Source organism: Ranitomeya imitator, chromosome 10 (genome assembly GCF_032444005.1).
Source record: "Ranitomeya imitator isolate aRanImi1 chromosome 10, aRanImi1.pri, whole genome shotgun sequence".
Classification (NCBI taxonomy): domain Eukaryota; kingdom Metazoa; phylum Chordata; class Amphibia; order Anura; family Dendrobatidae; genus Ranitomeya; species Ranitomeya imitator.
Genome location: NC_091291.1, coordinates 143,812,073 through 143,918,360, shown reverse-complemented (window position 1 = coordinate 143,918,360; position 106,288 = coordinate 143,812,073). Strand labels below are relative to the sequence as shown.

The following is a 106,288-nucleotide window of genomic DNA, read 5'->3' as shown; positions in this document are numbered from 1 at the left end:
TTATATTCTTGTACATAGGGGGCAGTATTATAGTAGTTATATTCTTGTACATAGGGGCAGTATTATAGTAGTTATATTCTTGTACATAGGGGCAGTATTATAGTAGTTATATTCTTGTACATAGGGGCAGTATTATAGTAGTTATATTCTTGTACATAGGGGGCAGTATTATAGTAGTTATATTCTTGTACATAGGGGGCAGTATTATAGTAGTTATATTCTTGTACATAGGGGCAGTATTATAGTAGTTATATTCTTGTACATAGGGGGCAGTATTATAGTAGTTATATTCTTGTACATAGGGGGCAGTATTATAGTAGTTATATTCTTGTACATAGGAGCAGTATTATAGTAGTTATATTCTTGTACATACAATCCTGTGTACATTTCATTGCTGTTTTTTGTTGATGCCCTGTTCCCTCTATTGATAATATCTCGGTGTCAGTATCTTATATGTTATTCCCTGTGATCTTTTCTCATGATATTAATTAGTAAGTTCTCTGCTGGATTCTTTGTAAAATGAGGTTTTGGCTTGTTGTGATCATACACTACCAGTGAGGGTGATTTTGCCGGTCAGTGCGGTGACAAACAGCTCACTGGAGGGAGGATTTTTGTTCTGGAGACTTCCTAATATACAGAGGGATAAATAAATATTGAACATGTCACTAATTTACTTAAAAAATATTTTTCTAAGGCTGCTATTGACATGAAATTCTCACTAGATGTTGGTAACAAGTCATCCAATCCAAATAGGCAAAGAAATTAAATCATAGATGTCTCAAAATTAAGTTATTTGTAATAATGAGTAGTGACGGGCGCACCTGAACAGTAACGTTCGGGGTCCATACAGAACACCTGATGTTCGGGCATGGATCCCGAACAAGGACTTCTCCAGGAAGTACGTGTTACTGCTTGGGTTCGGCACCCTGAACATCTGGTGTTTTCCACGCTGTCATCTGCATGACAGCGCAAGAAACACTGGCGAATTTGATCGGCGGTAAGATAATTACCGCCATACAGAGCGCCAGCATCTGTGACCGACACTAAAAAAATTTGCCTCTGGTCCCAGAGGCGTTGCTGATGAGAGATTACTACTCCTATTAGCCTAAGCCTGCTGCCGCAGATAACAGCGAAAGCAGGCGCCGCTGATAGGAGTATTTAATCAACCTGCGCTATAAATAAAGAAATGTAAAAAAAAAATTACGTGGAGTCTGTTCTACTTTTGATAACCAACATGGCAAAACTAACAGCTGTGAGCTGCCACCCTCTGTTCTCAGCTTTATCATAATAATAATAATAATCTTTATTTTTATATAGCGCTAACATATTCCGCAGCGCTTTACAGTTTTGCACACATTATCATCACTGTCCCCGATGGGGCTCACAATCTAGAATCCCTATCAGTATGTCTTTGGAATGTGGGAGGAAACCGGAGTGCCCGGAGGAAACCCACGCAAACACGAAGAGAACATACAAACTCTTTGCAGATGTTGTCCTGGGTGGGATTAGAACCCAGGACCCCAGCGCTGCAAGTGGCTGGTTATCAATATTATAGGGGTCACCACGTGACTAATTTAAAAAAAAATGGCATGGGGCCCCCCATTTTTGTCAACCAGTTAAGCTAAAACAGACATCTGGGGGCTAGTATTCTTAGGCTGGTAAGGGGCTATGGATATTGCCCCCCAGCTTAGAAATAGCAGCCTACAGCTGCCCAGAGATTCTGGTGCTTTGACTGGCTCTTTCCACTTGCCCTGTAGCAGTGGCCAGTGGGGTTAATATTTGTGGGGTTGATGTCACCTTTGTATTGTCTGGTGACATCAAGCCCACGGCTTAGTAATGTAGAAGCATCTAAAAGGCACCTATGCATTACTAACCCCTAAGTCATATTGTAAATAAAAAACCCAGAATAAAGTCCTTTCGGTGAAAATAAAAACCATACCATGTTTTACAAATGTATTTAAAAATTACAAGCAGTTATACTCACCTTAAGCCAAATTCCATTAAAGACCATGTCACCTGTAAAGAACAGAAAATAATAAACAAAAATGCTCAACTTATGTGTAATCTAACGATGCCCATGTCCCCTGTAAAAAAAGAATAATCAACAACCATGTCCCTCAATTGTTTGAAGTGCAGCTAATCCATGCTGTTCCACGATGATTCGGATGAGTTGGTGAGCAGTTACATGAGTGACCGCTCTCCCCGTCAGCCGACACACACTGACAGGAGCGTAATCCCTCCTGTCAGTGTCTAGCGCTGAGCTCCCAAAGTGAGAAAGTTCACTGGAATTTATAGCTGACTTACGGCATCGCTGCGTGAGAACTTTCTAGGGCCATAAACCAGAAGTGGAAAGAATATAATTTCACCATAAACCGGTCACGACCAACTGCTCCCTGCAAGGTTTTAGACAGCGGAGTGAAAATAATTATTAGAAGAGATGTCCAAGAGCCAAGGACACCGGTAGAGAGCTACACAAAGACGTTTATTAAGCAGGTACAATGGTTTAACCGAAAACTGTAAGTAATATAGGCAACCTCCAAGGCTCGTTTGCATGCTCCCCACACAATCTCCATGATCGGTGTGCACGCTCACTATGCAATGTCCATGGCCTGTATGCACGCTCAGCACACAACCCCTGTGGCTTGTATGCACGCTCAGCACACAACCTCTGTGGCCTGTATGCACGCTCAGCACACAAGCTCTGTGGCCTGTATGCACGCTCAGCACACAACCTCTGTGGCCAGTATGCACGCTCAGCACACAAGCTCTGTGGCCTGTATGCACGCTCAGCACACAACCTCTGTGGCCTGTATGCACGCTCAGCACACAAGCTCTGTGGCCTGTATGCACGCTCAGCACACAACCTCTGTGGCCAGTATGCATGCTCACCACACAAGACTCCATTGCTGAACAAAAAGCATGTTCAAGCGAATTTACAGTTTGCTCAACAACCTTTAGACAAGCCTGTGAAATACTGGGAGAACATAGTCTGGTCAAAATTGAACTCTACGGATGCCATAATACCCATCATGTTTGGAGACCAAAAGGCACCGCATATTCCCCCAGAAACACCATACAACAGTGAAGAGTGGAGGTGGGAACATCATGGTGTGGGGCTATTTTTCAGCATACGGCTTTGGCAAACTTCATGTAATTGAAGGAAGGATAAATGGATAAATGTACCGAGACATTCTGGGTAAAAAATCTGCCATCTACCAGGATGATGATGATGATGATGATGAAATGAGGGTGGACATTTCAGCCAGACAATGATCCCACACACAGCCAAGGAAACACAACTGGTGTCAGAGACAAAAAATAAAGCTGCTAGAATGGCAGAGCCGATCAGTGGACCTGAATTCTATAGAAAATGTATGGAAGGAACCAAGGTTCAGAATTCATAGAAGGAGCCAACAGAGGTTTTAGGATTTGAGGAGTGTTTGTGTGAAAGACTGGGCGAAAATTCCACCTGAGCAATGCCTGTAACTAGTTTCTCCATACAGGAAGATTCATCACCAACAAAGGCTTTTATACAAAGTATTAAATACATTTCAGTGATGCTTTCAATACTTTTCCCTGTGCCATTTCTCATTATTACACGCACCTTATGGACATCTATGATGATTTCTTCCCTGGGTGGATTGGATGGCTTGTTACCGACATTTTGGGAGATTTTCATTTCAATAGCACCTTTACAAATAGATTTACTTAGAACATTGGTGATGTGTTCAATACTTCTCTCATCCCTTGTATATGATGCCTTTGCCCCTTTGGTGCCCATAGACCACAGACCAGACAGATGGACTCCGAGCTCCGGGGAACAACCTGCCCATGCTGCACCGATGTGACCGCCATTCCCCGTATTCATTGCCCATCTGTAGGACGATGCCGCCATGATTGTGGTGGTAACCTCTTCCCGTTCTTATGATCTGGATCCGATGTATAAATAATTAGCTTATTGTCTCTTGTATGGGATTGCTCTTCATCTGAGATGATCCTCGCTAATCCAATTACTCGGCCTTTTGTATTGCGGCTTGTTGTGCGGCTGACGGCGACCAGGACACTGACAGCTCTGACTATGCCGCGTGCTCCGAACCCCAGGAGACCATCAGCAGATTTATCCTCGTCTCTTACATCCTACCATAAATGCATTCAGTGACATCAATCCTCCCTCCCGGAATATTCCTGCCCTTCGTGAATCAGGAGGTTCAGGATTAACATTGAGGCCAACTATTGGTAACACAAGAAAAAAGCCTCCGGCCCCTGATGTCACTGCATAGATTACTGCAGACAACCAGCCCGTGTGTCATGTCAGGTTGTCAGCCCTGCCCCCTGGTGATGACATCACAGATATATGACACGTGGTCAGATGAGGTCTGTAAGTTTCCATCCTTTCTTTTACACATCTTATTGATAAAAGCCTCTCCCAGCTGATAACAGGGAGCAATAGCCTCTATTTACCCGCCCTACATTCAGCCTCTCTCCAGCCTGAGGTGGCTGATAACAGAGAGTGCAACGATCCATGCACTATAACACGATAATATGGATATGCCATGTTTGAGTATATACCTAAAGGGTCCATGGCTTTTCAGACACACGCTGTGGGCTTTTCTGACCCCCTCTTTTTACTCTGCCTAGAAATCTCTCTACTTTCTTAGCCTGCAGGCAACTCCCTCCCCCCTGCTATATAGTGTAATGTGAGACCAGCCAGCACATTCACTGAAGAATTTATATGGCTTTGTGCTGCCAATGCCAGGGTCCTTAAACTCCTCATTCCCCCCCCCTCCCCCCTAATACCAGCAAAAACTGGTACAGAAACTGCATAGGACTCTTTGTTCTTTTAAAGTTATGTACAACCCCTGGCAAAAATGATGGAATCACCGGCCTTGGAGGATGTTCATTCAGTTGTTTAATTTTGTAGAAAAAAGCACTTTTTTAACCAAGCATAGGGGAAAAATTATGGAGTCACTCAATTCTGAGGAAAAAAATTATGGAATCACCCTGTAGATTTTCATACCCAAAACTAACACCTGCATCAAATTAGATCTGCTCGTTAGTCTGCAGCTACAAAGGAGTGATCACACCTTGGAGAGCTGTTGCACCAAGTGGACTGACATGAATCATGGCTCCAACACAAGAGATGTCAATTGAAACAAAGGAGAGGATTATCACGCAATGTTGTAAAAGATGTAAAATCTAACCAAATCTGGACCAAATACAAACAACATGGGAAGGCTGTTAAAAGCAAACATACTGGTAGACCAAGGAAGACAAAAACAATGTGTCTCCGAAACAGGAAACGCACAACAAAACTAATGAGTAATAAATGTGTGGAAACTGGAGTCAACGTCTGTGACCAAAGTGTAAGAAACCGCATAAAGGAAATGGGATTATCAACACAAAAAAGCTAAACGAAAGCCATCATTAACACCTTAACAGAAAAAAAAAAACAAGGTTACAATGGGCTAAGGAAAAGCAATCGTGGACTGTGGATGACTGGATGAAAGTCATATTCAGTGATGAATCACGAATCTGCATTGGGCAAGGTGATGATGCTGGAACTTTTGTTTGGTGCCGTTCCAATGAGATTTATAAAGATGACTGTCTGAAGAGAACATGCAAATTTCCGCAGTCATTGATGATATGGGGCTGCGTGTCGGGTAAAGGCATTGGGGAGATGGCTGTCATTACATCTTCAATAAATGCACAAGTTTATGTTGATATTTTGGACACTTTTCTTATCCCATCAATTGAAAGGATGTTTGGGGATGATGAAATCATTTTTCAAGATGATAATGCATCCTGCCATAGAGCAAAAACTGTGCAAACATTCCTTGAAAAAGACTCATAAGGTCAATGTCATGGCTGCAAGTAGTCCGGATCTCAATCCAATTGAAAATCTTTGGTGGAAGTTGAAGAAAATGGTCCATGACAAGGCAGATTGATGAAGAGTACTTTGTGACACTCATTAAGGCTACTTTCACACTAGCGTCGGAACGGGGCCGTCACGCTGCGTCGGCCCGACGTACCGACGCATACTGTGCAAGTGCCGCACAATGGGGGCAGCGGATGCATTTTTCCAGCGCATCCGCTGTCCCATTGAGAGTTGCGGGGAGGTGGGGGCGGAGTTCCGGTCGCACATGCGCGGTCAGAAATGGCAGACACAACGCAGTAAAAAACGTTACATGTAACGTTTTTTGCTGCCGACGGTCTGCCACAACAAGACGTAACCGTCGCACGATGGTTGCGACGTGTAACAAAGCGTCGCAATGTGTCGTGCGTCAATGTGTTTTTTCAACTTTAATCCCATTTTATTTGTAATTGTGCTTTACATATGATACTTGTCTTATTCATAATACCTTTTTATACTTCTGTAAACACTGCCTACATTTTTTGTAGTAAAATATAAAATTACTAGCTTGGTCTCTCCTTGCTCTATAAAGTAGGGTCACATCCTCTGAAGTGAATTATGCTAATTTGGGTTGGCTCCGGACCCGTTAATTAAGAAATCGGAGCTGGTGGCAGTGGATTTGTCCTGTGCGGTTGGGAGGCTTTGTTGCGACTTGCGGCATTGATTATTGTTCCCACCTGAGGGACTAGTTATATCACCCTCGGTGGAGTGTGTCCATTAGCATGTACAAAGTAAGGCAGCCTTTCTGGCGACTAACTATCCTAGGTGCAGTACCCTGTCTGACCTGAGGGTAAGGGGGACGCCAGAGAGCTGCAAGTTCCAAACAGGAAATGAGAAGTGGGATATAGATAAATCCCCTTCAGAAAGAACGAGGGTCAACCAAACAACCCCGGTACATGACAAATTGGTGTGAGTGATGGCGATGATAAAGGTATCCTCCCCGTGAACTGTGACACACTTGTATGGTAAAGGCCCCCAACATAATATTGTTATTCCTCCCCTTGTATCATGAAGACGTCCTCTGCTCCCCATCTCCCATCTCTCCCAGTCTGTCAGGTTGGTCGCAGCAGTTTCCGATCACTGCTCACACTCAGCACTGCGGCTGCCAACAGAGAGTGGGAGAGAATGACAGGCAATAAACACAGAAAAAATGGAAGATGTCAATATTGTGAGCAGAACGCGCCGCTCCTGGCAACAGCTCCATCAGCGACAATCCGGAACACTACATATCCCAGATTGTCTCTACAATCTGCGGAATGAGTGCACACACATTACAAGTAACTCGGGATCAGTGCAGGGTAAGTAATGTAATGAATGTATACAGTGAGTGCACCAGCAGAATAGTGAGTGCAGCTCTGGAGTATAATACAGGATGTAACTCAGGATCAGTAATGTAATGTATGTACACAGTGACTGCACCAGCAGAATAGTGAGTGCAGCTCTGGGGTATAATACAGGAGGTAACTCAGGATCAGTAATGTAATGTATGTACACAGTGACTGCACCAGCAGAATAGTGAGTGCAGCTCTGGAGTATAATACAGGACATATATGGTACACAATTATTTAGGGTTGGGGTAAGTTCATGTAGGTATTGGCATCATACAGACATCACAGCAGGGGGCTACATTTTCTGTCTGCAGTGATATAATATTATAATCCATTTTTTTTTTTAACTGGTTAAAATGGTCTCTAGCGCTAACAATGTTGAAAATGATCGTATCTCTCTCCCTCCAGTGGTCAGTAGAGGTTTTACATATTAGAGAATTTTAGGATATTTTGTCTTATGAAATGAAGCGGTTGTTTCTCTTCCCTGGTTGGTTGTTGGTTCTCTGCTCTAACATTGCAAAGAGTATAATATTTATTACTGGATATAAATACAGGATCAGTCAGAAGTCCGGACTATGTTGTTCATGTAATGGTTTTCCTGGCTCTTATTGGAGTGTGCACATTGCAGATTCAGACTAGAAGCTGCAAAATCAAGAAGAAAATAAGGAGTAAAGAACCACGTGCCACCTCATTACACAATGTCTTACATCTTACACAAATAAAGGTGCCACTTAGTGCAGAACAGAGGAGATGGAGGTCGCGGCTGGATGTGGTGGGGGCCATGCTGGGGAATAAATTACCACCAGTGTCACTTGCAGAGACCGCTACCATCACCCCACCCATCCATGCTTCATGGTGGACACCACACATGTATAGACCATTCACTCACCTTTTGTGCATCTCACACAGACATGGTGGCTGGTACTAAAATCTCTATTTGTGACTCCTTGGACCACAATACAGATTTCCATTGATCTCATTTCTAGTCCTTGAGTTGCTCGGTCCACACAAGCCTCTTCTTGTTTGCGGTCCTCAGTTGCGGCTCCTCTGCAGCAATTTGACCATAGAGGCCACTTCTTGTCCCCTCTGGATAGCTACTTAATTTCTGTATATCATTTATGATGTGCTGTTATTTGGCATCTTTCGACACTGGTAACGCTGATGAACTTATCCTCTGCAGCAGAGGTCATTCTTGGTCTTCTCTTCCTGTGACGGCCTGCGATTGATAGTTTTTATGACTGCACTTGAGAATACCTTCAAGGATCTAGCAATTTTCTGCACGGACGGACCTGTGGCTTCTCTTCTCTTAGTTGAGTGTCTCTTGTCATATTCCAGCTTAGAACATTTGTGGATTCAGGTGAAACCTGTATGGAGTTGTCCACCAACGCTGCCCTACAAAACACCTGATGGTCGTTAACACTTTCTGACGGCCGGTGACTCCACACATGAGCTCTGGACAAGGCGACCTGTTCATTGGCAGCCATACCAAGGGACGACTGATGAAGATGATGGGGATAAGTGAAAAGGATGTGAAGCTGTAATTGAGGAAGAGGGGGCACCAGAAGGAATTGGAGGTCTACCATGTTTTGGGTTTCTCTCCTTCCTCCTTTCCTGGTTTTGCTGCCTTCAGTCTGAATCTGCAATGTGCACACTCCAAACACAACAAGGAAAACCATGACACGATCGGGGGTCCCCAGCATTAGAGTATAAGCCATAATCATCAACATTAACAGAAATAAACACGTGGAATAGATCACTCTGTCTGTAATTACTCTACAGAATATACAAGTTTCACTTTTTGTACTGAAATAAATTCACTTTTTGAAGATATTCTAATTGAGCAGCACCTGTATATAACCTGAAGCCAATGGTTTTGACTGTCTCCTAATGAAGAGTTAAAAGTTGTCAAACAACTTAATTAACTCCAATTACTGCCCCCTTATACAAGAGGTCTGTTCATGGTGACCGCTCTGCCCAAACTTCTACTTCCTGCTGTGCAATAGTCCAGTCATCGTTCAGTGCAGATATAGAGTCCAATAGTCTGAACATTCCGCTGATCCAGCATCACGTTTGCAGACGTTCCTCCGCACAAAACTCATAGGGCACAGAGTGCTAAGAAAATCAATTTCAGTTATAGATTTCCAAGGGATGGAGCGGTACGGGGGGCCGGGACCCAGATCTGATCCCACAAGAAGGCGAAGAACACAATAAACAATACAAAAGGGGGTAAAAAAAAACACCTAAAACACAAAAAACAACCCAGATTCTTTATATTTATTAATCCGGTCGCCACTTTGATCAGATTTTAGCATGATATTTGTAAATTGTTGAAGAATTAGCATTTTTTTTTAAACTTTTTTGAACATGATTTGTGGGGAAGTGGTTAATACTGAGCAGCCGTCAGCCCCAGAATGGACCAGAGCCCGCAGGTCTGTACACGGGGGATCTGGGGAATGACCCGATTATCCGCCGCAGCCCGTGATCCACCCGAATAGTCTCAGCCCGGTAGGAATTGTGATCTGAGATCAGCGCAAAGGAGCTTACAATCTATGAGAATGTGCGGCCCAAAGACTCAACACCTGTTACTAATAAAAGCAAAAATACCGTAAAAAAGAAATGATTAAAAAAAATGACGAGAATTTTTTTAAAATTGCAAATAATAGAGATGAATCAAAAGTAACTAAAAATAGTAAAAAGGCAATAAAAATAGCAAATAAAATGAAAAAGGTATAAAAAAAAAACCCACAAAACATTTCCAACTACAAATGCATCAAAATAATTGAGAATAAAAATACGACGACATGCTAAAAAAAAAAAAAACATAACGGAAAGAAATCAAAATATGACAAGAAAAATAAAATAAAAACTAAAAACAAAGGAAATTGAAAATAAAGCCGTAAAATTCCTGAACAAATGATCCATCTCTCCTACACGGTCCGTGGCGCTGTACGACTGGAGGGAGCAGGAATGGCGACGTCCGACATTAAGGGGTCTGGGCTGAATCCCGCCCCACGCTCAGCTTATAATGCAGGATTGGAGCAATTCAGCGCAGAAAAGGATGAAAGATGGTGAGGAGCTCGCCGCGCTGCACCACAACCTGCATCGCGTTAACCCTTCCTTTCCCAGGTGCCACAGTTGAATAAGGGAGGAGGAGGTTGCTCGGTTGCAGCTGCAGATTTGCAGCACTCTGTCGCTTTAAGACTACAGACTGCGATACCTCAGATGAACTTCGCTGCAGACAGAAGGAAAAAAAGGTGCGCGTGGCCCCCGCCGCTGCATCGCCGCCATAATCCGTGATGTCATTATCCAGGTGTCAGTTTGCAGGAGAGGCAGAGGCTCCGCTTGTTGCTAGGACGTGAAGGGTAAAGTCGGATGGGATTGGATTTTCTATTTTCTCATCGAAACCAATGGCGAGCGATCAGCGTGAAGCCGCAGAAAGGCACATTCTTCTCTGCTACCCGGACAAATAACCCACGGCAGCGGCGGCTACGCGGGGGGCTCAGCGCTCTGGTATTGGCTTCCACCGGGGGCTAAGGTACAAAGGCTCCACCGACAAAGGAAAATCTAGGAGGCAGCGTCAGGGGGGGATCAGACGAGAGGGCGGCGATGTGCCAGATTATCCAGGAGACCAGCAGATCGATGGATTCAAATCCTGCAGATCAATCCGCCATCAGTCCACCATGACGGCTCAGGGCGCAGATGATTAGTCATGATTCTGATTCATTAAGTGACTCTGCAGATTGAGCGGATCAGCATGAGACGACAGAATATTAATATTTCCAGCGCAGCCCAGAAAAATCTACAACTCAGTGCCGAGTTCTGGCCGCCATTGTACCAACAGCAAACGATGCACCGACGAAATCCAATGCCGAGTTCTGGCCGCCGTTGTACTGACAGTGTACGATGCACCGACGAAATCCAATGCCGAGTTCTGGCCGCCGTTGTACTGACAGTGTACGATGCACCGACGAAATCCAATGCCGAGTTCTGGCCGCCGTTGTACTGACAGTGTACGATGCACCGACGAAATCCAATGCCGAGTTCTGGCCGCCGTTGTACTGACAGTGTACGATGCACCGACGAAATCCAATGCCGAGTTCTGGCCGCCGTTGTACTGACAGTGTACGATGCACCGACGAAATCCAATGCCGAGTTCTGGCCGCCGTTGTACCAACAGCAAACGATGCACCGACGAAATCCAATGCCGAGTTCTGGCCGCCGTTGTACCAACAGCAAACGATGCACCGACGAAATCCAATGCCGAGTTCTGGCCGCCGTTGTACCAACAGCAAACGATGCACCGACGAAATCCAATGCCAAGTTCTGGCCGCCGTTGTACCAACAGCAAACGATGCACCGACTAAATCCAATGCCGAGTTCTGTCCGCCATTGTACCAACAGCAAACGATGCACCGATGAAATCCAACACAGAGTTCTGGCCGCCGTTGTACTGACAGTGTAGGATACACCGACGAAATCCAACACCGAGTTCTGGCCGCCATTGTACCGACAGTGTACGATGCACCGAAGAAACTCAGCGCCGATTTCTGGCCGCCATTGTACCAACAGTGCACGATGCACAGACAAAACTCAGCGCCGATTTCTGGCCGCCATTGTACCAACAGGATACTATGATGCACCAAAGAAACCCAATGCCAAGTTCTGGCCGCCATTATACCAACAGCATAAGATGCACCAAAGAAACCCAATGCCGAGTTCTGGTCGCCATTATACCGACAGCATACGATGCACTGACGAAACTCAGCGCCGAGTTCTGGCCGCCATTGTACTGACCGCGTATGATGCACCAAAGAAACCAAAAGTCGAGTTCTGGCCGCCATTGTACCAACAGCATAAGATGCACCAACGAAACCCAACGTCAAGTTCTGGCCGCCATTGCACAGACTTGGTATGATGAACCGACGACTCACACTAAGCGACCTATGTCCATAATGGCATGTTAAAGCAGCTATATACAGTTGTATATACAGTTGTGGCCAAAAGTATTGACACCCCTGCAATTCTGTCAGATAATACTCAGTTTCTTCCTGAAAATGATTGCAAACACAAATTCTTTGGTATTATTATCTTCATATAATTTGTCTTAAATGAAAAAAAAAAACACAAAAAGAATTGTCCTAAAGCCAAATTGGATATAATTCCACACCAAACATAAAAAAGGGGGTGGACAAAAGTATTGGCACCGTTCGAAAAATCATGTGATGCTTCTCTAATTTGTGTAATTAATAGCACCTGTAACTTACCTGTGGCCCCTAACAGGTGTTGGCAATAACTAAATCACACTTGCAGCCAGTTGACATGGATTAAAGTTGACTCAACCTCTGTCCTGTGTCCTTGTGTGTACCACACTGAGCATGGAGAAAAGAAAGAAGACCAAAGAACAGTCTGAGGACTTGAGAAACAATATTGTGAGGAAGCATGAGCAATCTCAAGGCTACAAGTCCATCTCCAAAGACCTGAATGTTCCTGTGTCTACCGTGCGCAGTGTCATCAAGAAGTGTAAAGCCCATGGCACTGTGGCTAACCTCCCTAGATGTGGACGGAAAAGAAAAACTGACAAGAGATTTCAACGCAAGATTGTGCGGATGTTGGATAAAGAACCTCGACTAACATCCAAACAAGTTCAAGCTGCCCTGCAGTCCGAGGGTACAACAGTGTCAACCCGTACTATCCGTCGGCATCTGAATGAAAATGGACTGTATGGTAGGAGACCCAGGAAGACCCCACTTCTTACCCCGAGACATAAAAAAGCCAGGCTGGAGTTTGCCAAAACTTACCTGAAAAAGCCTAAGACGTTTTGGAAGAATGTTCTCTGGTCAGATGAGACAAAAGTAGAGCTTTTTGGGCAAAGGCATCAATATTTATGAGTTTACAGGAGAAAAAAAGAGGCATTCAAAGAAAAGAACACGGTCCCTACAGTCAAACATGGCGGAGGTTCCCTGATGTTTTGGGGTTGCTTTGCTGCCTCTGGCACTGGACTGCTTGACCGTGTGCATGGCATTATGAAGTCTGAAGACTACCAACAAATTTGCAGCATAATGTAGGGCCCAGTGTGAGAAAGCTGGGTCTCCCTCAGAGGTCATGGGTCTTCCAGCAGGATAATGACCCAAAACACACTTCAAAAAGCACCAGAAAATGGTTTGAGAGAAAGCAGTGGAGACTTCTAAGGTGGCCAGCAATGAGTCCAGACCTGAATCCCATAGAACACCTGTGGAGAGATCTAAAAATGGCAGTTTGGAGAAGGCGCCCTTCACATATCAGGGACCTGGAGCAGTTTGCCAAAGAAGAATGGTGTAAAATTCCAGCCGAGCATTGTAAGAAACTCATTGATGGTTACCGGAAGCGGTTGGTCGCAGTTATTTTGGCTAAAGGTTGTGCAACCAAGTATTAGGCTGAGGGTGCCAATACTTTTGTCTGGCCCATTTTTGGAGTTTTGCGTGAAATGATCAATGTTTTGCTTTTTGCTTCATTCTCTTTTGTGTTTTTTCATTTAAGACAAATTAAATGAATATAACAATACCAAAGAAATTGTGATTGCAATCATTTTCAGGAAGAAACTGAGTATTATCTGACAGAATTGCAGGGGTGTCAATATTTTGGCCACAACTGTAGGTTAAATAAACATGGCTGCAGAAATGGCGCCATCCCTGTCCAAAGGTTGCCAGAATCCGTCCCTTCCTCACCCCACAATCTACTAAAACTCTTGTGCATGCCCTCATCATCTCCCGCCTCGATTACTGCAACACCCTACTCTGTGGCCTCCCCGCTAACTCCCTTGCACCACTCCAGTCTGTCATCATCTCTGCTGCCCGGTTAATCCACCTCTCTCCTCGCTACTCTCCTGCTTCTCCCCTCTGAACTGGATTTGCAAATTACTAACACTGATCTAGAGACTTCTTGGATCCCGGTCAGACGCCTCTCAATCAGCCAAACAAGATCTCCACTTTGCACTGACGAGGGGCAGTACCCCGAAACACAGTGTCTGCAAATTGAGATTCTGGTTTGGCTATTATTTTAAGTCATGTGACAAGACTCGTTAAAGGGTCTACATTGAGTGTTAGAATTGCTACTTCCAATAGGTGGCACTAGAGTTCTATTCCTCTTCCTCTCTGAAGAGACAATTAACACTGATCTACAAAGCCATCCACAACCTGTCCCCTATCTATATCTCTGAACTAATCTCCCGATATCTTCCCTTATGCAAATCTTCGATCCTCCCAAGATCTCCTTCTCTCCTCCACACTTATTCGTTCCTCACACAACCGCCTCCAAGATTATCCCAAATATCCCCCATCCTCTGGAATTCCACGCCTCAACACGTCCGATTATCCACCACCCTCGGATACTTCAGACGGAACCTGAAAACCAATCTCTTCAGGAAAGCCTACAGCCTGCAATAACCATTCTGCCGCCTCCGCCTCACTAACCACCCGAGCTGCCACGTCACCAACCACCCGAGCTGCCGCGATGCCACAGCTGCCGCCTCACCAACCACCCGAGCTGCCACGTCACCAACCACCCGAGCTGCCGCCCCACCAACCACCTGAGCTGCCACGTCACCAACCACCCGAGCTGCCTTGTCACCAACCACCCGAGCTGCCGCGATGCCACAGCTGCCGCCTCACCAACCACCCGAGCTGCCACGTCACCAACCACCCGAGCTGCCGCCCCACCAACCACCCGAGCTGCCACGTCACAAACCACCCGAGCTGCCGCGATGCCACAGCCAGGGCTGCCGCCTCACCAACCACCCGAGCTGCCATGTCACCAACCACCCGAGCTGCCACGTCACAAACCACCCGAGCTGCCGCGATGCCACAGCTGCCGCCTCACCAACCACCCGAGCTGCCACGTCACCAACCACCCGAGCTGCCGCCCCACCAACCACCCGAGCTGCCACGTCACAAACCACCCGAGCTGCCGCGATGCCACAGCCAGGGCTGCCGCCTCACCAACCACCCGAGCTGCCATGTCACCAACCACCCGAGCTGCCACGTCACCAACCACCCGAGCTGCCGCGATGCCACAGCTGCCGCCTCACCAACCACCCGAGCTGCCACGTCACCAACCACCCGAGCTGCCGCCCCACCAACCACCCGAGCTGCCACGTCACCAACCACCCGAGCTGCCGCCCCACCAACCACCCGAGCTGCCGCGATGCCACAGCCACAGCTGCCGCCTCACCAACCACCCGAGCTGCCACGTCACCAACCACCCAAGCTGCCACGTCACAAACCACCGAAGCTGCCGCACCAGCCACCCGAGCTGCCGCGATGCCACCGCCAGAGCTGCCGCCTCACCAACCACCCGAGATGCCTCCTCACCACCACCAGAGCTGCCGCATCCCCGACCTTCTGTCTCTTCCCCATTATCCCATAGAATGTAAGTCCTCAAGCACAGGGTCCTCTCCCCTCTGCACCAGTCTGTCATCGTAAATTTGTGTACTGTAAATGATATCTATAACCCTGTATGTAACCCCTTTCTCATGTACAGCACCATGGAATCAATGGTGCTATATAAATAAATAATAATAATATTACATTTCAGCCCTGTTCACTTTAATACTTCCAAGCTACAATACCACACACAACCTGCAGACAGGGGTGGCACTGTTCTAGGAAGAAGGTAGAATGTTTTTGTAAATGGACAGCCCATTTGATTGGTGGAGATTTTCAAGTTATGGCGGATTATAGTAGCAGTCGGGGCTATGCAAATCATCCAGCATGGCTTCCACGTGGCACAGAAAGGTGACATGGCTCTGCACTGGTTGTAGTGTGAAGACACCTGTTCCCGCCTTATCAGCCCTCATCAGTGCACATTATAGAGACAGTGTCAAGATTTTATTTTTTGCGCCATCTTTTTGAAAATATTTTGGCACAGTTTATGCCAACCATTTGACCCAAAATTGTGCATTTTTGAGCAAAAATTTGGCTTTTCTTGCCACAAGATGGGAAAGTGGGTGAGGGAGGCAGCAAAGTGTTACCGAAATTCAGCAGTAACAGGAGCAGTATTGGGCACGCGTCTGCAACCAAGATGCAAGAAATCAATTAAGAGGCGTGAACTGATACATTGGTGAGCTTAAGATTGGGGTATAAAATGAGCACTCATGTCCCTACAGGGGTCCAGAAATAAACCAGAGAGGGGCTGGTGGGATGAACGGGAGAGGATACAGCAGATTTATACAGTCTGGCAGTACGGAGCCCTTTATTCACAGAGCTGTTCCTGACTTGTCCCTCCTCATCAGCAGACTCGTGCAGTAAGGTCTTCACACCGTATGACCCGTGATATTGTGGCCTGGAGGGACAGGAGGAATGATGAGACCCTGAAGTCCAGCAGGGCCGATGGATCTACACCACAGAGGCACACATTTCACTAATGAGGGCACAAGGCAGAAATAGGGAGTTCTGCACAATGTTACATTGTGTCCGTGCCGTACACTAAGGGCTCTAACCTGCATGAGTCCATCCTCCTTTTGGCGATTTCCCTTGGTCAGGACCCCAGATATCGATGCTTCTGACCGGTGACAGGCGTCACATGTAGATTCTGTGTGGCGAGTCCTGTGGACCTTTACTTTTCTTCTTATTTTCGGGGTGAACCCTCAGAGGTTATTAATGTGTTGTCCATTTAAATCGACATTTTATTTCCTCTAGCGCTGGACTCTGCCACCATCTACAGGACACGTCCTCACGTCTCCAGTTACCGGACATCCCTCTGTGACTTTAGGGAACTACAACCCCCATCGTTCGTATTACCATAACTGCATCACCGGAAATAATCGAGGACAAAGCGTAGGATCCAAATACATTTTAATGCGAAGTTAAAAACAAACAACAAAGACTGTGCAAAACATGGAAACATTAAAAAAAGGCACAAAAAGTGGAATAAAAATGTCGGAGGCGGCGGAGCTGGGAGTGGCTGTATCGGGGGATGTGAGGGGTTAATGTTGGTCAGAGTGGCATCTACATACAGCGGTGTAGTGCGAGGGTCCCGTATTCTGCGGATTATGGGGGCATGCGCACTCCGACAGAAACAGAGCAACAACGCGGACAGGAAACAATTCAGACGGCTCCATAAAGGGGAACCCCGAGCGGAGGCATCAAATATAGATCAGGGAATCGCATGATGATCAACTGCTCACAGGGAGCACACACATTCTAGAATATCTGTCCCCATGACAACACTGCCGGGAAAAGACAGGTCCTCTGTGAGCGGCTGCAGCTTTTGTGAGAAACACTATACAATATCATTACTTACCATGTAATTTCCTAATGTAGATTTAGATGCGACTCGGAAGTGGAGCGCCCCTTTAAATACACAGGTATAGATGGTGATAGAATCCTGATAGCAGTAAACAGCGCTGCAGGCGATCAGACTCCGGGACTTTACTAGTGCAGAGAGGATGAAAGCCGTCATCTGATTGTCTGCAGCCACTGGCGATCTATAGTCAGTTATTACTGGAATGTATGATACGCGGACACCGCTGCTGCACATCGCCCCGCGGCCACCGATACGGCACAAGTCATCTGGTATTGCTTACAGCACGGGGGTGGGCACATACATCGCACCCCTGCGGAGGGCTCTGGACCGGGGGACGGGACTTAAGAAAACAGCTCTACTGAAAATGGACCCCCACACATCACTCCTACTCCAGTCACACCCAGAGCTGCATTCACAATTCTGCTGACATGTCATGCCTTCTGCTCCAGTCACACCCACAGCTGCATTCACAAGCCTGCTGACATGTCGTGTCTTCTGCTCCAATTACAACCACAGCAGCACTCACAATTCTGCTGACATGATATGTATTCTACTACAGTCACAACCAGAGCTGCATTCAAAATTCGGCTGACATGTTGTGTCTTTGATACTAGTCACACCCACAGCTGCATTCACAATCCTTGGGTTCAGTCAGCACCTAGAGGTGAAGCTTTCCGCCCTAGACCCCAGATAAAGTCAGTCCCGGGGGCCACACATTCCCTCTGCGCTGCATGCAGAGCTGTGCCCATTGTACACACTGCATCTCCCATGATGCATCGCAGCAGAGCACGCCGCGAGCAATCACCAGGGCGGCAGCTGTGCCGGGAGATCTAGAAAGTGGTACTGAGCAGAACTGTGAATGCAGCTCTGGATGTGAGTAGAGTATAGGACATGCTACACACTGTACATGAGGATGACCCGGATAAAGCAGCGGTGTGGGGGAGGGGACCCTGTACCTTAGTGTTTTCTCAGGGGAGAATTTTGGCAATTTTAGTTGCTGGTGAATTAGAAGAAAAAGATAAATAAAACCGCTGCGGCGGCGGCGAGTCTAAACGTAAGAATGGTGCACGCACAATCACACAGATTAGATACATTGTTACAAGGACGCATCGCACACAGCGGCTCGGCCCGCCACCGACTTGGCACTACGCTACATTCCTGAGATTTTAGGGCCCCGATACAACCGGACCTCTCTGTGCCCGGCGGATACGAGAGAATAATAATGGCGCTCACATGATGGGGAAGGAACAGAGAACCGCTCAGTGAAGGGTTAAAAATGGAAACTATACAGACGTCCGTCCTGGGGAGCCACAATCCTCCCAGGGGCCAATCAGGAGCAGAGAACGGCTGTGTTATGGGCCTCCCCTCCTCTCGCAGCAGAGGGGCCCAGGGTCCCGGATTTGCACTTTGGGCTGAAACTATTCAGACCCCCAAGATTATAAAACGAGGCTCAATCATCAGATCATTAAAAGTTGCAGAACTTTCTAAAATAAAACAATAAACTTTCCATTTCAATTTCTCGCCATCTTCAAACCCTGCAGCTGCTGTAAGTGAATCTTACTTGCTTCCAGTCAGGGGTTGTTCTGCACCTCACACAGCTGAGGGTTTGTTACATTGTACTCAGCCTATAGGATGTGTGCTGCAATGTATCAGTCTGTTTCCAGTCACTGCCAGTAAGCAGAGATCTAAGAACTGGTGGGGAACTGAAAGATAAAGTGTAAGAGAACGATGCAGAACGGTGGGACAGGCCTGGAGAAATAATGGCGCACACCCATCCCGACACACTGTAACGATAGTCAGCTGTGAGGACAGCTCCGGCAAGTAACATCACAGCGAGGAAGAAAGCACAGGAACCTCAGAATAACAACAGAAATCACATCTGTACCATATACACAGCCACAATCCGGGAGGCATCCTGGGGGACGGCAGAATTACGAGCGCAGCTCTGTATCCCCACAGCTGGGTATAGCCACCACACAGCTTCATGTCTCCCAGCTTTTCAGCCTCCTGCACGGACGATCTGTCCAATGATGAGCTCCTTCTTATGCAAATGGATGGTTTAGTGAGTAATAAAAAATTGGGTAAAAAGTGAGAGCAGTAAAAGCCGTCCTACTGCCTGTCACCCAACTTTCCAATGTCCTGAATGGGCAATCTGCCTCTCACATACAGTACATCCTTCCCCAAAATGATTTATTATTCTGGAAAGCTGGGAGAAAACCCCTGTGGGGCAATCAGTGCAGCTTTTCTGGCAGTCACCCAGCTTTCCAAGCATCCTCAATGGCCAATCTGTCTCGTCAAAGAGCAATATGTTCCATCCCAGGCAGATCGGTCATTCGGAGCGGGAAAATGAACGAGGCAGCTGGAACTGGAGCTTTCCAGGCTGTCACTCAGGTTTCCAAGAGCCCTGAACGGCTGAAGTGTGTAGCTAAGCAAGAGTTCAAGCCTTGCTACACAGTCTGTGGGAAAGCTGGGTATTACCATATGGCCCTGGGCCTCCAGTACTCACCCAGCTTTCCTAGAAACCGTTAGTGGGGAAATCTCATGTAAGATGATGAATGCAGTTAGACAGTGCTAGTCAGCTCCGCGCAGAGAACTGGGGGGCACAGTGTGGGGAGCACAGTATGGGGGGGGGGCACAGTGTGGGAGCACAGTATGGGGGGGCACAGTGAAGCCAGCAAAAACATACCAAATAGATTAACCCCTTCAGCGCCGATCCCCGTTCCTAGACTCGTCGACATAGAACGAGGGCAGTTCAGAAGCTGCGGTGGCAGCCGGCTCCTCCCGTAACCAGTCAGTAAGGCTCCTCGCAGAACCCCCCAATGCCGAGCGTCCCGGGCTCCACACACACATATATATTACATATCTTCACATTCACAGCAGACGCAGGGCGAGGGCCGGGCGAGGGCCGGCGGGCCGAAGATTTGGTTAACAGAAATCCGTATTTTGTATTTCACAGTCGACGACAACGTTTGTTTTCCTCTTTTTGGCCAATATAAAAATAAGGTATCGCAACTGAAAAGTGCGGGAAATCCAAAGAACGGACGGACAATTCCTCCGAAAAGATGATATTTACATCATTTTGGTTTGGACCCAACAGCCACGAGCTTCACGCTATCACCATGGGGACGTCGTCTGAGAAGCCGGTGATCATCGGAGCATCATCATCATCGTCACCTGGAAGAGGAGGACAAGACATCAGCATCATCGCCCCGGAGGCAGAGAGCGCCATCGCCCCGGACACAGAGAGCGCCATCGCCTCGGAGGCAGAGAGCGCCATCGTCCGGGACACAGACAGCGACATCGCCCCGGACACAGAGAGCACCATCGGCCCGGACACAGAGAGCGCCATCGGCCCGGACACAGAGAGCGCCATCGGCCCGGACACAGAGAGCGCCATCGGCCCGGACACAGAGAGCGCCATCGGCCCGGACACAGAGAGCGCCATCGGCCCCGACAAGAGAGCGCCATCGCCCCGGACACAGAGAGCGCCATCGGCCCGGACACAGAGAGCACCATCGGCCCGGACACAGAGAGCACCATCGGCCCGGACACAGAGAGCACCATCGGCCCGGACACAGAGAGCACCATCGGCCCGGACACAGAGAGCACCATCGGCCCGGACACAGAGAGCACCATCGGCCCGGACACAGAGAGCACCATCGGCCCGGACACAGAGAGCACCATCGGCCCGGACACAGAGAGCACCATCGGCCCGGACACAGAGAGCACCATCGGCCCGGACACAGAGAGCACCATCGGCCCGGACACAGAGAGCACCATCGGCCCGGACACAGAGAGCACCATCGGCCCGGACACAGAGAGCACCATCGGCCCGGACACAGAGAGCGCCATCGGCCCGGACACAAGAGAGCGCCATCGCCCCGGACACAGACAGCGACATTGCCCCGGACACAAGAGAGCGCCATCGGCCCGGACACAGAGAGCGCCATCGGCCCGGACACAAGAGAGCGCCATCGCCCCGGACACAAGAGAGCGCCATCGGCCTGGACACAAGAGAGCGCCATCGCCCCGGACACAAGGGAGCGCCATCGGCCCGGACAGAAGAGAGCGCCATCGGCCCGGACACAAGAGAGCGCCATCGGCCCGGACACAGACAGCGACATCGCCCCGGACACAAGAGAGCGCCATCGGCCCGGACACAAGAGAGCGCCATCGCCCCGGACACAGACAGCGACATCGCCCCGGACACAAGAGAGCGCCATCAGCCCGGACACAGACAGCGACATCGCCCCGGACACAAGAGAGCGCCATCAGCCCGGACACAGAGAGCACCATCGGCCCGGACACAAGAGAGTGCCATCGCCCCGGACACAAGAGAGCGCCATCGCCCCGGACACAAGAGAGTGACATCGCCCCGGACACAAGAGAGCGCCATCGGTCCGGACACAGAGAGCACCATCGGCCCGGACACAAGAGAGTGCCATCGCCCCGGACACAGAGAGCGCCATCGGCCCGGACACAAGAGAGCGACATCGCCCCGGACACAGAGAGCACCATCGCCCCGGACACAAGAGAGCGCCATCGCCCCGGACACAAGAGAGCGCCATCGCCCCGGACACGAGAGCGCCATCGGCCTGGACACAAGAGAGCACCATCGCCCCGGACACGAGAGCACCATCGGCCTGGACACAAGAGAGCACCATCGCCCCAGACACGAGAGCGCCATCGGCCTGGACACAAGAGAGCGCCATCGCCCCGGACACGAGAGCGCCATCGGCCTGGACACAAGAGAGCGCCATCGCCCCGGACACAGACAGCGACATCGCCCCGGACACAGAGAGCACCATCGGCCCGGACACAGACAGCGACATCGCCCCGGACACAGACAGCGACATCGCCCCGGACACAGAGAGCACCATCGGCCCAGACACAGACAGCGACATCACCCCGGACACAGACAGCACCATCACCCCGGACACAGAGAGCACCATCGGCCCGGACACAGAGAGCACCATCGGCCCAGACACAAGAGAACGCCATCGGCCCGGACACAAGAGAGCGCCATCGCCCTGGGTAGACATTATACATCGAGATTATCTGGCATCTGATAATCTAGAATCTGCTTGGACAGATCTGCTTTAAAGGGGAACTTCACCTGCAATCAGATCAGTGATCAGGGCGAGATGGAGACTGAAGGTCGCACAGCAGCAGGATGAAGAGCTTAAGGTACCGTCACACTCAGCAACTTTAGAACGAGAACGACAGCGATCCGTGACGTTGCAGCGTCCTGGATAGCGATCTCGTTGTGTTTGACACGCAGCAGCGATCTGGATCCCGCTGTGACATCGCTGGTCGGAGCTAGAAGTCCAGAACTTTATTTCGTCGTCAGGTCGGCGTGATTCGTCATGTTTGAGAGCAAAAGCAACGATGCCTGCAATGTTTTTTCATGGAGCGAACAACCAGCGAGAACGAGAAGTGAGTCGCCGTTACGTCACTGGATCGCTCCTGCATCGTTCAGCTGTTGCCGTGTTTGACGTCTCTACAGCGACCTAAACAGCGACGATCGGCTCGTTGTCTATATCGCTGCAGCGTCGCTGAGTGTGACGGGACCTTTAGTCTACAGCAGTCTGGGAAAGTGTTGGCTTCCCAGTAGGATGCAGCTGACCAGTAGCCACCGTGGTTATTATACTGGTCCCCAGAGCCGGCAGGTGCCGCTTGTCTTACCTATATCATCCCCCGATGAGAAGATGGCGGCTCCGAGGCGCGAACTGTAGTGACTGTTTGCAAATGCGGTGAAGCTGTTCTGGAGTCGCCGGTGTCGCATGTACAATATAACGAAGCCGCAGCCCATGGCCACCAGCAGCAGGAAAAGGACCGGGACCACGATCGAAGCCACGTCCGAGGACTGCACGCTGGTGGACGGCAACGGGTCCACTCCTGAAAACAGCAGAGATACCACAAAAGCCAAACAGGCGACTAAGTTAGACTGCATGATCCAATCACATTTCCAAAACCTCTGCTTCCTGTCAGTGAATGGGAACATTGGCCCGGATTCATGTTTTTACGTGGCCCCCAGTTCTTCTGTCTTTTCAGTTCCACCTAGTCTGACATTTATTTTGCATTTCACTCTCTGTTCCCCATTATGGGAGTAGTTTGTTTTTTTTTTTTTATCCCAGCGTGTGCGGCCGATTCATTATTTGTGATTTAACAAAAAAAAAAAGTCAGAATTTTGGAGCAAATGTTTGAGTTCAATGTAACACTTTAATCTTTAATGCATCATGTGACTTTTTGCTCTAAAAAGGTAAAAAAAAAAGATCATTTTTGATTTTGCACCCGATTTACAACCCCATATGCATCAGACTGAAGAACTAGGCACAAAAAACAGCAACGAATATTACAAGAAAAAAGATAAAATGAGTTAAATACAGCAAATAATGAATCGGGGGTCACTGCTAATAACCAGAGGCGGAAATCCCATCCAGACCCGCACAGATGAGGGATTGTGATAAAAGTATCCAGTGCTGACATCAAACTGATACAATGTAACAATCAGGAGAAAGAACTGTGCCGACAATCAGAAGAATAAACAACATATGGAATGGAGGAAAACCATTCAATGAAAGCAAGCAGTGGTAGTGAAGAGATTAACCAGCAGCAGAGATCTCACCTGTGCCAAGATGGTCATAGAGAAGCAACGCCGGCTCCCCGCAGATCTGACCGCTGTACAGACACCGCGCCTGGACGCTGAACGTGTAACTGTGACCAAGTCTCAGGTCAGAAATCGTAAAGAAGTTCTCAGATGTGTTTCCCAGAGGAAAGGAGAGGTTCCTGGAGCTGTCAAACATGTGCACTTCATAACCCTGCACCAGGAGAGTATGGCAGAACAGTGAGTGCAGCTCTGGGGTATAATACAGGATCAGTAATGTAATGTATGTACACAGTGACTGCACCAGCAGAATAGCGAGTGCAGCTCTGGGGTATAATACGGGATGTAACTCAGGATCAGTAATGTAATGTATGTACACAGTGACAGCACCAGCAGAATAGTGAGTGCAGCTCTGGGGTATAATACGGGATGTAACTCAGGATCAGTAATGTAATGTATGCACACAGTGACTGCACCAGCAGAATAGTGAGTGCAGCTCTGGAGTATAATACGGGATGTAACTCAGGATCAGTAATGTAATGTATGTACACAGTGACTGCACCAGCAGAATAGTGAGTGCAGCTCTGGGGTATAATACAGGATGTAACTCAGGATCAGTAATGTAATGTATGTACACAGTGACTGCACCAGCAGAATAGTGAGTGCAGCTCTGGAGTATAATACAGGAGGTAACTCAGGATCAGTAATGTAATGTATGTACACAGTGACTGCACCAGCAGAATAGTGAGTGCAGCTCTGGGGTATAATACAGGATGGAACTCAGGATCAGTAATGTAATGTATGTACACAGTGACTGCACCAGCAGAATAGTGAGTGCAGCTCTGGAGTATAATACAGGAGGTAACTCAGGATCAGTAATGTAATGTATGTACACAGTGACTGCACCAGCAGAATAGTGAGTGCAGCTCTGGGGTATAACACAGGATGTAACTCAGGATCAGTAATGTAATGTATGCACACAGTGACTGCACCAGCAGAATAGTGAGTGCAGCTCTGGAGTATAATACAGGAGGTAACTCAGGATCAGTAATGTAATGTATGTACACAGTGACTGCACCAGCAGAATAGTGAGTGCAGCTCTGGAGTATAATACAGGATGTAACTCAGGATCAGTAATGTAATGTATGTACACAGTGACTGCACCAGCAGAATAGTGAGTGCAGCTCTGGAGTATAATACAGGAGGTAACTCAGGATCAGTAATGTAATGTATGTACACAGTGACTGCACCAGCAGAATAGTGAGTGCAGCTCTGGAGTATAATACAGGATGTAACTCAGGATCAGTAATGTAATGTATGTACACAGTGACTGCACCAGCAGAATAGTGAGTGCAGCTCTGGGGTATAATACAGGAGGTAACTCAGGATCAGTAATGTATGTACACAGTGACTGCACAAGCAGAATAGTGAGTGCAGCTCTGGGGTATAATACAGGAGGTAACTCAGGATCAGTAATGTAATGTATGTACACAGTGACTGCACCAGCAGAATAGTGAGTGCAGCTCTGGGGTATAATACAGGATGTAACTCAGGATCAGTAATGTATGTACACAGTGACTACACCAGCAGAATAGTGAGTGCAGCTCGGGGTATAATACAGGATGTAACTCAGGATCAGTAATGTATGTACACAGTGACTGCACCAGCAGAATAGTGAGTGCAGCTCTGGAGTATAATACAGGATGTAACTCAGGATCAGTAATGTAATGTATGCACACAGTGACTGCACCAGCAGAATAGTGAGTGCAGCTCTGGAGGATAATACAGGATGTAACTCAGGATCAGTAATGTAATGTATGTACACAGTGACTGCACCAGCAGAATAGTGAGTGCAGCTCTGAGGTATAATACAGGATGTAACTCAGGATCAGTAATGTAATGTATGTACACAGTGACTGCACCAGCAGAATAATGAGTGCAGCTCTGGAGTATTGTATACTTACTCTGGACTCGTTGAAGTATTTTTCTCTTAGTGCTAAACTCTTCCAGAATAGGAGAACGTGATCTTTCTCAAAGATGAGCTTCAAGGCTTCTGGAGCAGACAGAGGAACTGAGGACAAGTGTAGAAGAAGTGGAGTCAGCGGGAGACTTTGGGTCTTTTCCGGTTACATAGGGAGCGCTGCGGTCACTCGGGTCTGTCGGGGAGGGTGCAGGCTCCGTCTCGCAGTCACGTCCTGGCGTTCTCTCACCTGTGCTGACTTTGGCGCTGGCCTCTTTGCTCATGTTCCGCAGCTGGACGATGGCGCTGTATTTCCCCCCGGGCTCCAGGTTTCCGATCCTGAACTCCACGGTGCTGTTCCGAGTGTTCACTTTGTAACTCTTCTCTGTCTTCATTATTAAATCTTTCATGGAGACGATGTACGCCTGGAATATAGCGGTATCCTGAGCGCGCGCCGCGGACTGGACGCTCCCACCGATGACCGTTATAAGGTAGACTCTCTGCTTGCTGAATATGAATGAGGGAGGCTCACAGGTTCGTTACAGTGTGTCAGCGCAGCCAGTCCGCTGAGGACTAAACACATCACCAGCACAGATCAGCTCCTGTCCTAACTGCAGGCTGCTTGCTGTGACCTCCACTGACACATTGTAACGGATTGCAGCTATGTGAGTGCTCGGTATGTTCAGGTTTCTAACCTATAAATGTAAAAAATAATGCCTGCATCTACAGACAGCAAGCGGAGATCCTGAGCGCGGTGCTGAATACACAGTCCGAGCAGGCGCACGCGGGTCACACGGGGCGATCACTCACCAGCTCACTGTCCGGTGAATCGTACGGTGATTCCCACTTCATGACCACAAAGGTTTTCTCCACCTGGACGGCGTGAAGATGGCGAGGCGGCAGCCGGTTGTCGGGAATCATCTTGACCACAGCATAGTCTGACGGGGGTCCCTGATACGGGGATGTGACCCGCACCTGACAAGAGACGCCGTAATGTCAGGACCCACAATAACAGGCTCCAGCTGCGCAGCGCGGCGCTAGGTCTCCTCACCAGGAACAAGTACTGCTCGTCTCTGCTCACACGGATGGTCACGTCGTGGAGGCTGGTCGTGACGTTCAGCGGATTCCTATGCAGCTCGGAGAATGACGTGGCGTAATACACCCCGTACGTCTGGACGTGAGAGATCAGGAGCAATGTTACTGAGGCCTCGGCCCCATATCTATTCTCCTCTACTCACAGCCAAAGCTGCACTTGTAAATCTGCAGCTTCCTGCCCCTCTGCTGCTCCCTGCTGGTGGCTGATGCACTACACCACGCACAGTCCATTAGATTGATCTACACTCCCATGATGACGTCTATGGTGTGCCCAGCAGAATTATGAATGCAGCTCGGGCTGTGATTGGAGGGTAAGACATAAAACAGAAGAGCCTCTTACCACATTCCTGCTGCCCACCCAGCTGCACTCCACTGCCGTCTGGTTAATTACTTTTGCTTTCAGACTCGGGACTTCTGGTCTTGTTCCTTTCGTGGTAAAGTGCTCAAATGCCACAGAGCTCTCACCGTAAGACGACTGCGCCCAGGCCGAAATCTCGTACTCTGTGTGCGACGTCAGGTTCGTCACTGAGAAAAAACGACAAAGGGGAGAATAAGACAAAGCGAGGAAGGAATCAGTGCACAGAGCAGGTTATCAAGAGCCCAAATCAGCTAAAGCCTGTATTATACCCCAGAGCTGCACTCACTGTTCTGCTGGTGCAGTCACTATGTACATACATTACATTACTGATCCTGAGTTACATCCTGTATTATACCCCAGAGCTGCACTCACTATTCTGCTGGTGCAGTCACTATGTACATACATTACATTACTGATCCTGAGTTACATCCTGTATTATACTCCAGAGCTGCACTCACTATTCTGCTGGTGCAGTCACTGTGTACATACATTACATTACTGATCCTGAGTTACATCCTGTATTATACCCCAGAGCTGCACTCACTGTTCTGCTGGTGCAGTCACTGTGTACATACATTACATTACTGATCCTGAGTTACATCCTGTATTATACTCCAGAGCTGCACTCACTATTCTGCTGGTGCAGTCACTATGTACATACATTACATTACTGATCCTGAGTTACATCCTGTATTATACTCCAGAGCTGCACTCACTATTCTGCAGGTGCAGTCACAGTGCACATATATTACATTAGAGGACGTGACTTTCACCTGTCTGTGAGACACTTCGTCCATCAAACTGTAACGTTCTTCTCTCCTGAATATGAGAATCAAACTCCCAGGATAAAGTCACCGTATAACCCGTCATCTGAAAAACAATTCACATGTGTGACACTGTAAAGAGGCAGGAAAAGGTGGAGACATAACGGAGGGGTGTGGGGGAGGCATAACGGAGGGTGGGGGGAGCACAACGGAGGGGTGGTGGAGGCACAACGGACGGGTGCGGGGGAGGCACGACGGAGGGGTGCGGGGGAGGCATAACGGAGGGGTGGGGGAGGCACAACGGAGGGTGGGGGGAGGCACAACGGACGGGTGCAGGGGAAGCAGGACGGAGGGGTGCGGGGGAAGCAGGACGGAGGGGTGCGGAGGCTGAACGTGTCAGTGCAGGACACATTTTTCTGTCTCTGTCCCAGGATTCGACTCACCAAAACATCAGAGTCGTCCCTCAGTGTAAACGCCACCGAATCCTCTTTAATTGTCTGAATTTTAATGGTTGGAGGAGGGACAACTATCAGAAACAAATAGGAGGACACCTGTAAGTACACCGGCCCCCTATGGCTGGGTATGTCTATGGTGTACAATGCAGCAGAAGATGGACGGACCCCCTACATCTCGGCAGTTACCTTTTGCGGTGCTGATAGATTTGATGCTGCTCCATTCCCCGGCCCCCCGGCTAGTGACAGCGGCCACCTGAAACAACGGGAATTACAGAAGAGTTACTAAATTACTGCTACGAGACTAATCTGATGACGTCTGACCCATCCGGAGAGCGCCAATCACAACGCCGTCTGACCCATCCTGAGAGCGTCAGTCACAACGCCGTCTGTCCCATCCGGAGAGCGCCGGTCACAACGCCGTCTGTCCCATCCTGAGAGCGCCAATCACAACGCCGTCTGACCCATCCTGAGAGCGTCAGTCACAACGCCGTCTGTCCCATCCGGAGAGCGCCGGTCACAACGCCGTCTGTCCCATCCGGAGAGCGCCGGTCACAACGCCGTCTGTCCCATCCTGAGAGTGTCAGTCACAACGTCGTCTGTCCCATCCTGAGAGTGTCAGTCACAACGCCGTCTGTCCCATCCTGAGAGCGCCAATCACAACGCCGTCTGTCCCATCCTGAGAGCGCCAATCACAACGCCGTCTGACCCATCCTGAGAGCGTCAGTCACAACGCCGTCTGTCCCATCCGGAGAGCGCCGGTCACAACGCCGTCTGTCCCATCCGGAGAGCGCCGGTCACAACGCCGTCTGTCCCATCCTGAGAGCGCCAGTCACAACACCGTCTGTCCCATCCTGAGAGCGTCAGTCACAACGCCGTCTGTCCCATCCGGAGAGCGCCAGTCACAACACCGTCTGTCCCATCCTGAGAGCGTCAGTCACAACGCCGTCTGTCCCATCCGGAGAGCGCCAGTCACAACACCGTCTGTCCCATCCTGAGAGCGTCAGTCACAACGCCGTCTAACCCATCCTGAGAGCGTCAGTCACAACGCCGTCTGTCCCATCCTGAGAGCGTCAGTCACAACGCCGTCTGACCCATCCTGAGAGCGTCAGTCACAACGCCGTCTGACCCATCCTGAGAGCGTCAGTCACAACGCCGTCTGTCCCATCCTGAGAGTGTCAGTCACAACGCCGTCTGTCCCATCCTGAGTGTGTCAGTCACAACGCCGTCTGTCCCATCCTGTCCATCCACAGACAGCTGTTTCGGGGTGTTTGCCCCTCATCAGTGTGGAGTAGGAATCTGGCTATTAGGAGCAGTGCCTAGTAAAAAGGCTATAAAGGCACAGATGATTGGCCTTGGGGAGACCAAAACATCCAACGCCGTCTGTCCCATCCTGAGAGTGTCAGTCACAACGCTGTCTGACCCATCCTGAGAGCGCCGGTCACAACGCCGTCTGTCCCATCCTGAGAGCGCCAGTCACAACGCCGTCTGACCCATCCTGAGAGCGCGCCAGTCACAACGCCATCTGTCCCATCCTGAGAGCGTCAGTCACAACGCCGTCTGACCCATCCTGAGAGCGTCAGTCACAACGCCGTCTGTCCCATCCTGAGAGCGTCAGTCACAACGCCGTCTGACCCATCCTGAGAGCGTCAGTCACAACGCTATCTGTCCCATCCTGAGAGCGCCGGTCACAACGCCGTCTGACCCATCCTGAGAGCGTCAGTCACAACGCCGTCTGTCCCATCCTGAGAGTGTCAGTCACAACGCCGTCTGTCCCATCCTGAGTGTGTCAGTCACAACGCCGTCTGTCCTATCCTGTCCATCCACAGACAGCTGTTTCGGGGTGTTTGCCCCTCATCAGTGTGGAGTAGGAATCTGGCTATTAGGAGCAGTGCCTAGTAAAAAGGCTATAAAGGCACAGATGATTGGCCTTGGGGAGACCAAAACATCCAACACCGCGGAGACACCATCACGTGTTTCTCAACGCAGTGATTCCAGAACACTGCCCCCATCCCTTATGGGAAATATGCAGATGCATGTAAAGAAGCTGCGGAGACACCATCACGTGTTTCTCGACGCAAGCAGTGAATAGCCAGGCCTTTCCCTGGGAAGGAACAACCACGGGAAGGGCAGCATCCTATGAAGGAAAGGCCTGGCTATTCACTGCTTGCGTCGAGAAACACGTGATGGTGTCTCCGCAGCTTCTTTACATGCATCTGCATATTTCCCATAAGGGATGGGGGCAGTGTTCTGGAATCACTGAGTTGAGAAACACGTGATGGTGTCTCCGCGGTGTTGGATGTTTTGGTCTCCCCGAGGCCAATCATCTGTGCCTTTATAGCCTTTTTACTAGGCACTGCTCCTAACAGCCAGATTCCTACTCCACACTGATGAGGGGCAAACACACCGAAACAGCTGTCTGTGGATGGATACCATGCTTGGCATAGGTGGCTTTCCTTCATAGGATGCTGCCCTTCCCGTGGTTGTTCCTTCCCGGGGAAAGGCCTGGCTATTCACTGCTTGTGTCGAGAAACACGTGATGGTGTCTCCGCAGCTTCTTTACATGCATCTGCATATTTCCCATAAGGGATGGGGGCAGTGTTCTGGAATCACTGAGTTGAGAAACACGTGATGGTGTCTCCGCGGTGTTGGATGTTTTGGTCTCCCCGAGGCCAATCATCTGTGCCTTTATTGTCTCATCCTGAGAGCACCGGTCACAACGCCGTCTGACCCATTCGGAGAGCGCCGGTCACAACGCCGTCTGTCCCATCCTGAGAGTGTCAGTCACAACGCTGTCTGACCCATCCTGAGAGCGCCGGTCACAACGCCGTCTGTCCCATCCTGAGAGCGCCAGTCACAACGCCGTCTGACCCATCCTGAGAGCGCGCCAGTCACAACACTGTCTAACCCATTCTGAGAGCGCCGGTCACAACGCCGTCTGTCCCATCCTGAGAGCGTCAGTCACAACGCCGTCTGTCCCATCCAGAGAGCATCAGTCACAATGCCGTCTGACCCATACTGAGAGCGCGCCAGTCACAACACTGTCTAACCCATCCTGAGAGCGCGCCAGTCAACGCCGCCTGACCCATCCTGAGAGCACCGGTCACAACGCCGTCTGTCTCATCCTGAGAGTGTCAGTCACAACGCCGTCTGACCCATCCTGAGAGCTCCAGTCACAACGCCGTCTAACCCATCCTGAGAGCGCCAGTCACAACGCCGTCTGACCCATCCTGAGAGCACCGGTCACAACGCCGTCTGTCTCATCCTGAGAGTGTCAGTCACAACGCCGTCTGACCCATCCTGAGAGCGCCGGTCACAACGCCGTCTGACCCATCCTGAGAGCGCCAGTCACAACGCAGTCTGACCCATCCTGATAGCGCCGGTCACAACGCCGTCTGACCCATCCGGAGAGCGTCAGTCACAACGCCGTCTGTCCCATCCTGAGAAAGCCGGTCACAACGCCGTCTGACCCATCCTGAAAGCGCCAGTCACAACACCGTCTGACCCATCCTGAAAGCACGCCGGTCACAACGCCGTCTGACCCATCCTGAGGGCACACCGGTCACAACGCCGTCTGACCCATCCTGAGGGCACACCGGTCACAACGCTGTCTGACCCATCCTGAGAGCGCCGGTCACAACGCTGTCTGACCCATCCTGAGAGCGCCGGTCACAACGCTGTCTGAGCCATCCTGAGGGCACGCTGGTCACAACGCTGTCTGACCCATCCTGAGAGCGCCGGTCACAACGCCGTCTGACCCATCCTGAAAGAACGCCGGTCACAACGCCGTCTGACCCATCCTGAGGGCACACCGGTCACAACGCTGTCTGACCCATCCTGAGAGCGCCGGTCACAACGCTGTCTGACCCATCCTGAGGGCACGCTGGTCACAACGCTGTCTGACCCATCCTGAGAGCGCCGGTCACAACGCCGTCTGACCCATCCTGAAAGAACGCCGGTCACAACGCCGTCTGACCCATCCTGAGGGCACACCGGTCACAACGCTGTCTGACCCATCCTGAGAGCGCCGGTCACAACGCTGTCTGACCCATCCTGAGGGCACGCTGGTCACAACGCTGTCTGACCCATCCTGAGAGCGCCGGTCACAACGCCGTCTGACCCATCCTGAAAGAACGCCGGTCACAACGCCGTCTGTCCCATCCGGAGAGCGCCGGTCACAACGCCGTCTGTTCCATCCTGAGAGCGCCGGTCACAACGCCGTCTAACCCATCCTGAGAGCGCCGGTCACAACGCCGTCTGACCCATCCTGAAAGAACGCCGGTCACAACGCCGTCTGACCCATCCGGAGAGCGCCGGTCACAACGCCGTCTGTTCCATCCTGAGAGCGCCGGTCACAACGCCGTCTAACCCATCCTGAGAGCGCCGGTCACAACACTGTCTGACCCATCCTGAGCACGCCAGTCACAACGCCGTCTGACCCATCCGGAGAGCGCGCAGACAACGCCGTCTGACCTGTCCGGTCACTTCACAGTAATTACTGGGAGTCTTGTTAATGGAAGAGCCCAAATATAGCAGAGCCGTAGTAACGCTGGCAGCACTCACCCGCAGCGTGTACAAGGTTCTGGCTTCGGTATAGTGGATGTTATAGCAGAGGTCCTGCGTACTGAATGACGACCAACCCGTGGAAGTGTTTGTACTGTACTCCACCTGGAGGAAGCAGCGAGCAATTAATCGTATATAGCGTGCAGTATTGCACCTCTACCAGCAGGTGGCAGCAAAGACATGACGATCCTCTGATCAGCCCATATGCTCACCACATATTCCCGAATTAACCCATTAGGGTTTGCAGGAGGAGACCAGCAACAAATGATGGTGGACGGAAGGTTCTTATTCAGGTCCAGCTGCCGCAGCTGAGGCTGCCCAGGGACTAGAGAGAGAAAACGATAATAGTGAAGCAACCTTCCTGGATACATGGATTAAAGTCGCACTGCGAGCTCCCCCTGTCTCAGTGATGTTTTCTAATAATCTCACTGGTGGTTTATATTTATTACGTCTTTCTATGGCTCCAGAGCTTGTGCAAATCTGAGCAGAACTGCAGTATGAAGCATGGTGGACAGGCAAGAAGTGCAGCACCGTAACATTTATATGACGGCCTGTGTGCCATCATGTGAGCAGGGCGATACTTACGTCCTTCAGGGGTGCGGAGGGTGATCAGGTCATTGCTGTTGTGCACCTTGCGCAGACATTGCACCTGGACCTTCACCTGATACGTCGTGTCCGGTTTAAGGATCTTTAATATGCAGACTGTCTTGCTGCTTTGAGTTTCCAGAATTTTCCATGTGCTTTCCCCGATAGCCCTGCAGACACGGGAGACACAAAGATGGGAAGAAACGATGTGGTAAGGAGATGCAGTACCAGTGAACTGCCACTAGGAGGCACCCAGTGCTGTGCATGCGTCTGAGCTGGGGATGTGTTTGTCATGGGGCTCAGCGTTACGTGGGACTGATGCAGAGCGCTACGTGGGACTGACGCAGAGCGCTACGTGGGACTGACGCAGAGCGCTACGTGGGACTGACGCAGAGCGCTACGTGGGACTGACGCAGAGCGCTACGTGGGACTGACGCAGAGCGCTACGTGGGACTGACGCAGAGCGCTACGTGGGACTCATGCAGAGCGTTACGTGGGACTCATGCAGAGCGTTACGTGGGACTGATACACAGTTAAGTGGGACTGACGCAGAGCGCTACGTGGGACTGACGCAGAGCGCTACGTGGGACTGACGCAGAGCTCTACGTGGGACTCATGCAGAGCGCTACGTGGGACTCATGCAGAGCGCTACATGGGACTCATGCAGAGCGCTACATGGGACTTATGCAGAGCGCTACGTGGGACTGATGCAGAGCGTTATGGGGACTGATGCAGAGCGTTACGTTATGTGGGACTGATGCCGAGCGCTACGTGGGACTGATGCAGAGCGTTACGTGGGACTGATGCAAAGCGCTACGTGGGACTGATAGAGTTACGTGGGACTGATGCCGAGCGCTACGTGGGACTGATGCAGAGCGCTACGTGGGACTGATGCAGAGCGTTATGGGGACTGATGCAGAGCGTTACGTTATGTGGGACTGATGCCGAGCGCTACGTGGGACTGATGCAGAGCGTTACGTGGGACTGATGCAAAGCGCTACGTGGGACTGATAGAGTTACGTGGGACTGATGCAGAGCGCTACGTGGGACTGATGCAGAGCGTTATGGGGACTGATGCAGAGCGTTACGTTACGTGGGGACTGACGCAGAGCGTTATGTGGGACTGATGCAGAGTGCTACGTGGGAGTCATGCAGAGCGTTATGTGGACTGATGCAGCGTTACGTGGGACTGATGCAGAGTGTTACATTACGTGGGATTGACGCAGAGCGTGACATGCGAATGATGCAGAGCGTAATGGGGACTGACGCAGAGCGCTACGTGGGACTGATGCAGGGCGTTATGGGGACTGATGCAGAGCGTTACATTACGTGGGGACTGATGCAGCGTTACGTGGGACTGATGCAGAGTGTTACATTACGTGGGATTGACGCAGAGCGTGACATGCGAATGATGCAGAGCGTTATGGGGACTGACGCAGAGCGTAACGTGCGAATGATGCAGCGTGCTAAGTGGGATTGACGCAGAGCGTAACGTGCGAATGATGCAGAGCGCTATGTGGTGAGCATCAGTCAGCCATGAGAGGATGATACAAGGCGCTCATATGTCTTCCTTTACACATCTATTTTTAACCATCACATATGGATTTTGCACAAAACGTGAGACATTATGTACAAGAGATGAACAAGAAAACTCTATTGTAGCCAAAAAAGTACAGAATATTATATTTAGAATTGAGAGTCCTCAGTGGTTGATACCTTTTAATGGCGAACTGAAAAGATGGTAACAAATTGCAGCTTTCAAGACTACACAGGTCTCTTCATCAGGCAGAGACTAATCTAGACTATATACCTGATGAAGAGACCTGTGTAGTCTCGAACTCTCTTTTTTAATATTGTTTTTTAAAATGCTTCAATAAATTTTGGATATTTTACTTACACTGGATGGACGTGCTGGATATTCCCTTTTCCTTTCTTCTACGTGGCTCTGCTATATACTACGTGGCTGTGTTATATACTACGTGTCTGTGCAATATACTACGTGGCTCTGCTATATACTACGTGGCTGTGCTATATACTACGTGGCTGTGTTATATACTACGCGGCTGTGCTATATACTACGTGGCTGTGTTATATACTACGTGGCTCTGCTATATACTACGTGGGCTGTTCTATACTACGTAGCTGTGTTATATACTAAGTGGGCTGTGCTATATACCACGTGGGCTGTGCTATATACTACGTGGCCTGTGCTATATACTACGTGGCTATGCTATATACTATGTGGGTGGGCTATATACTACGTGGCTGTACTGTATACTATGTGGCTGGGCAATATACTACGTGGCTCTGCTATAAACTCCGTGGCTGTGTTATATACTACGTGGCTCTGCTATATACTACGTGGCTGTGCTATATACTACGTGGGTGGGCAATATACTACGTGGGTGGGCAATATACTACGTAGCTGTGCTATATACCACGTGCCTGTGCTATATACTACATGGCTGTGTTATATACTACGTGGCTCTGCTATATACTACGTGTCTGTGTTATATACTACGTGGGCTGTTATATACTACGTGGCTGTGCTATATACTACGTAGCTGTGCTATATACTATGTAGCTGTGTTATATACTAAGTGGGCTGTGTTATATACTACGTGGCTGTGCAATATACTACGTGGCTGTGCTATATACAATGTGGCTGTGCTATATACTACGTGGGCTGTATGCTACTTGGCTGTGCAATATACTACGTGGCTGTGCTATATACTACGTGGCTGTGCTATATACCACGTGGCTGTGCTATATACTACGTGGGCTGTATGCTACTTGGCTGTGCAATATACAACGTGGCTGTGCTGTATACCACGTGGGCTGTGCTATATACTACGTGGCCTGTGCTATATACTACGTGGCTATGCTATATACTACGTGGGTGGGCAATATACTACGTAGCTGTGCTATATACCACGTCGCTGTGCTATATACTACATGGCTGTGTTATATACTACGTGGCTCTGCTATATACTACGTGGCTGTGTTATATACTACGTGGGCTGTTATATGCTACGTGGCTGTGCTATATACTACGTAGCTGTGCTATATACTACGTAGCTGTGTTATATACTAAGTGGGCTGTGTTATATCCTACGTGGCTGTGCAATATACTACGTGATTGGGCAATATACTACGTGGCTGTGCTATATACCACGTGGCTGTGCTATATACCACGTGGCTGTGCTATATATTACGTGGGCTGTATGCTACTTGGCTGTGCTATATTTCTCTGCTGTATCTGTGCATCATGAATCGTGGTATGTGTTAAAGAGGGGGGGCCCACTGAGACCGTCGCAGTCCGCCCGCGAATTGGCGCAGAATTTGAACCACACTTCGCTAATTGGTCGCGCCCTGCCGGCCGAATCCTGTGTATTCAATGTATTATTCTAGAATCTTCATAAATAAACTACATGCATATTCTAGAATACCCGATGCATTAGAATCGGGCCACCATCTAGTTCTAAATATTTTTCTATCTACTGGCTAACACTGTACCGAGATATATATCTTTCCTGTATCAGATTATTATATATAATGTATTGACCGTTCATTCGGCATATTTACTGGATATTAATCCTGTGCCTTTCCCGCTCTCTTACAGAAGGCCTGCGATCTTCTCTGTGAAGCGTCCAGCTGTAGTCCACCTTCATGTTCACGATCCATCTACCTTGGTATCATTGTTCCATCTCCTTGATCTCCTGATGAAATCTTTCTCCATGTTCTTCGCTATCAGCACCAAGGTTTTCAGAAAGTAAAGAACGTAACTTCACATTTATCAGACAACCCAAGGCCCTGAAGCGTCTCGGCATCTTCTCCACCATGGACTTCAATTTTGGACTTTTGTTGCCGCCTAGAAATGTCTTCACAAAGTCTTTAATAGAATCGCGAGCCCGTTTCTCAGCAGCTTTCATTTTTTGTTTCGAACACGTCGCCCTTCACGAGTTTCCGAATATCCAGACCCACAACAATCCCTTCCTTTGGTTTTGCCGAGACCTGGCACACAAGCACCTAAATGTCTCTCCTGCGTTCGGTCGTGTTCACAAACTGCTTCATCGGCCGAGGTTAATGTGGAGCGGTGGCACGAGGACTTTAGTGGGATCAGTGGAACCTGCTGTTGAGTCCAGGTCGCCCATTTGTCCTCGGCCATCTTTTGTGGTCCAGTGCGGAGTCCTATCGGGCTGCGCCATTCGCACAATAACATGGGCACTTCGTGTATCCTCCTTTCTGAGGAGAACTTTGAGATCACGACATACTGACCATCCTGGAGCCTCGTAGTTCAGTTTCTTGAGACTAAGTCTAAATTCTCATCTCTTTCCTTCAAGGCACAGAAAGGCGCACCGGCGCGGAGCATACGAGCGGCCATTGTGCAGTAGCAGCCTTCCATCAATCGTCTCCACTTGCTCTCATTGTTCCGCAATACACTCGAGAACCGTCTTAAGAAAAGTATGGAAGGAATATTTATCCAATCTAACGACGCCAAACTCATCCATCAAAGGTCACACAAAGGTGTCAAAGTACGGAGCAAGAAAAAGTCCATGGAGTCAGTCCTTGTGAAATAACTGTACATGATGGAATTTTTTACTACACTTTTTCTGTTGAACGATGGAAAGTATATAAAAGTCGTCACTTTGCCCACAATTGTACGCTTACACCGGTGTAATCCATGGGCCGGCGCAGCTTTACCTGTAGAGCACGTTGTAGACGCAGGACGCCAGCGGCATCCTCTTGGGTCGCGCCCACGTCAGGGTGATATTGCCGGAGAAGTCTGCGGACCACTGCAGGTTCTGGACCTTGTAGACCACGTTGTCATCTAGAGCAGGTAAGGGACAAGTCAGGTGACACAAGCTCACAAAGTCCAATAATCCGACGCCTGTATGTGCTGGATTACTGGAAGTCTTAGGTCATGACATGATGCTGCGGAGGTCACAACACAGATTTATGCGATTTTTTTTCCTGGCTTTCTTGAGATTTCATTATAAATACTTTATGCATCACTTTTTTACCAGTGTCGAGAGGCCGGCTTGCTGTAAGTGAATGGGAACAATGTTGGTTGTTGTGCTGATGACAGCTGCAGTCTGTTACAATGTGCAATGTCGTTCCTTCCTAATCTAATCACAGCTCACCTGCACCGACACATTGTAACAAATGACACCTATGGACAGCACAGACTAGAAATGAGAGGTGACACTTACCGGTGCAGTTATTCTCATCGCTGCCGTCAGAACAGTCCAGAAAGCCGTCGCAGCGGTCAGACAGCGCAAGACAGGCTTCACCGTCATCGCACAGGGAACCGTTCACACAGGAGGACGGTCTGTGAGTCGCTGCAGAGGCGGCAAATATGGATCAGTGTAACCGCAGAAGAACGCGACCGCCCAGTCCGGCTCTGCAGGGACGTGCAATCCACTGCTCTCTGTTATCAGCCATCACTATCATAATAATTACATCTAGTGCTGTCCGTTACCAGGGAAATACCAAACTTACGGCAGTGAAGCTCATCTGTGCCGTCCTGGCAGTCCGTGATGCCGTCACATCGCTTCCACTTGGGCACACAGTATTTCCCCTTCTGGCATTCAAACTCAAAGCTGCTGCATTGGTCGTGTGATGTGGAGCTGGGCGAGGTGGCGTTGGCTGCCAGTGGAAAGACCGAAAACAGAGCAAAAAAGGTCTAATTGACTCAGTCACCCGCACCCCGGACTCTCACAGTCACCCGCACCCAGGACTCTCACAGTCACCCGCACCCCGGACTCTCACAGTCACCCGCACCCCGGACTCTCACAGTCACCCGCACCCCGGACTCTCACAGTCACCCGCACCCCGGACTCTCACAGTCACCCGCACCCAGGACTCTCACAGTCACCCGCACCCAGGACTCTCAGTCACCCGCACCCCGGACTCTCACAGTCACCCGCACCCCGGACTCTCACAGTCACCCGCACCCATGACTCTCACAGTCACCCGGACCCAGGACTCTCACAGTCACCCGCACCCCGGACTCTCACAGTCACCCGCACCCAGGACTCTCACAGTCACCCGCACCCAGGACTCTCACAGTCACCCGCACCCCGGACTCTCACAGTCACCCGCACCCCGGACTCTCACAGTCACCCGCACCCCGGACTCTCTCAGTCACCCGCACCCAGGACTCTCACAGTCACCCGCACCCCGGACTCTCACAGTCACCCGCACCCCGGACTCTCACAGTCACCCGCACCCCGGACTCTCTCAGTCACCCGCACCCCGGACTCTCACAGTCACCCGCACCCCGGACTCTCACAGTCACCCGCACCCCGGACTCTCACAGTCACCCGCACCCCGGACTCTCACAGTCACCCGCACCCCGGACTCTCACAGTCACCCGCACCCCGGACTCTCACAGTCACCCGCACCCCGGACTCTCACAGTCACCCGCACCCCGGACTCTCACAGTCACCCGCACCCCGGACTCTCACAGTCACCCGCACCCCGGACTCTCACAGTCACCCGCACCCCGGACTCTCACAGTCACCCGCACCCCGGACTCTCACAGTCACCCGCACCCTGGACTCTCACAGTCAACTGCACCCCGGACTCTCACAGTCACCTGCACCCCAGACTCTCACAGTCATCCGCACCCCAGACTCTCACAGTCACCCGCACCCCGGACTCTCACAGTCACCCGCACCCTGGACTCTCACAGTCAACTGCACCCCGGACTCTCACAGTCACCTGCACCCCAGACTCTCACAGTCATCCGCACCCCAGACTCTCACAGTCACCCGCACCCCGGACCCTTACAGTCACCCGCACCCCGGACTCTCACAGTCACCCGCACCCCGGACTCTCACAGTCACCCGCACCCAAGCTCCAGACTCTCTCAGTCACCCGCACCACCGCTCCAGTCTCTCACAGTCACCCACGACCTAGCTCCAGACTCTCACAGTCACGCACACCCCCACTCCAGACTCTCAGTCACCCACACCCCAGCTCCAGACTCTCAGTCATCCGCACCCCGGACTCTCACAGTCACCCATGCCCCCGCTCCAGACTCTCACAGTCACCCACGACCCCGCTCCAGACTCTCACAGTCACGCACACCCCCACTCCAGACTCTCAGTCACCCGGACACCAGCTCCAGTCTCTCACAGTCACCCGCACCCCCACTCCAGTCTCTCACAGTCACCCGCACCCCCGCTCCGGACAAATTAGGAAGAGGGACATGTACATAATATACCAGTAGTAGGACAGCCGTCCCCGGACTCTCACAGTCACCTACACCCCAGCTCCAAACTCTCACAGTCACCCATGACCCTGCTCCAGACTCTCACAGTCACCCACGACCCTGCTCCAGACTCTCACAGTCACCCATGACCCTGCTCCAGACTCTCACAGTCACCCACGACCCAGCTCCAGACTCACACAGTCACGCACACCCCCACTCCAGACTCTCAGTCACCTGCACCCCCCCCTCCCCCCCCCGCTCCAGTCACTCACAGTCACCCGCACCCCCGCTCCAGACTCAGTCACCCGCGCCCCCACTCCGGACAAATTAGGGAGAGGGACATGTACATAATATACCAGTAGTAGGACAGCCGTCCCCGGACTCTCACAGTCACCTACACCCCAGCTCCAAACTCTCACAGTCACCCATGACCCTGCTCCAGACTCTCACAGTCACCCACGACCCTGCTCCAGACTCTCACAGTCACCCACGACCCTGCTCCAGACTCTCACAGTCACCCACGACCCAGCTCCAGACTCTCACAGTCACCCACGACCCTGCTCCAGACTCTCAGTCACCCGCACCCCCGCTTCAGTCTCTCACAGTCACCCGCACCCCCGCTCCAGACTCAGTCACCCACGCCCCCGCTCCGGACAAATTAGGGAGAGGGACATGTACATAATATACCAGTAGTAGGACAGCCGTCCCCGGACTCTCACAGTCACCTACACCCCAGCTCCAAACTCTCACAGTCACCCATGACCCTGCTCCAGACTCTCACAGTCACCCACGACCCTGCTCCAGACTCTCACAGTCACCCACGACCCAGCTCCAGACTCTCACAGTCACCCACGACCCTGCTCCAGACTCTCAGTCACCCGCACCCCCGCTTCAGTCTCTCACAGTCACCCGCACCCCCGCTCCAGACTCAGTCACCCACGCCCCCGCTCCGGACAAATTAGGGAGAGGGACATGTACATAATATACCAGTAGTAGGACAGCCGTCCCCGGACTCTCACAGTCACCTACACCCCAGCTCCAAACTCTCACAGTCACCCATGACCCTGCTCCAGACTCTCACAGTCACCCACGACCCTGCTCCAGACTCTCACAGTCACCCATGACCCTGCTCCAGACTCTCACAGTCACCCACGACCCTGCTCCAGACTCTCAGTCACCCGCACCCCCGCTTCAGTCTCTCACAGTCACCCGCACCCCCGCTCCAGACTCAGTCACCCAAGCCCCCGCTCTGGACAAATTAGGGAGAGGGACATGTAGATAATATACCAGTAGTAGGACAGCCGTCCTCGTCAGAGCCGTATATACAGTCCTTGTAACCGTCACACACCCACGTGTTCATGATGCAAACGCCATTGTCGCATCGGAAGTGATTGGCCGGGCAGGTGGACGGTCGTGTGGTCGTCTGAGGAATGGTTGCTGTTCACCATGGAAAGAATATTTTATTTTAAAGGTAGAAACGTTTAAGTCTTTATATCGACATTGAGTAAAAGGAAAACGATTTTTCTTCCGTGTGACAGAAGACAAACCTCCGCACTCCTTCTCGTCTGACCAGTCCCCGCAATCGTTCTCGCCGTCACATTTCCACCGGGTGGGTATACAGTGGCCGTTCTCACACTGGAACTGATAGTAGCGGGCGCAGGCGGGGGTGTCCGTGGGGTTCGCTGCAGCAGAGGAGACAGTGTGAATAGTGGAGCAGCGAATACAGCAGACATTAAAGGGCACTCCACCTACACAGAATGGAAATGTATCACCACCAAAGAACAAAGGAGACGGCTTCCATTATGTCCCACGGAATATGACAGTGTCCCCCCATCACCAGGAGGCTTAAAGAACCTCCTGCAATCGTGGAGGGGGCTGTCCGAACGCTGTACGGTGATTTCCAGGCGCTGGGAGGGGTCATTCTCGGTGTGTCTAGGTGTTAGGTGTTATCCTGCACACGTCTGAAGGAGACTGACCGCAGTTCGCCTCGTCCGAGTAGTCGCCGCAGTCGTCCATGCCGTCGCACTTCCACACCAGGCTGATGCAAACTCCGTTTTGGCAGGAAAAACTCTGAGAATCGCAGTTCTGCTTAAATTCTGGATCTCGAGCTGTTAAAAAGCATCAAAACAGAATATTACTGTATGTAAATCCTCATTCACTTCACAGCTGCAGGTTTGTTACAATTGTGTGGGCTCCGGACAGGAGCATTTTACTTGCCCTGATACATTGTAACAATCCGACAGAAGAGGGATCAGTGCTGTTACAGAAGATTGACTAGACTGGATACACTGTCACAAACCTTCAGCTGTAAAGTAAAATATCTGCATCACTGAAGCGCTGTAATACTCACAACATCCAGCGTAGGCGGGGTCCTCATCGGAGCCGTCGTGACACTGCACGATGCCGTCACATACCATGATGTGGAACAGACACTGCAGCCTGTTCTTACACACAAAGTCCATGTAGCGGGTGCACAGGGGCTCTGCGGGCACAGGGAACAGTGATTACCAGGTATTCCACCAATGGACGACCGCCGGACCCCCGGGGGCCGGACTCACCGCAGTTCTGCTCGTCTTCCCCCTCGGAACAATCCTGCGCCCCGTTGCAGTGTTTCCCGGACGGGATGCAGGTTCCGTTTCTGCACTGGAATCCATTGCACTTCTTTTCTGCAGGTGACAGCACGGACACAGTCACATCCCCGCACACAGCACATGGCGGACCCCCGCATTCGTCTCCTTACCGCAGATGGCGTGGTCCTCATCGGAGCCGTCCTGGCAGTCGGAGTCGCCATCGCAGACCCATCTCTGGGGGATGCAGTGACTGTCGTGACACTGGAAGCTGGAGGGTTCGCAGGTGTGAGAGACGGCTGCGGAGAAGAGGGTGGCCGAGGTCGTCACGTCTTACAAGTGTTACTGCACCCACTGACCCTGGCAAGACAGCCGGCTCTGTGCCCTCAGCAGGACCCTCGCATGCAACCCCCTGCATATACTGCCGGAATAACCACCCTGCAGGAGGGGTCGTATCTGCAGCTCCCCCTAGTGTACAGAAGGTTGGTGCTACATGGTGCAGAGGGTTCGGAGCTCTGTACCAGGAGAGCGCAGCTCCGGCAGATATAAAGATCCATTGGGGAATGAATCAGTGCCGACGACTGGCAGCAGCAACGACCGGATGATAAACCGCGGAGATTCCCTTCAGGGGGGTGTACAGCAATGCAGATGGCCGCAGCCCCCGGGACCTACCTGTACAATTGGACTCGTCAGACCAGTCTCTGCAGTCGTTGTCCCCGTCACAGACCCACGACTGCCGGATGCACATCCCCGAGCTGCAGTTAAACTCGTCCTCTTTACACCGATGCGCCTCTGCAAAGAGTCAGGTGGTAAGACGCGTCAGGGAGGTATCTAATGTATCCAAGCACGGCCGCCGCCATCCGCTGCATCCAGGAACCTCTCCTGTGCTGGTCATTTGTTACAATGTATCAGTGCAGGGAAAGTATCAGTCTGGAGTGCACAGATAGATTGGATACAACTGCAACAAACCCTCAGCTGTAAGGAATATTAGCCCCCATCCCTTGATATTAGAGGATCCCCCCCCCCGGGGCCCCTGTACTTCCCGAATCTGCCGCTCACCACAATGACTCTCATCGCTGTTATCTCCGCAGTCGTCCTCCAGGTCACACTTATAGGACAGGGGGATGCAGGACCCCGACTCCTGACAGCGGAACAGCGTATCGGGGTCACAGGCCGTAGTCGCTGAGGAGAGAGAACGCCGAGGATCAGCGAGCGCCGAGCACGCGGGGGGAGCGGAAGATTCTCAGAGTCCGGATCATAAGCCCCAACTCCGCGCAGCCAGCCCCCTCTACATGAGCGCAGCGGGCAACGAAGGGGACTACAAGCTATTACCCCCTGGTATCAGCCATTACTGGGGGACGTGACTGTAGGACAGGAGACTACAAGCTATTACTCCCTGTTATCAGCCATTACTGGGGGGAGGTGACTGTAGGACAGGAGACTACAAGCTATTACTCCCTGTTATCAGCCATTACTGGGGGAGGAGACTACAATCTATTACCCCGTTATCAGCCATTACTGGGGAGGAGACTACAATCTATTACCCCGTTATCAGCCATTACTGGGGGAGGAGACTACAATCTATTACCCCGTTATCAGCCATTACTGGGGGAGGAGACTACAATCTATTACCCCGTTATCAGCCATTACTGGGGGAGGAGACTACAATCTATTACCCCGTTATCAGCCATTACTGGGGGAGGTGACCGTAGGACAGGAGACCACAAGCTATTACTCCCTGGTATCAGCCATTACTGGGGGAGGAGACTGTAGGACAGGAGACTACAAGCTATTACCCCGTTATCAGCCATTACTGGGGAACGGGACTGTAGGACAGGAGGCAACAATCTATTACTCCCTGTTATCAGCCACTTCAGGCTGGGGGGCGGCGGTGAGGACTCACGGCAGTCCCTCTCATCGCTCATGTCCCCGCAGTCATTGTCGTTGTCACACTGCCAGATGCTGTTGATGCAGTTCCCGTTGGAGCAGCGATACTGACTGGGCAGACAGGAGATCTCTGCAGAGAACACAAGAGACAAACCGATAAAGGATTCCTGGAAGGAGACATCATGGCGGCGAGGCTGCTGCACTGATGGGGGGGCGCACTGATGGGTCAGCTGATGTGGTGGGGACCACTCCCACCATCCTATAATGGTCACCTGATGCATCAGCTGACGTGGTGGTGACCACTCCCACCATCCTATAATGGCCACCTGATGCATCAGCTGACGTGGTGGTGACCACTCCCACCATCCTATAATGGCCACCTGATGCATCAGCTGACGTGGTGGTGACCACTCCCACCATCCTATAATGGCCACCTGATGCATCAGCTGACGTGGTGGTGACCACTCCCACCATCCTATAATGGCCACCTGATGCATCAGCTGACGTGGTGGTGACCACTCCCACCATCCTATAATGGCCACCTGATGCATCAGCTGACGTGGTGGTGACCACTCCCACCATCCTATAATGGCCACCTGATGCATCAGCTGACGTGGTGGTGACCACTCCCACCATCCTATAATGGTCACCTGATGCATCAGCTGACGTGGTGGTGACCACTCCCACCATCCTATAATGGTCACCTGATGCATCAGCTGACGTGGTGGTGACCACTCCCACCATCCTATAATGGCCACCTGATGCATCAGCTGACTGTTGGTGATAGAGCAATCTTCAGTGACCAGGCGTGAGTGAGGAGCTCTCTGGGTGCAGTGGTGCTTCTGGGGGTTCATTATCCTGGTGCCTTTATTCTGCTGTGCGACGCTTTGCAGCAGAGAAAGCGAAGTGTTTATTTCCTCGTCCCTTTGGTGTTTGTCACTATTCCCTGTGTGGTAATATCTGCAGAAGGGAGGGGCCCGAATGTCAAAAGGGAGGGGCCCGAATGTCAAAAGGGAGGGGCCCGAATGTCAAAAGGGAGGGGCCCGAATGTCAAAAGGGAGGGGCCCGAATGTCAAAAGGGAGGGGCCCGAATGTCAAAAGGGAGGGGCCCGAATGTCAAAAGGGAGGGGCCCGAATGTCAAAAGGGAGGGGCCCGAATGTCAAAAGGGAGGGGCCCGAATGTCAAAAGGGAGGGGCCCGAATGTTAAAAGGGAGGGGCCCGAATGTCAAAAGGGAGGGGCCCGAATGTCAAAAGGGAGGGGCCCGAATGTCAAAAGGGAGGGGCCCGAATGTCAAAAGGGAGGGGCCCGAATGTCAAAAGGGAGGGGCCCGAATGTCAAAAGGGAGGGGCCCGAATGTCAAAAGGGAGGGGCCCGAATGTCAAAAGGGAGGGGCCCGAATGTCAGGTGGGTGGGGCCCAGAGGTCAGGTGGGTGTGGCCTGAATGTCAGGTGGGTGGGGCCCAGAGGTCAGGTGGTGATTTGCTGTGCGATGGGGTAGGTCTCTGGGGTTCTTGCTATCCTCACTCAGCCTCAGCGCTCACCTTGCTTGGCACAGGTCTTGTTCTTCAGCTGATAACCATGAGGACACTCGCACTGCGCCTCCCCAGCAGAGGAAGACTCCTCCTTCACCCCCTCTGGACAACGGCAAACTCGGCTGTTGTTGGCCTTGGGCAGACACAGGAGACGGCAAGAGTTCGATGTACAAGAATTCACTCCTGTGGGGGAAACCATCAGCAGGTATGTTAAAGACCCCAGATAGGACGCTGGTACAACCACTGTATTTTACACAGATCAGTGACTGACATCTGGGTTGTTACATTACCCATCCATTTGCCCTTATAGAAAATCTTCATGTCCATCACTCCTGACAATCGACCAATCAGAACTTCCGCCTGGGCTCCATTGTACTTTGAGGCCCTGAAGATGCTGAGCTGGGACCAGTCGTCCCAGTAGACTTGATTCTGTCAGTAGGAATAGCAGCGGTATTAAAATACGTGGGGCGCAACTAGTGCATAGGGGGGCACACATAGCGTAAATGGGGTAATACTAGCATATAGGGGATATTACTAGAGTATAGGGGGTATTGCCAGCATATGGGAGGGTACTACCAGCGTATAGGGGGTATTACTAGCATATATGGGGCATTACTAGCGTATACAGGGCATTACTAGCTTGTATGGGGCATTACTAAGGTATAGGGGGTATTACTAACATATAGGGGGTATTGCCAGGGCATGAGTGGTACTGCCAGCATATAGGGGTATCACTAGCATATATGGGGCATTACTAGCGTATACGGGGCATTACTAGCGTATACGGGGCATTACTAGCGTGTATGGGGCATTACTAACGTATAGGGGGTATTATTAACATAGTAACATGGTTAGTAAGGCCGAAAAAAGACATTTGTCCATCCAGTTCAGCCTATATTCCATCATAATAAATCCCCAGATCTACGTCCTTCTACAGAACCTAATAATTGTATGATACAATATTGTTCTGCTCCAGGAAGACATCCAGGCCTCTCTTGAACCCCTCGACTGAGTTCGCCATCACCACCTCCTCAGGCAAGCAATTCCAGATTCTCACTGCCCTAACAGTAAAGAATCCTCTTCTATGTTGGTGGAAAAACCTTCTCTCCTCCAGACGCAAAGAATGCCCCCTTGTGCCCGTCACCTTCCTTGGTATAAACAGATCCTCAGCGAGATATTTGTATTGTCCCCTTATATACTTATACATGGTTATTAGATCGCCCCTCAGTCGTCTTTTTTCTAGACTAAATAATCCTAATTTCGCTAATCTATCTGGGTATTGTAGTTCTCCCATCCCCTTTATTAATTTTGTTGCCCTCCTTTGTACTCTCTCTAGTTCCATTATATCCTTCCTGAGCACCGGTGCCCAAAACTGGACACAGTACTCCATGTGCGGTCTAACTAGGGATTTGTACAGAGGCAGTATAATGCTCTCATCATGTGTATCCAGACCTCTTTTAATGCACCCCATGATCCTGTTTGCCTTGGCAGCTGCTGCCTGGCACTGGCTGCTCCAGGTAAGTTTATCATTAACTAGGATCCCCAAGTCCTTCTCCCTGTCAGATTTACCCAGTGGTTTCCCATTCAGTGTGTAATGGTGACATTGATTCCTTCTTCCCATGTGTATAACCTTACATTTATCATTGTTAAACCTCATCTGCCACCTTTCAGCCCAAGTTTCATATAGGGGGTATTGCAAGCGCATGGGTGGTACTGCCAGCATATTGGGGGTATTACTAGCGTATATGGGGCATTACTAGTGTATTAGTAGCATATATGGGATATTACTGGCGTATATGGGGTATTACTGGCGTATATAGGGTACTGCCAGTGTATAGGGGATATTACTAGTGTATATGGGATATTACTATTGTATAGAGGTATTACTAGCTTATAGGGGATATTACTGGCATATATGGGGTATTACTGGCATATATGGGGTACTGCCAGCGCATAGGGGTATTACTAGTGTATATGGGATATTACTATTGTATAGGGGGTATTACTAGTATATAGGGGGTATTACTGGCGTATATGGGGTACTGCCAGCGTATAGGGGGTATTTCTAGCGTATATGGGATATTACTAGTGAGCGTGTGATATTACTATTGTATAGTAATTATTACTAGCATATAGGGGGTATTTACACTGGCTACCCATTCGCTACAGGGTCCAGTATAAACTCATCTCTCTCACCCACAAATCTCTCCACAGTTCTGCACCGCCTTATATCTCCTCTCTCATCTCCGTCTATCGCCCTACACGTGCCCTCCGTTCTACAAATGACCTAAGACTAACATCCCCTGTAATCCGAACCTCGCACCTCCGTCTCCAAGACTTCTCTCGTGCTGCGCCAGCTCTCTGGAATGCACTTCCCCAGACGATCAGACTGATACCTAGCCCCGACCTATTCAAGCGCGCTTTAAAAACCCATCTCTTCAAACAAGCCGACCACATCAACTACTCAGTAAACTAACTTTGCCCTGTTCCCTCCTTCCAAATATTATTCTGAATCTGCCCCCTACTATTCATCTGTCTCCACACCCTCCATGCACATGATAACTGCACTTGATACTTGACTATTGCACTTAAACACACGAGCTGATGACCGGATCATGCAGCTTTATATGAAAATCCCTATTTATTATAATTGCCTGACCTGAAATAACGAGCACTTTTCACCTATTGTGTCCCCCCATTTCCTTGTAGATTGTAAGCTTGCGAGCAGGGACCTCACCCCTAATGTCACTCTTTATATTGTCTTAACTTGTACTGAATTTATTGTTTGTACATGTCCCCGCTTATTGTAAAGTGCTGCGGAATATGTAGGCGCTATATAAAAATTATTATTATAATTATTATTATTACTGGCATATATGGGGCATTACCGGCATATATGGGGTATTACTGGCATATATGGGGTACTACCAGTGTATAGGGGGTATTACTAGCATATATGGGAAATTACTAGCTGTCACGATAATATGAATATGCCATGTTTTGAGTATATACCTAAAGGGTCCATGGCTTTTCAGACACACGCGGTGGGCTTTTCCGACCCCCCTCTTTAGCTCTGCCTAGAAAGTTGTTCTCTTTCTGCCTTCAGGCAACTCCCTCCCCCCTGCTATATAGTGTAATGTGAGACCAGCCAGCACATTCACTGAAGAATTTATATGGCTTTGTGCTGCGAATGCCAGGGTCCTCAAACTCCTCATTCCCCCCTCCCGCCTAATACCAGCCAAAACTGGTACAGAAACTGCATGGGACTCTTTGTTCTTTTAAAGTTATGTATAATGGCACCGATCAGGGATAGAGATATAAGGATTATATATTCCAGATGCCCATCGAGAGATCTATAGCTCACTGAAATCGCTAGGAGCTAAACCCAATGAGTACAAGGAGCAGGTTTCTCCATAAGCGGATCATGTAACTAATGTTTATACTTAAAAGAACCCCCCTGACGTGGTGAACATCCTGATCATGGTGTCGTTCATATACGAGGTTCATACAGCCTTACACCCATATATGTACTTCTCTCCCTCTTTCCTAAGTGCTGGTACGTCTGAACGATCTCCTACTCTGGAATAGCCACTGCACCCCTGAATCCCATGTACTTCTCTCCCTCTGTTCTAAGTGGTACTTTCCTTCTTTTTCCCTGACTAATTCCTGTATCATTCTGAAAATCTTCTGACTGCATATTGACATGTGTTATCCTCACACCTAGCCCCATCTTTTGATCTTATCTTGCCTCTGTCTTCACCGCTTTCAAACAAGCTACACTTGACTTCAAATTAGCCCTCACCTCTGCTAAACAGACCTATTTCACTAACCTTGTATCTTCACTATCCTACAACCCAAAACAACTATTCAGCACATTTACCTCCCTCCTCCGCCCACCACTGCCACCTCCAACTCCCCTCATCTCTTCCGAGGACTTTGCCACCTACTTCAAAAACAAGATTGACCAAACAAGGCAAACCTTTACTGTTCCATCACCCCAACCCATATACCAGACCTCTGCCCTTCCCTAATAACCTCCCTATACAACATCACTGAAGGAGAGCTTACTCGCCTCTTTTCCAAATCGCACCTCACCACCTGTGCACTTGACCCCATCCCCTCCCACCTGCTCCCCAACCTCACTAACATGCTCATTCCAGCCCTAGCCCATCTCTTCAACCTATCGCTATTTTCTGGTACCTTCCCCTCTGCCTTCAAACATGCCACCATCACACCCATCCTCAAAAAAACTAAACTTGACCCAACTACTATGCCCAGCTACCGCCCCATATCACTGCTCCCGTTTGCTTCAAAACTCCTTGAGCAGCATGTCCGTGCTCAAATTTCCTCCCACCTCTCATCTAACTTTCTCCTTGACAACCTCCAATCTGGTTTCCGCCCAAACCACTCCACCGAAACTGCCCTGACCAAAATTACTAATGACTTACAGCCAAAGCTAACAGACAGTTTTCCATCCTCCTCCTTCTTGACCTGTCCTCTGCTTTCAACACAGTCGACCACTGCCTACTGCTACAGATTCTTTCTTCCCTTGGCATCAAAGACCTTGCCCTGTCCTGGATTGCCTCATACCTTTCCGACAGCACATTTAGCGTTTCCCACTCCCACACTACCTCCTCATCCCGCCCTCTCTCAGTTGGAGTCCCTCAAGGCTCTGTCGTAGGGCCCCTATTTTTTTCCATCTATACCCTTGGCCTGGGACAACTCATAAAGTCCTATGGCTTCCAGTACCATCTGTATGCGGACGACACTCAGATCTACCTCTCTGGCCCAGATGTCACCTCCCTGCTGTCCAGAATCCCGGAGTGTCTGTCAGCCATATCCTCCTTCTTCACCTCTCACTTCCTAAAACTCAATGTAGACAAAACTGAACTCATCATCTTTCCCCCACCTCACGTATCCCCCCTACCCGATCTATCTATTATGGTAAACGGCATCACGCTCTCTCCCGCACCTGAAATCCACTGCCTCGGGGTAACTCTTGACTCTGCCCTGTCCTTCAAACCGCACGTCCAAACTCTTGCCACCTCCTGTGGCCTCCATCTCAAAAATATTGCCAGAACCCGTTCCTTCCTCAGCCCACAATCTACCAAAACTCTTGTGCATGCCCTCATCATCTCCCGCCTCGACTACTGCAACACCCTCCTCTGTGGCCTCCCCGCTAACTCTCTTGCACCTCTCCAGTCCATCCTTAACTCTGCTGCCCGGCTGATCCACCTCTCCTCGCTACTCCCCTGCTTCTCCCCTCTGCAAATCCCTCCACTGGCTCCCAATTCCCCAACGAATCCAGTTCAAAACTACTAACACTGATCTACAAAGCCATTCACAACCTGACCCCTCCCTATATCTCTGAACGAATCTACCAATATCTTCCCTCACGTAATCTCCGATCCTCCCAAGACCTCCTACTCTCCTCCACACTTATTCATTCCTCACACAACCGCCTCCAAGATTTCTCCCGAATATCCCCCATCCTCTGGAATTCCATGCCTCAACACGTCCAACTATCCACCACCCTCGGATACTTCAGACGGAACCTAAAAACCCATATCTTCAAGAAAGCCTACAGCATGCAATAACCATTCTGCCGCCTCGCCATCGCCAGAGCCGCTGCCTCGCCCCTACCTTCTGCCTCTTCCCCACTATCCCATAGAATGTAAGTCCACAAGGACAGGGTCCTCTCCCCTCTGTACCAGTCTGTCACTGTAAACTTGTTTACTGTAAACGATATCTATAACTCTGTATGTAAACCCTTTCTCATGTACAGCACCATGGAATTAATGGTGCTATATAAATAAATAATAATAATAATACAGCGAGGTATGAATCGAAATGGTTTGTTATAACGCTAAGAAGGAAGGGGGGATTCAGCCTCTGAGTGAGGTCACAACAGGGGGAGTGCCTTGGTTTTGGGCTGGGAGATAACTGAGTGGGACATCAGTCTTGAGTGCCTTTTGTCCGGGGTCTAGCTGCTATAGAGATGTGTGATGTATCTTGATGTGTTCCCTGAGAATATGGTCAGCCAGGAGATGAAATGATCTGAACGAAATGTAAGTGTTTTTCAACTTTAAACCCATTTTATTTTTAATTGTATTGTACATATGCTACTTGTCTTCTTTATAATATCTTTTTATACTTCTGTAAACACTGCCTACCTTTTTTGGAGTAAAATATAAAATTACTAGCTTTGCCTCTCCTTGCTCTATAACGTACAGTTACATCCTCCAAAGTGAATTACACTACTAATTTGTGTTGGCTCCGGACCGGTTAATAATTAAGAAATCGGAGCTGGTGGCAGCGGGATTTGTCCTGTGCGTTTGGGAGGCTTTGTGGCGACTGGCGGCGTTGACAGTTATTGTTCCTCGCCCTCACTGCAGCGTGCCCATTAGCCAGTACAAAGTAAGGCAGCCTTTCCGGAGACTAATTATCCTAGGTGCAGTACCCGGTCTGACCTGAGGGTAAGGGAGGCAACAGAGAGCTGCAAGTTCCAAACAGGAACTGAGAAAAGGGATATAGATAAATCCCCTTCAGAAAGAACCAGGGGCAACCAAACAACCCCGGTTCATGACATATTGGTGTGAGTGGTGGGGATGATAAAGGTATCCTCCCCGTGAACGGTGACACTAGCGTATATGGGATATTACTAGTGCATATGGGATATTACTAGCGTGTAGCAGGTGTTACTAGCGTATAGGGGGAAATACTTGTGTATATATAGGATATATTATTATATTTATATAGGATAGTATTAGGGTATATGGGGCAGTATTAGCATATACTGTGCGACTCCGCTGTTACCTGCCAGTGCGGCTGAGGAGCTGCTTACCTTAAACACGGCTATTGCGTACGGATGGGGCAGGTTGTCCAGGACCACCTGCCGCTGCTGCCCACTGAAGTCGATCCTCTCGATCCGGTCCATATAAGCCTCGGTCCAGTAGATCCAGCTCTCATCCACAGAGATGCCATTGGGCCACTTAATGCCACTGGAGACCAGGTGGGTCACCCCCGATCCGTCCATCTCGCTCTTGTAGATCCCATGCCGCTCGTCTCCCCAGTCTGTCCAGAACATGAACCTGCAGACAGAAACATGGGGGTCCCTCTGCATAAGGAGCAGATACGGCTGCCAGGTGACCTGGAGTGACGCTACATCAAGGCCACTTCCCCTTCATCAAGACTTCCCACCGCCAAGGAGGTGAAAGTAAACGACTCAGCCGCTCACAGCGACCCTACACCCATCACGCGGGAACGTGGTCGTCACTGTGTCCGGGCAGTAAATACACTCAGAGGATGTGGCAGAGATTGTCATGGAGGATCCCACCTCCAACCGCTGCTGCCGGTCAAGACAAGGAGACACTACGGGGGTGAGCAATCGTCAGCACGAAAAGCAGCAGACTCACCCTTCCCTAGGCACTAAAGCGAGAGCACGGGGGCGCTCCAGGACCGAGGAGTTAAGAATAGTCAGACGCAAGTCTCCATCAGGGTTAGCAACCTGCAAGAGCGAAAAGTGCGCAATCCAAAGTATCGCCTGACTCTGCAAGTGTGAACAGACATCTAACAGCCGAGCACCCGAGATACAGAGAGGGAGAGCCAGAGGACGAGAATGATGGTAGAGTCCTACTCTGAGTCTGCAGAATAGTGAGTGCAGCTCTGCAGTATAATACAGGAGGTAACTCAGGATCAGTAATGTAATGTATGTACACAGTGACTGCACCAGCAGAATAGTGAGTGCAGCTCTGGGGTATAATACAGGAGGTAACTCAGGATCAGTACTGTAATGTATATACACAGTGACTGCACCAGCAGAATAGTGAGTGCAGCTCTGGAGTATAATACAGGATGTAACTCAGGATCAGTAATGTAATGTATATACACAGTGACTGCACCAGCAGAATAGTGAGTGCAGCTCTGGAGTATAATACAGGATGTAACTCAGGATCAGTAATGTAATGTATGTACACAGTGACTGCACCAGCAGAATAGTGAGTGCAGCTCTGGAGTATAATACAGGAGGTAACTCAGGATCAGTAATGTAATGTATGTACACAGTGACTGCACCAGCAGAATAGTGAGTGCAGCTCTGGAGTATAATACAGGATGTAACTCAGGATCAGTAATGTAATGTATGTACACAGTGACTGCACCAGCAGAATAGTGAGTGCAGCTCTGGGGTATAATACACGAGGTAACTCAGGATCAGTAATGTAATGTATGTACACAGTGACTGCACCAGCAGAATAGTGAGTGCAGCTCTGGAGTATAATACAGGAGGTAACTCAGGATCAGTAATGTAATGTATGTACACAGTGACTGCACCAGCAGAATAGTGAGTGCAGCTCTGGAGTATAATATAGGAGGTAACACAGGATCAGTAATGTAATGTATGTACACAGTGACTGCACCAGCAGAATAGTGAGTGCAGCTCTGGAGTATAATACAGGAGGTAACTCAGGATCAGTAATGTAATGTATGTACACAGTGACTGCACCAGCAGAATAGTGAGTGCAGCTCTGGAGTATAATACAGGTATAACTCAGGATCAGTAATGTATGTACACAGTGACTGCACCAGCAGAATAGTGAGTGCAGCTCTGCAGTATAATACAGGAGGTAACTCAGGATCAGTAATGTAATGTATATACACAGTGACTGCACCAGCAGAATAGTGAGTGCAGCTCTGGAGTATAATACAGGGTATAACTCATGATCAGTAATGTAATGTATATACACAGTGACTGCACCAGCAGAATAGTGAGTGCAGCTCTGGGGTATAATACAGGATGTAACTCAGGATCAGTAATGTAATGTATGTACACAGTGACTGCACCAGCAGAATAGTGAGTGCAGCTCTGGAGTATAATATAGGATTGTAATATCATGTCATACCTCAATTTTTTTAATTCCAGCATCGACCCAATAAAGCAGCTGGCTCAGAGGGTCAAACGCCAAGGACTCCACAGTCTCCAGGCCACTTTTCACGAGGACTTCTTGCCCGCTGCTGCCATTCAGACAGAGTCGCTGTGAGAAAGGAAACACTTAGCGCCCTGGTTGTTGTTACGCGCTGGTATCGCACATACTGGCGCAGCTCTGGGGTTGGCTTTACCTGTATGAGGTCCAGGGTGACGTCGGCCCAATATAAACAATTACTTTCATAGTCGAAGTCCAAGGCTACAGCCCCCCGCAGACCCTTCAGCGGCAGCTCCTCGCTGACCCCAGAGGACAGGTCATGCCGGTAGATGGCGTTCCTCATGGCGTACAAAACAAACTCATTTTCCTCTTTAGGATGAAGCACAGAAGGGACATGAGAGACCCTCATCAGATGTGAGGACAGAAACAATATTCTCCGGGGTCTCTCGTATACAAGGCAAATTAAAGGGGCAGAACATACAGTTATCGGGGCCCCATCTCATCTCAAGGAAATGTAAAGTTCTGAAACTTTCTAATACTTTTTGCATTTCAATTCTTTAGGAATTTTAGGATTGATTTCCATTTGCTGCTTAGACTATAAAGCAAACATTTTTGACAGCTGAGGTTTTGTTACATCCGTAGCAGGAATCTCTCTTCTGGCCGGATGTTTTGTTTTAGGCTATGTGCACACGTTCAGGAATTCATGCAGAAAATTCCTGTGAAAATCCGGACATTTCTGGGAGATTTCCGCATGAAATCCGCATGCGTTTTTTGCGCGATTTGACGCGTTTTTTTTTCCGGACATTTCCCAATGCATTAGACAGTGGGAAAACCGCGAAAAAACCGCAAAATTAATGAGCAGGTTCATTATTTTTCCGCAACATCATGTGCACAGAAATTGCGGATTTCATTAAAAATGATTAGGATGCTTAATGTATGCAGATTATTTGCGGTTTTATAGCGTTTTTATAGCGCAAAAACGCTAGAAAACCGCAAATAATCTGCAACGTGTGCACATAGCCTAACAGTCATGATGTGGACTGGACAAATTTGTAACAAACCCTCAGCTGTAAGAAGTATAAAACCGGTGTAGTTATTCAGCCACTGAATGTGAGCAATGTTTCTATTCACTGACACCAATCAGAGATTTTAATAATTGTAAGAAAATTAAATATCAAATATGTTAGAAAGTTGTAGAACTTTTGGCTACACGGCGATTGGGTGTAATGTGCAGCCGCCTTCTGGGGGGGGGAACTTGCGACAATCCCAATGGAGAGTAAATTCGGATGTCAATTACCTCCCACGGGACACGGGACGTCCTCTCCGTCCAGCCGAGCCGCCACGTCTCCTCCAGAACACGTGTCTCCAGAAATCCTGCGGTAACTAAACCGAGGAGCTGACTGTCAAGACGTGCAGTAATGTAAGGCAAAATCTCTGCTATCAAGCACAAATCCCAAAATATAAACCCAGCAGTCACACAGGTATGAGCGGTGACATCACGAGGCCCGGAGGACGGAGACAAACGTAACACCGTGGGATCAGAAGACCAGGAGGACGGAGACAAACGTAACACCGTGGGATCAGAAGACCCAGAGGACGGAGACAAACGTAACACCGTGGGATCAGAAGACCCAGAGGACGGAGACAAACGTAACACCGTGGGATCAGAAGACCAGGAGGACGGAGAAAAACATAACACCATGGGATCAGAAGACCCGGAGGACGGAGACAAACGTAACACCGTGGGATCAGAAGATCCAGAGGACGGAGACAAACGTAACACCGTGGGATCAGAAGATCCAGAGGACGGAGACAAACGTAACACCGTGGGATCAGAAGACCAGGAGGACGGAGACAAACGTAACACCGTGGGATCAGAAGATCCGGAGGACGGAGATAAACGTAACATCGTGGGATCTGAAGACCCAGAGGAAGGAGACAAACGTAACACCGTGGGATCAGAAGATCCGGAGGATGGAGACAAACGTAACACCATGGGATCAGAAGACCCGTAGGACGGAGACAAACGTAACATCGTGAGATCAGAAGACCCGGAGGACGGAGACAAACGTAACACCGTGGGATCAGAAGACCAGGAGGACGGAGACAAACGTAACACCGTGGGATGAGGAGACCCAGAGGACGGAGACAAATGTAACACTGTGGGATCAGAAGACCAGGAGGACAAAGACAAACGTAATACCGTGGGATCAGAAGACCCGGAGGACGGAGACAAACGTAACACCGTGAGATCAGAAGACCCAGAGGACAGAGACAAACGTAACACCGTGAGATCAGAAGACCCGGAGGACGGAGACAAACGGAACACCGTGGGATCAGATGACCCAGAGGACGGAGACAAACGTAACACCGTGGGATCAGAAGACCCGGAGGACGGAGACAAACGTAACACTGTGGGATCAGAAGACCCAGAGGACGGAGACAAACGTAACACCGTGGGATCAGAAGACCAGGAGGACGGAGACAAACGTAACACCGTGGGATCAGAAGACCAGGAGGACAAAGACAAACGTAATACCGTGGGATCAGAAGACCCGGAGGACGGAGACAAACGTAACACCGTGAGATCAGAAGACCAGGAGGACGGAGACAAACGTAACACCATGGGATCAGAAGACCAGGAGGACGGAGACAAACGTAACACCATGGGATCAGAAGACCAGGAGGACGGAGACAAACGTAACACCATGGGATCAGAAGATCCGGAGGACGGAGACAAACGTAACACCATGGGATCAGAAGACCAGGAGGACGGAGACAAACGTAACACCGTGGGATCAGAAGACCAGGAGGACGGAGACAAACGTAACACCATGCAAGACGGCTCGTCAGCCTATATGTGGGGCGACATTCATCAATGTATGGCAGCAAGCAGAGAACTTAAAAAAAAAGATGTATTTATATATAGATGCCTAATTTATAGCAGACCGGACAGGCCTTAATCATGAAAATGTGTTCAGTGCATTAATCTTAAGGGATCGGTCGCATTTTTGTGTCGTGTGGACATGAAATCTACGGCTCATCACAGCGAGTCCGTTGCTACATTCACTTTTCTCAGCCTTGACACTTTTGTTTTTGTAAAAAAAAAACATAGAATAAAATATAAGAAAATACAGATATGACGGGCTGGTGATTAAAAGGAACAAAAAGTTGTCATTATTTTTTGCAAATTGCGCCACACTACGGAAATTTACAAGCCAAAAAATGGACGTCGTATGCAAAAAAAAAATGAAGAACAAAGGAATTACTTTAGTGCCGTTAATTAAAAAGAGAAAGTCACTAAGTGTAGAAAAACTGTGTCAGACAAGCCCGATACCCCAGGAGATGCGCTCACCCTCGGCTTCTCTTGTACGTCGTTCCCACCGGACACGGCGAGGGGATGAGGTAGAGGCTTCCTGCAAACTCGGGGTCAGGAACACAAACTTCAGAGCGGAGATCTTGATTCAGCTTAAAGCCGTAATCACTGGCGAGAGAAAGGACACCAGCTAAGGAAGATGTCGGAGAGTCACAGCTGCCAGCAGCACAGAATGGAATCACCCATAGCAGCGCATGACTCTCGGAGCATGCTGGGAGTTGTAGTTTGGCAGCAGTTGGAGTCACAGTTTTGGAGACAAGTGATCTAAAAGGTTACCGTACTTAAAATGGCAGCAATTGCTGACTGTCTCCACTATCCAGTGAACGCGTCGCCCACCACATCCTCCCCACAGCAATCTAACAGCGGTGGTAAATCCCTACAGAACGCTCCCTACCACTCAAAGTCTTGTCTGGTGCACGAGCAGTTGGAGGTTGTGATCGGCCGGTCGAAGTCTTCGCCATTGAAGCAGGTGGCGTGCGGGGTTCGTCTCTTGAAAACGGTTTTGCTTCCCAGCAGACACTCGTATCCTCGTTCATCGGACGGAGACCAGAGCTTATAGTCATTGTCAGTGCAGGGGACGCCTGGAAGACCAAGAGAGGCAGTGAAAACCTGGCCCAGCACTGGACCAAGCGACGGCGGCACCGGACCAAGCAACGGCGGCACTGGACCAAGCGACGGCGGCACTGGACCAAGAGACTGCGGCACCGGACCAAGAGACTGCGGCACCGGACCAAGAGACTGCGGCACCGGACCAAGAGACGGCGGCACCGGACCAAGAGACGGCGGCACCGGACCAAGCGACGGCGGCACCGGACCAAGAGACGGCGGCACTGGACCAAGAGACGGCGGCACTGGACCAAGCGACGGCGGCACTGGACCAAGCGACGGCGGCACTGGACCAAGCGACGGCGGCACCGGACCAAGAGACGGCGGCACCGGACCAAGAGACGGCGGCACCGGACCAAGCGACGGCGGCACCGGACCAAGAGACTGCGGCACCGGACCAAGAGACTGCGGCACTGGACCAAGAGACGGCGGCACTGGACCAAGCGACGGCGGCACTGGACCAAGCGACGGCGGCACTGGACCAAGCGACGGTGGCACTGGACCAAGAGACTGCCGCACGTCAGTCATACTGTGCTTCACTTTTCTGCATGAAACTTAACAGTAATTATAATAAACCCCGATCTGCAGATTTTTCTATGCGCCAAATATATTTATCTTTAAAAAACTATTTCCAGTATATAAATAAATTTTATCTGCTCATGTTTAATGTATTTGTCTATATTTGCCTCGTATTCACATGTAAAGCGCCATGGAATAAATGGCGCTATAAAAATGTATAATAATAATAATAATAATAAATTTACAGCCAAAAGTAGGGGATGGGTTAACTTAAATAAATCTTACACTCCCTCTTTCAACACTCCGCTGTTCTGCCCGTCTCCCCTCGATCGCCATACTTCAGTCCCGTGACCACCAAAGCCAATCACTGGCTGGGACTGGTCACGTGACTGACAGACACCGCGACCGGCAGTGACGGAGGAGCACGGGAGCGAAAAGGCAAAAGTAAACTCATTTTATTTGCTTTTAACCCTTTACCTGCTCTCGGCTGCCTTTTTATAATGCCCCATTAAATTGAGGTAAATATAACCTGCAGCGTCAGGGCCACATTTGCACAGGAGTGGCCACGGTCTACAGGGACGGCGTGGCACCAATCTAATCTAGGAAACAGTTTAAAAAAAAAAAAGTGTATACTGCAAAAGCCTTGTAACAGAGGCTTTGTGCTGCGGTACTACAACCCCGTGGTCTTATAGGTGGGGAAGTTATTGCCTTCAATATCCCAACAACAATACAGAAGTGGGGAAGATTGCAGAAAAAAAGACAAAAAATAAAGCACAATGAATGCAAGAAGCAGGGAATGGTCCCCCCACCCCCCGATACGTTCTGTTCGATGGTTGAAAGAAGAGATGGGCTTTCTCCAGCCCCCGACTGGCACATTATGGACCATTAAAGGAGTTTTTCCCAACATTAAAAGTCCAGACCTATTCACAGGATAGGTGGTACATTTCTGATCGCTGTGGGTGGGACCCCAATAATCTCAAAATCAGGACCCTGAAATACCCATTAGAGCAGAGTGGTGGCCACGCATGCGCACTGCGTTCTCCAGCATCGCCATAGACAATGAATGAACGGTGGCGCACAGATTTACGGGCCCCGTTCTCAGGATCAGTGTGTGGCCCCAGAAAATCACAAAGTATTTTCCCATGTCACATCCATAGTGATACATTTGGCAATATCCCCTTAAGGGAGGCCAGCAGCTCAGTGGCATCGATACAATACCAAGCAGCCCAGAAAACTCAGGACCTTATACAAAGAACGAAAATCCATCGCTCTGCAGACAGAGGTGTACAGAGGTCCTCACCAAGAACATCGCTGGCGTTGACCTGTAGTATCACCCAGCTGTGCCCCTTTTGGACATAGGAGCCAAAGATGGTGAACACGGCGCTCTTCTCCCCCGGCTCCGTCAGTAATCCATACACGATCAGCGAGATGTCAGAAAAGTTAAAAGTTTTCCAGGTTTCCCCTTCATTTGTACTGTACCTGAAAAATCAAGAGAGAAAAGGAAAAATCGACGCTACAGAAAACCTTTGAGGTGAACGACGGACCCCACGAATGATGTCGTACTTTAACTGGTTGGTTTCTACTCCTTGTGCAATCGCCACCAGCACGCCGCCATGGTCGCCCCAAGTGCAAAAGTGTGATCCTAGGAGAGACTGCAAAAACGTGACATAATGAGGAATAAGCAGCGAGGAAGGCGAGAAGGAAGGCGAAAGCCAGGAGATGACGTTACCTCTCTCCACCTCACCCCCGCGGTGCTGGACACGTACAGGTTAATTTTACGGATTGTATCTTTGCCCACTGAACCTAGAGAGACAAGCACAAGTAAAGGAAATGCGCAAAAAAAAAATAAGAAAAAAGATTATTATAGTAACTCAAAAAATGGCTGTAAAATCTCTGATCACTAAAGCCTGTAACAGTCTTACCCGTGGCCGCTATTAACCCTGGTGCGGACTCCTTGGAGACGATGGGCATGACCCGTCCTTGCGCGGTCACCTGACTGAGCGGCTGCGCCAGGTGTAGATGACATTCCTTGGAGTTCTGCAATAGGAGCGAGTCTGAAACACCCGTGTATCGGTGCAGGGCGGAGGATATAATGTCTATAACGACCTGATACACTGTGACAACTCACCACGCAGCGAGCAGTGTCCCCAAAACCACTATACCCCGGGGCCAGCAGGTACTCCCATGTCCCTCCTTTGTCAAAAGTAATGACGGAGGCCACGTTCTCCTTGGACAGAGGCCCCGTGAGGGTGTTGGCGATGTACACTCCCCTCACGCCTTTCACTCGGTGAATGTCGGCGAACGGCTCGTTCTCCAGAAACCTGTAGACAAAGTTACAATCAGCAGCGTATGAGTAACTCTGTGCCACTGCAACAAACCCTCAGCTGTGTGAACGCCAGTACTAGTTAATTACAAGATGTAAATAAAAGCAAGCGAAGGGTTTGAAAAGGTCGCGACATTGGCTAAGGTGAAGGGCAGATCGTGGCGGGTCTGAGCGGCTCCGAATGTCCCGGTACCTGATCAGCGTCTCCTTCCCGGCTCCAGGATTAAAATACAAGATGTTCTCCAGGGACAGAGAGAAGCGCAGACCCTCCACCTCCGATATGTACAGGTTCGTTACATTGTTGCTTTGCTTGACACATGCAAACACCTGATCCTCGGAGACATCAGTGATGTAGTATTCCTGCACACGAAAGAGGAAGATAATTCCTTTTATATTGTTACATTTCTGGAACATTAAATGACACATTATTAAGGAATGTTATGGAATATCACACATGTGTAAAACCCGGACACATGGGCGACTTACTGTGATCGGATGCCTGGTTAGAAACTGCGCAGACTGCATTGGTTTGCGGATGTAAGAGACCCACAGCTGCACCGAGGACTGATCCCGACTGCCCAACAAGTGCTGAAAAGAAGACGAAGCGTCAGAAATCCACTGAAACGGACGGGAAATGTGGAGAGAAGAATGAAAGTAACCGAGAAGGTACATCCCGCAATATAGAGAGAACAAGTGTGAGGAAGTAAAGCCCCGCCGGTGTCAGGCCAGGTTCACACTGGCCGCGTCTGCAGTGTATATTGTATGCAAATCATCAGCTGCGTTTTACAGCACCAGCAAAGTCTCTGAGGTTTCAGAAATCTCATACAGACATCTTGTTTTTTTGTCATCAGGATTTTGTGCTTTTTAGTTTTTTGCTCAATGGCGCAGGTCACTGCTTTCAGAATTTGTTCAGTATTTTTCACCCATTGAAATGAATGAGTGGTGAAAAAATGCTGCAAAAACGCAGGTATCTAACATCAGCATGCACAAGAGACAAAACTATCATGCCAAAACCGCAGCAAAAAAACAAACAAGGAAAACATGCTGTTTTTCAGCAGCTTCTTTCCTGCCAAGAGACCAGGTTTTGCTGCAGAAAAAGAACGCTGAAAAATGCCTAGTGTGCACTTACCCTTATACTCCACAGCTGCACTCACTATTCTGCTGGTGCAGTCACTGTGTACATACATTACACTACTAATCCTGAGTTACATCCTGTATTATACTCCACAGCTGCACTCACTATTCTGCTGGTGCAGTCACTGTGTACATACATTACATTACTGATCCTGAGTTACATCCTGTATTAAACTCCAGAGCTGCACTCACTATTCTGCTGGTGCAGTCACTGTGTACATACATTACACTACTAATCCTGAGTTACATCCTGTATTATACTCCACAGCTGCACTCACTATTCTGCTGGTGCAGTCACTGTGTACATACATTACACTACTAATCCTGAGTTACATCCTGTATTATACCCCAGAGCTGCACTCACTATTCTGCTGGTGCAGTCACGGTGTACATACATTACATTACTGATCCTGAGTTACATCCTGTATTATACTCCAGAGCTGCACTCAGTATTCTGCTGGTGCAGTCACTGTGTACATACATTACTGATCCTGAGTTACATCCTGTATTATACCCCAGAGCTGCACTCACTATTCTGCTGGTGCAGTCACTGTGTACATACATTACTGATCCTGATTACATCCTGTATTATACCCCAGAGCTGCACTCACTATTCTGCTGGTGCAGTCACTGTGTACATACATTACATTACTGATCCTGAGTTACCTCCTGTATTATACTCTAGAGCTGTGCTCACTATTCTGCTGGTGCAGTCACTGTGTACATACATTACATTACTGATCCTGAGTTACATCCTGTATTATACCCCAGAGCTGCACTCACTATTCTGCTGGTGCAGTCATTGTGTACATACATTACATTACTGATCCTGAGTTACATCCTGTATTATACCCCAGAGCTGCACTCACTATTCTGCTGGTGCAGTCACTGTGTACATACATTACATTACTGATCCTGAGTTACATCCTGTATTATACCCCAGAGCTGCACTCACTATTCTGCTGGTGCAGTCACTGTGTACATACATTACTGATCCTGATTACATCCTGTATTATACCCCAGAGCTGCACTCACTATTCTGCTGGTGCAGTCACTGTGTACATACATTACATTACTGATCCTGAGTTACCTCCTGTATTATACTCTAGAGCTGTGCTCACTATTCTGCTGGTGCAGTCACTGTGTACATACATTACATTACTGATCCTGAGTTACATCCTGTATTATACCCCAGAGCTGCACTCACTATTCTGCTGGTGCAGTCATTGTGTACATACATTACATTACTGATCCTGAGTTACATCCTGTATTATACCCCAGAGCTGCACTCACTATTCTGCTGGTGCAGTCACTGTGTACATACATTACATTACTGATCCTGAGTTACATCCTGTATTATACCCCAGAGCTGCACTCACTATTCTGCTGGTGCAGTCATTGTGTACATACATTACATTACTGATCCTGAGTTACATCCTGTATTATACCCCAGAGCTGCACTCACTATTCTGCTGGTGCAGTCACTGTGTACATACATTACATTACTGATCCTGAGTTACATCCTGTATTATACCCCAGAGCTGCACTCACTATTCTGCTGGTGCAGTCACCGTGTACATACATTACATTACTGATCCTGAGTTACATCCTGTATTATACCCCAGAGCTGCACTCACTATTCTGCTGGTGCAGTCACTGTGTACATACATTACATTACTGATCCTGAGTTACATCCTGTATTATACCCCAGAGCTGCACTCACTATTCTGCTGGTGCAGTCATTGTGTACATACATTACATTACTGATCCTGAGTTACATCCTGTATTATACCCCAGAGCTGCACTCACTATTCTGCTGGTGCAGTCACCGTGTACATACATTACATTACTGAGCCTGAGTTACATCCTGTATTATACCCCAGAGCTGCACTCACTATTCTGCTGGTGCAGTCACCGTGTACATACATTACATTACTGATCCTGAGTTACATCCTGTATTATACCCCAGAGCTGCACTCACTATTCTGCTGGTGCAGTCACTGTGTACATACATTACATTACTGATCCTGAGTTACATCCTGTATTATACCCCAGAGCTGCACTCACTATTCTGCTGGTGCAGTCACTGTGTACATACATTACATTACTGATCCTAAGTTACATCCTGTATTATACCCCAGAGCTGCACTCACTATTCTGCTGGTGCAGTCACCGTGTACATACATTACATTACTGATCCTGAGTTACATCCTGTATTATACCCCAGAGCTGCACTCACTATTCTGCTGGTGCAGTCACTGTGTACATACATTACATTACTGATCCTGAGTTACATCCTGTATTATACCCCAGAGCTGCACTCACTATTCTGCTGGTGCAGTCACTGTGTATATACATTACATTACTGATCCTAAGTTACATCCTGTATTATACCCCAGAGCTGCACTCACTATTCTGCTGGTGCAGTCACCGTGTACATACATTACATTACTGATCCTGAGTTACATCCTGTATTATACCCCAGAGCTGCACTCACTATTCTGCTGGTGCAGTCACCGTGTAGATACATTACTGATCCTGTACTGATCCTGAGGATGCGGCATATCTGTAGGATTGGGTTTAGGGTGTAATATTAAGGATATTAAACCCTAACCCCAGTCCTACAGATATGCCTCATCTTTTATGATGCATTCTTGATCCTTATCCCAAACACGATCCTATAACTATGTTGCATCTTCAATCCTGCACCCCAAATCAGATCCTACAGCTATAGCGCATTCTCGATCCTTCACCCTAAATGTGATCCTACAGAGATGCTGCATCTTCAATGCTACACTCTAAATCAGATCCTACAGGCATGATGCATCTTTGATCCTATGGATACCATAAAGTATACACTTGTAGCTGCAGGATCGGGGTTAGGTCTTACACCCTAAACCCTGTCAGGCAGCTACACTGTGGCCTTGATTGTATCTGTAAGATCAGAGATGTGTAATAGCTGTAGGATCGGGTTTGCAATGAACAATCAAAAATATATTGAAGTTGTAGGATTGGGTTTAGGGTGTAAGATGGAAGATGCAGCCTATGTGTTAGATCGCATTTAGGGTGAAGTATCGAGGATGCGGCATAGCTGTAGGACCGGGTTTAGGTTGTGGGACTGAATCATAGATATAGGATCAGGTTTGGGATCCCTACACCAATCCTACAGTTACAATGTATCTCTTATCTTATTACTACAATGCATCTTTTCATCCGGCTACAATGCGCCTGCTCTTGGGGGGAGACGCTTACCGTGGTCTTGGTGGCGAACATGTAATTGTCCCTGAGCTGGAAGCCGTCCACGTCCTCGATAATCAGCTCTGTGCTTTCACGAGACTGGAAGTAATCTGTGCTGCGCAGGACGGTGGAGGTGCCCCGGGGCTCATGGCGTTCCACGTAAACCGTGTTTGGTTTGTCCAGAGGAGCGGAGCCCCTGAGGGGAGAAGACCACACAGAACAATCCAGGGATGAACATATATGACATTCCCACCATCATCCATCACATAGTCCCCCGATATCACGTGGCGGCTGGCTGTGATACAATGATGAGCGTTACCACGGCCACAGAATCAAAGAAGCGTTCATTCCTAACTTGATACATTGTAGATGATTGATAACCTTTTTTAACACCATAATTATTTATAGGGCCGGCACAGAAAACGGATATGAGCAAAGCAAGGAAAGTGACATTTATTTTGTCATTTTTATTATTCATTATCATGTTTTATCAGTCCGGCTAGTGACGGTGGGGTATGGACTCTGCGGCACCTACCAGTAGAAGGACTTGACGTGCTCCTGGATCATTATCCACGTCTGCCCAAAATCTTCAGACTTCCAAAGCTGAAACAAAAGATGTTCTTATTTACATCCAAAAACCGACAAACTGTCCTAGCCTCATAGCAGAGGTCATTGTTCCTGTACTGATACATTGTAACAAACTATCAGCACAAGAGATTTGTGCTGCTGACGTGTTTAGCTCATGGAGGATTATCCTCGGCTGTTTGAGCAGGGCAAGGTCTGGACGGTTTTACAAGAGTTTCCCGGCACGCTGTTACCAGTAGGACGCATTCAGCAGGTTCCTCTGGCCGCCGTCTGGGCCCCGAGCATTTATAGAACGTGCAGGACACAGGCCGTGCTGGGATACACTCAGGCTCGTCGGGGAATAACATACACCGTGCAGATGACGGGCTTTGCTATGGGTCCCTATGGCCACAAATGGTATTTGCACTTAGCCTTAAAGGGGTTGTTAAATAGGTAACTTTGCAAACTGCTTGTAAAAAAAAAAAAAGCAACTTTACAAAAACGTCTTATTAAAAATAAAAATCCCGTCCGTCCCCAAGAATGGAGAGATTGGCAATTCCATAGTTGTCTGCTCATTGCCTAGGTTACCAGCCACCTCTGCAGTCTATCAGTGGTGGCCAGTTTCCAAGGCAATGAGTGCAGCACTTGTAAGCTGCTTGCTATAGAGCTTGTAAGAGCTGCTCTAAAGCTAAACAGGTCACTAGATCCGGCCGGCCTCAGTGCTCCTCCAAGGCTGCAGAGGGAAAGTGGCCTCGGTTTGCAGCAATTGTTGCATTCTCTCCACACTTGTTCTGAGCGGTCGGTGCGATTGTGAAGTCAATGATATTCTGTCCGACGGCGCAGAGCATCGGAGCGGCCGGCACACGTCGGACTTCATACCATTACACCTCACCTGCTTGTTGGGGTGCAGCTTGTCGTACCCCAGCACCAGGTTGCTGTCATTGCTGTGCAGGAGGAGATCCGTCGGTTTGAAGGGAATGGAAAACACCTTCACGGTAACACAGAAATCTGTGGAGATCCACAGGTAGTTGGCGTCAGCGTCGACAAAGATGTACTGAAACACAAGAAAGAAAAGTCAGGGGGCAACCATCACGCTGCAATAATCGCTTAGGACCCTCACCTCTGAAACCTTCTGCACCTCTCTGGAATAATTTGTTACAATTTCTCACCATTTTGCTAAACCCTGGACTGTAGACTGATACATGTACCTGCACTGACACAGTGTAACAAACACCAGGATAGGAGAGAGGCTTGTGTTGCTGATGTATTAGCTCACAGACTATTGTCTAGATGTAAGAGTAACAAACCCTCATCTGTGAGAAGCATTAGGTCTACAGAGTTTCTTACATAAGAATATTCCTTCATTGAAAGCAAGCAGAGATCGTAAACATGTTAAGAGATTTAAGCAGCGTAAATTAATGTGTGGCAGAGCCTTTTACTACGCCGAGGTGTATCTGCAGCACCGCCCGATACGGACGAGGGAGAAAGCCACCCCATCCTCTCTACGCAAGAACATGTCGCCCCCTCTGCTGTTTCCACATTATATTCTATATGGGGGTCACCTCCAGGTCACCCCCGACCCATATCGTGGGCCGCAGACTACAAGTTACCCGCTTGTTATCCACAGGGCTGTGAAAGAACTGGGCTACGGTGGGAGATCTGCCGTCAGAGGGGTATCGAAACTGGTCAGATATTCTGCTAAAGCTTTTTCCATAGTCGTAAGACACGTATACCTGCGGAGAATAAGAAGTACACACCGCATTACACACATGGAGCAGCCAAGATGGGCAGGAGCCCAAAAGCGGCATTCCACCTACATTACTTCAAGAATAATAACATACTTTTAGAAAATAACATTCAATTCTCTCAATTGATCAAGAGAATCTCATCCCTCGGACCCCAACGTCCTCCAGCCGTCCCTCCGACCCCAACGTCGTCCCTCCGACCCCAACGTCGTCCCTCCGACCCCAACGTCCTCCCTCAGTCCCTCGGACCCCAACGTCCTCCCTCAGTCCCTCCGACCCCAACGTCCTCCCTCAGTCCCTCCGACCCCAACGTCCTCTCTCCATCCCTCCGACCCCAACGTCCTCCCTCCGTCCCTCCGACCCCAACGTCCTCCCTCCGTCCCAAACGTCCTCCCTCCGTCCCTCCGACCCAAACATCCTCCCTCCGTCCCAAACATCCTCCCTCAGTCCCTCGGACCCCAACATCCTCCCTCCGTCCCTCTGACCCCAACGTCCTCCCTCCGTCCCTCCGACCCCAACGTCCTCCCTCCGTCCCTCGGACCCCAACGTCCTCCCTCCGTCCCTCGGACCCCAACATCCTCCCTCCGTCCCTCGGACCCCAACATCCTCCCTCCGTCCCTCGGACCCCAACGTCCTCCCTCCGTCCCTAACGTCCTCCCTCCGTCCCTAACGTCCTCCCTCTGTCCCTCGGACCTCAACGTCCTCCTTCCGTCCCTCCGACCCCAACGTCCTCACTCCGTCCCTCCGACCCCAACGTCCTCCCTCAGTCCCTCAGACCCCAACGCCCTCCCTCAGTCCCTCGGACCCCAACGTCCTCCCTCCGTCCCTCGGACCCCAACGTCCTCCCTCCGTCCCTCGGACCCCAACGTCCTCCCTCCGTCCGTAACGTCCTCCCTCCGTCCCTCCGACCCCAACGTCCTCCCTCCGTCCCTCCGACCCCAACGTCCTCCCTCCGTCCCTCCGACCCCAACGTCCTCCTTCCGTCCCTCCGACCCCAACGTCCTCCCTCCGTCCCTCCGACCCCAACGTCCTCCCTCCGTCCCTCCGACCCCAACGTCCTCCCTCCGTCCCTCGGACCTCAACGTCCTCCTTCCGTTCCTCGGACCCCAACGTCCTCCGTCCCTCCGACCCCAACGTCCTCCCTCAGTCCCTCGGACCCCAACGTCCTCCCTCCGTCCCTCGGACCCCAACGCCCTCCCTCAGTCCCTCGGACCCCAACGTCCTCCCTCAGTCCCTCGGACCCCAACGTCCTCCCTCAGTCCCTCGGACTCCAACGTCCTCCCTAAGTCCCTCGGACCCCAACGTCCTCCATCAGTCCCTCGGACCCCAACGTCCTCCCTCAGTCCCTCGGACCCCAACGTCCTCCCTCCGTACCTACGACCCCAACATCCTCCCTCCGTCCCTCCGACCCCAACGTCCTCCCTCGGACCCCAACGTCCTCCCTCGGACCCCAACGTCCTCCCTCCGTCCCTCGGACCCCAACGTCCTCCCTCCATGAGAGATAAACAACTCCTTAGTCACTCACATTGCTGCTCTTGGTGCCCAGAGATCCCAGACTGTCTCTGGTGAGACCCACGATGACGTTACTTCTCTCTCCGGCCCAGTGGACGACAATCTGGTTGTGGGAGTCATTGAGGCTGACCTGAAGAGGGAGGTCGAGAATTATCATCATATATTATGACAATACAGTAATATCATTGGTGAAACTTCCATTCATCAATGTGCTGCAGCCTGTTTCCTGTGAGTGAATGTCTGTCAGTCTCACGAGAGGTCTGCACACAGCAGGATCGTTACAGTGTGCCAGTCTAGAAATCCTCAGGACTAAAGCACATGTCTGTGCTGAATGCAGGTGAATCTGGAGGGACGAGTTTTCTTTCTTAGAAACGTTCCCAATATTGGGAGGCAGCCATAGTCATACATTCATACATGGCAGTCTCAGCTCTCTTTAGGCTTTACTAATTCTTTGAGAAACTTGCATTTGTATAAAATAGTCAATCCAAACAAGCAGAACTGCAGTGTAAAGCATGAGGGTGGGACAGAGCATCAGAAGTGAGCGGCTGCCGGGGTGACTGATGTGGCTGCAAAGCAAAAACTAGCAAAGCCGCGGAAAGAAGACACCAGCCACACACACAACGGGCGGCAGCCACAAGCTTCACCGGCCTCCTGCACAGCGTCCTATGCCACCATGTACACCGGGGCACAACCAGACGGGAGCACAGCACGATATCACTGGTGTACTGTGATAAGATGTGATATCACCATCCCTCTTATATCACCCTGTACTGTGATAAGATGTGATATCACCGCTCCTCTTATATCCCCCTGTACTGTAATAAGATGTGATATCACCGCTCCTCTTATATCCCCCTGTACTGTAATAAGATGTGATATCACCGCTCCTCTTATATCACCCTGTACTGTAATAAGATGTGATATCACCGCTCCTCTTATATCACCCTGTACTGTAATAAGATGTGATATCACCGCTCCTCTTATATCACCCTGTACTGTAATAAGATCTGATATCACCGCTCCTCTTATATCAACCTGTACTGTAATAAGATGTGATATCACCGCTCCTCTTATATCCCCCTGTACTGTAATAAGATGTGATATCACCGCTCCTCTTATATCACCCTGTACTGTAATAAGATGTGATATCACCGCTCCTCTTCTATCACCCTGTACTGTAATAAGATGTGATATCACCGCTCCTCTTATATCACCCTGTACTGTAATAAGATGTGATATCACCGCTCCTCTTATATCACCCTGTACTGTAATAAGATGTGATATCACCGCTCCTCTTATATCACCCTCTACTGTAATAAGATATGATCTCACCGCTCCTCTTATATCCCCCTGTACTGTAATAAGATGTGATATCACCGCTCCTCTTATATCACCCTGTACTGTAATAAGATATATCACCGCTCCTCTTATATCACCCTGTACTGTAATAAGATGTGATCTCACCGCTCCTCTTATATCCCCCTGCACTGTAATAAGATGTGATCTCACCGCTCCTCTTATATCCCCCTGCACTGTAATAAGATGTGATCTCACCGCTCCTCTTATATCACCCTGTACTGTAATAAGATATATCACTGCTCCTCTTATATCCCCCTGCACTGTAATAAGATGTGATCTCACCGCTCCTCTTATATCCCCCTGCACTGTAATAAGATGTGATCTCACCGCTCCTCTTATATCACCTGTACTGTAATAAGATGTGATATCACCGCTCCTCTTATATCCCCCTGTACTGTAATAAGATGTGATATCACCGCTCCTCTTCTATCACCCTGTACTGTAATAAGATGTGATATCACCGCTCCTCTTATATCACCCTGTACTGTAATAAGATGTGATATCACCGCTCCTCTTATATCCCCCTGTACTGTGATAAGATGTGATATCACCGCTCCTCTTATATCACCCTGTACTGTAATAAGATGTGATATCACCGCTCCTCTTATATCACCCTGTACTGTAATAAGATGTGATATCACCGCTCCTCTTATATCCCCTGTACTGTAATAAGATGTGATATCACCGCTCCTCTTATATCACCCTGTACTGTAATAAGATGTGATATCACCGCTCCTCTTATATCCCTCTGTACTGTGATAAGATGTGATATCACAGCTCCTCTTATATCCCTCTGTACTGTAATAAGATGTGATATCACCGCTCCTCTTATATCCCCCTGTACTGTAACATTATCATTGCTATTATTGGGAGCAGTCAATAGGAGCGCTGCTCTGCAGCACATAGTGAGGGGTGTAGACAACAGCACTGGGGTCAGGGACGTCTTGGGGAGCTGGTTTATAGGTGACTGAACCTGTGATCAATATGTTGTTTACTCATTGCTGCACACGGCGCCGCTGCCATCAGTCCTGTTTGTGATATCCGGCTCACACACAAAGTCATTTTTCAAAGTTTTCTTATTACAGTTATATGAAAAAGTTTGGGCACCCCTATTAATCTTAAGCTTAATGTTTTATAAAAATTGTTTTTTTGCAACAGCTATTTCAGTTTCATATATCTAATAACTGTTGGACACAGTAATGTTTCTGCCTTGAAATGAGGTTTATTGTACTAACAGAAAATGTACTATTGATTTATGCAAAAAAAGTAATCAGTATATGGTTACTCCTTAATTGTGTGGGAACATCTGAGCTGGAGAAGGGTCAACGCTGCCCGTCCCCCTGATAGAAAGAATGGGGGAGAGAAAACGTAGCATCATTCCAGGACTGTGGTGGTCCGCAGGCATTAGGCTGAAACCATGGGACATTCACGACTTACGTACACACATTTTAGGGGGGTCTTAGCTTCCTGAATGTGACCTCTGACCTATCTTACACTGCAATGGTACCAGGAGCTCAGAGGAACACAAAGATAAAGGGATGGTGGACTCCTCGCACACAGCGAGTCGTTCTGCGTCATGTTCCGGATGTTCAGATGCTGCAGGTGAATAGGAAACAAATCTTCTATCCAAAGGCTGGAAAGTTTCAGTCCGGACTGAGGATGACCACTCTCCGGCTCTCACACACAATTATTAATCGGTTTTTGGAGGAACTTTAGCCTCCAAATCAATCTTGGAATAAATCCAGACAGACATGTCCCTGGAAGCAAGGATCACCAAGATATGACTTACAAAGTTACATAGTTTTATAGGTTGAAAAAAAAAAAACAACCTAGCAAGGTCCAACAAGTTCTACTTTTCTCCACAAAAAGAGCGATCACTGGAGAAGGACATAACCTGATGGCCGAATACTATAAAGAAAGTGGTGGAGAAGACCCCGGTGACCGATCGAGGCTGCACAAGATCAATTTTCCTACAGATCGTTCATCCATCAAGATGCCATGGATCGAGATCAAGCAGAAGGCCATCAAAGGGAACCTGTCGCCCCCTCAGGCGTTTGGTAACTGCAAGAGCGCAGGCGCCGGCTCATTTGAAAACAGCGCTGAGGAGGAGGCGGCGGCCGGCGCGCACAGACCCGGAGTGACGGCTGTACTGCGTCTGATTAGGAATGAAAGACCCGCCACCGGGAACATTTCAGGGTAAGAGGGGGCACATTTTATAAGTGATTATTTCAGTGTGTGCAGGCATCATAAGTAAAAGAGCCACCTTGTCAGAATGCAGCATTTGTGCTGCACAAGGTGGCTCTTTTAGTTATAAACGCCTGAGGGGGTGACAGGTTCCCTTTAAATAAATAATAATAATAAATTTGCCTCCAAAAGTCGCAGATTGTACAAAATGTTCAATTTTTGCATCGTTCTCACCATCAGTTGTAATGTACCAGAGGGACATATAGACAGGCTTAAAATGGTAACAAAAGTTTAGTTATTGTTTAATAGATTTTCTTGTCCTACTAACTGCTTGCAGAGCGGCGGAGGTCTAAGTTATGAGATACCCACAAATCATAAGAAAAAAACATCTCAGGAGACAGGAGGGCACAGCTGCCCGAGCTCATGGAGCAGAGGACGGAAACTAGAGAAAGTCTACTCTTCCAATGGAGTCATCACCGCTGATGGGAATGGGGAGAACCTTCTGCGTTGGGTCACTGATGGAATGGAGGGGTGGGCAGTTTCCATTGCTCTCACAGATGGGGTCTCTTTAAGTACTATGTATACAACACTGTGGAGGGAGGGAGTCGCGAGATATACGGTCAGCAGCCATCTGCCTTATGGACGTCCCGGCATGGACTCTAGACACAGTCCGGTTATTATCAGATCCGTCTCTTTGGGAGATATGGAGCAGCCACTACTGGTCTGCAGAAGGTGGCGACTGCCGGGATGACACAGAATAACAGGGCGGCTGTGAAGAAGAAGAATACATTCCCTGAGGACGAGCGTTACCAGGTGGAGCTCCGCAGACACGGTCACATGGATCACAGCGCAGGGTGCAGCTGGTGACGAGGTACAAACATCTAGAAGGCTCCGCCAGGCTAACGTAATGCAAAACCCTCGATAAACCGCATTTCAACGGGAACTCCGACGGAGCCATACAAGGTGCGACCTCCATCCTGGCAGTAGTCATATTTTTCAGACATGTACAAAAAAACATGCTTTGCCAGTCTGCCCGGTTTCCTCACATTTTTCAGTTGCTTTTCTCCAAATTTAGTCAAAAGGTGATTCATATAGACTAACACAATAAAATCAAGAAAAGTTGTGGCTGCATTCGCCCTTTCGACTTCAGTTATAGAGGTCCTAACCTGTGCTGGAGGTGGGATCCCGTTAAGAAACAGTTTCTAAAACTCTAATCTGTGCAAAAACTACAATTCAATTTGTGAATCTCCCAGGTACAAAAAGGAGCAAAAACCTGCAAAAGCCGAGTCCAATAGCAATCAGCAGCAAAGAATGTCACAACGAGGGACGTGGGAGCAAAGCGACACCCCAAAAACACAGGGTCAGCTCAGACAGAATACCCAAAGAGAGTCCCTGTGCCCGTACATGACATATCCTGTATTATACCCCAGAGCTGCACTCACTATTCTGCTGGTGCAGTCACTGTGTACATACATTACATTACTGATCCTGAGTTACCTCCTGTATTATACCCCAGAGCTGCACTCACTATTCTGCTGGTGCAGTCACTGTGTACATTACATTACTGATCCTGAGTTCCATCCAGTATTATACTCCAGAGCTGCACTCACTATTCTGCTGGTGCAGTCACTGTGTACATACATTATATTACTGATCCTGAGTTACCTCCTGTATTATACCCCAGAGCTGCACTCACTATTCTGCTGGTGCAGTCACTGTGTACATACATTACATTACTGATCCTGAGTTACCTCCTGTATTATACCCCAGAGCTGCACTCACTATTCTGCTGGTGCAGTCACTGTGTACATACATTACATTACTGATCCTGAGTTACATCCTGTATTATACCCCAGAGCTGCACTCACTATTCTGCTGGTGCAGTCACTGTGTACATACATTACATTACTGATCCCGAGTTACATCCTGTATTATACCCCAGAGCTGCACTCACTATTCTGCTGGTGCAGTCACTGTGTACATACATTACTGATCCTGAGTTACCTCCTGTATTATACCCCAGAGCTGCACTCACTATTCTGCTGGTGCAGTCATTGTGTACATACATACATACATTACATTACTGATCCTGAGTTCCATCCAGTATTATACTCCAGAGCTGCACTCACTATTCTGCTGGTGCAGTCACTGTGTACATACATTACATTACAGATCCTGAGTTACTTCCTGTATTATACCCCAGAGCTGCACTCACTATTCTGCTGGTGCAGTCACTGTGCACATCACATTACTGATCCTGTACTTATCGTAGATTACACTCCTGAATCAGGCTGCCCAGGATGAACAGAGTAAGAAGTGAACGTATGACCAGTAACATGGCGGCTTCTCTGGGGATGGTCACTGGAGTCTCGGACGTCATCTCAGGACAGACTGTGTCACACAATGATATATTGGGGGCGCCGCAGACAATCGCGTTTCCGGTCCGGTATCGGTGTCGCTGCTCTCAGTTCTGCCAATATAAAAGCTTCATAATAAAGAGACCAGAAGCGGCGGATTCTGTCCCTGGGGGTCACATGACACCATCAGAGCAAAAATCTGCAAGTAAACACGGACAAGGGGAACACACTGTGCGATGGGCGTCATATGGAAAACATCCCCCGTTATCAGTGCATAATGGGAGTTGTAGTAGTGCAGAGACCGTCACACCGAGACGGACAGCGTGGGGTAAGAGGGGGCGCAGATACAGCAGCTGTAAATACAGGCTTGTGTGGGTACAGCAGAGGATACAGCACCTCCACAGACAAACTGATGGGGGACACAGACCGAGACCCCCGATGGGGACAGTGAAGATCATGTCTGCAAAGCGCTGCGGGATTAATGGCGCTATGTACGTAAGGGAAGAAAATAAAAAAGCAAAGGGCAGTATACAGGGCGGGGGGGGGGGGGGAGGTATACACAGCAGCAGTATAGGGGGCACTGTATACACAGCAGCAGTATAGGGGCACTGTATATACACAGCAGTATAGGGGGGCACTGTATACACACAGCAGTATAGGGGGCACTGTATACACACAGCAGTATAGGGGCACTGTATATACACAGCAGCAGTATAGGGGCACTGTATATACACAGCAGTATAGGGGGGCACTGTATACACACAGCAGTATAGGGGGCACTGTATACACACAGCAGTATAGGGGCACTGTATATACACAGCAGCAGTATAGGGGCACTGTATATACACAGCAGTATAGGGGGCACTGTATACACAGCAGTATAGGGGGCACTGTATATACACAGCAGTATAGGGGGCACTGTATACACACAGCAGTATAGGGGGCACTGTATACACACAGCAGTATAGGGGGCACTGTATACACAGCAGTATAGGGGGCACTGTATACACACAGCAGTATAGGGGCACTGTATATACACAGCAGTATAGGGGGCACTGTATACACAGCAGTATAGGGGGCACTGTATATACACAGCAGTATAGGGGGCACTGTATACACAGCAGTATAGGGGGCACTGTATATACACAGCAGTATAGGGGGCACTGTATACACACAGCAGTATAGGGGGGCACTGTATACACAGCAGTATAGGGGGCACTGTATATACACAGCAGTATAGGGGGACACTGTATATACACAGCAGTATAGGGGGACACTGTATATACACAGCAGTATAGGGGGACACTGTATATACACAGCAGTATAGGGGGACACTGTATATACACAGCAGTATAGGGGGGCACTGTATACACACAGCAGTATAGGGGGGCACTGTATACACAGCAGTATAGGGGGCACTGTATATACACAGCAGTATAGGGGGACACTGTATACACACAGCAGTATAGGGGGGCACTGTATACACACAGCAGTATAGGGGGGCACTGTATACACACAGCAGTATAGGGGGACACTGTATACACACAGCAGTATAGGGGGGCACTGTATACACACAGCAGTATAGGGGGGCACTGTATACACACAGCAGTATAGGGGGGCACTGTATACACACAGCAGTATAGGGGGGGCACTGTATACACACAGCAGTATAGGGGGGCACTGTATACACACAGCAGTATAGGGGGGCACTGTATACACACAGCAGTATAGGGGGACACTGTATACACACAGCAGTATAGGGGGGCACTGTATACACACAGCAGTATAGGGGGGCACTGTATACACACAGCAGTATAGGGGGGCACTGTATACACACAGCAGTATAGGGGGACACTGTATACACACAGCAGTATAGGGGGGCACTGTATACACACAGCAGTATAGGGGGCACTGTATACACACAGCAGTATAGGGGGGCACTGTATACACACAGCAGTATAGGGGGCACTGTATACACACAGCAGTATAGGGGGGCACTGTATACACAGCAGTATAGGGGGGCACTGTATACACACAGCAGTATAGGGGGGCACTGTATACACACAGCAGTATAGGGGGGCACTGTATACACACAGCAGTATAGGGGGGCACTGTATACACACAGCAGTATAGGGGGGCACTGTATACACACAGCAGTATAGGGGGACACTGTATACACACAGCAGTATAGGGGGGCACTGTATTCACAGCAGTATAGGGGGGCACTGTATACACACAGCAGTATAGGGGGACACTGTATACACACAGCAGTATAGGGGGGCACTGTATACATAGCAGTATAGGGGGGCACTGTATACACACAGCAGTATAGGGGGGCACTGTATATACACAGCAGTATAGGGGGACACTGTATATACACAGCAGTATAGGGGGACATTGCGTACACACAGCAGTATAGGGGGGCACTGTATATACACAGCAGTATAGGGGGGCACTGTATACACAGCAGTATAGGGGGACATTGCGTACACACAGCAGTATAGGGGGGCACTGTGTACACACAGCAGTATAGGGGGGGCACTGTATACACAGCAGTATAGGGGGCACTGTATACACAGCAGTATAGGGGGCACTGTATACACACAGCAGTATAGGGGGGCACTGTATACACACAGCAGTATAGGGGGGCACTGTATACACACAGCAGTATAGGGGGGCACTGTATACACACAGCAGTATAGGGGGGGCACTGTATACACACAGCAGTATAGGGGGGCACTGTATACACAGCAGTATAGGGGGGCACTGTATACACACAGCAGTATAGGGGGGCACTGTATACACACAGCAGTATAGGGGGGCACTGTATACACACAGCAGTATAGGGGGGCACTGTATACACACAGCAGTATAGGGGGGCACTGTATACACACAGCAGTATAGGGGGGCACTGTATACACACAGCAGTATAGGGGGACACTGTATACACACAGCAGTATAGGGGGGCACTGTATACACAGCAGTATAGGGGGGCACTGTATACACACAGCAGTATAGGGGGACACTGTATACACACAGCAGTATAGGGGGGCACTGTATACACAGCAGTATAGGGGGGCACTGTATACACACAGCAGTATAGGGGGGCACTGTATATACACAGCAGTATAGGGGGACACTGTATATACACAGCAGTATAGGGGGACATTGCGTACACACAGCAGTATAGGGGGGCACTGTATACACACAGCAGTATAGGGGGGCACTGTATACACACAGCAGTATAGGGGGGCACTGTATACACACAGCAGTATAGGGGGGCACTGTATACACACAGCAGTATAGGGGGGCACTGTATACACAGCAGTATAGGGGGGCACTGTATACACACAGCAGTATAGGGGGGCACTGTATACACACAGCAGTATAGGGGGGCACTGTATACACACAGCAGTATAGGGGGGCACTGTATACACACAGCAGTATAGGGGGGCACTGTATACACACAGCAGTATAGGGGGGCACTGTATACACAGCAGTATAGGGGGGCACTGTATACACACAGCAGTATAGGGGGGCACTGTATATACACAGCAGTATAGGGGGACATTGCGTACACACAGCAGTATAGGGGGGCACTGTATACACACAGCAGTATAGGGGGGCACTGTATACACACAGCAGTATAGGGGGGCACTGTATACACACAGCAGTATAGGGGGACACTGTATATACACAGCAGTATAGGGGGACACTGTATATACACAGCAGTATAGGGGGACACTGTATATACACAGCAGTATAGGGGGGCACTGTATACACAGCAGTATAGGGGGGCACTGTATACACACAGCAGTATAGGGGGGCACTGTATATACACAGCAGTATAGGGGGACACTGTATATACACAGCAGTATAGGGGGACATTGCGTACACACAGCAGTATAGGGGGGCACTGTATACACACAGCAGTATAGGGGGGCACTGTATACACAGCAGTATAGGGGGCACTGTATACACAGCAGTATAGGGGGGCACTGTATACACAGCAGTATAGGGGGGCACTGTATACACACAGCAGTATAGGGGGGCACTGTATACACACAGCAGTATAGGGGGGCACTGTATACACACAGCAGTATAGGGGGGCACTGTATACACACAGCAGTATAGGGGGGCACTGTATACACAGCAGTATAGGGGGGCACTGTATACACAGCAGTATAGGGGGGCACTGTATACACACAGCAGTATAGGGGGGCACTGTATATACACAGCAGTATAGGGGGACACTGTATATACACAGCAGTATAGGGGGACATTGCGTACACACAGCAGTATAGGGGGGCACTGTATACACAGCAGTATAGGGGGGCACTGTATACACACAGCAGTATAGGGGGGCACTGTATACACAGCAGTATAGGGGGCACTGTATACACAGCAGTATAGGGGGGCACTGTATACACAGCAGTATAGGGGGGCACTGTATACACACAGCAGTATAGGGGGGCACTGTATACACACAGCAGTATAGGGGGGCACTGTATACACACAGCAGTATAGGGGGGCACTGTATACACACAGCAGTATAGGGGGGCACTGTATACACAGCAGTATAGGGGGCACTGTATACACAGCAGTATAGGGGGGCACTGTATACACAGCAGTATAGGGGGGCACTGTATACACACAGCAGTATAGGGGGGCACTGTATACACACAGCAGTATAGGGGGGCACTGTATACACACAGCAGTATAGGGGGGCACTGTATACACAGCAGTATAGGGGGACATTGCGTACATATATACACAGGTGTCAGACATCCCGGCTCCTCCTCACCTCACCGTACAGCTGCACCGGGGGTTCGGCGCTGGGCTGCGGACTCCTCCTGCTCCGCTCTCCGCTCCTCTCAGTTCCCCGGTGACGGGCGGTCACTGTGCCCTCCCCAGCAACGGCGACCCCCAGACAGAGCATCCACATCCCGGCCACCGAGAGCGACCACCGCCGCCGCCTCCTCATCGCCTCACACTCCGCCATCTTCTGACAACACGTGACCCCCCCAACACCTCCGCCTACCGGAGACACGTGACGTACCGGCACCGGTCACCTCACTGCGAGCGACGCCACCACCGGACCCCCCGGAAATGTGCAGGGACCGGACATATCCCCCTCAAAACATCAGTCACCTTTTCCCCATGATGCCCCATCCCCTACCTCTGCCCCACTGATCTCTCCAGGTGTCAGTCACGTCCCCCCCCCCCCATCTCTCCAGATGTCGGTCATGTCCCCCCCCCATCTCTCCAGGTGTCGGTCACGTCCCCCCAATCTCTCCAGGTGTCGGTCCCCCCCCATCTCTCCAGGTGTCGGTCACGTCCCCCCGATCTCTCCAGCTGTCAGTCACGTCCCCCCCATCTCTCCAGGTGTCAGTCACATCCCCCCCCCATCTCTCCAGGTGTCGGTCACGTCCCCCCAATCTCTCCAGGTGTCGGTCACGTCCCCCCCCATCTCTCCAGGTGTCGGTCACGTCCCCCCGAGCTCTCCAGGTGTCGGTCACGTCCCCCCTGATCTCTCCAGGTGTCGGTCACGTCCCCCCAATCTCTCCAGGTGTCGGTCACGTCCCCCCGATCTCTCCAGGTGTCAGTCACGTCCCTCCGATCTCTCCAGGTGTCGGTCGCGTCCCCCCGATCTCTCTAAGTGTCGTCACGTCCCCCCGATCTCTCCCGCTGTCGGTCACGTCCCCGCCATTTCTCCCACTGTCGGTCACGTCTCACCCACTGTCGGTCACGTGCTCCCCATCTCTCCAGGTGTTGGTCATGCCCCCCCCCCCAATCTCTCCAGGTGTCAGTCACGTCCCCTCGATCTCTCCACGTGTCGGTCACGTCCCCCCATCTCTCCAGGTGTCGGTCACGTCCCCCCGATCTCTCTAGGAGTCCGTCATGTCCCCCCCATCTCTCCAGGTGTCTGTCACATCCCCTCAATCTTTCCAGGTGTCAGTCACGTCCAGGGGTGCATTAAGGGTAGCCAGGGGCCCGGGATGTTCAGACACTGTGGGACCCCCGGTCATGTGACGGGGTCATGTGACTGGGTCATCATATATCTGAACCAGATTATTCCAGAAAAATAGTTGCGGTGTGAAACTATAACCTGTCAAACATCCATTGATCTAGTCAATTTACCCTTCAGTTCAGTATATAGTATACAGTGTATAGTGTCAGTGTATAGGTAACACTGACTCACCAGTGACGTCTCTAGGTGAAGTCCTTCATCTTTCATCCAGCACAGACCGCCATCACTTCATCCAGCCAGGACTCGTCTCTGCAGGAAATAACACAGTTATCTCGAGCTCCGCTTGTAGAACACATTACTTAATTTTTCCCAACTTCTACATTACCCCACATGAAGAAAAAGAGGCAACATAGTGTCACTCTACACAGTAACAGGACCCCCCCCCCCCCCCCCCATTTAAATCAGTATACTCAAAAAACAAAATAAATACATCACTTTAGTAATAATATACCTTAATTAGCCCCTATGGTAATAATTATGTCCCCCATCCTGGCCCCGTGTATCTCATTCCTGGCTTCAGCCATATGTTCTCTCATTCTGCCCCATATGATCTCCCCATCCTGCCCCATCAGTCTCCATCGTATCTATCCTGCCCCATGATCCTGCACGATCTGTCTCCAATCCTGCCCCATGTCTTTCATTCTGCCCCATGTCTCCAATCATGCCCTCCGTATCTACATTCTGCCCATGTCTCCAGTCCTGCCCTCAGTGTGTCCAGCATCTCTGCCCCCAATGTGTCCAGCATCTCAGCCCCCAATGTATCCAGCATCTCTGCCCCCAGTGTGTCCAGCATCTCTGCCCCCAGTGTGTCCAGCATGTTGCCCACAGTGTCTCTAGCTTATTGCCCCCAGTGTGTCCAGCATTCTGCCCCAGTGTGTCCAGCATTCTGCCCCAGTGTGTCCAGCATATTGCCCCCAGTGTGTCCAGCAATCTGCCCCAGTATGTCCAGCATATTGCCCCAGTGTGTCCAGTCCAGCATATTACCCCTAGTGTGTCCAGCAGTCTGCCCCAGTATGTCCAGCAATCTGCCCCAGTGTCCGACTCCAGCATATTGCCCCCAGTGTGTCCAGCAATCTGCCCCAATGTGTCCAGCATTGCCCCCAGACAGTGTGTCCAGCAATCTGCCCCAGTGTGTCCAACAATCTGCCCCAGTGTGTCCAGCATATTATATTATAATGGGGCATGATTGGAGACATGGGGCAGAATGAAAGACATGGGGCAGGATTGGAGACAGATCGTGCAGGATCATGGGGCAGGATGGATACGATGGAGACTGATGGGGCAGGATGGGGAGATCATATGGGGCAGAATGGGAAAACATATGGCTGAAGCCAGGAATGAGATACATGGGGCCAGGATGGGAGATTGTTGTGAATTCTGCTTTTGGGCTCCCTCCGGTGGTTGTAGGTGGTAATGCAGTTGTCCCTGGCCTGCAGTCCTGGACAGGTGTATCTGCTGATTACAATTCTGACTGGGGTATTTAGGTTTGCAGGACTCATTAGTCCTTGCCAGTTGTCAATGTTTCTTGGGAAGTGTTGGATCTCTGTCTGGCTTCTCCTGCTTAGCTGCCAATTCAGCAAAGATAAGTGTCTGTTTATTTTTCTATGGCACACGCTTGTTTTTTGATTGTATTCCTGCTCTGAGTGTAGGACTCTCTGGAGTTGCAGATATACTTTCCACGTCTTTAGTTAGATGGAGGAATTTTTTGTATGATCTGCTGTGGATATTTTTGGAAGGGTTTTAATACTGACCGCACAGAACTCTGTCCTATCCTTTCCTATTTTAGCTAGAGCGGCCTCTTGTGCTAAATCCTGTTTACTGCCTGTGTTTGTCTTTCCTCTCCTACTCACAGCCAATATTTGTGGGGGGCTGCCTATCCTTTGGGGTTCTGCTCTGAGGCAAGGTAGTATTCCTATTTCCATCTATAGGGGTATCTAATCCTCCGGCTGTGACGAGGTGTCTAGGGTTTGTTAGGTACACCCCACGGCTACTTCTAGTTGGGGTGTTAAGATCAGGCTTTGCGGTCAGTATAGTTACCACCTACTCCAGTGAAAGTTTTCATGCTGCTCCAAGGTCACCGGATCATAACAGGAAATATTATTATTACCATAGGGGCTAATTAAGGTATATTATTACTAAAGTGATGTATTTATTTTATTTTTTGAGTATACTGTTTTAAATGGGGGGGGGGGTCCTGTTACTGTGTAGAGTGACACTATGTTGCCTCTTTTTCTTCATGTGGTGTAATGTAGAAGTTGGGAAAAATTAGGCAATGTGTTCTACAAGCGGAGCTCGAGATAACTGTGTTATTTCCTGCAGAGACGAGTCCTGGCTGGATGAAGTGATGGCGGTCTGTGCTGGATGAAAGATGAAGGACTTCACCTAGAGACGTCACTGGTGAGTCAGTGTTACCTATACACTGACACTATACACTGTATACTATATACTGAACTGAAGGGTAAATTGACTAGATCAATGGATGTTTGACAGGTTATAGTTTCACACCGCAACTATTTTTCTGGAATAATCTGGTTCAGGTATATGATGACCCAGTCGCATGACCCTGTCGCATGACCCCGTCACATGACCGGGGGGCCCACAGTGTCTGAACAGCCCGGGACCCTGGCTACCCTTAATCCACCCCTGCCCTCCATCTCTCCAGGTGTCGGTCACTCCCCCCCATCTCTCTAGGTGTCGGTCACGTCCCCCCAATCTCCAGGTGTCGGTCATGCCCCCCCCATCTCTCCAGGTGTTGGTCACACCCCCCAATCTCTCCAAGTGTCGTCACGCCCCCCAATCTCTCCAGGTGTCGGTCACACCCCCCCCCCCAATCTCTCCAGGTGTCGGTCACACCCCCCCCCCCCCCGATCTCTCCAGGTGTCAGTCACATCCCCCCCCCCCATCTCTCCAGGTGTCGGTCACGTCCCCCCCCGATCTCTCCAGGTGTCGGTCACGTCCCCCCAACCTCTCCAGGTGTCGGTCACGTCCCCCCGATCTCTCCAGGTGTCGGTCACGTCCCCTCGATCTCTCCAGGTGTCGGACACGTCCCCTCGATCTCTCAAGGTGTCGGTCACGTCCCCCCATCTCTCCAGGTGTCGGTCACGTCCCCTCGATCTCTCCAGGTGTCGGTCACGTCCCCCCATCTCTTCAGGTGTCGGTCACGTCCCCTCGATCTCTCCAGGTGTCGGTCATGTCCCCCCATCTCTCCAGGTGTCGGTCACGTCCCCCCGATCTCTCCAGGTGTCGGTCACGTCCCCTCGATCTCTCCAGGTGTCGGTCACGTCCCCTCGATCTCTCCAGGTGTCGGTCACGTCCCCTCGATCTCTCCAGGTGTCGGTCACGTCCCCCCATCTCTCCAGGTGTCGGTCACGTCCCTTCGATTTCTCCAGGTGTCGGTCACATCCCCTCCATCTCTCCAGGTGTCGGTCACGTCCCCCCGATCTCTCCAGGTGTCGGTCACGTCCCCTCAATCTCTCCAGGTGTCGGTCACTTCCCCTGATCTCTCCAGGTGTCGGTCACGTCCCCCCCTCATCTCTCCAGGTGTCGCTCACATCCCCCCCGATCTCTCCAGGTGTCGGTCATGTCCCCCCTTGATCTCTCCAGGTGTCGGTCATGTCCCCCCTCGATCTCTCCAGGTGTCGGTCATGTCCCCCCTCGATCTCTCCAGGTGTCGGTCACGTCCCCGATCTCTCCAGGTGTAGGTCACGTTTCCCCCACAGAGCAGCTGTATTTTGGGGCAGCCTTGTGTAGATCGTCGGCCTGTCACTGGCTTCCCTCGGTATAGGTAAGGCATTGTGCACACAACATCGTTTTTAGGTGAATTCTGCCTGGAACCATCTGAAAAAGCACCAGAAAGAAGGCTACAATGCGGCAGAGTAAGGCTACTTTCACACTAGCGTCGTTCGACGCATGTCACAATCCGTCGTTTTGAAGAAAAAACGCATCCTGCAGGATGCATTTTTTCTCCATTGACTTTTATTAGCAACGCATTGCGACGGATAGCCACACTTTGCATCCGTCGTGCGACAGATGCAACGTGTTTTTGCAGTCCGTCGGGACAAAAAAACGTTGCTTGCAACGTTTTTTTGTCCGTCGGGTCCGCTTTTTCCGACCGCGCATGCGCGGCCGGAACTCCGCCCCCTCCTCCCCGGACCTTACAACGGGGCAGCGGATGCGTTGTAAAACTGCATCCGCTGCCCCCGTTGTGATTTTACTTCACAGCATGCGTCGGTACGTCGGGCCGACGCACTGCGACAGGCCCGTACCGACGCTAGTGTGAAAGTAGCCTAAGTCCGACCTCCGTGCATGAGCCGATCACCGCCACTTCTTGTAATTGCTTCAGTGTTCGGATGTCATGAAGCCGATGGAACAAGGTGCGATCATTGGGAGCTGTAGTGTCGCCAGTATCTTGGTGGTGGCAGATGTTCTGACCCGCAGTGTCGCCCGCTCTCTGTAGTAGTCGCTCCTAGACTCTGCTTCGTTTTCAGCTATAATTAATAAAAGCTGATCAGCATTTTTTAATTAAAGCCTCCAGTTCCATCAGTCGTGGGAACGACGTAAATGAGAGCCAGCTGCAGTAAATATGTGGATGCACGCAGAGAGCTAGACAAAATCGCCGTCTGAGAGGAAGAAAATAATCGTGTGACATCAGAGCACAGAGATACACAGTACCACCGAGGCACTGCTGACAGTGAGGGGCGCTGCTCTAATATGGGGAACTGTGGCAAGCACAGCTATGGAGGTACTGTGGATGGTACACATGTGGGGGCATTGTGGAGAGGCGCTATGGAGGTACTGTGAATGGTACAGATGTGGAGGCATTGTGGAGAGGTGCTATGGAGGTACTGTGGATGGTACAGATGTGGAGGCATTGTGGAGAGGTGCTATGGAGGTACTGTGGATGGTACAGATGTGGGGGCATTGTGGAGAGGTGCTATGGAGGTACTGTGGATGGTACAGATGTGGGGGCATTGTGGAGAGGCGCTATGGAGGTACTGTGGATGGTACAGATGTGGGGGCATTGTGGAGAGGCGCTATGGAGGTACTGTGGATGTTTCAGATGTGGGGGCATTGTGGAGAGGCTATGGAGGTACTGTGGATGGTACAGATGTGGGGGCACTGCGGAGAGGTGCTATGGAGGTATTGTGGATGGTACAGATGTGGGGGCATTGTGGAGAGGTACTATGGAGGTACTGTGGATGGTACAGATGTGGAGCATTGTGGAAAGGTGCTATGGAGGTACTGTGGATGGTACAGATATGGAGGCATTGTGGAGAAGTGCTATGGAGGTACTGTGGATGGTACAGATGTGGAGGCATTGTGGAGAGGTGCTATGGAGGTACTGTGGATGGTACAGATGTGGGGGCACTGCGGAGAGGTGCTATGGAGGTATTGTGGATGGTACAGATGTGGGGCATTGTGGAGAGGTGCTATGGAGGTACTGTGGATGGTACAGATGTGGGGGCATTGTGGAGAGGTGCTATGGAGGTACTGTGGATGGTACAGATGTGGAGGCATTGTGGAGAGGTGCTATGGAGGTACTGTGGATGGTACAGATGTGGGGGCATTGTGGAGAGGTGCTATGGAGGTACTGTGGATGGTACAGATGTGGGGGCATTGTGGAGAGGTGCTATGGAGGTACTGTGGATGGTACAGATGTGGGGGCATTGTGGAGAGGCGCTATGGAGGTACTGTGGATGGTACAGATGTGGGGGCATTGTGGAGAGGCACTATGGAGGTACTGTGGATGGTACAGATGTGGGGGCATTGTGGAGAGGTGCTATGGAGGTACTGTGGATGGTACAGATGTGGGGGCATTGTGGAGAGGCGCTATGGAGGTACTGTGGATGGTACAGATGTGGGGGCATTGTGGAAAGGCGCTATGGAGGTACTGTGGATGGTACAGATGTGGAGGCATTGTGGAGAGGTGCTATGGAGGTACTGTGGATGGTACAGATGTGGGGGCATTGTGGAGAGGCGCTATGGAGGTACTGTGGATGGTACAGATGTGGGGGCATTGTGGAAAGGCGCTATGGAGGTACTGTGGATGGTACAGATGTGGAGGCATTGTGGAGAGGTGCTATGGAGGTACTGTGGATGGTACAGATGTGGGGGCATTGTGGAGAGGCGCTATGGAGGTACTGTGGATGGTACAGATGTGGATGCATTGTGGAGAGGTGCTATGGAGGTACTGTGGATGGTACAGATGTGGGGGCATTGTGGAGAGGTGCTATGGAGGTACTGTGGATGGTACAGATGTGGGGGCATTGTGGAGAGGTGCTATGGAGGTACTGTGGATGGTACAGATGTGGGGGCATTGTGGAGAGGTGCTATGGAGGTACTGTGGATGGTGCAGATGTGGGGGCATTGTGGAGAGGTGCTATGGAGGTACTGTGGATGGTACAGATGTGGAGGCATTGTGGAGAGGTGCTATGGAGGTACTGTGGATGGTACAGATGTGGGGGCATTGTGGAGAGGTGCTATGGAGGTACTGTGGATGGTACAGATGTGGGGGCATTGTGGAGAGGTGCTATGGAGGTACTGTGGATGGTACAGATGTGGGGGCATTGTGGAGAGGCGCTATGGAGGTACTGTGGATGGTACAGATGTGGGGGCATTGTGGAGAGGCGCTATGGAGGTACTGTGGATGGTACAGATGTGGGGGCATTGTGGAGAGGTGCTATGGAGGTACTGTGGATGGTACAGATGTGGGGGCATTGTGGAGAGGCGCTATGGAGGTACTGTGGATGGTACAGATGTGGGGGCATTGTGGAAAGGCGCTATGGAGGTACTGTGGATGGTACAGATGTGGAGGCATTGTGGAGAGGTGCTATGGAGGTACTGTGGATGGTACAGATGTGGGGGCATTGTGGAGAGGCGCTATGGAGGTACTGTGGATGGTACAGATGTGGGGGCATTGTGGAAAGGCGCTATGGAGGTACTGTGGATGGTACAGATGTGGAGGCATTGTGGAGAGGTGCTATGGAGGTACTGTGGATGGTACAGATGTGGGGGCATTGTGGAGAGGCGCTATGGAGGTACTGTGGATGGTAGAGATGTGGAGGCATTGTGGAGAGGTGCTATGGAGGTACTGTGGATGGTACAGATGTGGGGGCATTGTGGAGAGGTGCTATGGAGGTACTGTGGATGTTACAGATGTGGAGGCATTGTGGAGAGGTGCTATGGAGGTACTGTGGATGGTACAGATGTGGGGGCATTGTGGAGAGGTGCTATGGAGGTACTGTGGATGGTACAGATGTGGGGGCATTGTGGAGAGGTGCTATGGAGGTACTGTGGATGGTACAGATGTGGGGGCGTTGTGGAGAGGTGCTATGGAGGTACTGTGGATGGTACAGATGTGGGGCCGTTGTGGAGAGGTGCTATGGAGGTACTGTGGATGGTACAGATGTGGAGGCATTGTGGAGAGGTGCTATGGAGGTACTGTGGATGGTACAGATGTGGAGGCATTGTGGAGAGGTGCTATGGAGGTACTGTGGATGGTACAGATGTGGGGGCATTGTGGAGAGGTGCTATGGAGGTACTGTGGATGGTACATATGTGGAGGCATTGTGGAGAGGTGCTATGGAGGTACTGTGGATGGTACAGATGTGGGGGCATTGTGGAGAGGTGCTATGGAGGTACTGTGGATGGTACAGATGTGGGGGCATTGTGGAGAGGTGCTATGGAGGTACTGTGGATGGTACAGATGTGGGGGCGTTGTGGAGAGGTGCTATGGAGGTACTGTGGATGGTACAGATGTGGGGCCGTTGTGGAGAGGTGCTATGGAGGTACTGTGGATGGTACAGATGTGGAGGCATTGTGGAGAGGTGCTATGGAGGTACTGTGGATGGTACAGATGTGGAGGCATTGTGGAGAGGTGCTATGGAGGTACTGTGGATGGTACAGATGTGGGGGCATTGTGGAGAGGTGCTATGGAGGTACTGTGGATGGTACATATGTGGAGGCATTGTGGAGAGGTGCTATGGAGGTACTGTGGATGGTACAGATGTGGGGGCATTGTGGAGAGGCGCTATGGAGGTACTGTGGATGGTACAGATGTGGGGGCATTGTGGAGAGGCGCTATGGAGGTACTGTGGATGGTACAGATGTGGAGGCATTGTGGAGAGGTGCTATGGAGGTACTGTGGATGGTACAGATGTGGGGGCATTGTGGAGAGGTGCTATGGAGGTACTGTGGATGGTACAGATGTGGGGGCATTGTGGAGAGGTGCTATGGAGGTACTGTGGATGGTACAGATGTGGGGGCATTGTGAAGAGGTGCTATGGAGGTATTGTGGATGGTACAGATGTGGGGGCATTGTGGAGAGGTGCTATGGAGGTACTGTGGATGGTACAGATGCGGGGGCATTGTGGAGAGGTGCTATGGAGGTACTGTGGATGGTACAGATGTGGAGGCATTGTGGAGAGGTGCTATGGAGGTACTGTGGATGGTACAGATGTGGGGGCATTGTGGAGAGGTGCTATGGAGGTACTGTGGATGGTACAGATGTGGGGGCATTGTGGAGAGGTGCTATGGAGGTACTGTGGATGGTACAGATGTGGGGGCATTGTGAAGAGGTGCTATGGAGGTACTGTGGATGGTACAGATGTGGGGGCATTGTGGAGAGGTGCTATGGAGGTACTGTGGATGGTACAGATGTGGGGGCATTGTGGAGAGGTGCTATGGAGGTACTGTGGATGGTACAGATGTGGGGGCATTGTGAAGAGGTGCTATGGAGGTACTGTGGATGGTACAGATGTGGAGGCATTGTGGAGAGGTGCTATGGAGGTACTGTGGATGGTACAGATGTGGGGGCATTGTGGAGAGGTGCTATGGAGGTACTGTGGATGGTACAGATGTGGGGGCATTGTGGAGAGGCGCTATGGAGGTACTGTGGATGGTACAGATGTGGGGGCATTGTGGAGAGGCGCTATGGAGGTACTGTGGATGGTACAGATGTGGGGGCATTGTGGAAAGGCGCTATGGAGGTACTGTGGATGGTACAGATGTGGAGGCATTGTGGAGAGGTGCTAAGAGGTGCTATGGAGGTACTGTGGATGGTACAGATGTGGGGGCATTGTGGAGAGGCGCTATGGAGGTACTGTGGATGGTACAGATGTGGGGGCATTGTGGAAAGGCGCTATGGAGGTATTGTGGATGGTACAGATGTGGAGGCATTGTGGAGAGGTGCTATGGAGGTACTGTGGATGGTACAGATGTGGGGGCATTGTGGAGAGGCGCTATGGAGGTACTGTGGATGGTACAGATGTGGAGGCATTGTGGAGAGGTGCTATGGAGGTACTGTGGATGGTACAGATGTGGGGGCATTGTGGAGAAGTGCTATGGAGGTACTGTGGATGTTACAGATGTGGAGGCATTGTGGAGAGGTGCTATGGAGGTACTGTGGATGGTACAGATGTGGGGGCATTGTGGAGAGGTGCTATGGAGGTACTGTGGATGGTACAGATGTGGGGGCATTGTGGAGAGGTGCTATGGAGGTACTGTGGATGGTACAGATGTGGGGGCATTGTGGAGAGGTGCTATGGAGGTACTGTGGATGGTACAGATGTGGGGGCGTTGTGGAGAGGTGCTATGGAGGTACTGTGGATGGTACAGATGTGGAGGCATTGTGGAGATGTGCTATGGAGGTACTGTGGATGGTACAGATGTGGAGGCATTGTGGAGAGGTGCTATGGAGGTACGGAGGATGGTACAGATGTGGGGGCATTGTGGAGAGGTGCTATGGAGGTACTGTGGATGGTACATATGTGGAGGCATTGTGGAGAGGTGCTATGGAGGTACTGTGGATGGTACAGATGTGGGGGCATTGTGGAGAGGCGCTATGGAGGTACTGTGGATGGTACAGATGTGGGGGCATTGTGGAGAGGTGCTATGGAGGTACTGTGGATGGTACAGATGTGGAGGCATTGTGGAGAGGTGCTATGGAGGTACTGTGGATGGTACAGATGTGGGGGCATTGTGGAGAGGTGCTATGGAGGTACTGTGGATGGTACAGATGTGGGGGCATTGTGGAGAGGTGCTATGGAGGTACTGTGGATGGTACATATGTGGAGGCATTGTGGAGAGGTGCTATGGAGGTACTGTGGATGGTACAGATGTGGGGGCATTGTGGAGAGGCGCTATGGAGGTACTGTGGATGGTACAGATGTGGAGGCATTGTGGAGAGGTGCTATGGAGGTACTGTGGATGGTACAGATGTGGAGGCATTGTGGAGAGGTGCTATGGAGGTACTGTGGATGGTACAGATGTGGGGGCATTGTGGAGAGGCACTATGGAGGTACTGTGGATGTTACAGATGTGGAGGCATTGTGGAGAGGTGCTATGGAGGTACTGTGGATGGTACAGATGTGGGGGCATTGTGAAGAGGTGCTATGGAGGTACTGTGGATGGTACAGATGTGGGGGCATTGTGGAGAGGTGCTATGGAGGTACTGTGGATGGTACAGATGTGGGGGCATTGTGGAGAGGTGCTATGGAGGTACTGTGGATGGTACAGATGTGGGGGCATTGTGAAGAGGTGCTATGGAGGTACTGTGGATGGTACAGATGTGGGGGCATTGTGGAGAGGTGCTATGGAGGTGACTTGTTATATGGTGATAGTAGGTGCAGGATTTGAGCAGCATGTTGTGCGCCAGAGCTGCGCTCCTTCGGTGCAGATGGTTGTAATGATGGCAGAGTGATGCTGTCACTTCCTTGGCTCTGTGTAGGACAACACTTTCACACAATGCTGTTGGACCCTTTCCTCTGTGTTTGTGCCGAGTTTTGTGTGTTTAGGTCATACGATATCATTCCATCTCACACATTCGCCTCCAATTCCTGGAAATGAGGGATTTTGCAGTGGAGAAAGAGCACGTACCAGAAATGTGAGCCTGATTACTATCGGTGAAGAGCAGAGAACATATAAAAGATTGAGGGACAGCGGCGGTGGAAGGAGCCGGGACCTGCGTGTACAGATACGGAGTGGGGAGACAGTGCTGCGTGAAGTTACATCGATATTAGGACAGGAGTCGATGAATGAAATGTAACAGCTCTGCCTAAAGCTGTGGCTTTAGAGCACAATGAAAACTGTAAATCTGATTGCCGGAGATAGCGCATTCTGGAGAATTGGTGCAGCACAAGAAAAGGCAGGAGATCATCCTGGAAGGTTCAGATTATGAAGAAGGTTAGATTTAGGCCCCATATGCATACGCTTACAATCACTGTATGCAATCACCGCTTACAGTCTAATATGTATGCGGGCCTCTTGACCCTCCCATGACAGATGATGTTGGGGGAGAAAAGTTTGGGACTTTTAAATTCAGACTTTAAACTTTTTGCTCTCCAGTTAGAAAAGACGCTGCCTGATAAGTATTGTCAGTGACTTTCTCTCCTCATAGAGAAGACATCTGAGCGTTTATATAAATGGAGGGATCAGAAAGGATCCGCTAATCAGAATAAGCATTAGTAGATCGGAGGGCACAGGTACCGTGGTGGATCATTGGTGGATCGGTAGCGATAGATAGTGTCATAGAAAATATTAAAATCTCTAAATCCCTAGTGAAGGGGGCAGTTGCCCCCTCCCTCCCCTCTCTCTTTGCAGTCTGACAAGAGCTGGCAAAAAAAAAACAGCTGACAGCTTGAATCTCCTAGACTCAGATTAGTACAATGGACGTAAAGGAGCAGAAAATCTTAATTAACATGCAGGAGCTCCTGTTAGGACAAAAGACCAAGGCAGTACCAAGGAGGATGTATTTTGTTCATAGACAAAGTGTGTGGTAGTTCGCAATCTCAGTATCGGCCATCCTTCACGCCGACCTTCCTAAGCATGGATTTCAAGATTTTGTTGGTCCTCTCCACCAGGCGGTCCGTCTATGAATGGTACACTGATATCCGGAGTTGTGTAATCTAGAGAGCCTTAGGCTGCTTTCACACTAGCGTCATGTGACGGACGTCGCAATGCGTCATTTTGGTGAAAAAACGCATCCTGCAACTGTGCCTGCACGATGCGTTTTTTCTCCATACACTTGTATTACCGACGCATTGCGACGTACGGAAACAAGTCGCAACCGTCGGCACAAAAAAACTTTTTTTTTCTGCGTCGAGTCCGCCATTTCCGACCGCGCATGCGCGGCCGGAACTCCACCCCCTCTTCCCTTGACATCACAATGGGGCAGCGGATGCATTGTACAACTGCATCCGCTGCCCACATTGTGCTAATCAATCACACTGTCCATCGGTACGTCGGACCAACGGTTTGCGACCGCCCATACCGACGGACTAGTGTGAAAGTAGCCTTACACAACTCCCTCATCACTTTGGACTTAAAAGGAGTTCCTTGGTCCATCAGGATCTCCTTTGGCAGGCCCATCTGAGATTAAATATTGACTAGCTCTTGGGCTGTGGAGTTTGCTATCACCTCCGGGTACCGTGTTGCATAGTCCAATCCCCACTAGGATGTATGGGTGCCTCCTTGTGGCTTAACTAAGGGCCCCCCAAAATCCACCGCAATCCGGTCAAATGAGACCTCTTCAATGGGCAACGGCACTAGGAGACTCCGAAAGTGATATACGGGAGCAGTTCACTGACAACTGGGACAGGATCGGCAGTAAATAACAATGTCCTGTGACACCCAGGCCAGTAGAACCTCTGAAGGACTCGTTCTTGAGTTTTGTCTACTCCCAGATGCCCATACAAGATATGAGAATGGGATAGGTCTAGAACCCTACGCCTATAGGGACCTGGTACTAACCGCTGCTCTGCCACTTCTTCTCTTAGTTTAGTGATTTGATATAGCATCTCCTCTTTTAAAGAGAAATGTGGAAACCTGGTGTCGGTCCCCGGCTCTTGAGCGACCCCATTTATCACAATTACATTGTCAAGTGCCCCTTTTTGAGTAAGATCCCGCATTTGAATAGTCCCAAAATTTCCCCCAGAAACTCTCAGTTCAGGAATCTCAGCCTCATTGGTCGCCATCTCGCCCTCGTCACCAGCAAGGACACACAATGGGAACTTGTCCACCTCCGACTGCGATGGGGTTTCATCATGGTGAAACCGGCTCCTGTCTGAGTCATCTGGTACTTCCGCATTCTTCCATATGTCCCAAAACAAAAAGTCCTGCCCTGTTATCACCTGGTGTAGAAGGTCCTTAACCTCCCCGACCTCATGGGTCTCAGCCACACAGTTTGTTTTTATAGACACTTTGACAACGGGTTAGTCCTTGGTGTCCCTGTGAATACAGTGGATGCCCGGTATCAACTGGTGGGGAGTGTAGCCCTTACCAGGGTCACTAAGTTCCCAGAGTCCCAACACCAGTCACCTATGTATTGTTACAGGACATGCCTGCGCCCCCTCACCGAGCTGATAGTCCACACTGCAGTTGGGTTAGTCATAGTGCAAACAGCGACTCCCCATGCTACAGTCCATCTGTTCATAGGACAACGGGTGGCTATAAGTCCAGGACCTTGACATCTCCAGCAAAGCAAGGCTTTACCAACAGCCTTTGGCAACTCCTTAGTGACCCATTCGGAACTCGGACTCCCCACAGTGGTGGCTCTACTAGCCCTCTTTTGGGATTAGGGCTCCCACTGGTAACCCCATTGTAGGAATGCAACACCACCCGGCTTCCCTAGGGACCTCTCAGCCACCTGATATCTTTCCACTAGCCCCACCAGGTCATGTGCATTTCGGGGGTCCCCCTGGGGCACCCAGGTTTACACCTTCCTGGGAATGAAGTGGATAAATCTGTCCATTCCGACCTGCTCTACGATCTGGGCCAAAGTGGAGGACTCCGGCTGCAACTACTTCTGTACCAGATACAGAAAATTGAACATTTGGGAGTGAGGGGGTTTATTACTGCAATATGCCCAGTGGTGAAACCTTTAAGCTCAGACATAGTCACCACTGAGTGTGCCGGTATCTCAATTTTTAGTTTGGCATACTACCAGCATCTTGTAAGGCCAGGTGATAATAAGCCATCTGGGGCTTGCCAGTTAGGGGGCCAGTACCTCCGCCCACTGCCCCAGCAGCAGCTTCTCCCGCTCGGCCATCCTTTCAAACACAGTCAAAAAAGCTCTCACATCATCGACCGGGAAATTTTTTTCATTGCTTCTCTTAACGCTTTCCTGACATGTGTCGTCACCTGGACTTGGGGAGGGGCTGCTGTTCTCCTACGGACGGCCTCTGCAAGCGCCTCAATCTGCTGATGTCAGAACTGGTCTTGTTGCTGCTGTTGGAGCTGCTGCTGCTGGTGCTGCTGAATCAGTTGCATTAGCAGCTGACTTGTCTCCTGCTGGGCTTTCACAGGGTGCTTAATCAGGTCCTCCATGCTGTCTGACGTCACTTCCCGGCTTATGGTCACCTTCACCGAGGACATGCAGTTTGTGCACAACCATCACACGTGCTTCCTGGGAAAATTGCCCACGCTTCTAACACCAACTGTGGTAGATAGCTCACTCAGCTGCACACGGTGGTAGATGAAGGAACACTGTCTCTTTTAGACTGTCACTGGTTTATTAGGAGTGCTGCATAAGCCAGTGCAGAGTTAGAAAAAAATAAACAAGGCCCTCCTGGCTTAAGGAAAAGCAAAGCATAATATACAGCACAGTACTTGTGGTTGCGGGGATCCACCCGTTCAGGAAAAAAACAAAATACCCAGGTTCAGCTACTTTGTCACAACACATAGCACTGGAGTTCCACACTCCAAGCTTCCTGGAAACTAAATGCCTCAGAAGGCCGACTATTTCAACCCCAGACTACACCCTGGGACGGTGAGAAAGTGGACAACCTCCCACCCTTAAAATGGTCAATTAACCCCTCTCAACACATAGTGTGCTGGAGCAAACTTCTGGGTTTCAAATCACTGAAGCTAATAGCTTCAGTGAAACGTAACTCCCCTCCAGCACTTTGCCAGTGACTTTGTCATTAGTTATAGTGTGGACAGGTAATTGAGGCAGGAGAACTCTTTTCAGAGGATTGGACAGCAATAGGGTACCTGTATTATACATAAGTAGCAAAGTTGAAGGTTCTTTGTCCCCAGGAAATGCATTTTGAATTCAAGTTTCACTGTGGTTTACTACTAGAGAAATGCTAAAATAGCCAGCCCAGACTTTGTCTCTGAAAGAAAATTATGAATATTGGAGTTTGTATAAATCTGATAGTGATGGAACATACATTTGCAGCTTCGGGGCAAATAGGGGAAGAATATGCATATTTCTTCCTAACTGTGACACCTGCTTATAATCTCCAAATCAATGGTGGCCAGATAACTGACACCAGCCATGGCATGTTTGATCTCTGGGTAATGGTAAAATACCAATAAATAATATGGCGGATATGGAGACACGGGAGAAGGGGGGGGGGTCAGCCGGCGCCCCGGTTCACTAGCTGAAACCACATGGACCAGAGATAATCCCACCGAACGCCCGCTTTCCCTTTAACATTGGCATAATGCTACTCAGACAAAACAGGGTGAGGGTAAAACAGTGTGGAAATACTTTATTGAAACACAAAACAAGCAGATAACACGTAGAACAGACCCAGTACAGTACCCAAGATGGTGCACATTAGAGTCTCAACCTTCCGCTGACTCGCCAGGATAAGAGCAGCTGTTACTTCAGATCTTCCAGGGTCGACTACCCCACGCACACAGAGAGGAGATAATGAATGACAAGCATAGAAAGATGACAGTCCATTCAGGTACAAGACCAGTTGACCGGAGGGTCACAACCTGGCTTCTTTGAACATCTCCATGGAGCCAGGTGACCGGCGGGTCCCAATCCTGGCTTTCTCCAAATGTATCCATGTATACACGGTGGTCTGTGGAGCAGATCTGTATTCTTCCAGCCGAGGCCAAGGTACCCTAAGCTGGCATCCTATAGAATTATAAATCTGTATGCCTCATGATGGAGCCATGATGTCATGGCTGCTGTCCTGTCTCTGGTCCTTTGGATGCCTGGATGTCTTTGCTGAATCTCTGGGTGTCTCACTCTCACAGAGGCATGTAACCTCTTATTATGGTTAACAAGTGTCCTTCAATCAGTATTTACAGGTGAAAGAGAAGAATGGATATTTATTTGCATAATTTTTCCTCTATTTTAAAAGTTAACAAACTAGCTGGCCAAGACAATGCGTAATTAGCATATCAGCAAATATCACTAGTTATGAAGGATAAGAGCACAACAAATTGTGAATATTGCAGGCTTACACAAGCAAAAGTCTGATTTCTTGACCAACCAGAAACACACAAATTCAAAAGTCAGCATATAGAGAACAGTCTATTCTCCCTGGCTTTCTTAAAATAGATGTCTGGATAATTAAGATACAATGCTGTGTCTTCATCGCAGCTATCTTGAACTCCTGCGATCATCTGGAGAGAAGTTATTGCATAAGTTGAGATTTTCGTAAAATCCTGAGGGGCTGTGTGGGTGTAACTCAGGTGCTGATAAAAGGTCAAGCCAAATTATGATATTGGTTCCTGTACAGAGATACAATTCAGAGGACGCATGACTCCCGACCGCTGGATGTTCTTCAAACGAAGCGCTCTCCTTCCCTATGCCGAATCATATCTGTGATCGGTGTAGTACGTTTCTTTCGTTTTATTCATGTTATTTTATGTAATTGTGTAAACTGTATTGTTTTGTAACCTTTGTAAAATCTTTTGTATATTGTTTGTAAACACTGTGTCGTTTTAGTTTAAATATAACATTTAATAGTTCTGTTCCATTTGCTCTGTACCCCACACCCCTGAAAGCCATATGCTACCAGAACTAAGCCCTCAGTCAGCCTGTTAAACGACTGAAGGAGGCAGTGAGTAGTCTAGCGTTATTGTGGGGTTCGCAGGGACTGTGTGGGGGGTTTATGTCATGATCCAAACTGGGTTTTGAGTCCTGTTTCCCCTTTTTCCTGATCTGGTCATGTCAAGAGTTAACCTTTCTCGGCCTCTGTCTGGGTTCAGGTTGGCTATTTATTGCTGCTGCTTCCTGCAGGTGATGTCAGTTGTAGTTTTTGCCTAGTGCTGCTGTAGCTGACTCTGATTGGTTCTGCTGCGTTTGCTGTCTGAACCCGTGTCTCTGATTTCCCCTGTTCCCATCTTGACTAAGTGTTTCCATTTAGTGTGCAGACTCCCTGGTTTTGACTTGGCTTGAATCCTGACCTGTTTCTATCCTTTGTCTTTTGGCTTATCCACTCGTGACCGTTACTGACCTCCTGGCTTATCTCCGACCGCGAGTTTGCTTATTCCTTTGGTACTGCGCTACAGTCTAGGATTTGTCTCGGCTTTTTGACTATTCTGCTGCCACCTGTGGTAGCGTCACTCCTGCGCTGCAGGTCAGCTTTGTTTAGGTGCAGACCTGCTTCCTCTCTACTGCCATCTAGTGAAGCCTGCACTTACCTGCTTTGCAGCAGCGTGACAGTATATTATTATTATTATTATACATTTTTATAGCGCCATTTATTCCATGGCGCTTTACATGTGAATACGGGGCAAATATAGACAATTACATTAAACATGTATATACATATTCCATGCGTTGGAATCAAATGTGTATATACCATATGCTCAGTTTGTTTCCTGATAACCGGCCTATTAGCGGAAATAGCTGTGGCCTCCTCCGCTGATCGTTGGTCAATCACGTAATTGCCCAGACAATAGGGGGCAGCAGAGCGATGTTAGCGCCAAAGATAAAAGAGGGTGGATCTGAGATTCGACCTCCTGGACAGCGATCTTTGACAAATTGGTGGTAGCGGTGTCATTCTGAGCGATCCCTCCGGTGTCCCCTCCTTGACACATATGGGGGAATCATTGGCAGATCGGATGGCATAGATATGGTGGTGGATCATTGGTGAATTGGAGGACATGGGTAGAGTGGTGGATCGTTGGTAGATTGGAGGACATGGGTAGAGTGGTGGATCGTTGGTAGATTGGAGGACATGGGTAGAGTGGTGGATCGTTGGTAGATTGGAGGACATGGGTAGAGTGGTGGATCGTTGGTAGATTGGAGGACATGGGTAGAGTGGTGGATCATTGGTAGATTGGAGGACATGGGTAGAGTGGTGGATCGTTGGTAGATTGGAGGACATGGGTAGAGTGGTGGATCATTGGTAGATTGGAAGACATGGTAGAGTGGTGGATCATTGGTAGATTGGAAGACATGGTAGAGTGGTGGATCATTGGTAGATTGGAGGACATGGGTAGAGTGGTGGATCATTGGTAGATTGGAGGACATGGGTAGAGTGGTGGATCATTGGTTGATTGGAGGACATGGGTAGAGTGGTGGATCGTTGGTAGATTGGAGGACATGGGTAAGGTGGTGAATCATTGACAGATTGGACAGCATGGGTAGAATGATGGATCATTGGTTGATTGGAGGACATGGGTAGAATTATAGATCATTGGTTGATTGGAGGACATGGGTAGAGTGGTTGATCATTGGTAGATTGGAGGACATGGGTAGAGTGTTGAATCGGAAGGCACAGGTAGGGCAGTGGATCATTAGCAGAACAGAGAGCATGGTTAGGATAGGAGGACATGGGTAGGGTGGAATCATTGGCAGATAAGAGGGCACAGGTAGCATGGTGGATCCTTACCAGACTGAAGAGCATGGAGACCGCTGGAACAATGAAGGTTGGAGCCAGTGATTGTAGCTTCTTTTATTACTTTATTACATTACTTGCATGTTAAATATTTTTTTTAATAAGTCAGACTTATTTAAGGTCAACACAACAGCACATTCTGAGGAGATGGTGGGCTATAATGTCAAATGCTGCAGAGATCTAGAAGAACCTTGGACCATATTGGTTGCTTCTCGAACCCAATAATGATTTGTTTGATTGCTTCCTCACATCTTGTGACCGCTTCTTGGGCTCAGTTCACAGATATGAGCAGATCAGTGCAATCCCAAAAAGCATTGTTGTTTGAAGTTCATCTCTCGGGGGCATTTTTCCTTTTTGGGTCTGGATTTAATATGCGGTAATAGTTTGTAGACTCTTCCTGGAGTAACTAGTATGTTTATACAGGAATCCAGAATAACCAGTCTGTCCACAGTGTCGGCTCCGAGCCGAGGATTCGTGGACCAGTGGAATGGAGGAGCTGAGGGCGGAGGAGGCAGTCGCTGCGGGCCCGTTATACTTATACAACGGTGCTTGTCAGCTGACCCCGGGGGACGTAATAATCAGATAATCTTCAGGATATATCAGCCAGGAGTCATTGTCTTCTGTCCAGGGGAGGAGAATGAGATATATACAGACAACCTTCTTTCTATTTCATGCTAAAGGCTGAGACAGAAAATTAACCAAATAGGTCACTGCCCCGGATCTAACAGGATCCAAAATACGCTTCACGTTCCATCTGTCACACGATGATGTGTAGATTTCAATCACTATCTATAGGTTGTATACTTTCCCTCCCGCGGGCGCCGCTGTGCTGGATCATGACTAGGTGCCAGGTATCATACCCGGGTCTATACCACGTGGTGTCTCATACTCTCATCTATACCACGTGGTGTCTCATACTCTCATCTATACCACGTGGTGTCTCATACTCTCATCTATACCACGTGGTGTCTCATACTCTCATCTATGCCGCGTGGTGTCTCATACTCTCATCTATACCGCGTGGTGTGTCATACTCTCATCTATACCACGTAGTGTGTCATACTCATCTATACCACGTGGTGTCTCATACTCTCATCTATACCGCGTGGTGTGTCATAATCTCATCTATACCGCGTGGTGTGTCATAATCTCATCTATACCGCGTAGTGTGTCATACTCTCATCTATACAACGTGGTGTCTCATACTCTCATCTATACCGCGTGGTGTGTCATAATCTCATCTATACCGCGTGGTGTGTCATAATCTCATCTATACCGCGTGGTGTGTCATACTCATCTATACCGCGTGGTGTGTCACACTCTCATCTATACCACGTGGTGTCTCATACTCTCATCTATACCGCGTGGTGTGTCATAATCTCATCTATACCGCGTGGTGTGTCATACTCTCATCTATACCACGTGGTGTGTCACACTCTCATCTATACCACGTGGTGTCTCATACTCTCGTCTACACCGCGTGGTGTCTCATACTCTCATCTATACCAGGTAGTGTGTCATACTCATCTATACCGCGTGGTGTGTCACACTCTCATCTATACCGCGTGGTGTGTCATACTCTCATCTATACCACGTGGTGTCTCATACTCTCATCTATACCACGTGGTGTCTCATACTCTCATCTATACCGCGTGGTGTCTCATATTCTCATCTATACCACGTGGTGTCTCATACTCTCATCTATACCGTGTGGTGTCTCATACTCTCATCTATACCGCGTGGTGTGTCATACTCTCATCTATACCACATCGTGTTTCACACTCTCATCTATACCACGTGGTGTCTCATACTCTCATCTATACCACATCGTGTTTCACATTCTCATCTATACCGCGTGGTGTGTCATAATCTCATCTATACCGCGTGGTGTGTCATACTCATCTATACCGCATGGTGTGTCATACTCTCATCTATACCACGTGGTGTGTGACACTCTCATCTATACCACGTGGTGTCTCATACTCTCGTCTATACCGCGTGATGTCTCATACTCTCATCTATACCACGTGGTGTCTCATACTCTCGTCTATACCGCGTGATGTCTCATACTCTCATCTATACCACGTGGTGTCTCATACTCTCATCTATACCAGGTAGTGTGTCATACTCATCTATACTGCGTGGTGTGTCACACTCTGATCTATACCGCGTGGTGTGTCACACTCTTATCTATACCGCGTGGTGTCTCATACTCTCATCTATACCGCGTGGTGTCTCATACTCTCATCTATACCGCGTGGTGTGTCATACTCATCTATACCGTGTGGTGTGTCATACTCTCATCTATACCGCGTGGTGTGTCATACTCTCATTTATACCGCGTGGTGTGTCATACTCTCATCTATACCGCGTGGTGTGTCATACTCTCATATATACCACGTGGTGTCTCATACTCTCATCTATACCGCATCGTGTTTCATACTCTCATCTATACCACGTGGTGTCTCATACTCTCATCTATAACACATCGTGTCTCATACACTCATCTATACCGCGTGGTGTGTCATACTCTCATCTATACCGTGTGGTGAGTCATACTCATCTATACCACGTGGTGTGTCATACTCTCATCTATACCGCATGATGTCATACTCTCATCTATAACGCGTGGTGTGTCATACTCTCATCTATACCGCGTGGTGTGTCATACTCATCTATACCGCGTGGTGTGTCATACTCTCATCTATACTGCGTGGTGTGTCATACTCTCATCTATACCGCATGATGTCATACTCTCATCTATACCGCATGATGTCATACTCTCATCTATACCGCGTGGTGTGTCATACTCTCATCTATACCGCGTGGTGTGTCATACTCATCTATACCACGTGGTGTCTCATACTCTCATCTATACCACGTGGTGTCTCATACTCTCATCTATACCACATCGTGTCTCATACTCTCATCTATACCACGTCGTGTGTCATACTCTCATCTATACCGCATCGTGTCTCATACTCTCATCTATACCACGTGGTGTCTCATACTCTCATCTATACCACGTGGTGTCTCATACTCTCATCTATACCGCGTGGTGTCTCATACTCTCATCTATACCACATCGTGTTTCATACTCTCATCTATACCAGGTAGTGTGTCATACTCTCGTCTATACCGCGTCGTGTCATACACTCATCTATACCACGTCGTGTGTCATACACTCATCTATACCACGTGGTGTGTCACACTCATCTATACCACATCGTGTGTCATACTCTCATCTATACCACGTGGTGTCTCATACTCTCATCTATACCGCGTGGTGTGTCATACTCTCATCTATACCGCGTGGTGTGTCATACTCTCATCTATACCGCATGGTGTGTCATACTCTCATCTATACCACATCGTGTGTCATACTCTCATCTATACCACGTGGTGTCTCATACGCTCATCTATACCGCGTGGTGTGTCATACTCTCATCTATACCGCGTGGTGTGTCATACTCTCATCTATACCGCGTGGTGTCTCATACTCTCATCTATACCACGTGGTGTCTCATACTCTCATCTATACCTCATCATGTGTCATACTCTCATCTATACCACGTAGTGTGTCATACTCTCGTCTATACCGCGTCGTGTGTCATACACTCATCTATACCAGGTAGTGTGTCACACTCATCTATACCGCGTGGTGTGTCATACTCTCATCTATACCGCGTGGTGTGTCATACTCTGTCATACTCTCATCTATACCGCGTGATATGTCATACTCATCTATACCAGGTAGTGTGTCATACTCTCGTCTATACCGCGTCATGTGTCATACACTCATCTATACCTCGTATACTCATCTCATACTCTCGTCTATACCGCGTGGTGTGTCATACTCTCGTCTATACCGCGTCGTGTGTCATACACTCATCTATACTGCGTGGTCTCATACTCTCGTCTATACCGCGTGGTGTGTCATACTCTCGTCTATACCGCGTGGTGTGTCATACTCTCGTCTATACCACGTGGTGTCTCATACTCTCGTCTATACCGCGTGGTGTGTCATACTCTCATCTATACCGCGTGGTGTGTCATACTCTCATCTATACCAGGTAGTGTGTCATACTCTCGTCTATACCGCGTCGTGTGTCATACACTCATCTATACCGCGTGGTGTGTCATACTCTCATCTATACCGCATGGTGTGTCATACTCTCATCTATACCAGGTAGTGTGTCATACTCTCGTCTATACCGCGTCGTGTGTCATACTCTCATCTATACCGCGTGGTGTGTCATACTCTCATCTATACCGCGTGGTGTGTCATACTCTCATCTATACCGCGTGGTGTGTCATACTCTCATCTATACCGTGTGGTGTGTCACACTCTCATCTATACCGCGTGGTGTGTCATACTCTCATCTATACCGCGTGGTGTGTCATACTCGGTCATACTCTCATCTATACCGCGTGATGTGTCATACTCATCTATACCAGGTAGTGTGTCATACTCTCGTCTATACCGCGTGGTGTGTCATACTCTCGTCTATACCACAAGGTGTGTCATACTCTCATCTATACCACGTGGTGTCTCATACTCTCGTCTATACCGCGGGGTGTGTCATACTCTCATCTATACCGCGTGGTGTGTCATACTCTCATCTATACCAGGTAGTGTGTCATACTCTCGTCTATACCGCGTCGTGTGTCATACACTCATCTATACCGCGTGGTGTGTCATAGTCTCATCTATACCGCATGGTGT

General features: G+C 49.7%; 1 protein-coding gene across 1 annotated transcript; it reads right to left on the bottom strand.

Annotated features, from left to right (window-relative positions):
- Positions 1-17,049: 17,049 nt before the first annotated feature.
- SORL1 (sortilin related receptor 1) lies at positions 17,050-81,962 on the bottom strand. The gene is made up of 48 exons (XM_069741147.1): positions 81,749-81,962; positions 71,058-71,174; positions 69,398-69,520; positions 68,680-68,841; positions 67,759-67,826; positions 67,239-67,419; positions 63,339-63,440; positions 63,046-63,212; positions 62,658-62,850; positions 62,452-62,566; positions 62,259-62,332; positions 62,093-62,181; positions 61,830-62,008; positions 59,799-59,985; positions 59,384-59,512; positions 57,326-57,411; positions 56,225-56,397; positions 56,008-56,139; positions 54,523-54,614; positions 53,952-54,198; positions 47,398-47,536; positions 47,117-47,290; positions 45,591-45,704; positions 44,747-44,869; positions 44,360-44,479; positions 43,861-43,986; positions 43,679-43,786; positions 43,471-43,602; positions 43,097-43,228; positions 42,668-42,802; positions 42,408-42,557; positions 39,404-39,550; positions 39,115-39,243; positions 38,606-38,732; positions 33,902-34,071; positions 33,529-33,641; positions 33,317-33,421; positions 28,943-29,009; positions 28,745-28,827; positions 28,311-28,407; positions 27,520-27,704; positions 27,136-27,255; positions 26,895-27,059; positions 26,335-26,509; positions 26,089-26,195; positions 24,146-24,338; positions 23,203-23,415; positions 17,050-20,691 (listed from the first exon to the last, which is right to left on the bottom strand). The coding sequence occupies exons 1-48, from the start codon at positions 81,944-81,946 to the stop codon at positions 20,624-20,626; spliced, it is 6,531 nt and encodes a 2,176-aa protein (XP_069597248.1). The 5' UTR covers positions 81,947-81,962; the 3' UTR covers positions 17,050-20,623.
- Positions 81,963-106,288: the final 24,326 nt, after the last annotated feature.

Coding starts and splice junctions, on each gene's coding strand:
- SORL1 (XM_069741147.1), bottom strand. CDS start 81,946: ATGGCGGAGTGTGAGGCGATGAGGAGGCGGCGGCGGTGGTCGCTCTCG. Junction 44,480..44,746: donor CAGCGATGAGAGTCATTGTG/GTGAGCGGCAGA, acceptor GACTCTTTGCAG/AGGCGCATCGGTGTAAAGAG. Junction 33,642..33,901: donor CCTCCGCACCCCTGAAGGAC/GTAAGTATCGCC, acceptor TTCTCTCTCTAG/TCCCTGGGCAGCCTCAGCTG.